Source organism: Rattus norvegicus, chromosome 7 (assembly GCF_021556685.1).
Source record: "Rattus norvegicus strain SHRSP/BbbUtx chromosome 7, alternate assembly SHRSP_T2T, whole genome shotgun sequence".
In the NCBI taxonomy this organism is placed as follows: Eukaryota; Metazoa; Chordata; class Mammalia; order Rodentia; family Muridae; genus Rattus; species Rattus norvegicus.
The window spans coordinates 119,478,772-119,602,438 of NC_141540.1; the positions used below are offsets into that span (position 1 = coordinate 119,478,772).

A 123,667-nucleotide genomic window follows, 5' to 3' on the forward strand; every position below is an offset into this window, starting at 1 on the left:
AGGGAGCCCCAAAATGTAGAAAATATTGTATAGAGAAATGTAAATCAAGGTGCAAAAATGATTGGAAGATGTTGGCCGAGGTATGGAAATGAGCAAGTCTGTTGCAGGAAGAAGTCAGAGGTTTGCTGCACACAAACAATATGGTGGATTATTGTGAATTACCCAGGTAATTCAGTATGATGAGATGATGTATCAAGAAATAATGGTGGCGGGGTTGGGGATTTAGCTCAGTGATAGAGCACTTGCCTAGCAAGCACAAGGCCCTGGGTTCAGTCCTCAGCTCTGAAAAAAAAAAAAGAAAGAAAGAAAGAAAGAAATAATGGTGGCATTTGGCAGCTGAGGTGGGCAATAAAATCTATCTTGAAAAAACATCACTTTTGTATTGGAAACACAGAAGTTTATTCTAGGTTCACAACACTTCTACAGAAACAGTGCAATGCCCAGATCTCTGTCCACATCCTGACGACTGATCCTGACCCAGACACACGATGCCTAAAATCACTCAACTTTCAAACTCTGGGTCAATTGAAAATGGTTCAGACCGGCTGGTGTCAGATGATGTCTCTGCTGTGGGTAATAGCAACAAGAGCCCCCAAAGTGACTTGTTCAGTGTTCAGTGCTCTGTATGTCACGCTCTTGCAGATGACAGTCTTTCTTGAGTCTCCTTACTGGGGAAGTGGTGTCCATGCCTAGGTGACTGAGGGGTCAGTAACACCAGCTGGCTCTCCTTGCCCATGCACACAGCAGTGGAGGTGGTCGATGGAAGGGACTTGAGAAGCTCCTTACCCTGATCACTTGGCTCTTGCCAGGACAGAGAGGAACTGTCCCAGTGAGGAAGTTTTCCAAGCTGCCTCAGTTAGTGTTCTCCCTCAACAGGGGGTCAGGATAAGGTGCTGGGTGCTCCTGGGATCAGAACAAATCGTTTCTTGTTCTTCTCAGACCACCCACTTGTGGGTCTGGCTTTGCCCTGCCTCTGTGTCAATCAGCAGGACTTGATAAATCAAGAAGACCAGAATAAGGAAGGATTTGGTAAACATTACAAAAAGTCCAGTTTGCATAACTCTGTAAATGGCCACCCCTTCTCGGTGGGTGGCCTGAGCCAGGAAGCAGCACCTGTGTGCTCCCTTCCACCCAGGGTGTCTGTTCTCAAAAAAGCTGGCTCTTTCCCAGGTTCCTACAGTCGGTTGGTTCTGCTGGTCTTCCTCTACCCTTAGGGGCTGCAATCCATCCTCCTATTCTCCCATAGGAGTCCTCAAGCTTCATCCACTGTTTGGCTGCGGGTGTCTGAATCTGTCTGAGTCAGCTGGCAGGTGGAGCCTCTCAGGGGACAAGCATAATGGAGTCAGAGATTAATAGTGTCAGAGGTTGGAACTTGTCCATGGGATGGGTCTCAAGTTGGGCCAGTTATTGGTTGGCCATTCTCTCAGTCTCTGCTCCATCCCCAATCCCAGCATTTCTTGTAGACTGGATAAATTTGGGGTTGAAATTCTTGTGGGTGGGTTGGTGTCCCTGTTTCTCTACTATGGTTTCTGCCTGGCTATGGGAGGTAGCCCCCCCAGTCTCCATATCTCCAATAGTGCGAGTCAAAGCTAAGGACATCCCCATCGATTCTTAGGTACCTCCCTTATCCCAGGTCTCTGTCTCTTTGAGATATTGCAATTAATATGGGGATAATTTTAGCAAACATGGGGTGGCATAGGAATAGGGTACAGAGGAGAGAACCTGGTTATGTCCCACAGGTTGAGAAACAGGCAAGCTTCTGAGAAAATCCAGAAGGGATGAAGAATACTTGAGCAAAAAAGAGATATGATGTTCTGGCACTTCAAAGCCGTCTGTTATCTGCAATTTAGTTTAACCAGGTGTCTCACACTGGCTTTCTGCTTACAAGACAGGAAAGCTAAGAGACGGTTGAATTGCCCATGGAAGAAGCCGAGAACATGGAGAGTTGATTTTTTTTTTTTTACTTTTTATTGATTCTTTGTGAATTTCACATCATGCGCCCCAATCCCACTCATCTCCCCATCCCCTCATACCCACCTTCTATCCATGCAACCTCCTCCTCAAAAGAAAGAAAGAAGGAAAGAAGGAAAGAAAGAAAGAAAGAAAGAGAGAGAGAAAGAAAGAAAGAGAAATTGCATTTAAAAAAAATCTGTAGTGTGTCACAGTGTGTCCCACAGTACACCCTTTTGTCCATCCTTCCTTGCTTACAAATGTTCATTGCAAAGACTCATTGGTCTGGTTTGAGGCCTCTGGCTTCTGCTACTCTATCAATATTCCACTGCACTGGGACTCCTCTTGGATGTCCTGTTGCTGCCCTGTGTCATGGAGATCTTGTAGTTTTGGATCTGCAGAACCAGCTCCTTCATGTACTCCTCCAGTTCACAATGGGGTAGATGTTGGGGTTGTCCAGGTCAAAGCCCTGGATCTCGGCCTAAGAGGTAGCTGGGCTGGTCAGCCCTCCAGTTCTCCTACACCTGCACTATTGGGGTGAGCTCTCCAGCCCCACCCATGCCACCACAGTCAATTAGACATCATGGGAACAGAGTCCTAGGAGGTGCTAGAGGAAGAGAAACTGAAAAAACAACAAGAGAGAAGGAGGAGCAGGTCAACAAGGAGGCAAGACCAGGATACAGAGGGATGTGGTGGCCTACATTGTGCCAAAGCAGTCAGCTGAAACAAACCATGAAACCCTGCCAGGGTTTAGCTTCTAAGAGAAGCTAAAAACTAGCAGGTGATCTTCCTGATGGTTCCACCATGGGCTGTAAATCTATGCCAGTTTTGCTGCTTTAGGCAAAGTTGAGACAATTACATTTTAGGAAAGATTCCTGCCATTAATATGCTTTTCCTGTGTGTGTGTGTATGTGTGTGTATTATTATATTTATATATTTATTCATGCTAATTATGTATATGTTAATTAACATGTATATTAATATATCATATCATATATTTATAGTATATTAATGTATGAATTATTAATTATTAAGATATTTTCTAATAGGGCTGATATTAAGTCCTTTCTGGTGTCAAAACTGCAACGAGAACTCTGGGCCAACTTCAGTGTCATGAGTTAATTGCTTCTGAGATAGAAAGCAGACATTTACAAGATAGAGCACATTCCAAGAGGTTGTAAAACAATTAACTAAAGGTCATAAAAAGGGGGAAATTATTTACTATAGATACAAGGATAGAAGATAAAATATTGACTGGGTTTATCTATACAAAACTTCAATGATAACTTAGTTATGGTCTTTTTTTTTCATCTTTATTAACTTGGGTATTTCTTATTTACATTTCGATTGTTATTCCCTTCCTGGTCTCTGGGCCAACATCCCCCTAGCCCCTCCCCTCCCCTTCTCTATGGGTGTTCCCCTCCCCATCCTACCCCCATTACTGCCCTCCCCGCAACAATCACGTTCACTGGGGGTTCAGTCTTGGCAGGCCAACGGCTTCCCCTTCCACTGGTGCTCTTACTAGGCTATTCATTGCTACCTATGAGGTTGGAGCCCAGGGTCAGTCCATGTATAGTCTTTGGCAGTGGCTTAGTCCCTGAAAGCTCTGGTTAGTTGGCATTGTTGTTCATATGGGGTTTCAAGCCCCTTCAAGCTCTTTCAATCCTTTCTCTGATTCCTTCAATGGGGGGTCCCATTCTCTTTAGTTATGGTCTTTAACTCTCCATAAACGTGTTGAGCTTGTGACAGATAATGAATGTTTAGCCAGATAATTACTCCTAATGGATATGCACATAAACATTCTCTACTGTAAACTTCTAATTCAGTTGTGATTTGACTTTATGTGTAAACTTGTGGTGAACTTTTTACCTTGTGATCATGTATTCTGAAAGACATAATATAAGTGCTGAGGAAAAAGAGAGGGAAGATTCCTTTTTTTAGAGAGAACCTTTTCTTGAGATCTTTTCTTAGAGAACCTTCTCCGAGAACTTTTCAGATATAGTCCTTAGAAATAAAGATTAAAATCACTTTTCAAAGTGTCCCCTTTTGTTCTGGAGACTTCAACTAGCAGGCTGGTAATTAGAGCCTCACAGTTCCTGTGGAGATAGAACAAAAGCTACTTTACTTAATCTCCTGCTGCTTTACTGTGAGGTGCTAAACTTGCAGTTTTCTGGCCTGAGAGGAACTCAGACAGGTAGGTCAGCTAATACAGCAAACTGACTTAGACTTAAGAGAGGTAAACGTTTTATTACAGGAAAGGCAACCTTAAATACCTTGCAAGACCAAGTCTTAGCCCAAGCGATGCTCTTCCCCCTTGGCCATCATCAAAAGAGAACAAGGAAGAACAGTTGGGGCTGACCCTCAGAAAAACCCATTGGTTCTAGGTGTTCCTCAAAGCTAGGGGTAGTGCAGTGAGCCGGAGAACAGGAAGTGCTATTCAAGAGAGATATAGGATGTGAGTGAGCCTGAGGTTTCTGGTGTGAGCACTGGAAACAGAACCGCCTTTCGGAGTGATAGGAAACGGGATAATTTGGAGTACACAGACAGGCATGCAGGCCAAGCACCCATATACATAAAAATACATTTCTAAATTTAAAAGGTAAAGGCTAAGCAAGAGTCTTTCTGATATTTTTAGTCTAATGCTCAATTTGATTCCTCGACATCTTGGACGCTTTCTTAGAGGGGCAGGCAGCCCGGCTTCCCAGAGCACCACTTGACTTGGACACATACCCTTGAGAGGGAAATGGCATCTGAAACACAGAAAGGATTGTTTTCAGAAACCATTAAGCCTGCATTTGTTTATTTATTTGTATATTTCTGTGGTGCTTGAGACCAAACCTAGGGCCTTGCCCATGCTGAGCAATTGCAGCCCAGTAAGTCCCCCTTTCAGACTGAAATAGTCAGAACACACTTATCTGGGGGCAAGGTAAAATAGCTCACTGATCACCATACCTACGGTCTCCATGGTTTACCTCCCAGGCACTTAACTCTGGTGAAAGTGCTTTTAAGAACCAAATAGTCCCTGTATCATTTAATAATACCCAAGTAAGGGACAAGAGGTGAGAAAGGGTTGCCCATGTGTGCAACATACTCTCCAATCTGCAAACTGGGGACAACACATAAAAGTCCTCCTTGAGGAAGAAAACCTGAACATGGCCGGTGGTAGCAGTCCATTCTGAGCTGGAGGTCAGACCGCTGGGGCTCCCAACCAGGCTTGCAGTTTGGAGCTCAGCCATAACCAGGCTTCAAAGCCAGGCTGCCCTCTGCTCTCCCTGACCACCAACTCCCGTCACCCACAGGGAAAAGATGAGCCATTCAAGCCAATAAGCATCTTTATTTAGTCCACATACGAGGACTCTGCACAATTCAGTTGATTGAAATGCTTGAGTAATCTCACTCAGACTCTATTACTAATTCATAATAACTGATGGTGGCTCGGAATTTACGTGAACATACATAAATGATTCAACAGCGCACTCCATGAAGAAGTGGGGCACTTCAGAGGCCATAAAACATGAGTGATTAACTGCAAATCAGACAGCATCCTGAACCTGGGGCCCAAGAAAGTAAATTTCATGTGCACAGAAAGCTGCATCCCACATGCTCACGGTCGTGTGTGGAAGCTCAATACGTCTCTCACAGAAGAGACGAGAATGGAGGTTAGCCGAGGAAGGGGGCAAGGCCTATAGAGGGTGGTTGTCAGGTACAAAAATGATTAAATAGGAGGGAGAGTCCCAGCATTCCATAGTACAGGAGGTGACTGTGATTCAAAACCGTGTGTCAGATGGATCAGCAGCGCTAGACGAGATGATCTCGGACACGGCTGACACAAGGAGATGCAGTGCAGCCCGCCCACACTTATCATTGGAACTTCACACCTGTGCGTCTACCGAAAGACCCTCCCCCAAAGCCAACGGTTGTGCTGCTTGCCTGTAATTCCAGAAACGCCAAAGCAGCAGGATTGAACATTTGAAACTAGCCTGGGCTACATCATAAGACCTGGACTTGACAGATAGCCCCGCAGTTAAGAGCACTGACTGTTCTCAAAGAGTAACTGAGTTCCGTTCCCAGAACCCACCATGGATTTGGCAGTGTGGACCGGGAACTCCTTTGAACTCTGTCCCTTCTTGCAGTGAAATCACTTTGGTCTTCAACTATAAAAAAGAAATCTAGACTCCATGGTGCCAGTATCATTTCCAGAGCCATAAGACCAGTGTGGAGAAAATCACCTACCACCAGTGTGGTAGAACTGGCATCTTCCTTCGCCAGGGCTCTCTAAAGCAGTGGCTCTCAACTTCCCTAACACTGTGACCCTCCAACACAGGTCCTCGTGTTGCGGTGACCCCCAGCCATAAAATTATTTTTGTTGCTACTTCATAACTGTAATGTTGCTACTGTTATGAATTGTAATGTAAATATCTGTGGTTTACTGTGGTCTAAAGTAACCCCTATGAAAGGGTCATTTGACCCCAAAGGGGTCACAACCTACAGGTTGAGGACCACAGCTCTAGAGAGATAAGCAAATAGAAAAGTAGAAGAGGGAATGGTGTCTGGAGGATTGATTTATGTGATTATGGACCCTGGAAAGCCTCAGCGGGCTCTCTTCAAGCTGAAAACCTAAGAATTTCATATCTTGGCTCAATACACATTCAAATACTTTAGGTAACGCTCAATCTACACTCAGGCTGGAACGAGGGGGTCTACTGCTATAAATCCTGCAGTCAGGACTGAAGGGGCTCTGGTAAGGTTGTGGTTTCCCGGGGCAGCAGGAAGAAAATCCCTGCTCCAGGAGAGGGAAAGACGTCTGTTCTCTCCCTTGTTGTTCTATCTGGGGCTCCAGCCAATTGGAATGTAGCTGCCTACGAGGGTGGATCACTGCAGACTCAATCCACTGACAGAACAGTCTCCCAGATACACCAGAAATGAAGCTTCCTGGATGGTCCCCAATCCAGCCACATTGTCACCATCATCACTCTGAAGGGCAAGGATGGTTTTTAATATCTCCCAAGAGATATTAAATCCACGATCAACCCACCTGTGCCCACACACCAGCTGCCTGGGCCTTCTGAAAGAGATGGCTACTTCTTCCCTCCTGCCTGTCTGAATCAGAAGCAGCCCGCTGGGAAATGAGGCAGGCCTCTGTGGGAAACCTCTGCCATCTGGAAGAGATCTCAGAAGGGAAACTCATCACTCCTAGTGGACACTCAAACCTGGATAGAGATGAGGTCTATCTTACAGTTGCTTCCCCATGGAGAACTCAACAGAACACATCCTTCCAGTGCCTGAGGTGTGGGGAGAGTTACAAGGACTTGGGCTCTTCTCCTGGTTTCTAGCTTGAACTCTGAAGCTGGGGGGATACCCACCAAAACCCAAAGATGTGGTGGAAAGAAAGATAGGAAAAGCTAAAGGCATTTTAAAATGCATCAGGGTAAAGCACCCCTCCTGCTCCTGTAGAGGACCCACATTTCGTTCCCATTTAGTTCACAAATGACCGTAACTCCAGCTGGAAGGGGTCTGACCCTCTTTTAGCCTCCACAGGCATCAACACTCACATGCACAAATATACCCCCCTACACATATATACATACATACATACATACATACATACATACATACATACATACATAAAAATACTTTAAGTATTAAGATTGCTACATCTCTCTGTATGTGTTCTGTTTTCTATAATAAAATGTGTTGTTTTTGTACTCAGATTTGTTTGTTTCAAGACAGGGTCTCCCAGCATAGTTCTGGATGTACTAGAACACTCTATGCAGACCAGGCTGGCCTTGAAATCACAGAAATCAGCCTGTCTGCCTCTCAAGAGCTAGGACTAGAGGTGTGGCACCACTATCCATGGCTTGTAATTAGATTTTTTAAAAGAAAGCTATTAAAGATGCAGTGGTAAGAGCTGGAGAGATGGCTCAATGGTTAAGAGCACTGACTGCTCTTCCAGAACTCCTGAGTTCAAATCCCAACAACCACATGGTGGCTCACAACCATCTGTAATGAGATCCGATGCCCTCTTCTGGTTTGTCTGAAAACAGCTATGTGTTTAGAATAAATAAATAAATCTTTTTTTAAAAATTTTAAAAGATGCATTGGTAGAAGAACGAATCAGGTAATTCCCTCAAGGACAGTTGCTTTGGTAAACCTCAAGCTTTCAGGGACGGGGAGTTGAGGGTAGTGGATCCCGGGCCACCCCATCCCCATAGCAGAGTGGCCAGTTTCCTCCTCACTGCAGTCCACGGAGGTTTAATCGGAGTGGTGCTGCCACCTAGAGGTCGGCACCCTGCGTTACTTCAACTCTGCATTGTCAGCCCCTCCCGGGGCAGCTCTTCTCTGAAGCCTTTGAAGTCTGGTGGTCCAGACAAGGAAAGAGCAAAGCAGAATGAGCTGTGTGGGTGCTTCTGTGCAGAGCTCAGGGCCAAATGGAAACTCGGACCTCTTGTTCAAACATTGCAAAGAATTGCAAAACCCTAACTGTAGGTAGAACATTAAACCTAGTGAGGGCAGGTCCGAAGCTGGTGAGTTATCTCAAGTGATTGCTCACAGTTAGTTAAAGATAGAACCCCATGTCTTATGCTCCCCTTTTAACTAGTTCACTGGAGTAGTCTAAGAAGAAGAGGGAGAGGAGGGGGCGGAGGAAGAGGAAGAGGAAGAGGAAGGGGGGAGTAGTGTAGGGCTGCCCCGTTTTGCACACTTGTATTTCGGTGGAGGCTAGCAATGCTTCTGTTGTGTTAATGTGCAGATGTGTACAGATACACACGTTGGTGTGCTCGCCACAGTGTTGCCCACCTGTTTGTATAAGCTACTAAGCCTCTGTTTAGCTGCCTAGGTGACATGTATATATGTCCTTGTGTGGTACATAGTGCTTGTGATGAGAGGACAAGCTTCAGTGTTCTGGGATGTAGGTCCTTTGTCTCTGACTGGGACAGCTGGGGGACAGCAAGACACAGAACTACCATTATCTGCACTCAGACAAGTGGAACTCTGGCACGGCCTCTGGCAGCATAAGAGTGTATTCCCGGCAAACCCAATTTCCACTAAATAGCCCTAACTCTCTAACCCTAACCCTAACCCTAACCCTAACCCTAACCCTAACCCTAACCCTAACCCTAACCAGTCCAAAGCAGATACATGATACTGAAGGATTAGCATCTTATTCTGGCCAACACCAGGCACTGGCCCCGGACCTCTTTTCCCTGTCTGATAAGACTTGTGGCAGACATTCCTTCCTCTGTCCCTCTCAGCTGGGCAGAAATCCACTGCCACTCAGCAGAGCCATTCCCAAGGACCTGAATGAAAGCCATTCCTTTGAAATAAAACTGACAAAAACAGAACCACAGCTTCGTGGCAGCCAGCAGATACAGATGGCCTGAACACATTTGTCCCCGGAGTCCCACTCTCTCCCTTTACATCCTCTATTCATCCATTCAAAGGCCCAGCCAATCAAAGGGAGACTCGCTTCCTCCCATTTGTCAGTAATATTAAATCAAAAGGCCAAGAGGCCATTGGTTTTTTGTTTTTGCTTTTGGCTTTTGTTTGTTTGTTTGTTTGGGGGGTCTTGTTTTTGTTTTAGTTTTTGTGGGTTTTTTGTGGGTTTTTGTGTTTGTTTGTGTTGCCTCAATGGATCAAGCTGGTAGGTAAAATGAACTCATGCTGAAGTCCCATGACACTAGGCATGATGACTTATCTTGTCTACTTGATTGCACCTAGGATCGACGTGGAAACAAACCTAGGGGCATGTCTGTGAGGGATGGTCTAGATTAGGATAATCTACGTGTGAAGACTCACCCAAAATATGAGTGGTGCCATCCATTGGCCTGAGTAAAAGGAGACAGTACACCAAGCACCCATGCTCAGCTCTCCCTGCTTCCTTACCTGGCACTCTAGACAATTGGACTGTGGCCTCCCACAAAGGTGGATCTTCCCTGTCTGACCATTTCTTGCCTGGGATGCACTGTACAGCTGCCCCCTGCTCTGTGACTATGTCTCCCTGGTCAGGATGGACTGGAACTGCAAGCCCAGGGAAACACTTCCCTTTGAGTTGTTGTCCAGGATTTTGTCACAGCACAGGACAAGTCACCAGCACACCAAGCAGTCCTCTAACCAAGGAAGTGACCAAGCAAGTCACTAACACACAAGTTATTCCTCTGACCTTCTAAGACATCAAGATTAGGGAACAGCCACACTTCCAAGGAAGCTGGTCAGCAGGCAGGGTAATGGGGTTCTCTCTGCCTTAATATTGAACACAACAAGGGTTCCCAAAGTCATCTGGGGAGCAGTGCAGGGTTTTTTAAGCTTTCCTATCTTTCTATACCTGCAAGGGAAGAAAGTCACTTTCTCTGGCCCTTTTCTGTCTACGAAGAAATTCTCTGTTGGCTCACCGGACGTATTTTATTTTATAAAATGAAATGTTGCCCAGTTCTAGAATTGGGGGTGGGGAGAAAGCCAATTAACACATTGAAATCCTGTCATGTTGCCCTCTGATAGAGATTACTGGGTAAAATCCGTTCTTCCCCCACGAGTTCACATGCAGCTGTTTTTCTTTGGTTCATGTCCCCTCACTTTCCATATCGCAGAGCACTCCACAGAGCCCCACCGCCATGGGGCAATCCACACTGACCCCGTGAGGACACTGAGCAGAGCTGTCAGCATCAGAGGTGGTGCCAGAAAGCAGCTCCCATCCAGCCCTGCTAGTGGATGGTCACAGGTCTTCAGGCTCTGACTGCTCCCTCCCCCCGCCACCCCCAGGAAACTGTGCCAGCCATAGCTGGCTATTTGCTGAAGGATACATTTTATCATCTTCCTTCCCTCTGCCTCTCCACTCCCAAGTGCAGCTCCTGGGAATGGCTCCTATGTAAACTCTTTATAGAAGCCGTCTTTCCAGAGTCAACTTGGAAGTGACCCTGTCCTCTGATGCTGGTCTCAAAAACCATCTTGTTGTCTCTGCCAGAGGCTAATCTGGAGGGGCAGGGGGGCTGTTTGTCCCCTTGTTTGCTTGATTTCTCTTTCAGGTTTGGACAAAACAGGCTGTGAGTGATGGCTGGGTAGACAGAGGCTCAGGGGAATTTAATAATGCCCGCCATTATGTGTGTGGTGTAGGGGTAGGGGTAGAGGAATTCGCAGCCACCCACGGAACAGACCTCTTCACAGTTGGAGACTTTAGAGGGGCGGGGCTTCTGAGCTTAGGAGGAGTCTCTGAGTTTAGCAGACTGGTGAAGGTATTCAGAGGCATAAGCTGTAATTTCAGCCGCCATCCCTGACATCCCACCCTGCTTCGGAGCTGCTAGCTGCTCTCAGTAGGTTTTGCTGACTCACCCCAGTCCCCAGGGCAGCCTTGGTGATTTACTACCTCCATGCTCAGCCAGCTGGCAAAGGACCAGTCAGCCAGCAGTGGACAATGTGTCCCCTGAAGGCAAAGCTGTGTCCAGAGCCACCCTGGAGTGCAATCTCTAACCCCACAGATGCTCGTCAGTTCTCCTCAGCGTCTCCTGAAAACCTTTCTTATGAGTTCAAGAGCGATAGCCTGTAGAGAACACAGCGGCTGCTGTGTACTTCTCCTTGACCTGCTCCAATCAGCCACTGCTCAGCCGCTACACCGGGGCCTCCTGTGAGGGAGGTCTTTGACTCTCCTGTGCACAGGAGCCTGAGGTCAGCTGAGCGCCAGCCCTGATTGAGCCTCACTGCCTACTCCACCAAAGTTAGAGAAAACTTCGAGAGCTCCCAGACGTCACCCTAGAAAGTCCAGAGACCTGGATTCAACTCCACGTCTGTCTCCCTCTCTCCTACCTCTCTGTGTCTGGACCTCAGCCATCCATTTCTCTCTGCATGTGTACCTCAGATTCCCCATATGTTTTTAGAGTATTTCTTAAGATTTCTATTCTATATCCTTTTTTTCCCTTAATGACTTCACCATAGTCTGTGAGGACTTGTACTCCTAGACCTAGAGATTGTTACTCTGGGTAATTTTCCTTGTGGCCTTGCCTGGTTCTGACCAAATCTCACAAATTCATCTACAATGCCCTTCCTCTCCGTCCTCTTCCTCCACTTCCGTCTCTTCTTCCTCCTCTTCCTTTTCCTCTGCCTCCCTTCCTCTTCCTCCTCTTCCTCCTCTTGTTCCTTTTCCCCTCCTCCTCTTTCTCCTCCTCTTCCTCTCCCTCCTCCTCCCCTTCCTCCTCCTCCTCCGTCACCTTGGAAAGATCTCTGGCACTTCCTTATCTGGAAGAATTTAAGAACTCACTACAAACAAGAAAATCTCCATGTGAACTTCCTCCTCTGCCCTCTGGCTAGACACACATTCTAGAAGCCCTGTCCCTGCCTGAATTCCTGAGAAAAAACACAGTTTGCACTCAATGGGGTGAGCTAGCTTGATGGGCAAGGCATGGGTTTCAGGTTAAGCCATCTGGCTTGAATCCCAGCTCCAGCATATATTGTGTGTCAAGGGATAAAATTATACCCATTCAATTTTAAAACCTTTATATTTATTTTCTTTCTCTTTTTTGTTTATTTTGTTTTGCTTTTTTTTATGACAGAGTCTGATGAGCTCAGGTTGCCTTTGAACTTCTGATCCTCCTGCCCCCAAGTGCTTGGATTATAGACCGATGCCGCCATATCCAGGTTTAAGAGGTTTATCGTCAATTCTGTAATGACAGTTCATTCCATCAAGTAGAGAAAGTATTCTGTTGGCTTCAGAAGACTCAGAACAGCTTAGTGGGAAGGGAGAAGAAACAGAGCCAACAGCAGGGTGTTCCTCCTAAGAAACCTTTCTGTAAAGGGGAATTGGGAGGGTGAGAGGCAAAGAAATATCTACTTAATATCAAGATATTCCTGATTGCCTCTGTAGTAGACTGAGGCAGAGGGTGTGGGAAAACTCTGCTAGTTAAGGTTGAAGTCTACCATAGGCCAGATAGCCTTCTGGGGCTCGGGGCATAATGGAGACTCCCTTGGTTAGCGGAGTTTCTCCTTCTCTGACCTTGTCTGGGAGTTCTAAGCCCCCACACTCATCTCTACCTCAATTAGTTTATAAGACCAATTTCCTCTCTCCTGAGAGAACCTGTTCAGCCAGCACACTGAGATTCCGGAAAGGCTTCTCCATGCTAATGAGGCGGTCCAGGTACTCTAAGCCCCCAGCCAATGACCTTAGCCCCCCATCCTGGATGTCCCAACCCTAAGTCCCCCAAAACTTCATAAGCCTTCAGTCACCCTAAGATGATCTGCCTCCTGACTGCAGGACTCCGGTGTGTACTCACAGAGCTTCCAAAACCCCTGTTCGACATCTCTGCTCCCATTGCACTCATGGACTGTATGGGCTGACATTCCACAAGAGCTGGGAAACCCACAAGAGGGAACTTCATGGATATGTCTACGTGGGAAATTTGACTCTCGCCTCTTATGGTCTCTTAGCTCCTCAGATCATCAGACAAATGGCTGCCAGCTTAGTGGTTGAAACTTTAGCACCAGTGACTCTTCTGGGACTAGTACAAGAGACTTCCCCCAAACAGTGGCTTCCTGTGATGTCTATCTAGCAGAGATCACAAGACAATCATACCATCCCCAAGAAGGTGGAAGGTGGAGAAGCTGTCCCACCAATATGGGACAAAGTGGCCTGGGTTAGTAATGATGACAACAGTGTCCTTCCTATCTCAGGACATTCTTAGGGGTTTCTTTCTGTGGTAGATGGCCATGACACAAATTATGAAGATGATTCCCTGTGCTAATCAACACCACATGACGCCTGGTCCCGGCACGTGGAACTTACCAAGCACTGAATTCTACCACAGACAGCCAACAGTGCTGTCAAAAGCAGCTCTGGGAAATCAAAGCCTTCTCTAGGTTAAAAAAAGCTGTACATGTTTTATTTAGTTTGCCGGCATGGCAGCTCGGCTCTCTAGAGAAAATGTCTAATTAAGCCAAGCTCTTCTTCACAGCAAGATGGAGTCTTTAACTGAGATAGAGTTATAGAATGTGTCACATTTGTTCGCTTAGGCCAAAGTGGAAATCATTTGCCCAGGTTACATCAGCTCATGGACACTGCTAACAGCCACCTTCCTCCCATCAGAAGGTGCTCTGCCAGCTGCTCTTTCCCAAGATTGGCTCTGAAAGGGCTGAGTTAAATGCAGCATGAAGGTGGGTCCATGGGATGCTCTCAATCCTTCCTCTTTACTCCTACAAGCACCCCAGGAGCCCTGGTCAGCCTTTGGAGGTCACATGATTGGTGTGGTCCCTCTTACACAGCTGGTCTCAACTTGTGTGGGTCTTGATCTCTTTGGGGAAATCATATCCTGCTTGTCAGATATTACATTGCAGTTCTTAACAGTAGCAAAACTAGTTACAAAGTAGCAATGAAATAATTTTAGGGTTGGAGGTCACTGCAACATGAGGAACTGCATTATAGAGTCCCAGCCCTTAAGACAGAGCCACTGCTCTTGTGGGACACATTCTGCAGATTGTCATTTGGTGTCATGGCCCATGGTGACCTGGCTCTGTGATGTGTGTAGGGGAGGTTCGTTCCTTCCCACTGCCCACTTCCCCTCTCTCCAGCTGATGGACATTTGGGCTGTGGTCTTGTGGATCAGTACTGCAGCTGAGTATTCAGGGACGGGTTCCCTTGGCATCTTGACGATACAGAAAAGGCATTTTGAGGCTGACAAGATAAAATTTCAATTCTGTTACCCATGCCCTAGTTCTTGCTCATCTGTGAAGGCTAATCCTGTCAACTGGATAGGGTTTGGAAAACCTCACCATAGAAACAGATCTCTGGGCATGTCTGTGTGAGAGTGTACCTGGATTAGGTTAACTGAACCAGGAAGACACAGCCTAACATAGGCAGCATCCTGTGGCCTAGGGTCCCAGACTGAAGCAAAGGGAGAAGTGGAGTTAAGCACCAACAGTCATAACTCCTGCTTCCTGATTGGCTGACCAGCAGGCCTCGCTTCCTCCTCCCCTGCCTCCCCCCGCATGGAACCGTGAGCCACATAAACCCTTAACTTTTGTCGGGTCTTCAGTCTCAGCAACGAGACATCGTGTTCTCTTCTATTTTGCTTTCTAATTTATGTCAGTCTGGTGAACTGGTTGTTTTAATCTGCCTCTGATGACTCAGGAGAATAATGAGCAAACCTTCCGTTTTCTTTCCTGTTGTTTACTGTTATTGAGGACCTGTAGGTTTCAGCCACATTATAAGCTCCTAGAAGGCAGCACTGGGTGTCGCAGGTATGGTGCTTTGGGAAGCTAGCCCCTCAAGTGCAAGCTGTCTTCGGTCCCTATCTCTCCTCTATGGAGCTCCTTCTGGTCCATCTCAGTGACCCAAAGTTGTTCTGAGATAGCCTCCGGTATGAAGCTTCCCACCTGACCCCATTCCTGCTGCACCCACGTCCCCCATGGCCCCACATGGGTCTCACTGTATTCACTTATAGATGCATCTCTCGGCCCGTAAGACAGGTGCCATGGCTTATCCATCCATGTGTGCACAGCTCATTAGTCAGAATCAGCTTCTCCAGCAACTCTCTGCAGACTATGATGCCCTGAGGACAAGGACTACATTGCCCGATGGTGTCCATTATGGCCCCTAACACGGCTGTGTCTGTGGTGCTTGACACATTTGATGAGGCTGCAGTAGGAGTCTCTGGTGGAGATACAGTAGCTCTGGGAAGGAGGATATAGTTCATTTGGTAGAGCGCTTGCCTCAAATGACTGGACCATATATTAAGTTGCTGATTTCTGTGTAGAGAGATCTGGTTACAGTCCAGACGCTATTATTATCCTGATTGTTGAACTACCTCAAATATCAATATTGTGCAAAGGATGCTCCCCACTTATCGCTGATAGGTTAATAAAGAACTGAAAGGACTATGACCAGGCAGAGAAGGAATGACTTGTGATCCCAGGGAGAGGATCCCAAAGCAGAAGAGGAAGAGGTGGCCATGAGAGAGCAGGTCCAGGAGGAGTCGTAATGAGCAGAGCGCCGAGGGATTTGCCCTAAGGACACACAGATTAAGCCAGGGAGAGACTCAAACTGCACTGGGGCCTGTGGCTGGAAAGTAGATAGAGGGTTGGAATAGATGAATGTCTGCACAATTGCTTGTTAATAGCTTGTTAATAGATTGATGTCTGTTTAGAGCTTGTTAATCAACTTAGTAGAGCTTTGTGTCAATCATTTGGGAGCTAGAATGGGAAGAGGAGGAGGAGGAGAGAGAGAGAGAGAGAGAGAGAGAGAGAGAGAGAGAGAGAGAGAGAGAAGGAGAGGAGGAGGAGGTGGAGAAGGAGGTGGAGGAAGAGGAAGAGGAGGAAGGGAAGGAGGAGGAAGGAAGGGGAGGAGTTGTTTACTGGGTTTTGGTCCCAGGCATTATCAGTTCAGCCTTGTGCAATTTCCTTTCTACATGTTTCCTCTCTTTCTTGAAGAGATAGCAGCTGAAGACAGGCATCAGAAGCGTCTAAGGCTGTGCGTAGAAAGCATTCAGTCCCAACTGCCTCTGTGTTGCAGAGATGCAGGGCCTGCTTTCGTGCAACCCCAAATGAGTTTCTCGGGTGCCTTGTATCAAGAGTGCACAGCAGCTCCTACACAGAGATGGGGGCGAGATTTCCCAGCACCAGACAGACCTTGCAGAAAGTAGGTAGCCAGGAAGAGGCTGAGCCAAGCCTTGCACCTTGAACACCCTCAGCTCGATAAACTTGGTGAGGTGGGCTGTTTTTCCCGAGCTGCATCCCTTCCTAGGCAGACTCTACATTTCCCTCATATGGAGGAAGGCCGGGCTGGGAAAGAGGAGGTCCACAGTACGCCCCCTTCTGCCAGTGACCGTGATGCTTCCTTTTGCTTTGGTTTATCCAAAGTGGAGTGATCGCCACAGCAGGCTTCCACTTTGGCAGTCTTCAAGATGCCCCTTGACGTGCAGTACTGTCTGCGGAATCTCCTTTCACAGTCTGGCCTTGACCACGTGCTCATGGACCAAGGCCATGGGGACAATAACCACCCAGTGTAACACTTGCTAAACCACTGCCCACTCAGTCTGCCTCCCTTGGATCTTTCCTAGGTGCCAGTCGCTATACCATGGAGAAGTCCAAATATGAAGAGACCCTATGGACAGATGACAGAGCTTCTGTGGCACCCATCCCACTTGGTTCTAGACCACCCATTTCAGCTTTGACGCTGGTCCCAGTCATATTGTCCCACCCGTGGTACCTATCCTACCTGTGGTACTCAGCACACACTGGTACTCATCCAAGCTGTGGCGATCATCTCAACTGTTCTGGCTGATGCATTCATCCAAATTACAATAGCCTTCCCAACGGTGGTACCCATTCCAGCTACAGTGCTCATCCCAGCTATGCGACACTCATCTCAACTGTGGTCCTCCTTCCCAACTGTGGAACCATTCCAGATATGGCACCTACCCCAGCTGCAATATCCATCTTCCCAACTATGGTTCCATTCTAGGTGTGGTGCACGTCAAGCTATGACAATCAACCCAGCAATGGGACTCATCCCTGCTGTGGTGGCTTCTGGTCCAGGGAGACTAAGGCTGTGCTGAACTGCCCACAGTTTCTCTGGTTCTAGAATGTCTGCCCAGGCGACCGGCGCGGCTTCCTGACTTCCCCTTCAGTATCTTAGGAACAGTGAATGCTCTGCTCTGTGCCCAGCTTGGATGTTTCTCAGGCAGCATCTACCTCTTGTCATCTACCTCACTGGCCCAACCTGAGCCCCATGGCCACTCTGAACCAATCACTTTGTGCCTAGGAGGGACCCATCAGATCTGCCCCTAGACTGGGAGAGATGGGTGAAATAGACCCTCTGGTGTCTGTGGGTTCATGTGGGAGGAATAGACATCTAGAAAACAGTTAAAACTGCTGTGGGCCCATATTCTGGGTGCAACCTAGCAGTGTCCAGTAGAGGACCTGCCACCAGAACACACTGGATTAGCTCCCCCAACTCTTCCCGAGGACATGAAGGAAGGCATGAAGAGTCAGTCTGAGTATTTTGGCTGCTCCGAGCTTCTCTCTTCCTCAGCTCTTCCTCCAGCCTCATGCATGAGTCCCAATCCCGGCATGGTGAGAAGCATCACACAGGGGCAGGGCTCAGACCGGAGCCTTTATTTCTTTATTGGCAACATTCTCGAGCGTCCCTTCCAATGTCCTTTCAACTACTTGCCCTTGGACCTGCTCCTTTCTCCATATTTCTCTTCCAGTGCTTTCTGCAAGTTCATGTTCATAGCATTTTTCCGGTGCCACCGGCCTGCAGGGAACCAGAGAGGGATCATTACAGAGGACAGCAGCTTCCCAGGATACAGATTCCAGTGGCTGTGACCTGTGCCTTTTCAGATTCACCCCGAGGACCCCCAACTCCTGCTCTGCACCTTGCAGGCACCCCTTACCCCGCCTGTGGAGGAGAGTTTCCCCCCTGACCCCAGGTTTCTACCTACCCAGGTCATCCGTCTTCCTCCCGTGCCAGTGTTCCACATCCCTCACCGACTTCTCTATCACCTCCGGCGTGTAGGAAGCCTTCATGAGGCTCTTTGTCTCTTGGGGTGGGCCTGTCAGACACCATGAAGAAATCCCCAAGTCACGAAAGGTAGGCACCTTATGCTTTATCTTGATATCAGTCTGCTCTGTGGGTAGTTGTGGATGAGAAGGGGAGTGGGAGGGTTCAGCGTGGCCTCAATGTTTAACCTCTCCTAGCTTCAGAATCTGAACATACAACCGGGGATAAGGTCTGTTTTCAACCTTGGGAAGAAGAAGCCCATCTTCAAACTTGGCTTCCCACAAAGTCTCAGGACAGGGACAGAGTAAAGACACGTTCTTTGTCAGGCTGTAGAATGAGTGGCCTTTAGCCCCCATTTCCAAGAGAACCCTTGTTCTCATCTGAGCAGACTAGAACCGTCCACACTGTGCACATTTTCATTGGTGGTGTGGACCCCTCAGCTCCCCTTTAAGTGAGCCTGTAGTTCTCTGGGATTTCTCTGGTTCGAAACCCCAAACTTCCCCCAAATTCCTCCCGAAAACTCAGTTTTAGTCACAGCAAGGTGTTCAGATCTCAGGCAGCAGCCACTGCGTCGATCCATTTCTGGTTGCTGTGACAAAACACCAGAGTCAGACAACGAAAGGGAGCAAAGAATGGTTTTGGCTCACGGTTCCAGAGCTTTAGGTTCAAGGTGTCCAAGGGTGTGGGAGGAGAGGAGCTCACTATGGCAACCTGGACACATGGAAGGTGCCACCCACATCCAGGGTAGACCCCCACCCCCATGCCCATCCCAGACACACGCTTAGTTGATGCCTCTGAGAACTTCCTCCCAGACATACCCAGAGGCCTGTTTACTAATCTTCTGGACCTCAGGGCCAATCAACGTGTCAAAGACAACTGCCACACTAGGCTCTACACTGACCCCACCACCTGCCGTGTGTGTGAAGATTTACCAGGACCTAAGAATATTTCCAGATGCTCCCCCCACCTCCCCCAAGCTTGCTCATTCAATCAGACCTCCTGGGAAGCAGATGTGACTATTGTGCCCGTTTCACTGTTGGAGCACAGGCCGAGGGAGTGTAAACCCACGGGGCTGAAGAGCTCGGTCAGGGAAGCAACATCTTTTGACTACAACAGGGTGTCCTGGGGGGACATCACACCAGGGAGGGAAGAGAGAGATTGAAGATAGCCTTCTAGTTTTCCTGAGACTGCTCAGAGGGAACCTTATGTCCTCCATTGAGGGTTTGTCTGCGATGTGCTTTAAAGTGTCAAAAATAACTAGAAAATGCAGAGTAACTGTGGAAAGGGACAAAAAAAAATCTGGGGAAAATAAGTAAAAGCTCATTTAAGTTTTTAAAAAGCAAATGGAAAACACAAAGAAAGAATGGATCGGCCCAAATACATCAGCAACAGAAATAAAAACTGACTTCACTCCCTGGTTACAGAGAACAGATTGTCGGAGTAAATAATTTCCAGACCTGTATTATTTAAAGCATACTTTAAAAAAAAAGACACAAGGAGAGGATGAACATGAAGATAGAAAAAGATACATCAGCCAAATGCCAGCTGGATGCAATTATAGCAAACAAAATAGCCTGTAAGTCAACAGCAGTAGGGAAAATAAAAATAATGGGGGCAGCCACTATGGCTCAGCAGGTAAAGTGCTTGCTGCCAAGTCTGTGCCCTAAGTTCAATACCCGGGACCTATCTGATGAAGCACAGATCCGGCTCTTGCAAATTATCTTCTGACCTTCACAGGCATGCTGTCCCCACACATACCCTCATACACACTTAAAATCAGAGAGAGGGGTTGGGGATTTAGCTCAGTGGTAGAGCGCTTGCCTAGCAAGCGCAAGGCCCTGGGTTCGGTCCCCAGCTCCGAAAAAAAGAAAAGAAAAAAATCAGAGAGAGAGAGAGAGAGAGAGAGAGAAAGAATGGTTCTAAGCTTGCTTCATTGCAAGCATCTGAATAGATACACCAAGATCAAGAGAGTAATTGATGAGCCTGCTACTGTGGGAAGGATTTAGCGGTTTATCATTCACTAATTAATAGATCAAGCAAAGAGTGTTAATGAAGACTGGCAGGGTTTGTGCAGAAGCCATTAACAGGCCTCTCCTATTAAGCAAACGCAGAGTCTTGAGCTGAAAGAGGATTTGCAAGCTCACGAGGACATCTGCCAGAGCAGCCATGAGCTGGGATGTGAAACAGGTACCACCAACATCCCAGGACCTGCAGTTCAGCAGGCTGCATTCTCTGAGGATGATGCCACCAAACTAGAAATCGCTCAGAAGGGCAAATTTGCGAGTTTGGTGTCTGTAGTTTATAGGGTTTATGGAACAGGATGAATTAGAGTTTTGGTCTGAAGCCCTCAGCCGTGATGACAGCCAAGGATCAAAGCCAGCTGCAGCACAAGGCTCTGGACAGAACTTGAAAGCGTGCCCTAGGTAAGGCTATAAAATGGTCAGAGTTGGGGCTTGGGTGGTGATAGCCAGCATCCTTTAAAAGGATTACTTTAGCTGTTTGGATTCCCCAAGGCAGAGACTTGCCCACCTCTCGCCTCTTGCCTCTCGCCTCTCAGAATAAATCTAATTAGATGGGATTGGAGTTTCCTTAAGGAGCTTTTGCACTGCCTCAGAGTCTGGTGGAAACCACAACAGGACAAAAGGCTTCCGCCTGGGCTGATGTATCACAGCACACATGGGACAAGTGTACCCCTTGTGCAGGGACCCCTACGTTTCTATAAACCAACCACAGGCAGTAGAGAGAGGTGCAACCCCAAGGCACCGGTGAGCCTTACCCCCAGGCTTTCAGAGGGTAGGGGAGACAGGAACCAACTGAAGAAGCACCAAAAACATCCCCAAACACCAACAAGGATGAGGGCATCAGGTTGACAGCAGGACATACCACAGTGCTTGGTTTCCAACCCCTGCCACACTTCAGCCCACTGCAGCAGTGACTGCAGTGCTTTAGGGCAGCACACACGCGCGCGCGCGCACACACACACCCCTCACCTCACCTTAGGAATGCTGGCCCTAGGGGCCGAAGCTCCTGCCAGTTCAAGTCAAAGTCAGACCCAGACTCAGGTACTTTCCCTTGCTCTGGATTCTCCATCTGTGGTAGCTGCACGATTTCCAGTTCAGTGTCTGTCTGTCTGTCTGTCTGTCTGTCTGTCTGTCTACGTGTGTTTGTGTGTGTGTCAGTATGCATGGGGGGCAGGTTTGTACCTGTGTCTGTTTATACTCGGAGGCCAAAGGACCACCTTGGCAAGATGTCATGAACCTTAGTGGTGGTTTGGGGGGCAGAATGGCGTATGTTCCCAAACACCTTACAATAGCTCAGTGGCCACAGTGGAATATGATATGGATGAAAGGAGTCACCTGAGCACCTCTTGTACGTGGACACCTGAGGACGGACACCTGAGGATGGATACCTGAGGATGGACACCTGCGGGCCCCTGGGGAAGATGGGGCTCTTGGACAGAGAAATATTCCACACAAAGGAATTAGAGAAGAATCCGTCTCGTTGCAGACGGAAGTAGACTTGAATTGGATTAAGGGCTTAAAGCAAGCCTGGGAAAGCAGACAGGATTACACCCATGACTCAGCATAGCCTGCACTCCACTTCGCTCCTTCTGGAAGGTTCTGGATCCACAACCAGGAACCTGTTCTGCAGGCTACTCTGGTGCACTGCTTTGAAATCAGCCCTAATCCTGCTCTCACACCTAAGTCAATTCTTCAGCTTGCCCTGTCTGGTCAACTACTCCACCTCACACAAATGCCTGGACAACTGTGCCTAAGGCCGTGGGGTCCCAGCCCTCCTGAGCTGCCTGACACATGGTACACGGTGCCATCCAGGTGTGCAGTGCACCAGCTCAACACCTTAGACCAAATGCTCTAGGGTGGGCCTGAAAGGTCTCCCAAAGGCCCCATGTCAAATGCTTAGTCCTCCCATGGTACTGTTGGAAGATGGTTGAAACCAAGTAGGGTCAACCGAGAGATTTCAGGTCACAGGGTGCAGAGGAGGAGATAATAAGACGTTGCCTTCTTTCTCTGTTTTGCTTCTGAGTCATGAGATGAATGGCCTCCCTCCATCACACACTCCCTGCTCTGACATTCTGCCTCACTAAAACCCCAGAAGGACAAGAGGCCAATTGATAGTCACCTAGGTTACCTTCAAAACCACAGGCCCCAGTAACACTTCCCTCTATTTAGGGTTTTGATTTGGTTTGTCCGAAAAAGGACTTTATTCTTATCACCAAGGCTAACCTGGAACTCACTAGGTAGCCCAGGCTGTCCTCAAGATCACAGTAATCCTCCTGCCTCTGCTGCCTGAGTGCTGGGATTGTAGACATGTACCTCCGCATCTAGTTAGCCTTCTTATAAGTTGATTAGCTTGGGCATTTCTCTGGCAATAACAGAAGGCTAACAAACACTTTCCTTAACTGCTGTCCCTGTGTCTACCCTACCCGGTCTTCCAGATCCCCCGTGTCCTTCTCCATACTGGATTGGAACAATCCTTCATGCAGATTGAAGAAATCTACTCCCCCATCTCCCACACTACCTTAGTCTCCTACTCTACCCCGGAAAAAGACTTTCTAGGATCCATGACCCAGATTGCTCTTCTTGTCTAACTTCTCTCCCCTGCCTAGACGCAGCCACACCTCCCCTACTCCCATCAGCGAGTGCCAGGGTGAATCCCAGGAGGTGGACCTTGACAGGGACACTGACAGTCACATGCTGCAGGCCAAAGCCCTCATTCTGGTGCCAGTCTCCCAGTACAGGCTACTCCTGCCTAGTTTTAAGATACCATTTACAAGCCAGTCAGTTCAGGAAAATCCAACAATGAACCCTTGTGAGCCTTGGGAGTTGGCAGAGACTGGTTCCTGCTCTCCCTTGGCACACTTCCACTGCCGAGGCTGGGTGAGGGGCTATGGCTTCCTAAGAGCAGTATTATTTTATAACCATACACAGATTTTATAGTGTTGTAGCTAAGAACTCTTCGGTGACCAATGTGGAACAGAGGAAGGTGAATCCCAGGCTGCAAAGGAGAGTTTGATCTAGCTCCCCCTGCCCCTGCCCCAAGCCAGTGACACCTCTTCTTTAGGCTCAAAGAAAGACCCAGAAAGGCTTCCACTGTGCGTCTGGTTCCTTAGGTGACAGGGACCCAAGCCAGGGAAAAGAGGTCTTGCCAGACAGACCCTGGGAGCACTGAAGACAGCTAGAGGGAGGAGGGCCAGTTAAAGTGGACTCTGGTCAGGGAGGCTGAGCTGAAGAGGGTGCAGAGAGGAGCCCCTGCACACTCGATGTGTACCTCAACCCCTGTCATGCAGAAAAGACCTGGGAATCCTGTTACCCACTAGGGACCGCCATTGTGAGCCCTGCTTCTCATCACATGACTGAGAGGTCTTAAGCTCTTGCCTGCAAGCCCAGCTGTGACACGAAGCACATGGCACCCATGAGCCAAACAGGACTGGACAAGGCCAAGTTATCCTTCTAGAAATGGGCACCCCTCTATCCCACCTTCTCCCCAGGCGATGTCACCATCAGGCTCTAGGGAAGAAAGAAACAAATGGCCTGTCACCCTCCTGTCCTGGAGCCCTGCTCGTGGACAAGTAAGAGACAGAGGTCCAGGAACGTGAGGGCTCCTGTTCATAGTCGTCCCCAGCCACTAATGAGTGACCAAGCTGACCTTTGAACCCAAGAAACCTGCTATTGTCACTGTCAGCAAAGGTGTCAGGTCTGGAGTACCTGGGCCTCCTGCTTGCAGACTAGAAAACCATAGGTGTCCAGTGTGGGAGGGCCTCACTGTCACCTGCATAGCAAAATCAGGTGCCAGGGACTAGATCCTGGTATTCTCAAAGGACACTGCAGCATGGAGAGTACCTTGGGTGCTTATATTGTGGATGTCTGTAGGGCTGTGCCTTTGGGCCTTAAGATCCAAACACCCCAAAGACCTCTGATCCCCAATGTCCTAGGGACCAAGCAGGCTTACAGCCCCAGCCTTGCCTTTTAATCTGACCTTGAAACAAGTTGGACCGCATGTTGTAGCCCAGGTCATAGTAGTCTGAGAAAATGGAGGAGACTTGCATAGGGCTCTCGGTCCTGCTAGGCCATGAGCTTGACCTCTTCTGGCCCTCAAAGATTTCACCAATGGCCTGCAGAGCCTGGAGGCAAGGAAGAGACAAGAGACCAGCAAGGTAAATGAGTGACTTCTCCTCCTACCCTGCCTTCCTCTCCGCAGGCTGCACCACCACCACCACCACCACCACCACCCCCCCGAAGGGCAAGTTCTACACCTCCCCCATCCAGTCTCTCCTCCCGGTAGGCAAAAGAGAGACAGCAATGATCCTATACACGTTGAGCTCTTACTGTGTACACATCAGAAAGAGGCTCTTTGTAAACCGAGCCTGTCCCCACCATTGTAGAAATAAGGAAACGGAACTTCAAGAGGCCAGACTTCCCCAGTTTAATATGGTTGAGGAACCCCAGAGCCCCAACTTGCTGCCCTAATACTAAGGTATCCCACAAAACAAACTTTTTAGTTTACACTGAGACCAACTTCTTTCTCATACCAAGAAGGAAACTGAGACCCACAAGGTCAAGTCTGGGCCTGTGGGGCAGGAAACCTGAGTATGAGATCAGTTCTGACCATAGAGCTGCTCTTGACTTGGGCAGGGCTTGGAAACCTCTAGGCTTCTGTTTTCCTAGTTGTAAAACATGGGTAGAAGGCAGACCCAAGAGCCTTGAAACTAACAGGTCTCAACAGACACCACTTTCTAACAGTATAAGGCCCTTTGTACGAATGGGTTTTGAGTCCTAATTAAACGTTTCTAAGACAACCTTCCTTCACGTGTAGTCTCCCGAGTCCCTAGCTTTGTCACCTGATCCTCAGAGATCAGTTGGTCCACCATCTTGCTCCCAAATTTGTGGCGGATGTTTTCAGGAATGGCGGTGTCCTTCTTGCCCAGAGGCAGTGTCCTCTGCTCTGAGGACCTGGAGTCCTGGCCTTCCGGCCCAAGACATGCCTCTCGGAAGGTCTCCCTGGCATCTCTGGAGCTGGATCTGGATGCTCCCTTCTTCAGGTCCTCAGGATGTGAGTTCATAGCCAGAGAAGTCCTGCAGATAGGAGTTGGTGGCAGAGGTGGGGTCTCCAGGTGGCTCTGGCCCAGAGGGCCGCCTAAAGGGCTCTGGGAGAGTCTTGGATGGTCCTTAAATTTGGAGCTGTCCAAGGAGCTACGGGCAGCTCTGCAGGAGTCCATGTCCTGCTGGCCCTCCATGTTGTTCGGGTGGGTCCTTGTCAAAGTGGTTGTACCTGGGCAGGGGGGTAAGATGGATGGTGAGAGGTGGGAGGTTCAAGATGGGGGTGAGGAGCAGATGAGGGGAGGTGACAGATGGACCGATGGGAGGGAAGTAGACAAAAACTAGAGAACCAGAACCAGACAACGGGTCAGTACAGAAGTCACAAGACCCCAAGGCAAGGCAAGAAAGCAGGGGGGACAAAGGGATGTCAGTGGGCAGACCTCCACAGCTCAGTTGTTGTCCCCATAAGGCTGTGACCAAAGGGGCTGTGATCCAGGCTTGTTCAGCCTTCATTAGGCCAACTGCATGGCCTTGAGCAAGTGATCCAGCCTCTCTGAGCTTTAATGTCCCCTAGCACACTTGGGTCAGCTTCCTTGCTCACTTTGAGCCGCAACAAACCCTAAGATGAATCCAGCAGGCATAGGGGTGTCAGGGGTGGCTCTTGGCTTGGCCAGATTTCAGATTGGCAAAGTGCCAGAATGGGCTCTTTGCTCCCCATTCCCGTGTCTTCTGCCTTCCCTTCCAGCCACCTTCCTGGATCTCGGGGCTTCCTTTCCCATTCCCATTTGTATCACCCCAAAACTCTGCCCTCAGCTTATGTCCCTCCACTCCTGTCATCCCTGGTTCAGATAAGGGACGGATGCCTCAGTCCCTGATCACCCTGAGGCACTTCACCTCTCAGGGTCACCCAAGCTGGTCTACTACCTGTTGAGGCTATCCCTTTCTTTTTATAAATTTTTATATTTTTTAAACTTTATTTTTATTTTTATGTATAAGGGTGGTCTCCCTGCACCTAAGTCCAGGCACCAAGTGCCCACAGAGGTCAGAAGAGAGCGTTGGATTCCCAGAGACTGGAGTCACAGACAGTTGTGAGCCACCATGAGGTTACTGGGAATTGAACCTGGTGGGTCTTCTGGAAGAACAACTATGGCTCTTGACAGGAGAGTCCTCTTTCCACCATCCACCACCCTTCTGTTTTGAAAGTCAAATCAGATTTCTTACACACGCACACGCACACCTCCTGTCACCAACCCCATCTGGCTAGGCCAGTTCTCTGCTCAACACTATACACAGTCCATTTTCACAGCCCTGGATGTCCCCTTTCTACCTCAGCCGTAAGCTCCACAATGCCTCCTTCCGCCCAGTAGATAAGGGAAGAGGATCGCACAGGTGAGGTCCATGAAGGAGGCCAGTTTCCAGCCTTCTGCCACACCCCACAATCCCCAGAACTTTTGAGTCCCTCAGTAAAGGAGAAGACAGATGGCTGCACAATATCAGACCCCAAAGAGTAACAACACCTCATGCAAGCCAAGACATCAGCCTTCTCTCTGCTGACTGTAGGCTGCACTGATGACCCTGGATTTGGCTAACCAAGAGTGTTTTCTCTAAGCAATATGGCGGTGTGTATTCCAGTACATGTGCTGTGCATGAGAGTCCCTCGTGGTCCTCACAGTCTAACCCCATTTTCAGCCCCAGGAGCCAGTTTGATCAGCTTGCCCCTAAATATTCCAGAAGACTCTTCCAGTCTACAACAGCGTGTTTTGCTTTTGGGTGTAAATGAAATCCAACTTCATGCTGCATTCTAACTTGCTTAAAATACACCCTTGCACCTCAGAGTCCAACCCACACCATTGGTATGGAGGGAATGTCCCTTCCTACTTCACAGACGCCGGCTGCTGCCCCACTGCTTGGTGGCCACCAGTCAGGTTTTAAAACAGGCTGGTGCAAGCATCGGGCTTCACAGCTGTGACTTTCTTGCCCTGTTGAAAGCCCCTGCCTCAGGGATCATGAGGGGTAGTGCCAGAACCCCCGGCTCCACTGGAAGTGGTGTGGGTGCTTCACCAGGGAGAGGGTGCAGAGAAAAGTGGGATCTCTCTCCATTTCTCCCCACTTCTGCCTGCCTCTCTAACCCCACTCTTTGTCCCCCTCTGCTTCCATCCACAAATCCAAAGGGAGAGATTGTCTCCTGGAACCAGATGGCCCTCCTCTCCTAAGTTCTGCCCAAAGCAGCAGACAGTCAGGCAGTGGGGCTTCCGGAGCCAAGTAGGGTTTCTAGAATATAAGCCAAGGTAGGAAGAACAGAATACACAGCACCTGCCTGGTCAGTGGAAGTGTCACCTCCCCCTAGGAAGACAATGTCTGTGCAGGAGCAAACTCACACTCCTTCCTGACCCAAGGTTTAGTGATGCCATGTCCCCAGCCTGCCCTCCTGGCTGCCTCATCTGTTGAGCTATTATGAAGTAACAATAGCACCCTAGTTTTCTGCCAGCCTTCAGGGTTGGTAGCACCTCGGGCCTGGGTATGTCCTGGGTTCTTGGGCTCATAGAGCAAAGATCATTACCTTTGTCCTTTGGGCACCCAGAAATGTTGAGGGTGGTGGTGTTATTCCTTGGGGTCTGATATTGTGTGGATGGGATGGGATGAGATGGATGGTTGGGTAGGTGGGTGGGTAGATAGATGGATGGAATGGGTGGATAGATGGGTGGGTGGATGGGTGGGTGGGTGGGTGCGTGGATGGATGGATGGATGGATGAGTGGGTGGATGAGTGGGTGGATGAGTGGGTGGGTGGATGGATGGATGAGCTGTTGGTTGGGTGGATAGGTGGATAGATGGATGGGATGATGGATGGATGGGTGGGTGGATGGAGGATGGATGGATGGATGGATGGATGGATGGATGGATGGATGGGTGGTTGGGTGGATAGATGAGCTGTTGGTTGGGTGGATAGGTGGATAGATGGATGGGATGATGGATAGATGGCTGGGTGGGTGGGTGGATGGGTGGGTGGATGGATGGGATGATGGATGGGAGGATGGGTGGATGGATGGATTCATCTGGCCTTCTAAAATCTCATTGTATCTCTGATCATCCATTTCCCAGCCAAGTGAGCAAATTAAGTAAGCCCCACTTTGTTTACTAATGTGAACATGGAAGGACCATGAACCTTGTTTTCTGGCTTTGGCCTTTTTTATCAAAATGCCCCTCACACTCACTAAAACAGATTCTTGAGTCAGAATTCCCAGGACAGGCTTAGAAACCGAGGGCTTAAAATAGCTCTTGGGGTGACTCCGGTCACTGGGAAGCTTGTAGCAGGATACCCTGATGCTCCCTACTGTACTTGCCATCCTCATTTGCCCTGGGGAACATTCCCAGAGCTGACCTGACTCAGTCACACCTAAGACTCCTTTCCCCTTCCAGGTCTGCCATCTCTTGTACCCAGTACCCAGAGCACAGATGCACACCCGCTCTGACACCAACCCCAACCCATAGGCCAATCCAGATGGGGCTCCATCAGCCCTAATGAACCAACCCTGCCCTATATTCCCATAGCCCTGCACTTTAGGTGCACAGAGGTCTCTCCAACAACTCAAGCTTAACCAGAGACCAGGACTGCATTAAGTTAGAGCTTCCAGATCTGGCAGACGAAAGGCTCAGCAGCTCCCTCCACTTCTGTGCTCAGAGTAACCTGGGCAGGTCAGCCCATGCCATCTAGAGACCTCGGCAAGACTGAGGGAAAGATGAGGTGAGCACCCTAACCCCCACTCCAAGAAGCCAGTCTGTTCAGGTAGTGTACACATCCTTGTCCTACCTTCTCGGCGGCTCAGCTCCATTGACTCTGGCTCTGGGACCCGTAATGTCTGAGCTTGACCCTGCAGACAAAGCAGCACATTCTGAGTGGTCTCAGGTGACAGTTTCCATAAAGCATGACATCTTAGAACTGATCAGGGAGGCCCTGGAGATCCAGCCAGCCCTGGCCAGGCTTCCTGTGCTGCAGCTGCACTGTTAACTTATCATCTAGTACACCCCAGACCCCAGCACCACTTCACCAGATGCTTCTGGCTAGCCCAGGGCACAATCTGGGCTTCCGTGACCTTTCTCACATCGCCATGTCACTGAGATTCTCGATTTTCTTCCTAATCTCCTCCCATCTCTTCCTCCTCTCTCCCAGCAGCCCCAGGAGGCCCTGGCTTTATTTCTTCAAATAGAAAGTTGTCATCAGAAGCATCAGCTGATATGTTAACATCCCAATGAGGCTCTTCACGGATGCTTGGATGGAGGGTCTGTGCTCCTAAGCTGCCTTGGTTCCTTCCACATGGTCCCTGCATAGGACAGCTAGAACATAGCAGCATGGGACCAGGAGAGCATGAAACCTAGGGCTTCATGAAAGACTGGTTGAGCCTCACCCCAAGCCCATTTTACCCATGGGTTGTTCATTGAAGAAGGAAGGAGAGCCTGGAAAGGGACCCAGGACCCAAGAGCATCTGTTCTGCATCCTCCAATGCCCCTGCAGCTTTTGTAGCTGTGTCCCTTTCTCCTAAGGAATCTTTTCCTCATTTATATTCCCTTATTTAAAGCACATGTGACATTTTCCCCCAGTTTCTACAAATGTAGTGATGTCCCTGCAATAAAGCCTGTTCTGACATATAAGCATCCTTGAAATAAGGGAGGGACAGAAAGAAGCAGCAAGTCTGAGCCAGAAGAATGTCCTAATTTCATTTTTGTTGCTGTGACAAAACACCCTGTCAAAAGCAATTAGGAGAGAGGGTTTCTTTTGGCTCACAATTCCACATTACAGTCCATCCAAGCAGGGAAGATGAAGATGGCCAGAACTTAAAAGCTACTCACACCCCCACCCACAGTTAAGAGCAGGGAAAAGTAAATGGACTTGTGCTTACTCCTTGGCTCACTTTCTCTACTGTTGTACAGTCCAGAACCTAAGCCCAGGGAATGTTGCCGCCCACAGTGGGCTGGGTCTTCCACCTCAATTAACATAATCAAGACAATCTCCCACAGACACATCCAAAGGCCAACCTGAACTAAAAAATCTGTCAGTGAGATTGTGTCAAGTTGACAAAAGTAACCATCAAAGGGGTCTCTGAGGACTGAGGCCAAGTGGTGGGGGGAGGCTGTGTCTAAGGTCACCCAGCAAGTTGAATTGCTGATAAGCTCAAATCAGGTAGGAACCAGACCAATTTTATTCCCTTGAAACATTATTAGTCCAAATGCCCTATTAATTTTGACTAATTACCTGGGGCCAAGGCTCAGTTGGAGAACACGTGCCTAGAATGCATGAGGCCCTGGGTCAATCCTCAGCGCCACTAAGTAGAAATTATCATTTGACCACTGCGCCTTTTCTGATATGACTCCCGATGGACCCACCCACAAATGTTCACAGGCTGATCAATGCTCAAGTGTGGACTGGACCCAGTGACTTGTTTCTTGATTAAAATGATGTAATGAAAGTGGTTCTATCACTTCTGGGATTAGATTCACAGCATTTGTCTGACTGGTGTTCTCCCTGGCTCTCTTCAGTGGGCTTACTCTGACCTGCTGCCATGCGTGAAGCTGTCCCACACAGATGTCATGTAGAAGGAAGCAGGGCAGCCTCTTAGCTGGCAGTTCGTGAGGAGCACAGGCCCCAGGTCACAGTGTCCTCAAAGAACCAAGTGAGCTCAGTGCCTGGAAGAACTTGAAAGTGGATCCTCCAGCTTAGGACCCATGTAACACTACATCCATGGGACCTGACTCACCATGTAGCAGGCTATGCCCACCACTCAATAAAACCACATTTTCTCCTCAACATATCTTTTGAGCACAAATTCTTCCACACGGGACCTTCTGAACTAGAGTCTCTATAAGCCACAGAAACTGAGACCCTAGCTTGGAACCTCTGAAAACACTTTTTAAAAAAAAACCAACTTGGAACCTTTGAAAACTGCTTTCTGACCATGTGTCGCATGGCAATATCACACCAGATACATTTTGGTACCAAGAATGAGCTATTGCCAGGTCAAATAAATGAGATTAGGGAGAGGTTCTGGACAAGAGGTGGGTACCCCTAGGTAGAGATTGGGATGCTTGGAAGGAAAAGGCCCCTGTTCATCTTGAGACCCAGATGAGCAGGAATCAAGAAATGGCTGCTGCTGTCAAGGGCACATTGGGCAGCGGGGCACCGTCAGAAGGATTTAAAGGCAGGCATCCCTTGGCATTCCGTGGTAAAAATGCAGAAGTGCTATTGCCTGCAGTGACGTGGAAGGAAGACGGTAAACTGCAATCTGAGCAGTGTGATTGAGAAGCCAGCCACACCTGGGCTCTGTGCGAGCTGTGTCCTTCTGGCTGCTTTTGGGGAGGATCATTACACGTAAAGGAGCCAGGTTTCAAGGCTTTGAAAATTCTCATACTTGGGCCAGCAAGATGGCTCAGCAGGTAAAGGTGCTTGCCAAAAAACTTGATGACCTGAGTTCAATCCCACGTTGCAGAAGAAGTGAACTGGCTCCCACAAGTTTTTTTTTTCTCTTCCACATGTGTATCTTAGTGCACACATATATGCACATGTGTCTATATGTATGTGCACACAACAAATAAAATACAATAAAATATCTTTTAAATAAAAATGTTCTTAACCTTTTCATATGCCAAAAGCTGCACAACTAGGAGGTGGTTCTGGGGGCTAGGGGGACAGCTCAGTTAATAACGTGCTTGCTGTGTAAGAGCACTCAGCACCCATGTAAAATGCCAGGAGTGGTGGTGCACAATTGTAATCCCAGAGTTGAGAGGTGGAGCTAGGAAGACCCTTGAGGCTCCCTGGCCAGCTAGCCTCATTGGTGTGCTACCACCCAGTGAGGAAAAAGCAGGGTGGATGGCACCTGAGGAGAGACACCTGGAGGTTGATCTCTGGCATCCACACTAGGTGCACACATATGCATACACACATGCATATACATGAAAATGCACACAGACACACATGCAAATGCACATACACACGTGCAAATGCACACACACATACATATACATGAAAATGCACACAGACACACATGCAAATGCACATACACACATGCAAATGCACACACACACACACACACACACACACACACACAAGAAAAGGCTCATAGAACTTTCAGGCAAAGGTCAACAGTAAGGCATACAACTTGTTAACATCATGGGAAAAAAAGGAGACCAGAACATTATGTTTAGCCACATGAAAGACTGACTCTTTAAGGCAGTGGTTTTCAACCTGTAGGTTGTGACCCCTTTGCTGGTTGACTGACACTTTCATGGGGGGGGGGAGTCACCTAAGACCATCCTGTATATCAGAAGTTAACATATTTTACACTCATATATCGCACACATGAATATATATAATGAATATATCTAATATAATATAACATATTATAGTAGCAAAATTAGTTATGAAGTAGCAACAAAAATAATCTTATGGCTGAGGTTCACCACAACATGAGGAGCTGTAGTAAAGGATCGCAGCATTAGGAAGGCCTGATACTTCCTGGCAGCTGGTGGCTTCAGGAAGGTCGCTGGTAGTAAGAAGCCACACCAGAGCCTCACCCATGCCTAGACCTAATTCAACGATCCCCCAGTTCTCCCTTACCATCACCCCTCATCGGGTTAGATGACAGAGACCTCCAGTGGGTGCATGTGTGATCCATGGGAGAGGGACATGTGTTTCTGGGACCAGCTGAAAGGCTCCCAGGGAATCTCTATGTCACAGAGTAATCTACTCCCCTTGAGGCAGGAAGGCCTAGTAGTTTGTTCAAATCAGCAGTTTATGGTGGGACTCAAGAATGCCATCTCCATGTTGTAAAGAACAGGCTCTGTCTTTGTTCTCATGCTCTCTCAGACTCTTCTAGCCTCCCTGGCTCTGATGGAGGCCAGTGGCCACATACAGAGGCACCTTAAAGAGGTAGCTTCTGTCCAGCAGCTTCTGAGGAGCTCATTCTTCTATTAAGAAGCCTTGTGGGGAAATCCTTGAGTCCTAACTCACACCATGAGACGCTGAAACAGGACCCACCACAACTGTGGCTATATTCCTAACCCACTGTAAGGCCATAGACACCAACATTGTCACCTGCTAAAATCTGGGGTGACTTGTTACCCAGCAAGAGCTGACTTCTACAACTCACATTAGCACTTGGTGATGATGGGTTGAATAGGAATGGCCCCCATAGGCTCATGTATTTGAATTCTTGTTCATTAGGAAGTGGTGCTACTTGACAGGGATTAGGAAGTGAGGCCGTATGGGAGGAAATGTGTCATGGAGGTGGGTTTTGCGGCCTCAGAAGCCCAAGGCAGGTTCGATCTCTTTCCTCCTGCTGCCTGCTGATCCAAATGTAGAACACTCAGCTACTCTCCCACACCCTGTCTGCTCGCACACCACCATGCTTTCTACCACGATGATAATGGCTCAACCTCCGGACTGTAAGCCAGCCCCAATTAAATGCTTTCCTTTATAAGGGTTGCTATGGTCGGGGTTGGGGATTTAGCTCAGTAGTAGAGCGCTTGACTAGCAAGCGAAGGTCCTCGGTTCGGTCCCCAGCTCCGAAAAAAAAAAAGAAAAAAAAAAGTTGCCATGGTCTTGGTGTCTCCTCACAGCAATAGAACATTGAGTAAGACACAACTCCTTTAACCAACAGATTAGTGTGTCTTCACAAGGACCTACAGAGATGTTCGAGGTCCCCATGAACTTCCCCTCTGTCGTGATGGAGAAGATGGGGGTCAAAGAAGTAGGATTAGGAGTGGGACTAAATAGAAAAGTTAATGTCTAGCATGTGGTAGCCCCAAGAAGTTTTTATTGGGGGTTGGGGATTTAGCTCAGTGGTAGAGCACTTGCCTAGCAAGCACAAGGCCCTGGGTTCGGTCCCCAGCTCCAAAAAAAAGAAAAAAAAGTTTTTATTGGAGTTACTCATGGCGTGGGGGGAGTTACTTAGAAGGAATAACTCAAAGACAGGGCGCATCAGTGCTTTCAAATTAGCTTTCTAATCCTACCTGTCCCCCATGGCCAGTCGCAAACCACTCTGCCCCTAGAGATGCCCTTTTCCCCAGAGGTACAGCCAGTTAGAGCAACCTTCGCTGACTCACACAGAAGGTGGACTCACAGACCATCACTGACCTGGAGAGCAAAATCCTGAGAGGTGTACGCAGCTTCAGCCTGGGCACCGGCCACTCACAAGCAGCTCTGAGTGGGGAGAAGTAAAATGAACCCTCAGGTGGTGATGGAGCCCCACCCTCCTCACAGGTCTCTCTGCCTCACCTCCCCAGGTGAACCACTCTGGAGGGTCAGACAGAGTAGCACTGCTACCCAAGAGGACCAGTGGGTCACTGGTGAGCCGACTTCCAACTGCTCATTGGGGTTGCCATGGTGACACTATGTACTGGCTTTTGTTACCTCAGAGGCTGATAGGCTCATCCCACCAGGGTGAGGGGGCAAGACAGGAGACACCGAAAAGGGGACAGGAGAGATTTTCATGTGCTACTCTCTGATATAACCTCTCAGAAATAACCGTTGAGCAGCCAGAGGTCAGGCTATGCATGAGGCTGGTTCACAGGGCTCAGATCAAACATAATGGACGCTCTGGAAAGTACAAGGCAATAGTAAACAACCTGAGTAACTGTCTAGGGAAATGGGGCAGAGCTCCCAGAAGGGCCACTTGAGCCAGATCCTGACGTATGCATAGGAGCTCACTGGTTTTTAAGAGCACAATTGTAGTTCAGGGTAATGAATCCTCAGTTGGAAATCAGGGAATAAAGTAAAATCATGGGTGTGACGGAGGGTCCTCTCCACCTTAAACTACAGGGCTGGCTGCAGATGAGCTCAATAAAGTTGCCATTTCTACATGGTGGTGTGGAGACGGAACCATGGGTGTGAACAGTACTAGCTTTGCTGCCCAGCGGGCACAGGTGGGCATCTCCCAGCTTCTCAGAAGAGAGAGAGGCTCGGCTAAATCTGGATCTGTGGGGCCTGATATTTGTTAGATAAACATTTTCTTTTAGTTAGGAGGCCCGGGCTGGCCTTAAAGTCATGACAGTCTTGCCTCAGCCTCCAGTGTGCTGGGACGAGCGTCGTGTGTCACCTCAACAGGTGAGCAGCTTGTACCACACTCTTCAGGGGATCTTACAGTGGGATAGAACTGGCCCCACCCACAAACTTCTCAGTGTATTCTGTATTACTGCTAACCCACAGTTGTGGGAGCAGGCATCTCAGAGCTACCCAGCATCTCAGAAGGTGACGAAGGAGGTGCCAACTACGACCAATGGGGCTTATCTTAAGACTCCCTTGGGGACAAATATGCCTGCAGGTACACACGGCTGTTAATGGGACACCTCTTTGTGTTCTACTGGATTATAAGGGCTTTAGGGTCTCACTAGCTTCTCAGCCCCTCACTGTGTGAGTCCCCACACACTTCATCAGTCTGGTTATGTGTGGTCCTGGGAGTGATTTCCCATCCTCTTTGCCCTGTTTTGTTTGCTATTAACAAGTCACACATCCCGTCCTCCTCCTAAGGGAACGGGAAGGCACATACCATAGAAGGCCACATGGGACCCTATGAGTCAAATCTCCTTGAAGATTTCTTTCACCCCCATAGGGACCATAGCCATGGGTCCCTGCCAAACCTGTGCCAGATGACGTCACCTCCATGTTCAGAGTTTCCCATCGTACCATTCCATCGTAACCAGAGTAAAAGCCAAAGTTGCCCTCTAGACCTGCAAAGCCCTTCCTAACATGCTTCCTTTCCTCTGCCAGGAGTCCTCGCATTCTGCTAAAGTGCTCACGGCTCCAGATGTGCACTGTGGCCTCAGGGCCTTTGCACTGCCTTCCCTTCTGAGCAGCCTCCTTTCCCCAGACGCCTTCAGAACCTACTTCAGGACTTCTTTCTGTTCACCTCCCAGACTCAGGACAGGTGCTTTGAGATTGCGCTGAGGGAACAATAGAGGTGGGAACAGCAGGAGAAGGCTACCTGCCCTTCAGCCCCAAGGATGCCTGGGTCCATCCAGGTTCTAAGAGGGGGAAGCAGGTGTGAGGAGGGGAAAGGCAACAGAGATGAGGCCTGGCCTGCAGCCTCAGAGCTCCTCCTCAGCAGCTCATGAACCCCTTATGCCCCAGCACTTAGTTGGGCTTCCTCCCTAACAATCTTATCCCTCCAGATCCCCCTTTCACTCTGGAAGACTGGACAAGAGAGACCCAGAATCTCTAGAAAACGGGACTGGATTTCACCCCACAGCCTCAAAACTTGTTTTCGGAAAACTCAAAACACGTCAAGCAATGACCCATCTGCTGCTTCATGGAGTCTTTACCTTTGGTGGCTTCCTGTTGCTGCTGCCTTGCTTGCAGACCCCCTCCATGGAGCTGCCCCACCTTCCACCATCCCCAGAGGGTCTATTCAGAGGCAGCAAGGGAGTCAAGGCCAAGGCACCTCCCCTTTGCCCATTTCTGAGCAGGTGTGAGGGCATATGATGCTTCTTTGGGTGGCCACTTTCGCTCTTCCTTGAGACTCACTGGGCATGGGGCAGCCAGCCAGTCGAAGGCTCAGGACTGGGCTAGTCTCCACTTCTCTCTCTGCCTTTCTCATCTTTCTTCCTATGTCCTCTCAGGTTCATCTCAGCTTCCTCTATGGCAGAGCATCCCTGACTAGTTACGTGACAGACTTTAAACATTTCCTCTAGGAGTGTCACAGGGCGGGGGGGGGGGGGGAGGTGTCTCAAGAGGTAAATAGAGATCACAAATCTGAAAGAACAAAAATTTGAAAGATTCCTGAGCCCCCTCCACAGCAGTCTAACAAGGAATCAAAAGTGCCAGAGGAGGAACCTGGGACCAGGGGAGCTACAGACTGTCTTAGCCTGTGGAGTTGTCTGGAAGCTGTACGGAGCTCTAGGGATGCAGCTCCTGTAAATTGTCACGCATGTTGGGGTGAGCTGGAGTGATGCACCTGCTTCTGAGTTATTCCTTTTAAGTGACCCCTCACCCATGCCCTGGGCCCCATCCCCCACCCCCACCCCTCCCCCACCCCGTGAGTAAGTAACTACAATAAAAACTTCTTGGTTCAACAAGTTGGATGTTGAGTTGAGACATCCCACCCCTCAAAAAACAAACAAACAAAAACTATGTCTGGAGGAAATGTTTCAATTCTGAAACATAGTTTCAATTCTGTCTGGTAACCATTGCTTTGATCTATCATAAGTTCCCCTTCTGAGGTGAGTGGAGAGTGTGTGTGTGTGTGTGTGTGTGTGTGTGTGTGTGTGTGTGTGTGTGTGTGTGTGTGTGTGTGTTTGTGTGTGTGGTCTTAGGAAAAGTCTGTCACGAAACACAGGAGAGGGCAGCCAGGTGCCTTGGCTAAGACTGAGTATGGCAATGATGTCCTCTGGGGGCCTTCGTGGCTAAAGGTAATGAGTGGGCCAGGGCAAGGAGGCAGACACACTACTGAGAAAAGGCACTTTATTCCAGTGTAGAGGGAGGGGGGAAGGCACCAAGAGGAATTCTAAAATCCTGTCAATCTCCATTGCGTAAGAGGCGAACCTTCAGCAGGTCATACAAGCCTGACTGAAGGGAACTGGCTGGATCTGGTGGGCGGAAGAGGAGGCTGCACACACTCAGGCCTTCCCACTCTTCCCCTGGGACACACGGGTCTCCGGGGGGGCCCTGCGAAACCACTCTGACCAGGAGCCATCGTAAACAGCCACATCGGGCTTGCCACAAAGGTAGGCAGCCAGGGCAATGTGGCAAGCAGTGACCCCTTTGCGGCATGTGGCGATAAGGGGCTGGGAGAGGTCCACCTTCTTGTCCTGGAATATGGCACGCAGCTCCTCTGGGCTCTTCTCGAAGCCATCTTCTGTCAGGAAGTTCATGAAGGGCACGTTGACAGAGCCACGGATGTGGCCTGAGTCCAGTCCTGGGCAGTAATAGAAAATATAGATGAGAGGAGGCATGGAGGTCAGAACCTGGGGACCTGGGGACCACCACCAATAAAAGTAATGTCTTTGCTCTCTTGGCAACTCAAACTGTAAGACTCAAGCCTGCAGGCCCTGTCCCAAGATCTGTCTTGATGGAGGGATGTTCTAAGTCACTTCTTAAGAGGACGTCTGTGTGCACCGCACCCTCCGAGTTTGTTCCTTGACCTCTGGTTATCACCTCTGTCCTCAACACCACAGGTTTTCTCACCTGTGAAGTGGGCTCAGTGGTACACACCGGTGTCCTGCCCGGGATCACTGGGGAGAGCAGATAGGATGAATTCACATAGAAGCTATTCAATTCGCTGCTGCCAAGGGCATGGTGGAGAGAAACTTTGAGGGCCTCCCTGGGCAGCCATTTGCATGAGTATTGAAGCTGGCTAGCTTTGTGAGTTCTGTAAATTCATTTTCCAAGTGAAAATGCAGAGGTGTGCTGACATGAAATGGCTCAACCGAGGACACAAAGGAGAGCCTGACCCAGGACCACACCCATTCTAGATGTTTCTAGAATGGCACATAGTTGTAAAAACAGATGGGGGATCTCATATCAGATACGTGTTCAAATCCCACCTCAGCCATTTACTACTCTGATTTTTTTAGCCACCTCTGCCCCTCAGTTTCCCCATGGGGAGTGAATGCCCCTGGGTGAGGACAAACAACATTGATAATATTGAGTCCAAATGGTGTCTGCTCCTGTGCTGTGGTCCTTCTAGTAACAGGGGTTGTGCTGCTCCCTCCACACCCTCTGAAGCTTAAGTGTGAGCACAGCAGAGGTGAGGCAGGCCAGGGTCCTTTCTCGAACATACCCAGTGAGACTGGAGAAATCAGTGTGGGTGGTAACTCACAGTTGCAGTCCCTGCGTGCTGCAGGCTGAGGCAGGAGGATCCGTAGTTTGGGGCCAACCTAGTCTATGCAGTGAGCTACGGTCACTCTGGGCTATTGAGAGAGACCTCATTTGAAAAACCTCAAACCAATAGAGGAGGAAACAACACAGATGGGCCATGGCTGCCTGGTGGCATGCAAAGGACTCATGCTTTGTCAGTCCCTGCATGCTTAGCCATTTCTCTCTTCCTTGGGCACCTGCACCCCTCCACAGACCGCACTAAGAGTGAGGCCCATGACAGAACTGCCTCTGGCTCTTCAGGTTCCCCAAATCCCCACCAACCCATTAAACTTGGGCCACAGGGAAAGACAGAAACAGCATGGTTGGCATGGTGAGAAGGGGAGGAACAGGCTTACAGGGGATACTCTTTGGGTCAATGCTGCAACATGGGAACCCCCTCATCCCAAAGAAGATTCTAGAATCATTAGCACAAGCAGAGTCCTCTGACTAAACACATGTCCCTGCTTGCAAAAGACAGTGACATCTAGACACGTCTTCCTGCTGTGGCCTGAAACCAGCTTTGTGTTACCGTGCCAGTGGGGAGCACTTGACCTGTGGAGATTAACTGTCAGGATACAGCAGCTTCCTGCAGGCACTGTGGGGAGAGATCATTTGCACCGGACCTCTGACTGCTGCTTTCTTCTTGTCGGTGACATACCAACTATACTGTTGTCTGGAGTCTATCAAAGGGGACCTTGTCTGAGTAAGGATGAAGCTAGAGATGCTGGAAGCCTTGACGCCAGCCCGAGGAGGTAGCAATGGCCACTCTGCTAGAAAGGCTCAGGGCCCATCTGTTTGTTTGTGGGTGGGTGGGTGGGTGGGTGGGTGAGGAGCACATCTGTATAGATGTGGACATGGAGGTCAGAGGACCATCTAGACTCATACTCCTCACTGGCTCATGCACCAAGAACTTGCTGTTTTAATAAGGCTGGCTGCAGTGAGACCCAGAGGTCTGTCTGTGTCTGCCTCCCCAGTGCTGGGGTCCTGGCATGAGTTAGTAAATTGGTTTGGAGAATCTAACTCAGGTCCTCATGGTCACAAGGCAAGCAGTTTTCTCACTGAGCAACCTCCCCAGCCTCTGCCTGGGGACTTTACAGGAACAGAAGCCACAGCCTTTGTGCAGAGGGAGAGCCAGGGAACCCATGGGCCCAGGCCAGAGAACTCTGGAACACTGCCAACCAGAGGAAGTACTTGCAGCTAGAAGCAAACTTCCTACCACATTCCTCCCCTCTGCAGCCAGCACCCCAAAAGTGGGTTCTCTAGATAACTATATCTCTCTCGTTCCTCACAAAACTAAGAGACTTTCCTCCCAGCTCTAATGGGGATCCCAGGCTAAGAGAGATTTAATAACTTCCCCAGGGACACATAGCAGAGGCATTGAAAATCAAGTCCGACTCCAAAGCCTGTGTTTTTTAGTCACTCTGAGCTCCCCTGGAAAATAAGGCTAAGGCAAGGTATTACTGAAATGACTTCGTGTGTTCCTCAGTGACCTGCAAGTCTAGGAGTTTGTGTTCCAGGTCTGTGAGGAGGTTCATTCAAGTCAGTAGGCATGTGGAGTGGCTATTCCTGGTTGTCAACTTGACTCTATCTGGAATGAACTACAATCCAGAACTGGAAGGCTCACCTGCGATCCTGATCTTGAGGCTGAGAGATGCAAGTTTCTGACCTGGATCTTGGTGTGGAGATCTTGAAGCAAAGTGGCTATGAACCCCCAAGACTAAGGCAAGGAGATCTCTGAGTTCATGGTCATCTGGGACAAAACAGTCCCAGATCCAGGTGTGGTGGTGCACACCTTTAATCTGGGCCACACCTTCTGCTGGAGACCTACATAAGGACATTGGAAGAAGGAAGATTCTCTCCTTTGCCTGCCTGCCTGCCTTGTGGTACTGAGTCACTGCTAGGTCCTTGGACTTTCATTCACAGCTGCTGATGATCATTGTTGGGGAGTTGACTACAGGTAAGTCATCAACCAATTCCCTTACTATATAGAGACTACCCTTACTTAGTCTAGAGAACCCTGACTAAGACAGCATGTTAAGATCCCTTAGGCCACAGAAGGGCATGGTTGTTGGAGGCCAAGAAAACCTGTTTGGACCATTCTGGCTTTCATCCCAAAGATAGGGAATCCAATCCAGAAGTCACCCTGGCTGTGGCCCAAGAGGCAGGGCCATAGGCAGAAGTATTCCTTGCTCTCACATAGCAACAATGTGGAGTGGTGACCTCTCCTCCCCTAGTCCTCATGTTTGCTCTGCCTTTCTCCACCCTCCACAGCAGCCTTAGGCAAGCCTCTCACTTCGGGGCCTGCAGCCCTGAGTACAGTAAGGCCAGTCCCTCCACAAGACCACTGAAGATTCCAGAAGCAACTACATCCAGGGGTCTACAAGTCAAAGTACTCAGCACAGACCAGCAATCTCCTCCGTTCTCATCCCCATCCACCCCTAGGTGAAATAACCTGGTCACAGGTATCCAGGTTCAACAACTGAGAATTGAGTGCCACCAGGCCCAAATACAGAATTCCCACTTTATAGATGAGAAAACTGAGGCTTGGAGAAGGCAACCAGCCTATTACTGGCAAAGCCCTTAGAGACCCCTGAACTCTAAGGTTCCTCTCTGATTCTTCCTACTTGCTCTAGGTGCCCAGACTCAGGCCTGACGTATATAGGTTACCACTGTCTTTCTAGTGTTCCTTCCGGTGGTTACACACAGCTGCACCTGAATATTCTTTTATTTGCATGCTCACTCAGGACTCTGGAAGGCACACGAAGGCCTGATGGGCAGGCAATTGCCCCCAGAAGGCAAGAAGTAGCCATGGGGTCTCTGAGGACCTGTTTTTCATTTCTGCCATATTCAGTACCTTCAGGAACACTCAGTCAAGGCCTCCCCATCCCCCATGCCGTATATCTGGACTGCTGAACCCAGAGGAACCTCCCCGAATCCATCCCACAGAACAGACCATGACCTTGGTGGTGTGCATTTGTGTCCAGCAAATCCTCTTACAGAATGGGGCACGTAGCCCATCCCCTGCCTGTCTAGATGGCCCTGGACTTTGCTCAGTGCCTTCCCCTCCAAAGAGCCCCTGGAACAAAAGCCATGTGCTGTGACAGGGCTGGGGATCTCTCTGCTTGTTTATGAACAACCAGGAAACGCAAAGTCAAGCGGTTGGGCTGAACCCACCACGAACAAGTGGCTGAGCTGGAATGAAAACCCAGGCTCTCTGACACTCCCGGGCAATCAGAAGAGGTAGGAAGAGTTGTAGAAAAGAGAAGGACTTTAGAACGCAGGCAGCCTGTGTCCCCTCTCCAAGCCTCAGTTTTCCTCATTTGTAAAGTGCTGGGAGGCTATGTCTGGGCCCCGTTGTCACTCATTTCTTGGTTTGCTTTTCAGCCTGCTGACAAAGCTCAATGGCCAGCTTTGCTCTCCCTTCCCCCCAGTTTTCGTTCCAAGAAGCAAAAGGGCTTTGAGCCAAGAGCAGGAGGGGCTGCAGGTATCCCATGTCCAGAGTCTCTGGAAAGCGCCTAATGAGTGTGCATCTTTCTCTCCTGACCTTCCCAGAGCCAAGCAGGCGGGGGAAATCAAAGGCCTGGAGAGAGTGAGACTGGAGCGGTGCCAACCTCTGCCAACTCTATGTGTGGCCTTGATCTGCTCCTGCCTCTGCCTAGGCCCCCCTCTGTCCAGTGGGATAACAATTTAGTATTAAGACTGTGAAAACAGGGTTGCGCACATCAGCTGGCAGAAAGGAAGAGACATTTTGCAACAAGTTAGGTAAAATGTTATCCTGGAGTTAAGTCGTGCAGGGAAGGAGCACTTACTGATTAAAAAGATAGAGAAAGGTGTGAGGTGAGCCACCACCAGCCCTGTACTCTGGAAAAGCAAAACGTGGGGTTGCCTCTAGTCAGGTGCCTCTAGAAGGCAGCATTTCATGTCCTGAGATTTTTTTTTTCCTCACTCCTAAGCTGTACAGACTCCTTCAGGCTTCCCCACACATACAAAAGGGGACCCAAGGGCCATCTTTCTGGGAATGCCTGGCACAGGAGGCTCCCCTGAAGCCTAGGAAGTGGTGGTGGGGCTGAATGGGTTTGTATCTGGATTGAGAACCCTGGTTTAAAACAAAATGGTACTGGGATCAAATCCAGATTCTGTCACTTAACTGACCAAGTAACAATCTTCTGGTGTTTCATCTAAGTTAGGTATTTCCCCCCATCAATATCCCTGGCACAAGCTGACAGCTGCTGTAAGGGCTCCATAGACAGGCTGCAACAACTTGTTGAGGTTAGGAACTGAGCTGCCTTTCACAGACACTAGTCAGGGTCACAAAAGAGCTCAGGGAAGAACCTTGTTGGTGTTTGAAAGGGTTTCCTGGCCCTAAAGGGTGTGAAGATATTTGTAGACCTCTATACAGCCATTCAAATGACCGCTTGTCGGTAGAACATCTTTTGGTACATCAACATCTCCCACGTACATCAACAGCACGTGGGAGAGCTGGTGACTGGAAGTGGACCGTAGACGGGCCAGCAGTCACCTAATGGGGGCAGCTTCTTAGCACCCACCTATGGCACACAGGGCCCTGGTGTGTGCTACAAAAGCCTTTAAAGTTAGCTGTCCACACCCATTTTACAGATGGAAAGGCAAGTCTACCTGGAGGGACTGAGGGTCCCAGCTGTTTTAATTCCCCATCTTTCTGTTGTACAGTTCTCCCAGGGGGAACAGAAACACCTACCTACTGCATCGGGCTCCGGTTGTGTGCCCAGGTACCGTCCCTGGGCCCGAGAATCCACCAGCTGGAACCTTTTAGACTGGAGGTTCTCCAGGACCTGCTCATAGGTCTTGAGCAGGGAGCGGTTCAGTGTGGCTTTGAAAACGGCTGGCTCTGGCCGCGAGGGTTCAGATGTCACCGGGTGGCCCTCCTTCAGCCAGTTCCGGAAGCCACCATTGAGCACTGATACTGTGCGGTGGCCAAACACACGAAACATCCACCATACTCTGGGTGCATAGAAGCTGCCCAGGTCGTCTCCATCGTATACCACGACGTGTGTGTCGTTGCTTATGCCCAGGTTGCCCACGTAGTCCCCAAAGTGGGCCTCACTGGGCAGCATCATCTCGTAAGGCGAAGTCGTGTCCCGGCACTCCTCTATATCAAAGAAGGACGCGCCAGGCACGTGTCGCTCCTGGTACTCTTTGCGTGCCTGGCGGGTCCCTGGTGAGTACCATGACGCGTCCAGCACCCGAAGGCTTGGCCCCACCTTGCCGGACCGAATGGATTCCGCCAGCCACTTGGTGGAGACCAGCGCTCGGTAGAGCACCTGATGAACCATAGTGTCAGCTCTGCGTGTCACCTGGCGCGGGTGGGAACCGGGAAAGAGAACAGGCCTGTGAGGAATGAGTGCGGTGGGTGGAGACCGGGAGGCGGGGCTGTTGTCCCCACTACAGTTTCCCAGCGTGCAATGGTAACTACATTCAGAGCCAGTCTCACAGAGGGAGAGGTTGGCACATTCCCTAGGGAAAGCCTGCCCCACCCCCTCCCACTGCCTTGGCGCCCTCCCTTTCTGGTGCCTAGGAGGGCAGGTGGGCGTGGCCAAGAGCTTAGGAGCATTCCTATAGCAGCCACTGGTGGGAGGGGCTGGCTCAGGACACTGTCTGCAAGAATGGGAAAAACAAACACAAGCCCTAGAATGAGAAGATGGCCCTTGGGCTTCGAGTCGCCTGTCCCGGGCGCACTGACCACTCTCCATCCCTTCTGCTTTCGTTTCCTGCAGCCTTAGTTCTCTGGCTTCTAGAATGCCCTATTCCGGTGAAAGAACTCCAGGCACCCTGCCCTGCTTTCGCCACCAGAACCCAGCCAGAGGACCCATCCTGGGCGGTTCGCTGCACTCAATCGCCCCAAAAGCGGCGCTGGCACTTGCCCTTGCGCTCTGGAGAAGCTGGCGGGTTCAAACCAGCAGCTGGGAGTGTTCCCAAGTGGACTGCACCATTGTACCGCCTCCCATAGGGATGAGGAGAGACACCTCTCTCAAAGACAGTCGGGACTCCGAACAGCTTCTGCGGCTTCGCACGTGAATCCTGTTTGCCCCTCCTGGTATAATATTTCTCATACCCAACAGGTGCTATTGGAGGCTCGAGGTGACACTGAGGCAGCGTACAACCCGGCTTCATGGCGCGTGCCCTCCCCCGCAGTCCGGGGAATGGAAGGTGCAAGGGCTCGGAGTGGCCCAGGCAGTGGGCTGTGCCCAAGTCTCCTCCCTTCGGCTGGCCGCAGGTTGGTGGCGGAAGGAGGGGACCTCTGAGGGCGCGGGGAGGGGGTGACATGGCGGAGCTGGGGAGTGGGGAGCGCGAAACCCTGGTACCTACTGCCCAATGCGTCCTATTTGCTTTTCTATGAGAGAGGGTGCTTCTCGGAAGTGCGTAGCGAGGCACCACGCGGGAGTGGAGGGAGTGGAGGAGGGGATGCAGTCTATGAGAGAAGAGTTTCCAGGGCGCCCCTAATTTGCCTTACGGGGGGCTGTCCACGGCTACTTGTGACCGCCTATGGGTTGGGGTGGGATAAGAGACAGGTGGATAGTAGTGGCCGGAAGAAGTTTGGAATGACCTCCTGAGAAAGTAGCAGGGCCCGAGAGAATAAACAAAGCAATTTAGAGGGGCTGTGGTGAGAAGACCCAGCGTGCCCCAAGAGGAGAAAGTAGCAGAACGCACTGGAATGAAATGAAACTAACCTTTATCAGGCTCTCCTTGCCGAGTGCCTTAAACGACCCTGCGGGATTGAGCTGAAACTTCTCCCAACAGGAGAAACAAGTAGAGCCAGGAGGTGCCAGGGCACGTAGTGGAGAAGGGACTAATTTCTCACCTGAAGCCCAAAGTGGTGGGAGCTGTTGGTCCTTGAAGCCTGATGATGATGGTGGTGGTGGTGGTGGTGGTGGTGATGGTGATGGTGATGGATAGTCTTGGGCTTCAATTTTTGCCACTTCACTGTAAATTTATATAAATGCCAATAAGCAAAATATCTGGAAATAGAGCGTGGCTCTTGCAAACCAGCGGTACACCACCTCTCTAGTCTACTCTGGTCCCCTGGAATGCTTTTCTCCTGGACACCCCTCCCCTCCCCGTTTTTTGAACATCAATTCTGCCCTGAAAAACTGTCATGATGTGTTGCAAACATTCAAACACTGCTTAGCATTTTCCCAGCGTACACTGAACTTTGAGATTGACAGTAGGGAAAAGAATGAACCAGGAGGGTCCCAGTGAGGAGATGCTCTTCGGTGCCTGCCCACCCACTGCATGAGTGGGGCATATAGGCTCACACTAGCTTAGGATGGCCTGGTCCCATCCTATGTGTCCTGATGAACCTCCAGGGAGCCACTCTCCCTGGGATCCTAGCCCTCCAAGCACAAAGAAGCCTTGTCTTTTTCGTTTCTGCCCCTTGTGGACACCCATAGCCTAGCCTCTCTGACCCTCTTTCCACTGTCTAGGGCTTTTTCTTGATAACTGTCAATCAAGCTGGGAGGTAGTGACCTCTGAAATCCCACCCCCTGGAAGTCTAAGATAGGCCAGCTGTAGATTCAAGAGCCATTTGGAGAGTAAAGGAAGAAATAACGGGTTTGCACTCAACTTCCCTAAGAGATCATTCAAAGAAGCTGTTATAGAGTAGATGGTGGCCCTTCTATATTCATATTTTTTTAAAGATTTATTTTATTTATTATATATAAGTATGCTGTAGCTGTCTTCAGACACACCAGTAGAGAGCATCAGATCCCATTACAGATGGTTGTGAGCCACCATGTGGTTGCTGGGATTTGAACTCAGGACCCCTGGAAGAGCAGTCAGAGCTCTTAACCACTGAGCCATCTCTCCAGCCCCTATATTCATATTTTTAATCTCATTAAGAGGTAGGTTTTGGAGTTAGGCATGTGGTATATACTTGTAACTTACCACCGCCTCACCCCCTGGAAGCTGAGCAGGAAAAGAAACCAGGCTAGCCTCGAACTCACAGGGCTCTAGAGCTGGGATAAAAGGTGTGTACCACCAGTGCCTGGCTTACCCTTTTTCTTATCCCTAGGTTGCAGAAGTGTGCTTCTGCTTCCCTCACAAAGTCCTTCTGCCTTCTCTCTCCTGTGCAAGCTGAGGTAGAAGCCATGGTGTTCAAACTAAACTCCAGAATTCCTCACTTGATTGTTGCTTGAGCTGCTCTGGGGGCCAACCACAGTCAAGGGTTCTCAATGTGTACCACTTCCCCAAACCCACCCCACACAGGGCCTAGGCCAGTGATCCTAGCCTACCCCCACTTAGTACCTTGGTTTCTGTTGTTTGTTTAGGTCTTTTGTTGTCCTGAGTTTTTTGTTTGTTTGATTGATTGATTGATTGATTGATTGACTGATTGATTTTATCTCCTTTTGAGACGGTTTTGCTGAGTAGTCTGGGCTGGGCTGGAACTTCCTATGTAGAGTAGGCTGGCCTTGACCTCTGTTCCTCCTACCTCAGTCTCTTGAGTACTGGTATTATAGGAGGTACAGCTCCCAACTCAGGTAATTGCAAGTGTATCAAGGGGCCTCAGTGGCTTTGAGAAAAAGGTGACGGCACCAAACCTTAAGGGTGTTCCTTCAGCAGGCTGGGGAGAGGCTGCTTTGTCAGCTGTTGTAGTACACGAGGATTAAATGGCACTGGGCGAAGGGTGAATTCTGGTTATTGTTCCCATTGGACTCCTAGACCGGCTCCATGAATGAGTGGATCTGATTGGCTATGAAGCTGGACTGCATCTTAGAGAAGGGCTGAAACTTTGGTCTTATTTGCTTTACCTAAGGGCTAATTGAGCCTGGCCCTGGCCCTACCCTACTTTGCTGGGTAAGGACTAGAGTGAGGGACTTGCACCACCCTCTCATGGCCATAATGTCAAGTGAAGCTGCTCATTGTTCAAAGCCTGGCAGGGGGGCTTCCTAGGTGATAAAGGCAGGACCTGGCTTCACCCCAGGCCCTGTTTGTATTCCTGGACTCTGCTCTACCAGTGCGCAGGCTCCACCTACGCCGGTTAGCACACATGCCCTAACCGCAATCCCTGAGACAGGCTAGTCTCTCATTCTGGTATCTTTCCTGTCTTGCAGCCCTGCAATCCGAGCGTCCCCTAGGCCATGGCTGCCCCACAGCTTTTCCGAGCTCTGGTATCTGCTCAGTGGGTGGCGGAGGCTCTGAAATCCCCTCGCGCCTCTCAGCCGCTGAAGTTACTGGATGCGTCCTGGTACCTACCCAAGCTGGGCCGCGATGCGCGACGCGAGTTTGAGGAGCGCCACATCCCGGGCGCCGCCTTCTTTGACATCGATCGTTGCAGCGACCACACATCGCCCTACGACCACATGCTGCCTAGTGCCACGCATTTCGCCGACTACGCGGGCAGCTTGGGCGTGAGTGCCGCTACACACGTCGTGATCTACGACGGCAGCGACCAGGGCCTCTATTCCGCTCCGAGGGTCTGGTGGATGTTCCGCGCCTTCGGCCACCACTCTGTGTCGTTGCTGGACGGCGGCTTCCGCTATTGGCTGAGCCAGAACCTGCCAATTAGCTCTGGCAAAAGCCCCTCGGAACCTGCGGAGTTCTGCGCGCAGCTCGATCCCTCCTTCATCAAGACCCACGAGGATATCCTGGAGAACTTGGATGCCCGGCGCTTCCAGGTAGTGGACGCCCGCGCAGCTGGCCGTTTCCAAGGCACACAGCCAGAACCCCGAGATGGTAACGCGCTGGGGAAACAGGCAGATGGGGATGTGGGGACAGGCTGGTGTGTGCTCCGGACACTGCCTAGCCTTGTGCTAGCATTTCACCCATGCAGAGCAAGGGAGAAGGGCTAGTTGCTGGCTACTTTACTCTAAGCCTCCGCTTCCTTCTTGTAATGGAGGCCGCAATACTACCTCGCCGTTTTAGAATTCTGAGCTGAGGTTGCCTAAGTATCTCCAGGGCACCCAGAGCTCGACAATCCACTAACTGTAATACCGAGCTTCTGTACAGCCACCCCAAAATAGCAGAAGGCAGCCCCCACCAAGTTTAGGAAGGACCCAAGCTTGGTCCATCTGGTCTAGCCTGCAGATCCTGAGTTGATAGGGTGCCCGACGCTTGCAACTGCCGCCTGAGTAATATTTAAGAGATTCTGAGAGGGTGTTAGGATGGGTGGCTCAACATGGTTGGTGCCCCAGGTGAGAGCCAAGCCGGCTGGTATGGCCCGGGCTTCTCCGGGCAAAGTCTTGTGTAATGCGGGAAGGAATCTCACAAAGCAGGCAGAGCTATGGCCATGGTGGGGTGAGCCGAACCTCTCAGGAGCTAGGTGCAACCAGCCTTCAGCACCCACAGATACCACATTCCAGTGTTTAAACAACCTCAGAAAAGTTTTCTTTTTTTTCTGTACTGAGGGTTTGCCCTTCCTTTCCCTGCCATTACTCCTGAATGACACAGTGTAACTACATAGCATTTACAGCTATAGTGAGCATCGAAAGAGATCTAGAGATGGGTGTGGCTGTAATCCCAGCATTTGGAGGCCGAGACAGGTAGATCACCAGTTCGAGGCCAGCCTGGGCTATATGTAGTAATTCCCAGGTAGCCTGAACTAGAGAGTGAGATCCTGTCTCAAAATGCAAAAGGGAGAGAAAGGAGTTGGGGCAGATCCAACGACATGTTCAATGTCAGGAGGGTGTGTGTAGATTACATGACGGGACACCATTTCATGTGATTTGGTATCGTGGAGGGTCCAGGCACCAATTCTCCTGAAAATATGGAGCAATGCCTGCGCTGCCATTGTGCAGGTGAGGAGAATAGTCCTGGAATGGCTGCCTTGCCAGAGACCTCAGGAAGGGACCTCTCTGCATTCAGACTCCCTGCATACTTAACCACAGTGAGCAACCATTTCTCTACAGCCTGCCAGGGTACAGGAACCAGCCATGGCCCTGGAAGCTCTGTCATGCCCTCTCTACTGGTACAGGCTTCTGCTCAGAGCCCTATCTCTGTTTTGCATTGTGTAGTGCCTGGCAGGTCAGCTCACTCCTCTGGATGGTGACCCCGGCCTGTGTGGGATGAAAGCAGGGGTAAGAGTTAACGTGCTCCAGGCTGCCAGGCTGGAAGCCATGCTAGTTTAAAGCTTCACCATTTCTCCTCCACAGTCCCTGACTTGGCCAAGTACACCTGTAAATTGCTCCTTCAGTCCAGCAGATCAGGGTTCGTGTTTTGCTTTGAGGATCCTGGATCAATAGCTCGCTCTTCTCCCTGCTTTGAGAAGGGCTGCATGGGGTGACTTTTAGGAGATCCACTTCATTGGGGATGACTAACACACTGGATCCTCTCGGAGCTCAGGAGCTCTGTCTCCTGCCATCCTCTGAGGAGAGAGACCAGCAACTCCCACAAAGACAGGGAAACCAAGGCAGAGGGCTCTCACACACTCATTTTGGGATCTAGACAGCCCAGATTTGACTGACAGCTGTGTGGTTTCATTCTGATGTGAGTCTTAGCCCTCCTGTGAAAATGGGGCTTTAGTAACCTCTGGCTGGAAGAAAGCTAGAAACAAAATGTACATTGGAGCCCTTGGGGCTTCCAAGCAATGGGTAAAGTGACAGTCCCCTTATCCACACATTTCTGGCCTTGCTAGGTCTCCCCCCTTTTTATTGGGTATTCTTATTTATATTTCCAATGTTATCCCCTTTCCTGTTTTCCCATCCATAACCTCCCACCCCATCCCCCTCCCCCTGCTTCTATGAGGGTGTTCCCCTACCCTCCCACCCACCCCTTCCAACCTCCCCGCCCTGACATTCCTCTACATATGCAGCTGGAACCATGGGTCTGTCCATGGTAGCAGAGGATGGCCTTATTGGGCATCAATGGGAGCCTACCAAGGCTCGATGTCCCAGTGTAGAGGAATGTCAGGGCGGGGAGGTTGGAAGGGGTAGTGGTTTAGTCCCTGGGAGCTCTGATTGGTTGGTATTGTTGTATTTATGGGGTTGCAAACCCCTTCACCTCCTTCAATCCTTTCTCTAACTCCTCCACTGGGGGACCTGGTTCTCAGTTCAATGGTTTGCTGCTAGCATTCGCCTCTGTATTTGTCTTGCTCTGGCAAAGCCTCTCAGGAGACAGCTATATCAGGCTCCTGTCAGCATGCACTTCTTGGCATCAGCAATACTGTCTGGGTTTGGTGGTTCTTTTGGTTTTTTGGACAGAGTCTCGTGTAGCCCCAGTTGGCTTCAAACACACTATGTCACTATGCCACTCAGGATGACTTTAAACTTCTGCTCCTCCACTTGCCTTCACCTACCAAGTGCTGGGCTGAAAGGCAGACATCACCAGGAAAAAAAAAATTTTTTTTTGAAGCACTGAGGGTGAAACCCAAGGCTTCGTGCATATTAGGCAAGCACTCTACTAGCTGAGCCATATCCTCAGATCGAGACTAAATTCTTTTAAGAATAAAGTCTAATGTCCCCTATGACCAGAAGTTCAAAACCTCCTTCCAGGTACATTGAGGTTTTTCTGCCCCTCTGCCTCACCATTTTCTGAACCTTGGTGACCATGACGCTTTGTGCATCATTCCAAGGCTCCTGGGTTCTTCCTGTCTGTGATGCTCTCAGTCACACTGTCAGGACCTCTGATTGGCTGGCTTCAGCCTGGGAGAAGACCCCCCCGCCCCTCCACAGGCACTAAGGCCTGCTCCTTGGCAGCACAGGCTCTGGGGTGGCTACATCTCTCCCCACCCACTGCTAGCTCGAGCATGCTAGTCTTTGTGCCTTATTTCCCTGGGGTGAAGGTGACAGACATTTCCTTCCCATAGATTTCGGGTGGTATTAAAGGAGAAAACACTGCTGAGAGGGTCTAGGCACTGTCCTGCACAAAGCAAGTGTTACAGCCATGTCAGCTCTTTCTATTTTCACACTGTAGCCCTAGGGTATTTTTGTCACACTGGCAATTATCTGGTTAGTGCCCGTCTGCCATCTCTAGGCCCCCAAGTGTCCTGAGTCCTAATTGAACAGAGGTCACATGTATCACTTTGCTGCCCCTCAAGGATCATAGTCAGGAAGCCCAGGGTGTTGTGTAGCTGGTAGAGTCTAGTTCTTGGGTTCAAACTCTAGCCAGCAATTAACTGGGCACAGTGACTTTGGGTGTTCCTTAGCCCTAGGCTGGCCATCTGTGTGGGTGTGGTGCCTAGCTCTGGTGGCTTTAAGATAAGACATTGGACGCACACTTGGCATTCTGCTGTGGTGGGAGACTTGATACCACAAACTCCAGCAACACTAAACACTGCTCCTGCTACCCTTCCATGTGTTCCCCCCTGTGCAGGCATCGAACCTGGACACATCCCTGGCTCAGTAAACATCCCATTCACTGAATTCCTGACCAGTGAAGGTCTGGAGAAGAGCCCAGAGGAGATCCAACGCCTGTTCCAGGAGAAGAAGGTGGACCTGTCCAAGCCCTTGGTAGCCACATGCGGCTCCGGTGTCACAGCCTGCCACGTGGTCCTGGGGGCCTTCCTCTGTGGCAAACCCGATGTGCCTGTCTACGATGGCTCCTGGGTGGAGTGGTACATGCGTGCCCAACCGGAGCACGTCATCTCTCAGGGCCGGGGGAAGACCCTGTGAAGGACACAGTGCAGCTTGGGTGACACCGAACCATCCTAGTGCCAGCCTGGTCACTCTGACCCTGCTTTGCCAAGAGTCCTTCCTCAGACAACTCAGGTGGTGTTTAAGGTGATATCCCAGAGACCAGGAGTTTCAGTGACTCCTGGGCACTCAGTGGAGGTAGCCGAGAGGTGGCAGACAGTAAGAGGGTACCCAGGGGAGGGAGGGAGGCCAGACAGTAGAACAGCTTACATGGTGCTAAGCTGGGGCCCACCTAGCTTGTTTCACTGTTGGGAAATAAAACATCAAGCACAAAACCTTTGTGGTTGTGAGAATGTCTCTGTGTGATGAAGGGCCAGGGATTCCTGCACAACAACAAATGAATGAAAGAACAGGGAGGGGTTGCTTGGGGCCAGGGAGGTCTCCCAGCCTGGGAGAAACATCGTTGCCTTCAAGTGATGCTGGGGCCTCAGAGACCCTGTCCCCAGGGACCATGGCAAACTGTCACCTGCCTATAACCCTGGAGTTTACATCTGGTTTCTGGGCTCTTCGTGTATTTGTGTGTATACGCACGCACGTGATTTATGTGTATGGATTGGCATGCATGTTGAGATCAGAGGACAACCCCTGCTGTTGTTCCTCAAACACAATCCACCTTGTTTTAGAGACAGGGCCTCTCCTTGGTCAGGAACTCACCAAGTAGGCTTGTCTGGCTTGGCCAGGGATCCCCAGGGGTTTGCGTCCATCTTCCTAAGACAGAGCACACGGCACCTCCCCCGGCATGTTTCCCATGGGTTCGTGTGGGTTCTGAGGACTGAACGCAATTCCTGCAAACCCTGTACTGATTGCGCTGTCTCCACAGCCCTGCCTCTGGATGATATCAGGCGAAGTTAGCCACAGGGGGCCTTCTATATGCAGATGGACAACACAGATGCTTTCAGAGAAAGTTGGGTCCACTGCTTAGAAGGCTGTTCCAACCTTGCCAGAGTCTTCTGAGGAAGGGCTGAATCTAGTGGCCTGGGAAGAAAATCTGGCCTCAAACTCTGGGAGCTTTCACTCAAATCTGTTCTCTGAACTCGTGCTAGAAAATTAGAGAAAAAAAAAATTTTTTTTAATGGAGTCAGTGGGATGACTCAGACGGTGAAGGTTTGCCACACAACCTGATGACTCCTGACTTTAATCCCTGGGACTCAGGAGGTGAAAAGAGAGCAAAACCTCCAGTAGTCCTCTGACCTCCACACAGATGCTGTGGCACACACAGACGCAGACACAGGCACATGCACACGCACACGTGCGCGCGCACACACACACACACACACACAGAGCAATATAGAATAATAAAAATATGATAATGAACTCACTGTCTGGGTGAGCTCAGGGCTTTCAGTCTTTCTGCTCCAGAGAATCAGCCTACCTATTGTCCTAGAATAGGGGCTCCATGCACTGCTGTCTGTATTTAACCTGCAGGGGTGAACACAGGAATCTAGAAAGTTCTTGATCTGCCAGGACCTGGGTCACCCTTCCCTGACTTTTTTTTTTTTGTCCCATTCTAGAAGTGCATGGAATTGAACCCAGGGCCTCATACTTATACCATATCACCATCTTTTCCCCAAATGCCCTCCCAGAGGCATGGGATAGCACCACGTCGGTTGTTACTGGGGCCTTGGAAGTGGCATTGCTTATTTTTATCTTCTGGGAATAAACCGGAACAAGACAGTACCTAACCATGGTGTGCTTCCAGCAAAGCAAGGATCCAGGCCCAGTGTCCTACTCTGAGCTCCCTCTCCCTCTTACAACCATGGGAGAGGGAGGAGCCAACAGCATGGCTTCTAGCCACCACCACCAAGAGCTCTGTTGAAAGCCCCTGTCTCCTGGAGGCCCTGTCTTCATGCTGTATAAAGGGGAAAGCCAGGTTGCTTCAGAAGAGAGGAGGTAAACAGGAACCTAGGTCAGAGCCATGGCAGATGCTCCCTCCTTGGTCTAGGACTTCTTAGTCTTGCACCGCCAGCTTTAAGCTGGACAACTCTGCTCTGAGGACATCCTGTATCCATGGGACACTCAGCAGTGCTTTAGGATCTGCCCACTGGATGTCAACTGACTAAAACACTCCAAGGAGGAAATGCTGCCCCACAAGCAAAAGACATTTGACATCAGCAGGCAGGAACAGCATAGCTGGAGACACCGTCAGTCCCTCAGCTGATGTGAAGTCTCCAAGTTTCACATCGAGTTCCTGACTGAGTTCCCTTCTTTCCGGGCTCAGGAAAGCCTTGTTTTGTCTCCCTGGAGGTGTCTGTTCTGGGAGAGACATGACCCTTATGCTTGTCCTCCTGACAGGGGCTGCCTGGCCAACTACTGGCCTGAAGCAGAGACTCCCCAGGCTTTGGTTTCTGCTTTTAAGTTGGCCTCATTCCTTAAGCACTAGGAGAGGAAAACTGACATAATCTACAGAGACACTTCAGATTGATGCTAGACACGGTGAACATCAACTACTAGTGTCTGGGTTGTTGTTTTCACTTTTTATTTACTTGCTTTGTATTTTTTTTACATTTTTACACAATCCCCGTGTGTGTGTTTGTGTGTGTGTGTGTGTGTGTGTGTGTGTGTGTGTGTCCTCAGAAATGCTCATGTAATATTAGAAGGCAACTTTTGGGACTCAGTGCTCGCTTTCCCAGTCCTGGGGATTGAACTCATGTCACCCAACTTGGCCGCAAGCTCTTTTTTTCCACAGAGCCATCTTGCCAGCCCCAACAGTGTTAATTTTAGGATATTTTTAGTAGTTAGGCATGTTAAGTTTTCTCTGGCATTGGGAGAGAGAAAATAATGAATACAAGAATTATGTCCTGGCTTCAAGAGTTTCCAAACCAAGGGAAGAACCCAAAACTTTCTGTTGCTTTCCAGACAGTAAAGAGCGCCGTGAAACGATCTGCTGTGTTTATGAGAGGAAGAAACCAAAACAAGCTCAGAGAGGCGGAGAGATTTGCCTAAGTGCGTACAGTTAACCTGAAGGGAGCCTAATTGGAGACTAAACCTGCAGTGCAGGGGTCTCTCGGGGCCTGAGTCTCTTCAGAGCACCATGCCTGCAGTGTTTCTGTTTTTGTTTTTCATGTCTAGAGATCAAGAGAACAGAAACGTGTGCACTACATGCACGGAATATGGCAGAGAGCTTCTGCGGCTCCCAGGAAGGCTTGAGTGGTGGGTTTTCAACCAGAAACTCTGGACCCCGGCCCAAACTCCAGCAAGGAAACCGTGGCTGGCCCAGCTGAGGTTTTCTGTCCTAGGAACGTCTGTGGCAATTGAAGCAGATACTGAGAAAAACCTGAACTTAGCTGGTGTTTTCCAGGGCCACCTCTGAGCTCTGCCCTGCCTATGACGGAGGGCCACCCTCAGCTCTGCCATGCTTGAGACTGAACCCCTAGAATAATTGACTGCCTACCTCAGGGCCCTCCTCAGGCTACATGCTCCCTTCCCGCCCCCACTCTGTGGGAGCCAGGGAGGAACTTGCAACACCAGCACTGACCAGAGTTTTGTCTACTTGACAAATATTTGCCGAGCACCCCCACCACACTGAATCCTTTCCCAGCCCGCTCTAACCAGCTGCATCAGAATGTTCCAATTCTCTGGACCATTGCCACTAAGGGTCATGGTCCAAAGCACCCGCTGACCAGAGAGCTGACCCATGGATCACTGCCTTGGGCCAGGCACTGTTGGCCTTGCCCAGAAGCTGCCTTCCTGGACCTCAGCCTTTCTTCTGAGAAATGGAAGCAAGAAGGCACAGAGGAGCCTTGGCACCTCTGGAAGCAGCTTAGCCAGTAAGTACAGGGGAGGGTGGAGTCACCAAGGGAAAGGATCAAGCTGTCCAGGTAACTAGAAGCTTTGTTCTTTTAAGCATCAAAATTTTCAGCCAGCAGTGGTTTAATCCTAGAACTCAGGAGGCAGAGGCATTTTAGACCAGTCTGGTCTATAGAGTAAGATCCAGAACAATCAGGGCCACACAGAAACCCTGTCGATAGATAGGTAGATAGGTAGATAGGTAGGTAGATAGATAGATAGATAGATAGATAGATAGATAGATAGATAGATAGATAGATAGACGGACGGATAGATGGATGGATGATGGATAGATGATAGACAGACAGACAATAAAATAAGCAGTTTCTAAAATATTAATTACTGGTCAAGCTTGGTGATACATGCCTGTCATTTCCAATGGCTGAAGCAGGAGAATGGTGATTTTCAGGCCAGCCAAGGACAAACAAATTAAAATCTGAAAGACAGAAGAAAAGCTATTCCTTTCTTTTCTTTTCAGGTAATAGCACTTGGAGTTCTACAGTATACTAAGAATGAGAGTTACCTGAACAATAAATCAGTCCTCTATAAAATTGACCTATGCAAATCAATATTCTATAGACACTCAAATGATAGAGAACAGCAGGGAGAGAAAACCTGAGTTTTAATGATGATTAACTTATTAACTGGTACTAGGGTATGGTGGTGTGCTGGGTGTGCTGGGTGTGGTGGGTGTGGTGGGTGTGGAGGACTTGGTAAACTGCAGTCCCAGTACTTAGGAAGCTGAGGCAGGAAGACAGAGTTTGAAGCCAGCGTGGGCTACATAGCAAGACCTTGTTTTACTTATATTTTTATGATTGAAAATTTAATTTTTGTGTACGTATGCCACATATATGCAGGAGCTCCTCTGAGGACAGAAGGGGTTGTTGGATCCCATGAGCTGGGGCTAGAAAGTGAACTGGGGTCCTCTGGAAGAGTAGTGAGTACTCCTAAGTTCTAAGCTGTCTCTAGCCCCAGACAGACAGACAGTCGGAAAGATGCCAGTTAGATCGCTCATCAAGTTAAAAAATACTTTCTGTATAAGCCTGACCCCCCTACAATATTAATTAATAATAATAATAATAATAATAATAATAATAATAATAAATATAAATAATAATAAACATGTTTAAAAGGAAAGGAAGATCAGAACAGGAAGTAAACAAAGCCTATCAAAACTTCAACATGAAGTCTAAGACAAAGCGTTAAGTGAAAAACAGAAAGTGGTAAAGACCTTGCACACTGCAGTCGCCTACTGTACAAGAAAACCAGTACAGAAAGGACTTACTCATTCCTGTAAAATGTCACGCCAAAGAATAACTCAGAAAGGAACAAGGTTGACCACCAGTGGGGATACGAGGAGACATCAGGACTGACGGCGTGCAGGGGGAGGCACTTCCCTATTTTGCTGCTTGTAATTTTTTTTTTACATGCAAACCAAAGCAAACCAAAAATAATCAATCAATCAATAAACCATGATAAAGAGAACAGAACACAGCACTATCAACAGCAAGCTAATACAGCTGTAATTCAGATAGAGACCACCAATGGGACCCAAGGAGAAGGAGCCTTCTGTTCTCTTAGCACTTCAGCCCATCTAGGCAATATTTGATGTGCTATGTGGCTGTTAGGACTGTATGTCTTCTGACGAAAGGCAAAACAAGCCAGGAACCAATATTTTCTTTGCTAGAGAGAGGAAACAAGGTGTGGGGAGGGAAGGGAGAATGAGCTCACCATGTTGGGTCAGAGTTAGAAGTGTCAAGGTTCTGAGGGGAAGGAGAGAGAAATGTATACAAGCACATATGTGTGCATGCATGCATCCAAGTGTGGGTGTGTGCGTGGGTCTATGTGCAACCACATGTGAGACCAGCTACATGTTATCTCCCTAACTCTCGCACTGTTCACTAAGAGCCCACGGCGGGCAATGACCTCAGTGTGGTGAACCTGCCCAGGCATGCGCTTAAACTGTGTTATCCGTGCAAAGACCCTGGTTGCTGCCTGGTTCCTGCTGAGCAGGAAGAAAGGATAGTGAACACTTATGCACTTACCATTTTGGTGGTGCTGGTGCTGGTGCGTCTACTTGGTGTGCTGAGGATGGAACTTTGAGCCCAGAGGAGGAGAGGGCTGTTATGTGAGGATACCAAGCTCTAGTTTTAGAAAGGGAAAAAGTTCTGGGATGGGCAGTGCTAATAGTGTTAAAGATAAGAAGGATGGGGATAGTGGGGATGGTGGGGATGGGGAGGACTGTGGTAATGGTGGAGATGGTAGTGGTGATGATGAAAGTAGGGTTTGTGAGGATGGTAGGGATATGGGGATGGAGGGGGTCTGGGGATGTGGAGATGGTGGTGATGTGGGAATGGTGGGAATGTGGGGATGTGGGGATGGTGGGGGTGTGAAGATAGTGAGGATGTGGGGGTGGTGGGGGTGTGAAGATAGTGAGGATGTGGGGGTGGTGGGGGTGTGAGGATGGTGAGGGTGTGGGGATGGTGGGGGTGTGGGGGTGGTGAGGGTGTGGGGATGGTGGGGGTGTGGGGGTGGTGGGGGTGTGGGGAATGTGGGGGTGTGGGGGTGGTGGGGGTGTGGGGGTGGTGGGGGTGTGAAGATAGTGAGGATGTGGGGGTGGTGGGGGTGTGAGGATGGTGAGGGTGTGAGGATGGTGGGGGTGTGGGGATGGTGGGGGTGTGGGGGTGGTGGGGGTGTGAGGATGGTGGGGGTGTAGGGATGTGGGGGTGTGGGGGTGGTGGGGGTGTGGGGATGGTGGGGGTGTGAGGATGGTGGGGGTGTGGGGATGGTGGGGGTGTGGGGGTGGTGGGGGTGTGAGGATGGTGGGGGTGTAGGGATGTGGGGGTGTGGGGGTGGTGGGGGTGTGGGGGTGGTGGGGGTGTGGGGGTGGTGGGGGTGTAGGGATGTGGGGGTGTGGGGAATGTGGGGGTGTGGGGAATGTGGGGGTGTGGGGATGGTGGGGGTGTGGGGGTGGTGGGGGTGTGAAGATAGTGAGGATGTGGGGGTGGTGGGGGTGTGAGGATGGTGAGGGTGTGAGGATGGTGGGGGTGTGGGGATGGTGGGGGTGTGGGGGTGGTGGGGGTGTGAGGGTGGTGGGGGTGTAGGGATGTGGGGGTGTGGGGAATGTGGGGGTGTGGGGATGGTGGGGGTGTGGGGAATGTGGGGGTGTGGGGGTGGTGGGGGTGTGGGGAATGTGGGGGTGTGGGGGTGGTGGGGGTGTGAGGATGGTGGGGGTGTAGGGATGTGGGGGTGTGGGGAATGTGGGGGTGTGGGGATGGTGGGGGTGTGGGGGTGGTGAGGGTGTGGGGATGGTGGGGGTGTGGGGGTGGTGGGGGTGTAGGGATGTGGGGGTGTGGGGGTCGTGGGGATGGTGGGGGTGTAGGGTGGAGATGATTGTGATGGGGATCTTGGCAGAGATAGCAATGGTGGTGATGGTAGAATAATGACGTCATTAGGTAGGGATGACGTCAGAGATATGACTTGAGGCCACTGAACATTGGTCTAAAAAAATCTCTTCTCATTTAGTTTCATGTTTTGTGTATTTTATAATCTTAAAAAGATTAAGTGTTAATTCATTTAATTTCCTCTTTTCCTTTCTTTCTTTTGGTGTGTTTGTTTGTTCTTTAGAGAGGGTTTCACCCAGCTGGGCTGTCCTCGAACTCTCAATTTAGCTGATACATGACTTTTAGTTTCTGGTTCTACTGCCTCAACCTTCCAAGTGCTGCCTGATGCTGGCTAGAGACGGACTCTGGGGCTTCGTGTGCGATAGGCAAGCACTCTACCAACTGATTCACATGTCCATGTCCAGACTTATTAAAGACAAAAAGACACAGAAACCGTGAAGATGTCTCCATTAATCAAATCTTAGTTTGAGCATAAACGTAACAATAGTGACGTATTACAACCCAAAGAGTAAAGACCCTAATAGTCTGTATCGATACTACTTAATGTCTGTATTAATTAATAACCTGTATTCTATTAGTATTAATAGTCTATGCTGATATTAATTAGTTTTAATTCAGAAAGCCAAGGGCAGCAATCCAATAGACGACAGACACCCAGTGAATACAGAAGCAGTGATGGAGTTACAAAATCAGAGCTTGGCCGTTGACACAGTTGATTATTTCACATGGGATTAATCAATGAATACTGAGATTCATGATGAGATAAATTAGCTGGAGGAGATGAGAACCAACATGTCCTCTCCTGTCTCCTCAACAGACGATTCATTCTGAAAGGAGCAGAGAGTGCATTGCTCAGAAACCTACGTTCACCACCTCGACAAGGATGGGGTGCCCAGAAGAACCGAGCCAACAACCCACGGCAAACCTCACTGTGAGGGAGAAGATCAGGCAGAGCCGCTGGGAAGGGGATGCTATACAGATCACCTTCAGGCTTCAAAACCACAAGACAGAGGAGCCACGGCAGAGAGGCTGAACGTGGTGGAAGACCTGTGCTTCGAGCATGCACAAGGCCGAGGCAAGAGGATCTTGAGTTCCAGGCTGGGCTGGGCTACATAGTAGAGGTGAAGACAGGCACAGAGCAGGGCGCTGACAGACCAAGTACAAGGTGTCTTGGCTGCAAAATCTTTTGGTTTGTTTTTTTTTTTTTTTATTTGTTTCAGTTTTACATGTTTTTTCTTTAGTCAGGACATTAGATGGAAGTTTGAGGAAATCTTTAGAGAGACTATAGTAGTATATCAGGCTCAGCCCCACCCCCTCCCAGGATCCTACACTGATCCCATACTGTGGTTACGGGGGCAAAACCCTGGTATTAGAGACCTTTGCTGGGTTTAGGAGGGAGAAGCCATTAACTACAGCTTGTAAAACAAAACAAAACAAAAAACAAACAAACAAAAAAAAAACTGTTTAGAGGGGCTGGAGAGACGGCTCAGTGGTTAGAGCACTGACTGCTCTTCCAGAGGTCCTGAGTTCAGTTCCCAGCAACCACATGGTGGCTCACAACCATCTGTAAAGAGATCCGATGCCCTCTTCTGAAGACAGCTACAGTGTATTTATATATAATAGATGAATAAATATTTAAAAAAACTGTTTAGAAAGCAAGAAAAAGCAGAAATGAGGGTAGGGAGATAAACAGAGGTAATGACGCATCAGCATTTAGTGATGGGGGGGTATAATTTTTGTGACGTTTCTTTCAGCCTGAAGATAAAATGCTTTGATTTTTTTTTTATTTTGGTTTTTGTTGTTGTTTTGTTCTTGTTGTTGTTGTTGTTCACACAGCTCTTTTGATTCCATCTCCACTGAGGCTGCTAACTGGATCCACATCCCGAAAACAAGGTACAGAGACCATCTAAAGCTGTTCTCACAATACAAGTGGTTAAGGATTCAGCTTGGGAGCCCAGCCCAGAAACAGACAGACAGAGGCCCAGAACATCTGGAGGACAGACAGTCTTTACAGGCTGTGGCTGTGGTCTGGGTGCACTTGAGTATGTTTCCCTCTCTCATCAAAGGGGCTTCCTGCAGACCTGGGCTGAGTATTGTGTCCTGGATACGACAGGCTCACAGGATGGGGGTTGGAGGAAGGTTGGAAAAGCCGGTAAGCCAAACAGGTCAGAAGAGATGCTTGGGGAGGGGGAAGGCGGGTGCAGACTGTCCACAGGCATTCCCGGAGCTAGCTAAGGAGGTGGTTGGAGGGATGGGTTCTCCGGAAGAGCTTTGTAAAACGAGGGCTCCGCTTTGGGTGATGCTCAATGGTTCTCAGCCTCCCAAATGCTGTGACCCTTTAATACAGTTCTTCATGTTGTGGTGACCCCCAACCATAAAATTATCTTTGTGGCTACTCCATGACTGTAATTTTGTTACTATAGGAATCGTAATGTAAATATCTGTGTTTTCCAATGGGCTTGGGCGACCCATGAGAAAGGGTTGCTAGACACCCCCTTGAGGGGTCACGACCCACAGGTTAAGAACCGCTGCTCTCCAGTGTTGTTCCTTGAGCAGTATCCAAGGACCAATCAGCTGGTGCCAGCTGCACTGTAAACCACTCCCAGTAGTGAGGGCTCTAAAGGACACCCCTCCACCACTACCCACACCTACTCACCAGAAAGCAAAACTAGCCGGCTTGAGTCACATGTTCTGGTCACAAGAAAGTCCTACCAGAAGAGGCTCTGGGCAAAGGAGGCCTTCTCTGCCCTTCCTTTCTTCTGCTTGAATCCTTAGCGGACAGCAGAAACTGACTCAGTAGAGGGAGGTCACAAGTGAGTCCAGGCCCAGGACAGAGCATGGCCTTCCCTCTGCACCCTTCCTTGACAACCACCAGCTGCTGCTACCTGCTGGACTGGGATGAAAGTGATCACCCACCATGTGTCTGGAGGGGGCGGCCAGAGCTGGGATTCAGAGGGATACACGCTGTGACATTGAGACAAACAAGCTGCTGGTCATAGATTAGGTCCATGAGTCCTGCTTCTGAAAAACCCCAACAACCTAGAACACAGAGGAACTGGAACAGGTGGAGTGTGCCTTCCTTATCCTCAGGACGGAGGAGGCTGATGAGCGCCCCCTGCTGGCTGAAGGGAGCAGCTCCCAGGCCTGGGCTGTCCCATTGGAGCCCAGCTGCTTCAGCTTTACCAGGTAGGTCTCTGAGAAGTGTGAGCAGACTTGTTTGCCTTCTTCCCTTCCTCCCTCCTTTCCATTCTTCCCTTTCTCTCCCTCCTCTTCCTCTCTCCCTTCTTCTTTCCTCCCTTCTTCCTTACCTCCTCCCCTGCCTCCTTTCTTTCTGTTTTGAAACAGGGTCTCTTTTCCTGGCTGTCCTGGAACTAGCTATATATAAACCAGGCTGGCCTTGAACTCATAGAGATCCTCTCACCTTTGCCTCCCGAGTGAGTGCTGGGATTAAAAGCATATGGCACCATACCTGACCTTAGACTGCCCTCTCACAACATAAGTGGAGTTATACAGGCTTGTCTTAGATTCAGGGACAGTAATGGACCCTTCATGTGAGCTCAGGGGAGGGTGGAGGACTCACCTAATTAATCAATCACCTATCTATCTATCTATCTATCTATCTATCTATCTATCTATCTATCTATCTACCAAACTACTTAACAACCCAACCCAGTCTGACCTCAAACTTCTTATGCAGTCAGATTAACCATTAACTCCTGATCTTCCTGCCCTCACCTCCCAAGTTGTAGGATTACAGGTTTGTACCCCGACCCTGGTGTAGGCTTAGAGTTTTCAAAGCCTACTTTTCCTAAGGGTTCTCAAACATTTCAACCCTCCTTCTAGCTCACAGTCCAAAGGTGGGGGAGAAAAGATAGCAAATAGGGCAAGGGCATGTGGACCTGTTTAGAAGTAGTCCTTTGGGGCAATTCCGATCTCTGTCAGGGTATCAGCATAATATATCAGTATCAGTTCAGTAGTAACAGGGTAGCAAATACAAATCAGAAGCCATGGCGCAATCCAGCAGAAACTGCCAGGCTTCTGCCAAATCGGCACAAGTCAGCTGGAGCAACCAGAACCAGCCAGGACACCAGGAGAAGTTCTCTGCCATGCCTCCCTCGACAAAGAGCAGGGAAGACTCAAGACCAACAAAGAGCTGCACAGCTATCTATGCAAGTTCCCCATCGCTGTCCTGCTCACACTCTCTCCAGACATCATGTGTCCTCCCTACAGGTCTAGCTTCAGCAAAGCCCATGAGTCTGCATCACATGACACAACCAGAAACTTCCACTTTACTCTGGACTTCCTCTGAAACCAAATCCCTGTTCCTGAGACAGGCTTGGTGAACATCTGCTAAAATTCTAGAACATTCTAGATTTAAAACAAAACAAAACATGGTGACAGAGTTGTTAGGAACATTCAGACCTCTGAGTCTGTTCTCCCCACCCTCCCAGGATGTTGCTTTTACCCAGCCAGGCTCAGTACACTGTAGGGGTTCAGTGATGGGAGTCAACGTTCTCTACCTGTAAGGACACTGGGAAGTTGGAAACTGTAATAACACCATGGCTTATTGCCAAAAGTGTCAAGTGAGGTCTGACGAGTCTACAGACCTAGCGAACCAGGTATTATGGGTAGAGAATCATCGGGCAGGTTTGGACCCTGGACTTCTGAAGCTTGTTGCTCAGTAAGAACAGTTCTTGCGGCCAGGCGGCCACGCATGCGCTCTCTGACCCTCTCTATCCCATTCTCTCCTCAGGTAACATGAGGATAAGCAGCAGAGCCCGCCCCCAAGCGGGGGTGGAACTGAATGTGACATGAGGAGCCAAACAAGGACTTGAAGCTAACTGGGATGTTCTGACATTCTGAACTCGGAGGTGGGGAGAACGGAATGATTGACAGCTTCGTCACAGAGCTGCGAGCAGAGATGAAGCAGGACACTCAGAGGCTGGGTGCTGCTGAACGGAGAAGGCTCAAAACGGGACAGCCCACGAACAATGTGCTCAGATGAGAACCCAGGGTATTCTGAGTCCCTCTGATACAGTGACTTGAGGGTCACTGTAAGCAGTGTCAGCCACTCTGTCCTGGGGTGTTTAGAGGTGGCCTCTCTCCCTGCCTTCCCTTCTAACCCCAGCAGGGAGTGTGAGTCGGAAGATGGTTCACCTATGGTAGTGAAGCAAGCCTTAGGCTCAAGCACAATCTTGATAGAATAGCCGGCTGGCTTCATGAAAGCCGGTAGTCCCTGGCCTCTGTGTAGGTGGCACAGTGAGCACCCATCTCCAGTCCTTGCATTTTGACTCACTGCTTCCTCATAGCCACTGTCAGTCTCATCTTATAGATGGGGGAATAAGGTTCAGAGAGGGTAAACAACTTTTCCAAGGCCAGCCAGCGGGAAAGCTACAACACTGGACTGCTGGTTGGCATCCTTGTCTGGGAGACTCCACGCCCGCACTTCGCTCTGACCGCTCACTTTCAACTGAATCAAGACCTACGCCAAAGTATCCGACGGGCCTGCAGGAGGCAGTGGAGCCAGCTAGCATTTGAGAGTTGACAGTTTTTAGGCTTAGCCACGATCCTGGAAAATGTTGAAGAACATTGGGTGTTTCCCAATCATCTTCTGAAAAAGTACCCAAAATCCCAAGCAAATAAACAAACCACAAAGACATGCCAATGGGTGGTTACAGTTAGGCTGCCTGGATTCTGGGTTTTATCTAACCCTCTCAAAATCTACCTTCCCTAAGGCAAGCAAGCCCTCCTGGAAGACAAGGGCCACCTCTGACATCTTCCTCTCCAGGTTTGAGTCTTGGCATATAGTAAGTGAACCCAGTAACACATGAAAGTGTTTTGGAGAGGACTAAGTTGGGCAAATCTCCTAATAGGTCCTACTTTCCCAAAAGGGGCCAGACCCAAGCCCAGACGGACATGGAAGGAATATTGTGGCAGCTGTCGGCTGTTTGGGGGCCTTGGATCTTGGTACTGGCTCTGGCTGTGACTGTCATTGGTGAGGAGGGTTCAAATGGCTTGTGGTTTGGATGTGACATGTTCCCTCCCCGGCTCATATGAAATAACTTGGTCCTCAGCTGTTGGCATTAATAGGGATGATTAGCATATAGGGCCACTAATTTTATCAATGGGTTAGCTCTCTAGTGAGTTCCAACCTGAGTGGGCTACTCAGAGGAAGGGCCTAGATGGAGGAAGTGGGTCACTGTGGGGTATGCCTCCAAACTGTAGAACTTGTTCCTGGTTTCTGTGTCGTCTCTGTTTCTGTCTCTGTCTCTGTGTCTCTGTCTCTGTCTCCTGTCTGTGTCTGTCTCCTCTCTCTCTGTGTCTCTCTCTGTCTCCTCTCTCTGTCTCTGTCTCTCTCTGTGTCTCCTTTCTCTCTGTCTCCTCTCTCTGTCTCTGTCTCACTCTGTCTCTCTCTGTCTCCTCTCTCTATCTTCTCTCTCTGTCTCTGCCATGCTTTGTCTCCTCTCTCTGTCTTCTTTCTCGGTCTCTGTCTTCTCTCTCTGTCTTTCTCTATCTCTGTCTTCTCTCTGTCTGTCTCCTCTCTCTCTTTCCCTCTCTCTCTGTCTTTGTCTTTCTCTGTCTCCTGTTTCTGTCTCTCTTCTCCCCTCTCTCCTCTCTTCCTCCTTTACTGCCAAGGCAAGCAGACCCTAGGTTTAATCCTCAATACTGCACTCCACTATATCCCTAAAAAGGGAAACTAAAAATCAACAGTCAATAAACCATGGGAACTGAGCCACACATGATAACTCGTTCTTATGCTTATGTAGTACTTGTGCTCAGGTTATTTATCTCAGTAATGAAACAGTAACACAGAGGGAGAACTTTTAGGTGTCTGCCCAGGAGCTTTTCTGTCTGAGGTAGGGGTTCTGAAAAAGGAGAAAAATTTGAGGCAAGCCTTCCTCCTTATTCAACCACAAGGTCCTGGGCCAGCCTCCATCCGACACAGCCAGGACTGGAGCCAAACAATGCCCAGACCTGTGCTGAGCTCCGATTGGCCTGTTCTGCTTGGATCAGCTGGATTGTGTGGACTGTGGTCTCCTCACCTGTGGTGGGGCCTTAAGAAACCCCAGGATTGCCTTAGGAGTTGGGGACACCTTCCGAGTCAGTGAGACAAAGCTTTGAAGCTGGCTCCACTCTCTACTGTAGCCTTCCTCGTCCAGCTGCAGCACAGTCCCTGAGCCTCATTTTATTTACTGTGAGAAAGGCATGGAGATGTCCGATCCATATCCTAGAGTCCCAGAATGATGGCAGCCCATGTGAACCAGGAAAAGCTCTCAGAGAACTGTACCTGCTGCTCTGGTGACTGCCACCATCACCCTTGTCATGACGGAATACCAAGAGCGTGGTCTTGAGAACACGGTGGTTAATGAACTTGTCTCTCTGATGGATGCTTTTGGTGTCTATGGCCAGGTACTTATAATAGGGCCCTGGCTGGAGGACACCATAGAAAATAAGTGTGGCCCAAAGGAAGAAGACCTGATCTCCATCCTTGCAAAGGATTTGATCCACTCACCTCTCCAGTGGTGGGTCAGCTTGACACAGTTTAGAATCGCCTGTGAAGAGAGCTAATGAAGAATTGTCTGAATTGGGTTGGCCTGTGGGCATGTCTGTAGGAGATTGTCTTGATTACATTAATTGATGTGGGAAGACCCAGCCCACTGTGGGAGGCACCATCCCCTAGGCTTGGGTCCAGGACTGTGTAAGAGTGGAGACAGTGAGCTGACTGCAAATGTACATTCATTCTCTCTCTGCTCTTGATTGTGGATGTGGCTAGCTGCCTCAAGGTCCTGCAACCTAGACTTTCCTGTAACAAAGGGCTATGGAAATATGAGCCAAATAAACCGTTTTCTTCCTACATTAGCTTTTGGCAGGATGTTAACATTACATCAACAGAAAGTGAAACTAGGCCATCCCTAAGGCAGGTCTTTTTGTACCTGCTGTGTTGTCCTAAAAGGAACAACTGTCCTCAGGAGTTCACTGAACAGTGAGGCGAGAACAGCAGTGACCATGTTCCCTCCAACAGGCTCCCCCCATTTTCCTTTCCCACTCATTCTCCCATCCCAGTAATCACCTTAAATGCCAACGCTAGAGTGACCATCTCCAAACCCCACCCCAAGCCCCCATTTCTCCTTTGCTGAGAGCCTTGGTGCCTCCCCAGTCCTACCACAAACCCCACACTCCCCACTCCCCACAAGGAGAGGCAACTGGGGGGTTCTCAAAAACCTGGGGGAGGGGGCTATTCTAAAACTCCCCTTCTCCCATCTTGCAGAGCAGACCCGTGCCAGCCAGTTGTCTCACCCCCAAACTTCAGTTCTAGCATATATGGGAGCCAAGTGGCACCAGGGCAACCAGTACCTAAACTTAACCTTCTGGATGTTCACGCCTTAAGCGGACTCCTCATCACCAAGACTGGTGTCCACAGCACTCTGGCTTCTGCCCCTCTGGACTTTGTTCTTGTCTTGATCTACCCCTCCCCTCTGTCCGTCCTTGCAGACCAGGGACCATCGGGACCTGCCCAACAAGCCCTATAAGCCAGGGTTGTCTTTACAATCCCTCATCCCCCTAAGCCTTGCCGTCCAGACTGACTCCAGCATTGGGAAGGAGTTGATATGTCTGCGTCTGCTTGCTCTTGGGTGTGGGCAACTGGAAGGTGCAGGGGGCTGGGTGGAGGAGGACTGAGCTTACTGTGGGAGCTCTGGCCTGATCCTTAACAACCCTGGGAAACGCACAGGAAACGGACTGGACTCTAGTATGGAATCCACCACACAGTCCCTTTACTTCTGTGACCACATCTGTGCCATTGTGTTTGTGATAACAATCCAGCAGGGCTTCGGGAAGCTTAAAGGGGTAATATGTATGTTCACACAGCTTCAGCCACACAGCCAGCAACCAACTACATGTCCTCAGAGAATTTAGGAGGAGGTAAAGACTTCATCCCTGTGATCTTTACCACACACAGGACAAAAAGAAACACTGCTGCTTTGGCTCAGTAGTTTAGCATACCAGAGGCCCAGGTTTCCAACTCCAGTAAAACACACGCACATGCGCATGCATGGGTATGCACACACGCACATGCTCATTCACACACAGGCACGTGTGCCTATTTTTAAAAGTAGGTTCAGGTAAATATAGGAATCTCTGGAGGAAGAAAGTTCTTCTCAGGACAGGTATTCCTCAGCTGCCCCACCACCACCACCACGGAGAACAATTGGGGGGAATAGCCAATTGAGGGAATCACTGTTTTTCCAGGGCCCCAGACTTCTGCAAACCAAGCAGTTTGGCCACAAGGAGATACCAAGTGATAGATCGCCAAGAAAGGTAATGTGGGGCGGGACATGCTGTCGGAGCAGCACCAGGACAAGCGCAGAGCATCCCAGCCCTGGCTCCAGACTACAGCTCCCGGCATGCCCCACACCTGGTACCCGCCCGCGGCGTGTGGAGGGAAGGATGCAGACACCGCGGCCGGCGATGAGGATGGAGGCCGGGGAGGCAGCGCCACCGGTGGGGGCGGGCGGCCGCTCTGGGGGCGGCTGGGGCAAGTGGGTGCGGCTGAATGTGGGGGGCACGGTGTTCCTGACCACCCGCCAGACGCTGTGCCGGGAGCAGAAGTCCTTCCTCAGCCGCCTGTGCCAAGGCGAAGAGCTGCAATCGGACAGGGTGAGCCTTGAGCCCGCTGACGGGAGGTGACCTGGCCCCGCTCTCCCTTCTGTCCCGCTTGCGCGTCCCTCGGCCTCTGGCTTTCCTAGGATTCTGAGGCGGGGAGCCGAGGCAGGAGGAGGGGGAGGAAACGGAGCCTAGAGGAATAGCTATGCCCATTGCCGTGGCAACGGGACAGCACAGGCCGCAGCCATTTGGAGCTGTGGAGCGCTGCCCTGGATCCCGGACGCTTCCTTACTAAGGAGCGCTGGGGAGGGACCGACAAAGCGGGCCTGCCTTACTGCCCTGGCTGACTCTTAAAGAAGTTGATGCGGCTGCTTCTCCCCGCCCTTGGGGTGTGGGCAGCTGAAGAGTGCAAGGAACTGGGTGGAGAAGGCCTAGGTGTCTTGGAGCTGAGCTTAATGTGGGGAAGAGCACTGGCTTTGAGATTCCACTCGTGGGCTCACCCTGCTGGGAGGAGGAGTGACCTGGGAAGAGAAGGGAACTTCCCTGCTCTGACTTTGGCCTCCTCATGTGCAAGGCCTCTGGAGTTAGCTTGTCAAAGTTCCCTGTCCCCCATTCTGTGGCCCTCTTACACTGTGTCCTTGGGTGAGTCCCCTGCTTCTTGATGTCTCAGTCTTCTGTGCTAGGTTGTACAGATGCCAGTCCCTGCAGGCTGCAAGTGTCCAATCAGAGTGTAGCTTTTTTGGACACTTGCAAACATCTAGTGGATAGTAGGATTGCCTGGGGGGAACAGCCTCCAAGAGGGAAACTTTCCTAAGAGGGAAATTCACTGGGTCCTGTGCTGAGTGAGGTGGGGGTCACTCAGAAATCTGGTCACCCTCTATGCTCACATCTAATCCTCTGATAACAGGGTGGGGGGTGGGATAAGGGAGGGTAGATGCTCCAGAGACCAGATGATTGGCTCAAGGTCACACAGCCCGGAAAAGGCAGAGGTAGAGTTTGCACCCAGATCCTTACTGCTCTATCTCTCTCCGCTTCCTCTCTTCTATAGTCATTTTCCAATCTGTAGTGACTTGAGCTTATATGGGGGAGGGGGCGCTGATTTGGGGAAGCTTGCACACCTCTCAGTGCCTGTGGTCCTCTCCTCCACAGGATGAGACCGGGGCCTACCTCATTGACCGTGACCCCACCTACTTCGGGCCCATATTGAACTTCCTCAGGCATGGCAAATTGGTGCTGGACAAGGACATGGCTGAGGAGGGTGAGTTGGTCCATTGCACTGGTCTGGGTCTCTCTACAGCCTACCAGAGCCTTCAGGGGAGGCCTAAAACTCCACTTGTAGCCAGGACAGCATCTATGTTTCTCCATTATTTTCTGCCTGTCCTAGAGTGGAGTCCCATTCTCCAGGTCTCTGCCACACTGACAGATCCCAGTGGTCACTGGGAAAATGATGTGGAAACAGGAAGTGGTCAAAAGGAACCAGCAAGGTCCCAAAACATCTGATGCCTTTGGGAATGAATGACCCCTCTCCTTGGCCTTCTGGCAAGCCAGGTGTGGCCTGTGACGCCACAGGAAGAGTTATGTCTCCTTTCTCTGCCTTATTCTGTGTCTCCCAAGCAGGGGCTTGCCATCAGCCAGTAGGTGAAATTTGTGATTCTAGAAGCTGGCAGCCTCTACGGCCCAGTGGCTTGTTGGGGAGGTGGGGTGCTATTCCTAGTAAAAGTTTGGCTTTTCCCAGACCTCTGAAGACTCATAGCCGGGCCCAGCTGTTGTGGAAGCAGAGTGGCGAATGGGTCAGAGCAGGGACTGCATTCATCCCCAAACCACCAGCTCTCCTCAGACTTGACTGAGCTCTGGATCAAGTCAGGCTGGCTCAGATATGTCAGTTTTCTTTGAGTCTCTTGGTGTCTACAAAAAAACAAAACAAAACAAAAAAAAACACATCATGACCCACATTCAGAAGAGATGGGTCCTGTGTACCTGTAGGTGTTTACACAGCCCTTGCTCTAGGCAATGGTCTTCTCTGGCTGACCCCAGTGGAGTACGGTGATCCGAAGGCTCCCCAAAGGACATCATGCTCAGAGCTTACTGTAGCCTACTGATAGCTGCCTTGCAGTCCAAGGGGAGCAGATCACGTGGGCGGGGCCTGTCAGGAGCAGGTCCCTCTGGGAGGTTCATACTCCAACTGCAGCATAGCCAATACCTGCCTACCGGTTCCAGCTCCTCAGAGCTCTGGTACTCTCATAGCCTCAGATGGGGTGGGGGAGTATCTGGAGAGACGGAGCTCAGGAAGAAGTGGTGTGGCAGTGTGTCTTAGTTCCGGTTTACTGCTGTGAACAGACACCATAACCAAGGCAATCTTACAAGGACATTTAATTGGAGCTGGCTTACAGGTTCAGAGGTTCAGTTCATTATCATCAAGGAGGGAGCATGGCAGAGTCCAGGCAGGCCTGGGGCAGGAGGAGCTGAGAGTTCTAGCTCTTTATCTGAAAGCTGCTAACAGAATACTGGCTTCCCAGGCAGCTAGGACAAGGGTATTAAAGCCCATGCCCACAAGGCCACACCTTTTCCAACAAGGCCACCCTTCCCAACAGTGCCACTCTGGGCCAAGCATATACAAACTATCACACAGTGGAAATGTTAGTTAACCTCTCTGGCTCTGTGAGGTGTAGAAAAAGTTGTGCCCAACTCAGTACACAGTGGGGAGGTAGAAGGAAGTTTCTCACAGCACAGAGCTGCCCAGCCTGGGGTGCACAACTTGCTGTTCTTCTCTGCCAGAGAGATTTCTACCACTCAGGCAGGGGTCCTTGCTGACTGTCCCTTGAGACAGGTATTAGTAGAGCTCTGATAGAGATCAGAATGCACCACCCCTCCTCCCCCAACCCTGTTTCAGCTGCTGCAAGGAAGTACCAGAGTCCAGGGGACTCTAACAATGGCCACCAATCCTGCCCCACTCTGTGGGCTGTGATTCAAGGTCAGTGTGCTAGCATGGGGGCTTCTGGCCTGACCCTTCCCACAGCTGCCAACTGTCCACTTATGTGCTCCACACAGGCCGGGAGTCATTGGTTGTCACTCTCTTCCGTCAGACCTCTCATTCTCTGGGCTTCCGTCCTCATGACCCTTCACTTCCCACAGGGCTGAGCCCCTCCATCATGCGGTAGTTAGGTTTCCAAGGCCAAGTTTTGAAAGGACATACATAGTCTGCGATGGTCCCTGACCCCAGAGAGCCCAGTATCCCCCTGCTCTGCAGAGATTTCCTGCAGTCTGGACTCCTCGGAGCTCTTCCCAGGTCATCATGGGAGGAGGGGTGGCTGGCTTGATCTCTCAGATCAGTCTATGACACACAGACAGTGACACCCACTTCCCTGTGTCCCAGGACCTCTGATGGAGCTTTACCCAGGACTCCCGACTGGTAGCTGGAGACGCACAAAAGCTTATTTACTTCTACTGAGGTCCCAGGCTCTGAAGGTGGATGTAGGTCTGGGGACAAGAATAGGGCCTGGAGACAGTAAAAATGTCAGGACTGCTCTGTGCCCCAGGGGTCCGGGAGGAAGCTGAGTTCCACCACAGGGAGAGGTCCTCTGATTCTCATCATCAAAGCTTTATTTCTGTGGCTTACAGACCATGTGACCTTGGACAGGCTGTTTCCTCTCTCATAGCCTCAGTTTCCCCAGTTGTTCAGTGGACATGAGGTAGTCACTTCTAGTTCTAACAAGTGTCATAAAGGACATGAGGCTCCTGGCACAGACCTGGCACTTAGCATGTGTTCAGTAAATGAGGGCACACAGTGGGTAGCCCCGGCCCTCCCTGTAGTATCCTAGGGCACAGACCCAGTGAGCTTTCTCTCTTGATGCCCCAAACGGCTCCAGGTTGTGAACTAGTGGGTATAACAAGTAGTCTGGGTCACATGCTCATCACAGCCAGGAAAACAGGCTTGGCTGAGGAGTCACATCTCAGTCTCTTACATGGGGACCAAAGGCAAAAAATGTACCTTTTGTTTGTTTGGGTCTCATGTAGCCCAGGCCGGCCTCAAACTCCTTGTGTAGCCAAGGGTGTCCTTCAACTTCTGATCCTCCTGCTTCTACCTCCCAAGTGCTAGGATTACAAGTGTTCAGCACACTCATGGATTGTGCAGGGCTGGGGATCAAACCCTGGGCTTTGTGAATGCTAGTCAGCCCCTCTGTCCACTGAGCAAGTCCCGGGACCTCTTTCTTCACCCTTGGACTCATGGACCCTATGTGCTCATGTGACCAGAGCAGGAAGTAGGTCTGGGAACAAGGAGAACAGGGCCTGGAGACAGTAAAGCTGACAGGACTGATCTGTGCCTCAGGGGTCCTGGAGGAAGCTGAGTTCTACAACATCGGTCCTCTGATTCGAATCATCAAAGACAGGATGGAGGAAAAAGACTACACAGTGACCCAGGTTTGGAGGGAGGAAGGCGGGCAGGTGGAGGGAGATGGGGGATGAAGGGAAGGGGAGGGGGAGGGACTAGAGGGAGGGGGAGAGGGATGAGGGGAGGAGCTAAAGGGAGAGGGAGAGGCTGATCAGCCTGACAAGAGGGGCCTTCCAGACTGCTCAGCACAGCCCCGGCTTGGATATACACTGCTAGGGTTCTACCGCTGCCTGGCTTCTGCTGTGTGTGACCCAGGGTTATTATGCCCTTGTTTTTCTCTATAGAAAGCAGAGATGATCAGAGTTGCCTAGCTACCTACCTTGCTGCTCACAGAGGGTATCAGCAGCACAGCTCCTTCCCCTATCCCCAGCCGCTCAGGATGAATAAATGTCGGCTTCATGGAGTTAGGCATCCCCCCCCCCCAGTAGATATGCACAAATGGCTAGCATTTCAAAGCTCAGACCCCAGGCCTTTGGGGGACAGGGTGAGACATCACCTCCTAGCCACAGGGGCTAAAGAGTTGAGAGCCTGACTGTGCTGGTAACCCAGAACATCTCCTGTCTTCCATCTCAAATCACCCATATTCCACACATGGCTTTGCCGCCCTTGAACTGGTGACCCTAGGCAAGTCACTGAACCTCTGAGAGTCTCAGTATAAAATTGCATAGTTCGTGTGAAGGGTCTCTGAAGGAGCGAGTCCTGCACAGAAGCATCTGACACATAGTAGGTGTTCAGAGCATGGTTCCCTCCTTCCTATCTAATACTCCTTCCTGCCCTCCGTCTATGGTTATGTTGGGGAAGGAGCAGCTGAATGCCTGGTGCCCTTAGAAGTGCCCTCCATGTAAGCGTTTTACCCACAGGTGCCACCCAAGCACGTGTACCGAGTGCTGCAGTGCCAGGAGGAGGAACTCACACAGATGGTCTCCACTATGTCCGATGGCTGGCGCTTCGAGCAGGTGGGCTGAGTACAAGGGACACCCTAAGCCTGTCCTTCCTATAGCCTCCCCAAGCCCCATCATCTTCTGGAATGGGACCAAGCAAGACTATGAAAGTGCCTCCTGGGCATGGGTGATGGGTGGGCTGGGAAGGAGTGAGGCAGGGGACCCTTGCCACTGGGGATCTGCATAGCAGCCAGTCTTCAGGGACAGCTCAGGTGTTGGAGACCAGAACCACAGAGCTGAGGAGAACCCCTGTCATGCCCCAGGCCTGACTCCAGGGTGTCATGACACAGATGCACAGAGATAAGCATCTTTCTCTTCTGGAAGCCCCAGGTGGTGGCTGGTCCCATGTGTGACCAGCCGTGCCTCCAGGCCATATGTAGGTCACTGCGGGAGAGTCCTGTTATGAGCCACACAGCCACTTTGCCTCTTGGGATTCTAGGAGTGCAGAACCCCAAAATGAACCCAAGTTCTAAACTGCCTTGAGAGTGAAGTTGAGCTAGCCCCTCATGTAGCTAGCCTACCGACTTCTTCCTGCATGGAAACAGGAGAAGGCTGGCCTTCCAGGAGAGCTATGAGGAGGGCCAACCAGCCAGCTGGGACCAGAGGACTCCCTCTCTTCCAGCCCTGCCCTCTGGTCAGTCCTGATACTTGAGCAATCCAGCTCCTCTCTCAGCCTCTGTAGCCTGGGATGTGAGCTCACAGTGCCACCTTTACAAGGGCCTTTGTGACTGTGAGAAGAGCCATCGGGAGAGTTTCTAGTTTGGGGCAAGACTCCATCAGTACCAGTGTCACACACAATATTGGAAGAGTCACGTCCACAGTCCAGACACGGAGTCAGGAAGGCGAGGTCACCCTCAGCTGCATAATGTGTTTGAGGCCCTGTCTCAAAAAACCTAGAAACGATGTACATGAATCTGTGGACTCCAGGGAGGAAGTGGAGGCTCCCAGGAGCCTGACCATGCCTCTTGCCAGCTCGGGTCCTCTGATGTTTTTTCTTTGCCTGCTGAGTTGTTCCCAAGAGCTCAGGACCCTTCACCTATTTTTGTCCGAAGGGCCATACAGGTATGGCTCTCAGGACTCCAGAACAAAGGAGGCCTTTGATCTGAGAACAGAGGGGTTGGGGGCGGCCCTGAGCAGTTGCTCTCTGAGGCTAGGCCAGCAGGTCAGGGGTCACCAGTCAGGGTCCTATAGCCTCAGGAGTTGGCTGCCACTTCTGGGGATGAAACTAATATTCCATAGGTTCTACTCTGCCAACCCGAGCCTGCAAACCTAGTCTTAAAGCTGCTGCAGCAACGTCAGAGCAAGGTGGACCTCACATGCTTCCAGAAGTGGCACCAGGTTGTAGAGTATAATAGGGGTGATGCTACTCTCTGTTTCCAGGTCAGGTCCAGCCATGCCTAGAGGGGCACTGGTGGGGACCAACGACCCTGCCTTCCTATGCTCTGTGCCTCTGGGAGACCAGGAACTTCCTGCACAGGCAGTGCCTGTGTCTCTCCTGCCCCCGACTCCACCCCTTATCTCTGTCCTCTGGGTGTGTCTCACTCTAGCTGGTGAACATCGGTTCCTCCTACAACTATGGGAGTGAGGACCAGGCCGAGTTCCTGTGTGTGGTGTCTAAGGAACTCCACAGCTCCCCCCACGGCCTGAGTTCGGAGTCCACTCGCAAGACCAAGGTGAGTCCCTGCCCCAAGTGAAGAAGGCACCCCTCCCCCATTCTGCTGCTTCCTCCTCCCTCCTGCCGCACCCACATAACACTCATGGTCATGGTCACAGCCAACGCCATCCATCCCATGCCACGACAGTCCAGTCAGCTCACACACACCCTTGGCCCAGGCTGGGGAGCAGTCAGGTAGGACCGTTGCAAGGCCCCAGACAGAGTGGGCTCAATGCCTCTTATTCATGAAGGAGGTATCATGAAGGGGCCACATGACTGTTGAGGCACGAGGTCGAGCACACTGAAGTAGGGGCCCAGGTGTGGCGTGCTGCTGTCTATGACTTCCAGCCAGTCTCTCTTTTCACATCTTTGCCGGATTCTCTGTGACGGGAGCAGTGGTCATGAGCTCTGGTGATTCCAGGCTGGAACGCCTGGGTTCCCATCTGCTGCTTTTATTTCCCAGGCACCGATGACCATCTGGTCATCTATCAGCCTAGGTCAGGATAGCTTACCCTTCCAGGCCTTTTGAGTAGCCTTCCTGAAGGGTGTCCGGAGAGCCCTGTGGGCTCTGGCCTAGACAGCAAATTTCCAAGAGCACAGTTGACAGGCAGCCTATGGGGAGGAATTGAGTAGGGTCCTGTCCTCTTGGGCCCTCTCAGTAGGCGTGATCCAGGTTGGGAAGGCAGAAGCTGTGCCCATGTGCTGAAGTCCTAAGACCTCTGGCTTCCTGTGTATTCATTACCCTTGCCACAACCCCCATGCCAGTGGCTGGCTTTACCCTGCAAGAGTGCAGGGTGCCCTGCTGCACTGACCCCCTGTGTCACCAACCTGGCCCAGGCTGCCAGACACTGTTGCTGGCATCTAGATCTGGCTGGTGACGGCCCTGGGACAACCTTGGCTTCCTGCTCTGGATCCATCCTTCCAAAGTAAGGCCTTCCCAGGAGCCCACGGGCTCCTCTTCTAGCCCTCCCCATAGCCGGGCTTTATAACGGCAGCCTGGCTGGGCTCTGAGCATCCCCTCTGGGCTAGGGAAGACCCACCAGCTGCTTTGGCTGTAGCCCTCTCTCTCCCAGAGGTCCCTTTCATCCTGCCTACCCCTCAGTCCTGAGGTCGGGGTCCCTGCGGACAGCCGCCCGCAGCCCCGCCCCCTCGTCAGTGTCTCCACTCTCTCTTCCCTGGTCGGCGGCGGGTGCACAGAGCACGGACGAGCAGCTGGAGGAGCAGCGGCGGCAGGAGGTGGAGGAGGTGGAGGTGGCCCAGGTGCAGGTGGAGGCGGATGCCCAGGAGAAAGGTGCAGCCCGCCCCCAAGAGGACGATTGCTAATGACAGCCCGGGCCTCCCGCCCTCTCCCTGCTGGAGCAGCTGCCGCCGGGAACTGCGGGGGCGGGCCACCAGGGTTAGCTCAGCGCCTGGCGCCTCGCCCATAACCATCCCTCTCTCACTTTCTCTTGCAGCCCTGTCATCTCAGGATCCCGCTAACCTTTTCTCCCTCCCACCACCGCCTCCTCCTCCTCCGCTTCCTGCTGGAGGTCCTGCTTCATCTTCATCCACCTCCTCTTCCTCCTGGATCTCATCTGCACCCTGCCTCTTCCCTCTCTGCCCCTGCCCAGGTTTCCTCTCCGCCTGCTCCCGTCTCCACCCTGGGGCTACCCTAGTCCCAGTCTCCCGTGCCCTCTCCCCAGGCCCCCTAGCCCTGCATCCCCAAGCATCCTGCCTGCCGCCTCCTTCTCCCCTTCCGGCCCCTCCTGCCTCCTGGCCTGGGGAGGAGGGGCGTGGCCGCATCTGCTCTATGTCCTCCAACCCAGCAGAGCACCTCTGAGGCTGGCCTTGGCCACAGGCCCTATTCTTCCCACTTGCCTCCTCACGTTTCCTCCTTGCAGGTCCCTGTCCGCACCCTCCCAGACCCAAGCCTGAGCTTGCTGTGAGAGCTCCTCGGCCCCGCGCCCGCCCCCAGAGCTGCCGCCCCTGGTTTGTAGCCTGGCAGAGCTGGAGGGAGGGGCGGAAGCAAGGAGGGTGCTCATATTTTGTCTTTGGACTTGAGCCGATCTTTTGGCTGATTCTCTCCACCCACTAAAGTCTCTCAACTTATCTGGTCCTTGGGGTGAGGCCCTGAGAACTGAAAGAGTCCAGAAGTGGAGACTCTCACACTCAGTCAGCACTGGAGCCAGGCTGGGGAGGGGAGGACTAGCCATGCGCCTCTGCCCCACCCCGCATGTCTAGAAGCTCGTGCAGCACTGCATGTGGGTACTGTGTCCCCCTAGTTCTGTGGAGTGGGTGGACAGGCCCTATGTGGTGTCCCTTGGCTGAGGAGTTGGCAAGAGCCTGCCAAGGAGTATAGTGTAGCAGAAAAAAAATCTGCTCTCTGGCTGATGGTAGCCTTCAGTCAGCCTTTCTCCTTGTGTGACCTTGGGCAAGTCACGGCCTCTCTCAGGGTCATAGTTGGATTCTAAGATGGGAGCAGACAGCTGCTTCCAGTGGCCTCTTTATGCCTGGGACAGCGGCGATCTGCCTCTCCCATCCCTGCCATCAGGCTGCCACCAGCAGCCTAAGACCTCAGCTTCTCCCCTCCTCGGTTCTGACTCCACCTCCTTTGGGCCTCAGCCCCACCCCTCCTCCAGAGCCAGCCTGGGACTCACTTGCCTTTTTCTCTCCCTCTCTCCCTCCCTCCCCCACTCTCCTCAACTTTACTGTCCTGGCATTACCCCATCCTCACCCCCCTCCCCCAACCCTGGATTTCTGACCCCTTTTCCTCTTCCTCTGTCCCTCCCCCTCTTATTTTCTAGCTATTACAAGCCAGAGGCACCCGGATGTGAGCCCCCAGATCACCTCCAGGGACTTGGGGTTCCGATCTGAAATCCTTTATTTTTGTACCACGGGGTGGGCCCCTGGCCCGAGGAGGAAGACTTGTCCTCCGCCTTGTCAATGCTGCCTGCATCTGCCGGGCTGAGACTCACTCCTGCCTCGGGGCCCGGGCCTGGGGCCCTCTGGGACCTTGGAAGGCCTGAGGTGGGCCCTGGGGTCTCCAGGCAGAGTCACCATGGCCAAACTGTGGCACTGCCCACCCATATCTCCCAGGCCCTTCTGTCCCCTCACCTGGGCCCCCTTGCTGCATGGCGGATACACTCCCTCCCAGCTCAGTCATAGCACCTCCTAGAGCCTCAGTCTCCATGGCACCACAGGGTCACCTCCTCCTCCCACCTACCTCACAGGGTTGTTGTGAGAATCAGAGAGGACCATGGGGTTCCTGGAAGCCCTAAGTGTGCTGGGGCTGCAATCATTACCTGCTGAGGGGAGGTACTCTCTAGCCCAGCCCCTGTATGGGACACTATGGCCTCAGATACTGGTGGGGGACAATGTGAGGACTTAGCCAGGCAGGAAGGAAAGTACAGACTTGACAGCACCTTGGCCACCCCTCCCCTCTGCCACTGTGTGTTTGCCAGCAGAGTATGGTGTCCAGGAACTTGGGATGGGGAAGGGGACAGGTGTAAAGGGCTGAGCTGCCCCACCCGGGATGGGGACATGTCTATCAGTTGTGTCCTGCCCACCATGAAATAAACCTGAATGAACAGGCTTGACCTGGCTGCCTCCCTTTTTCTCTTGACCACCTCTGGGAACAGGGCTTAAACTCTGGCAAGGTAGACCCACTCAAAGGAATGGGGTTCTCTCCTGAAGACCTCCCCTTTCCATTGTCTATTTCTTCCAGAGGAGGTCAGGATATGATTAGGTCCTGGGTCCAGGAATAAGAGTCGAGGGTACTTGCTCTGCCAATAGCCCTGCTGTGTCCTACACCCAGGGACACCCCTCCACTTCTTGCTCGAACACCTGGCCACCACACCCTCTTGCCCCATGCCTCCCCTTCTCTGTGAAGGTGGACTGTCAGCTTCTGACTGTTCCTACACTCAGCAGTGATACAGTAAGGTCAGGAGCCACTAGGGCACCCTCCTGCCAGCCCAAAGTGTGCAAACATCACCACGACCCTGAGGACATGACCACACAGCCCCTAAAGGCGAGCTCACTCTTCCAGACAGTTTTTCAGGAACCACCTGGAGGCTCTTTAAGAGATGTGGTCCTCCCTCCTCACCTGTTTTAAGACTAATAAAGTCTAGGTAGTACCCTCAATTTTAGCAGAGCCCCCCGTGGCTAGGAATTCAGGGAGAGACTGCCATATGACCTTTTCATGACTTACCCACAGGTCCAGAATTTCCACTGCCTTCCGGATCCCTCTCCTTCCTAGCAGGATTCAGTGCCTACCACTACTTCCTGTCCAGCCTTTTCCCCAACCCCTAGTCCTTTCTGGTTCTAGAGCTCAGCGCACTTAACAGCGCTGCCTCCAAGGGGTGCCCACGTGTCCCAAATCTTCCAGCTCATCCCATTCCTTGCTCCAGCTGTGTCTCTGCCCCTCCTTGGACTTCAGATACCCCAACATGGTGCAGGTGCTGGTTGTAAAATGTGAGGCCCCTCTGCTCCCATAACCCCAATCAAATCCTCTGCTCATCCTTGGGTCTCACCTCTCTGCAGCCCCCCTGGGTTGCTCTTCCTTTTCCTGTGTTCTGGCTTTACTCAGCTCCCTGGTTCCTAGTGTGCCCTGATCTCTGGGGCTATATGCCCTCTGCCCTTTCCTCTCCTCCAGAAAGCCCTTATCTGCCCTTGAGTCCCAGCTCCTACTGCTCTCCACAATGGCCTCTGCGTGCATCACAAGGGGCTGAGCCAGCAACAGGTCTGTTCAGTGACAGGTATAAGATGTGTAGAGCCACTCAGATGCTTGGCCAACTGCTTTATTTCCGGAACAGACAGTGGGCCTCCAGTGAATGGCAGGGAGGGCCCTGTAGCAGGCAGAGCACAGCAGGCACCCGCAGCTGAGGCTGCCCCATGATTTGGCTTACGGTATGGCCCTACTTGGCAGTCTCAAGGGCTCTGACAGAGCCTTGATAGAGGCACCTTCTTTCTCGGATCCAGTTCCCCCTAGAGGCTTTTGCAAGGGGAAGGAATCTTACTTTCCCACAGACCTTGGAACCAGCATCATTGCCACCAGACCCCACCCCAAAACAGCAGTAGGAGGGGAGAGGGGAAAGGACTAGAATAAGAAAGGGTTGGAAGTGAAGCCGAGCTGAGGCTAGCCCCTGGAGGCATCCTAACCACCAGCTGACATCCTTCTCTGTACTGTCCCTGGGGTAGGCATGAGGGGACAGGCCTTAGCAGGGTCGCTCGCCCCAGAATACTTGTGCCCTGGCTGGGTGGTCACCCTGAACTTGGGCTGGAGGCAGGTCTAGCTCTATAGAACAGCGCCTCAGGTCAGCACCTGCTGGATCCAGTTGACCACACGTGTGACACGAGTGTAGACACCAAAGAAATTGGGTCGGCCACAACCCAGGCCCCAGCTAACCAACCCTGCCAGGAACCAGCGACCACTGGGCTCCTTGCAAACCAGTGGGCCTCCAGAGTCGCCCTAAAACAGGAGAGAGATGATCGCCTCAGGGTGAGGGTCTCCTTGTGTGACCCCAGCCCCAAGGTCTCAGCATAGGAGCAGAGACAAAGACCTTCCACCCCAAGGGTCTGCTCTGTGCCTCTGTAATCTCTGAAGGCCTCAGGCTCCTCATCTGTAAAATGGGGGCAGTCATCCTCCCTCCAACCCACACCCCATAGGTAGTTACCTGGCAGGCATCTTTCTTGCCCTTGCGATAACCAGCACAGAGCATGCGTGGGGTCACCTGGTAACGGTAGGCCTCATTGCACAGGTCCTGAGGGATCAGTTGCACATCCACCTTCTGAAGGGTGCTGCTACCAGGACCTGCAGAAGCAAAACTGAGGGGATAGGAATCTGCCCACCACGTGGCTGTCCTGACCTCTCAGAAGACCTTCCCACTCTGCCCTGTCACTGCTGGCTGCTCTGTAGGGCTCATGGTGACACACCCACTGCCAACCCCCCAAAAAACCTGTTAGAGCATTCCCCTCCCTCATTCTCTCAAGGGTTTCCAGACTCAGCCATTCTCCCTCTGTTCTGTTGTGGCCCCTTGGGGATGCTCTCAAACACATGTGCAAGCTTCCCCCACCTCTTACCTCTCTAGTGGCCCCTCCGTCCAGCCCAGACCTTGTCCTGGGTCTTGTGGGATAGTATCTACCAGTCTAGCGCAGGGCCAGACATTGGGGTTTTGAAGCTTGAAGCCCCTTTGGTTCTGAGGTGCAGGTGGGGAAGACTCGTCACCCATGATTCCTGTGGTGGCCCTCAAGCCCCACCTGTCCTCAAGGCCTTCCCTAGCCACACCTGCCCAGGCTCCCCTTCTGCCTTTCCCCCTTTGTCACCATTCCAGCCTCGCTGTAGACCCCTCCTCCTGACGCCTTCCTGGCTATGCTGGGTAGGTGCCTTCCCTAGGCTGTTTCCTGTTCCATGTCTGTGGTAGCTCACACCATGGTCTGTCTTTCCCAAGTGTTCTCCCCGTCCTCCTCCTTGTCTGCTTCAATGCTTGACACACAGTAGGTGCTTGTATGTGTGTTGCTGACTGAGCGACCAAGCGAGCATCTCTTTGCTTTGCCAACCCTCATCTTGGCCAGGTCACCTTTCTGAGCCCCAGAGTCTCCATCTTTAGGCTATCTCTTTTGAGGTCAGGGTGTGGCTAGGTAGTGGAACATTCATCTTGGCCCACAGGAGGTCCTCGTCCAAGCTCCAGCACCACAACACACCTGCCCTCCACTTCCAAGTGGTCAATCACCACATGCCAAAATTACCATCAAAACTGCAGATGCGCCTGCCTCTGCAGAACTGAGGGGTGGCCCCCAGAAAGGGCAGTGCCTGTCAGCTAAGGCCAGGAGTGGAGACTACCCTTTTCTAGCAGAAGCAGGAAACCCTGGACCCTATAGGGAGGCCAGTTCTAGATCTGAGTCCCTGTCCAGCTCTCTTGACTGGGCGGCTTCCAGTAACTAAGGGACTCACCCTCAGTTTTCTCATCAACAAAATGGGGCCACAGTACCCACCCCTAAGCTGAGTGGCTTATGTGATATATCTTCCCTTCAGTGCAGTCTGCTGTAATGGAGAGCCCTGTCAAACCCACCCTCAGGGTTCATGTCACCAAGCTGTGGCATCCCTGCCTGTTCTTGAGTCATATTTATGCTTCCTGCTTAAGTTCTTCAGAGCTGTCTAAGGCAAAGGAGTGCGGGACCTACAGTCCCTGTCACAGACTTCTCTCTCTTAAAGTCCACTTCCGTTGATCCTGAAGGTGGGGCCCCTGGTGGTGGGACCCTGACAGCCCTCTTCCAGGCCTGCACCCGAGATCCCAGATCCCACCACCTGCCCCAGCTCACCACCCTCTCGCTGGGCTCCCCAGCCTGTGATCCAGCAGTGCTGGCCTGGCTCAAAGAAGTGAGAGCGTGCGGGCAGGCAGACGGGGCGCACGGTGGCCGAGTACACCACAGGGTGGTCCAGCTGCAGCAGGGCCACGTCGTAGTCATGGCTGTCCTCCTCATGATACGGGTGCAGGAACAGGCGGCTCACCTTGAAGGACACCTCGCCCGGCCAGCGTGAATTCTGCCGCATCTTTCCCAGAAACACGGTCCACAGCCTCGGGGAGGCCATGCTGGGTGGGAGGCAGGGGAAGGGCATCATGGCTCAGCTGCTTAGTCTCCCATCCAGGGGCCCAGTTCCCATCTCCCTCTGCACTATCTCTCCCTTCTTCTCCCACACCCCCACCCCCTGGCTGACATACAGTGATGACTGAGCACCTGTCTGTGTTTTCGTGCCTGAGCTCTAGCCCCAGCCTCATCTCTCCCTAGCTAAGCCTGACCTTCTCTTCTAACTAGGGGACGCATCCTCAGTTTTCTCATCAACAAGATGGGACCATAGTACCCACTCTGAGCTGAGTGGCTTATATGACATCATTCCCTTAGGGCAGTCTGAAGTAATGAAGAGCATCATCTGACCCCTCCTCCCCCTCAAGATTCATCTATGAGATGGGATCATTCTTTACGTCCATGTTCTGAGAAGACACCAGTGAGACACAAGAAGATCCCAGTGCCAGGCCTGAGACAGTGTTTCCCTGTAGCCCATTTTGCAAACTCAGAAGGTGGGGCTTGGGAGGGGCTTAGTGAAGAAATTATCAGAGAGCTAAGAAGAGTAGGTGGACAGAGTGTTCCTGGCCATGACAATAGGTCCCAGAAGCCAGTAGAGGGTGCAGAAGGTTGCAGGCTTCTGTGGGAGGGACCTGAGGGATTTGGGGCTCAGATCCGGATAGGACTGGAAAGGGATTCATATCACCAGGGAAAGAGGTTTGAGGGCCAGTGAGATGGCCCCTGAGAGCTTCCCTCTCCCCTCCCCATTATGGTTCAAATTATAGTAGGGGTAATGGCTTGTGACCAGCTTGGGCATTTGTCTCCTCCATTACCTCCCCGATGTCCAGCACAGCCCTTGGCATGTAGGAGGAGCACAGTCATCGGGTTAGTGGAGCAAATCAACAATAGTGCTCCCAAAGTAAAGCAAGGGGAGAACACAGAAGGCAGAACAGCCAGCGTAGCAACATACAGCATGTTCACGGCAGAACCAGACCAGATCCCATCTGTCTTGGCAGCCACTTGGGGACTCTCTCTACCCTTTCCTCTGTCTGAGTAGTTTGCACACGCTGTACCTCCCATGGCCTTCCCTATGCCCACCCCCAGGCCCTGTGGTGTCCCCTCTCACCTGTCCTCCTGGAAGCAGTGAGCGGCTGTTATGACCCAGCGGTCAGCGATGAGAGCCCCCCCACAGATGTGTCGACCCCGAATCTGGAGACTGGCCTGCCAGGGCCACTCACCCTCCGAGGACATGGCCCCGCCCACAATGCGGCTGGAGGGGCCCTGGAGGCCACAGTCTGGGGGTGGGAGGGGGTGGGGCAGGGCAGAGAAGGAGAGGGGAGGAAGAAAGGCTCGTAAGAAATGGAGAAGGAAAACACAGGAAAGTAGTGGAGAGGCAGGGTGGGGGAGATAGGCCCAGGAAAAGGTGACGGGACAGCTAAGCACAGAACAGACACATGGTGACATCCCACTCCTGCCTCCCTTGAGGGTTCCTGCCCCGCCCCCCAGGCCTGGCCTTCATGCAAGGCCCTGCCTACTAGGCTCACCACAGTGCTCCTCATCCGAGCCATCCCTGCAGTCTGCCTGCCCGTCACACTCGGGGTTGGGCTTCTTCACACAGCTCCGGTCCTCACACTGGAAAGTGAATGTCCCACAGGGCACTCCTGGGATGGAGGGGACCGGGCAGGCCACTGAAGGTGGGTCTCTGAGCAACCAGGGAGCCTTCCAAAGTGAGACCCAGAAAAAATGGCACCAGGAGAGGCCAGGAGACTAGGGAGGGCATCTGAGTCACACCAAAGGGTTTCCCAAGTCTCCCCTAGGGTCTCCTGACACCCCACATTCAGCCTGGCCTACTGATAGCAAGGTTGTGCTCCTTCTCTCAGACTAGAGCTGCTGCCTGGTCTAATGGAAGCACAGTTTTGGTTGCCAGGTCAGTGGATCAGTGTATGAGCAACTGATTGTGTGAAATAGAGGATGGGAAGGGTATGTCAGGAGCAAAGATGGAAGGGTGGATGATTAGTGAGTGGGTGGACGGACAGACGGATGTTAGGTAGCTGGGAAATAAATGGTTGGGTGGACGGACGGACGGATGTTAGATAACTAGGGAAATAAATGGTTGGGTGGATAGATAGATGAGTAGATGGTTGGTTGGCTGGATAGGTGGATGGATGGGTGGGTGGGTGGGTGGGTGGATGGGTGGGTGGATGGATGGATGGATGGATGGATGGATGGATGGATGGATGGATGGACAGCCCTCCGAGCAGATAGCTGAGCATGCTGATGTATGCACAGTAGGCTGGTAGTATTTGGATAAGAAGACAGGGATCTTTGTAGCAGTAGGTGTTGCTGTGACCCCCTTTGATCTCCTTGGAGACCTCGGCAGGGTCTCTCTACCTTCTTGGCACTGCTCTTCGTCGCTACCATTGAGACAGTCGGGCTGCCGGTCACAGACTCTCGGCAGTGAGATGCACGTGCTGTCCTCTTGGCACTGGAACATGGCTCTGCAGACTGTGGGAGTAGAGGACAATGGTTGGAGGAGGGAACCAGGCTGGGCTTTACAGTGGCAGCAGTGCCCCCTGCATTACACGTGTCCACCATCACCCATCACAGTTCTATACACCGGTCTCACAGCAATCCTTGAAAGGCCCATTTCATTGATGGGTACAGCAGTGACTGATGGGCCTGAGGTCCCCAGAGATTCAGGGTCAAATATGAAATCTCTTCCCCTGATTCTCTCCTCAGACTGAGAATGGACAAGGCAGGTGGGGGGCATCACTGCCCAGATACCTTGATTCTCTGATCCTAGGTAATGACTCTAGGGGTCAGAAACCAGCATTTCCTGAGAGCCCTAGTCTGGGGACCAGTTTCTGCCTCAGGCTGGAGGGATGAGGCCCTCACCCAATTCAAGGAGAGTGATACAGGATTCCTACCCTGGACCCCAGTCCCCAAAAGCCTTAGCCCAGCAGTCATCCCTGCCTGGTCTGCGCTTGCGCTTGCGCTCTCTCTCTCTCTCTCTCTCTCTCTCTCTCTCTCTCTCTCTCTCTCGTTCTCTCCCCCTCCCACCCTCCCCCCCTCCTTCCCCCCCCTTCTCGGTTATTTCCCAGAAGATAAATCAAGACAGACAGCTGGCACATTTGCTTATGAAGAAGGGTGAAATCTGGGCTGGGGGGGGGGTCACAGTGTGTCCCAGACACTTCCTCAGCGTGTGTGGCATGGGGGTTGGTTGGCTCTGGGGAGGCAACTTTTTCCCATTGCCATCCTGAGACAGTGCAGGAACCCTGGGTTCCTGGGTGCTCTCACAGGGAGGAACCACACGTGGGGTAGAGTTAGTTCTGTGCAGAGAGAGAGGAGGGAAGGCATCAGGCTGCTTACCACAGTTCCTCTCATCCAGGCCGTTGGGGCAGTCCTTGATTCCGTCACAAGCAGGGACACACAATCCATTCACAGAGCAGAGGAACTCTCCAGGGCAGGCTGGGAGCCACAGGAGGCGGTGGACGAGGAAGGGTACAGTTAGGACACGTAGTATGAAATACTTGAGTTGTATCCTTACATGCACATGATTAGGTGCCCGTACAACAGCCCCTGGTGTCCATGACCCATGCACAGCTACATCCAGACAACACGCACACAAAGGGTACATGTAACTGCCTTCCCAGCACATAGAACTATATGCCATGTGCACACACGTGTACGAACACACACCCTCACTGTGGCCTAGCCTCATAAATATTTGTGCACATCTGGGGACTGCCAAGGGGCAGGGCACCCGCCCTCCACTGTACTCACGGTCTGATTGGTTGTACAAGCTGTAGTACACTTGCACACCCGGGCCTGTGAGGGAGATCTGGGAGGTGAAGTTGATGGTGATACCATCCGAGGCCACCACGGGGATCCTCTCAGCATATGGCTGCAGGGTACGGAAGCCACATAGCCTAGGAGTGACCAGGGATGGCTTAGACACATGGACTGGTTTCCCAGTCAAAAGAAGAAACAGCCTAGGTCCCTATGCACAGACAGGGTAAGGACCAGGCAGCCAGAAGCACCCACACTCTTATCTTTGCTTCTCTTTTGGGTGGCTGCTTAGCCCCAGAGTCATCTTCTGGAAAGGAGCTTGTTTATGTCACTTCCCTGTTCAAAAGCCTGCAGTGGCTCCCCATTGCCTGTGGGATAAAATTCAGTCCAGATTCTAACCCCAGTCAACCATAGGCTTTGAGAATCTGGCTAATTAAGAGCTTCCTCTGAGGAGGTCTCACTCTCCCTCCTTGTTCCATGAGGAAAAAGATCACTTCTGCCAACCTTCAATCTACAAAAAGCATCCATGTGTCTGCAGAGACGAGGACCTCAGCTGGCCAAATGTCTGGTAGACTCACCCTACACGAAACACAGTGGCCACCAAACAATATGGCAGGCACACTCAGCCCATGGGCGGAGATGACTGGGAAACTGCAAAGTGGAGCAAAAGTCTGGCCCCTCCAACCCAGTTCAGGGCAGGAGGAGCTCTGGAGATGTAGGCTTGCATCTGTAACCTACACCCATGAGTAGTTCTTAAAGCACAGTCCAGAGACCCCTGAGAGACTAAAAGTCGGCTCTGTGGTGACACTCTAATCCCGTTTGACCCTCCCTCCCCCCTCTCTCACAACTTTCCAGCTAGGTAACTGGTTGGTGCCCCATAACTGAGGGCAGATGGGTGTGTGAAGGTACCAGGCCTGCTCTATTAAGCCAGTTATTAAAGAATCTGCAAACGATTTGAAGGGTCCATATTTGTGTCACTAGACGTTGGGATGTCCCATTGTTTCAAGGCAAATTAAGGGGTCCTGAAAAGGAATTGTTTTTCTGAGCCCCAGAATCCCAACAGCCAAGCTGCTCGTCAAAGAAAGGATCGCCACCAGGGGGCGCACGGAGCAAACCTAGGTCTTTGTCCTCTTCATCTTTGTCCCCCACCCCCACCCCGCGCCCTTTTTCAAGCCAAGGAAACGTGGGCTCCCAGTGAATAAAAAGATAGAATCCTGTATTGTTATCCTCAGAGAACAGCCGCAGGAAGTGGGCAGGACATTTGGGAAATGTGATTTTTTTTAAATGTTATTTACATTAAAGCATGCATTTTAAAGAAATCACAGTAGTTTCCTCTTATGCGTGGGAGACATTCCCAGATCCCCGTGGACACCAGAAATCCCAGGCCGCGGCAAACACTATCTATACTACGCTCTGCTCATACACATCTGTTGACGTTAAGTCTCTCTTTTGTAAATTGGCTTCTAAAAGAAAGCGGTAGCTAATGAAACCGATTCACTTCTGGAATTTTCCACTTAACTATTTTCCGATCACAGATTACCATGAGAAACTGAGAGGGAACTGATGAAGTACACATTTCTGAACTAATCAGGTTTAACTCCTGACACAGGAATTTAACCCGCAAGTGCTGGTCTGTGTAAAAAGAAAAAAAAAGCCTTGGAGAGGAGAATGGAGGGGAGGGAGAGTCAGAGCCTAACCGCCCTTGACAGATGAGATTGCCACTAGGGGGCGCCCTGGAGCAAGCCCAGCCCCTTTCAAGCTAAGAGGAAGGCTATTGATCCATGAGGGTGTTATTATAAATATATAAACTCGGGTTATGGTTACGATAAACTTATGGTTATCATGCATTGCCTTCCTAGGGAAGGGCCCCAAGAAGCATCCCAGAACAAAAGTAAGATTCGGGCATACAGCATATGTTCCCAGGTGTGGCCCTCCAAGTTTCTGACCCCTCCATTCCTCCTGTCCTCACCTCAGCAGCTAAGTGCTGGAGTCAGAAGGTGCTGGGGCACCATGTGGCCTGCCTTGCTCCCCCACTCCACCCTGAAAGTTTGGGGTGGGGGGGCGGAGTGGTCTCGGGCCTCATCCAGATGCACAGTGAGTACCTGTCAATCTGGCACATCAGGAGCTTCCCACAGAGGAGTTGGAGAGATGCTGGGTGGATGGGTGGATGGGCGGAAGCATGGGCGGGAGAAAAGGAGCAGGGAGGGGCCAGGCCTCAATTCAGACGTGGCTTTTTCTAAAGACAAGCTGAGGACAGAGGGCCTGCTCTGTAGTGGCTAGAATATTTGACGAGCACTGCAGAGCTGGGCTCCACTTAACTTTGCCACCAGACAAGTTCTGTGACTTCAGCAAACTTCAGGCCTCAGTAAGTGGTGGCCGCACTGTAGTCAGGAGAGAGCCATCCTCTGCCCCTACCTCCTTGCAGATATTTCAGAGGATCTGGAAAAATGGTTTGGGGCACAGCACCTGACACTGGGTGACTGCAGGTGGCACTAGTCTTCAGGGCCTTGGAGAAACAAAGACCATTTAGAGCCAGGCCAAGCTACAGGGGCGGCCATGGGCCTCTGGAGCCTGTAGCTCTGCCTTATCTCATGACTGGGAGTTAGCAGAAAGGGTCAGGCAGGTCACAGGAGAGTGACATCACGGGAGAGGAAATGTGGGCAGGTTCCTGGAAGGGGGGAAGCCAGCACTGCGGTAGCGCCCAGCAATGAGGTTCTGCGAAACCCAGCAGCAAGCAGCTAGATCTTAAAAGGACAAGAGCCCCCACCACCTGCAGGCCACTGGAGGGCAAGAGGACACCGCCAGGACAGCAAGACAGCAGGCAGATCTGGGAGAAAAGAAAATGGACAGACAGGGTGGGGACCAAGGGTGCCCAGCCAGGGGAAGAGCCTCTTGTCACTAGACTGGCACTGGGAGCAGGGTTTAAGCCATCTCTCCCCTGTCCCCATCAATTGCTGGACCAAAGGACCTGGTCTCCCTCTCCCCTCCTTCATCTCTCAGGCCCCTGCTACCCACACAGCAGATTTTCCAGGACACACTCTTCAGAGAATTTCCCAACAATGACGTTATCTCTATCAGCCCACAGTAACCGGAGGAGACCAGGCCCCAGGCCTCTGTCGTATACTTCCCATCAAGCCCTACCTTCCACCAGGCACTGTATGGGGCAAGGAATTGGTTCTCTACTAGGGGACCTCTCACTGCCAGGCAGGTGCCCAGGCTGGTAATAGCTCTACTGAGAAATGACAGCCTTCACAGGCTGCCTGGAGTCTTCATGAGGAAACACCACACAGCTGAGCACTCTCCCCCCCACCCTCTCTCTCCCTCTCCCTTTCCCTCTCAACACACACATACACACACACACACACACAGAAACAGAGAGAGAGAGAGAGAGAACACACACAGAGAGAGAACACACAGAGAGAGAGAGAACACAGAGAGAGAGACAGAGAGAGAAAGAGAGAGAACGTGCTGGCCGGTCATGCTTGGGGTGGGGGTGGAGGGGCTGCCTGAGCTCAGTGATGATGTCACAAGCCACAGGGGCTTTTAGCAAATGACTCAGCCTCTGAGCCTCAGGCTTCCCACAAGCTGTGAGGTTTGTCCAACAAGTCCCTGAAATCCATACTTGAAACCAAAATCCATGCTTGGATCTCCAAATGCTAATGGTATTTAGAGGAAGGACATTTGAGGAAGTGATCGGGTCAGGGGCTGCACCTGCTGAATGCATTAATTAGTCTAGCAGACAAAGGAATAGAAGCCATGACGGGTGGCCTCAAGCCCGTTTGTCCCTGCCTCATCTCAAGACACCCTCTGCCACGTTATGACTCAGCAGAAAGCCAGATTCTTAGATCTTGCTCTTAGATTTCCAGCCTTCACAACAAGGAGCTAAGCAAACCTCTATTCTTTATAAACCACTCTGCCTTGGCGATTTTGTTACAGCCACAGAAGCAGGTAGGGACAGGGTCTAGTATACCTCCCTTGCTAGACGGTGGGGAGCACATAGTCCATTTTCCTTGCCTGTGTGGCACAGAGTATGAGTCAGTTAGCAATTGTTGGTACCTTCTTCACCCACCATCTTATTTAGTCCTCTGCAGAAGTGGTCTGTTTTGTGCCCTTTGCTTTGTTTGTTTCTATGTGATAGAAAAGCACTCTTATTTGGGACAACAGCTCTGTGGAGGTCAAGGAATGACTTCCTGGAGTCAGTTCCTCCCTTCCACCCTGTTGGTCCCAGGGACTGAACTCAGATCCTCAAACTTGGCAGCAAGCCTCTTTACCCATTCAGCCATCTTGCATGCCCATTGCTTTTTTTTTTTTTTTTTTTTTTTAATGACTGCTACTGGGGGCTACGGGGTGGAGGCCAGGAATTGTAAAATGTTAGGTGAGCACTTCATCCTCAGAGCCCATCCGAGCCTCAGCATAAGCAGAAAAGTTCCTGAGGCTGGGTGAGGTAAGTTTTGCCTAAGAAGGAAACAGGGGAGTCAGGATTTGAACCCCAGTCTTCCTGCCTGTAGCTGACCACCGTTGGGAGGGGCTCTACTGTGACCCGTCTGAGTTACCCCAGTGAACTTGGTGCTCGTGTTGAGCACTGAGCTCTGCGACCCACAGCGTTTGGCACAGAGCCAGCCTAGACTAATGGGATAGCCTTGGGCACAGGCTGTTCTCTCTCCCTCTGGCCTCTCAGAGATAGTGATGACACCCAGAGAGGGGTCATGCCTGAAAACGCAGCACCTTCATTCATGTCTGGTCATTGGCCAATGCCAGCATTCCCTGGGCTCTGATGTGGAAATGAGAGGCCAGCACTCCTGGCGTGGTGACCTGTGAAGAAGGTCACCCATGACAACACCTGTCCCCATGAGGACCTTCTGATCCCTAGGTGTCTCAGGTTTATGTCACAGAGTGGCCACTCACTACAACAGCACTGACCCACATCACACCATGGATATTTTACCTCCTTTTTGTCACTGTCCCCAACAAATAGGAAAAAGAAGCTTTGTCACTCCCTGCCACCCTCTATCTAGGATAAGATCAACCAACAAGCAAATGGGGCTAAGCAGTATCGTCAGTTGCTGGCCATAGGGGACTGTCCATCTTCATCCTCCTGGCTGGTCTCTCCCCCCGTCCCCCGACACACACACACACACACACACACACACACACACACACACACCTCACTTCACAGCTCCCTCTGTCCCCTGCATGTTCTTAGCCACGAGACCAAGCAAACAGGTGGATGCTGCAGGGAGCAGAAATGCACAGGGTGACCCAAGGGCTGCTGTCCCTGTGGAAGCCAGTGGCAGCAAAGACAATGGTGTCCTCTGGCTGTAGGGGAGTGGGAGAAAGGTCAACAGTGCCTCCATGTGCTCTCAAGTGTCCTGCGGACTGTTCCCACAGTTGGTGGAGCCGTGTTAGGGTGCCCTGTGCCCCATCCCCACAGTTAGTGGAGCCATATGGTTCCAGACGCCAAGGCAGCTCCACCATTTACCCTAACTGGGATGGACAGGATGAGAGGAGGCCCGCTGAGGCCTGCTGGACATCGGGAGAAGCAGGGGCTGGATTAGGGGTGGGCAGAACAGGAGGCACAGTCAGGAGAGGCTTTGCCGGCTTCAGCCTCCACTCACTCTCCTTGGCTACCTCCCAGGGCCAGCTTGGGTTGGGGCTTGGTCCTCATGATGGGGAAGGGGAAGGCTACCTCCTGTTCTGGATCATCCACTGGCCCTGAGTACATAGTAGGTTGTACTTCTGCCTCCTCAGTGCATAGGCGTCAAACCAGAGTGCCAAGCCATAGTCCAGAGAGGGAACCTGGGAAAGAGTGGGCAAGCCTGTGTCACACAGCAGGTATGGGTGAGCTGGGGCACCTGCCTGCTCAGATATGCAAGCCCCCACCTCCCACTTTGCACTTAGCCTATGAGGACTTGGGGTGTTGCCCCTCCTGCCCCAGGTGCTGAAGCCCTACGGATTGCTCTGGGCAGAGGGCAGGCTGCAGGTGGAATGAACCTCACCGTGAGATGCCAGGAGCAGTGGGTACTGGGCGAGTAGTAACTGGGGTAGTAGGGTGTACGGAGGAAGCCCTGTGGATCCAGCCGGCCTTCCAGGGTCAGGTTCACCTGGCAGTCTGAATCCAAGAACAGGTATCAGGCTGGGTCCCTTGGCCCTCCCCATAGTGCCTCACTGCACCTACCAACAGCAAGCTCGGAGCCCAACATGACTATGTAAGTGTGCCTCAGTTTCCACATCCACAAAATGGGGAAAAGAGTACAGATGCAGTGAACACAGCATGTTCCATCCACTGAGTGACAAGCATACTGGAGGGAGGACTGCTGCCTTAGCAAAGAGGGAGGGTCGGAGGGCATAACTCCATGCTAGAGCATTGCTTAACACATGTGAAGGCCCTGAGGTCCATCCCAGCAACACACACATATACAGGCACACACACACATGCACACAGACACACATGCACACACAGATACATATGCATACAAACATGTACACACAACCACCACCCACCCACACCACACTATACAGATACTACATACACATAAAACACAACACATACACACATGTACACGTGCACACACACACACACACACACACACACACACACACACACACACACTGATGAGAGTTACAGGAGAGGAGGGAGGCTTGGCCAAGTCACTCAGGAAGAGGCTCAGGAGTAGTGACCTTGAATTCTCAGGTCATCTCCCTAGGGTCCAGAACCCCTAACCCTTCCTTGGTTCTTCCTGGAGACCGTAATGCCTGAGAACCCAAGAGAACACTGGTTGTCACACCGTGCAGGGCCAGCTGCAGTTCTGTGGAGAGCCCAGGGCTGACCCAGGAGAGTAAGAGGAAAGCATCAGACACCTTCAGGGGAAATGCAGCCATAAAGAGAAGCAGCTCTAAGGAGGCCCCAAACCCTACCCCAGGCAGGGTCCTCAAGTTAATTCTGCTAACCCGGAGGACAGCGAGGGGGCAGGGAGGGCTGCGATGGGAAGTGAGAGGCAGGAAGAATGACTGAGTCTGGGGATGAGCCAAGACCTCCTGAGGGTCTGCCAGGACACCTTTGCTGGGGGGGGCTGCCAGGACACCTTTGCTGGGGGGCTGCCAGGACCCTGAGGGGAGGGAGGGTATGGAGAACGGGGAAGAGGGGTAGGAAAGGAAGGGACTGCTGCACATTGAAGACTTTCAGAGTCATTCTATCACTGCCAATAGGGCAGAGAAGGCATAGGGCATGCCACCAGAGCCCAGGGCTCCTGTCTGTGTCCCCCTCTATCCTTGGGGACCCTCACCCTGGAAGGCCACAGACTTCACTGAGAGCAGAAAAGGGTCATAGAAGCTATGCAAGCCCTTCTTCCACACCACGGCCATGACAGAGCCCGACGCCAGCACCTCCATCACGGGTTCCTGGCGGCTGCACCCATAGACCCTGGTGGAACAGAAAAGAGTAGAAGACACCATGATCCAAGAGACACAGAAATGACACCACCTTGTCCCCCAGGCATCAAAGGCCTAACTCAGCACTGCTTGTCCCATTCCTGCAGAGCCTTCCAGGTTCAGCACTCCTATGTCCATCTAGGAGGAGATGGTCAGCATCCTAGATGGCTGTCTATCTTCAATATTGTCTATATCACAAAACGGTGAGCAAGAGTATATACCCATTTTACAGATGTGAAAAACTGAGGTTCAGAAGGGCAAACACTTCATTTTAAGGCACACAGCTAGGATGCAGCAGAGTGCTGGTTGAAATACCAGACTGCTGCCAGATTCTAGAATGTTCTAACAAGCCATGTGCCCTCCCTGAGTTGACCTTAGAGGCCACCCACAGCTGGTTAGTTACATTCAGATGGGGAAACTGAGGCTCTGAAAGGGAATGGAGACCACTGCTTGGCACACAACCTTGTAGCCTCCCCTTCCACTGCCCTCCACAGTAGCCTTATGGGGCTGAGGGCTGAGGCTGCTACTCCTGGTCTCAACTTGTAAAGTGAGGCCTTTGACCCTGGGTCTCCCTCAGCCCTTCAGGGAGGACTCACGAGGTGATAAGTCTCTTCTCCAGGGGCCCAGCTGCGTCGTACATCGCCACCCTGTCTCTGCAATCAACCCGAGTCCACTCTAGCTGCACTTTGAGCATGAGGTCCTTGGGCCCCTGCAGGTGCCACAGGCAGCTAGTGGTCTGCTGGTCGGGCCCCCTCAACCGGAGGACCTGGCCCGGGTTCACGTAGCTGTAGCGGTAACAGCCTGCAGGTGGAAAGGGACAGAGCCCTTAGCTAGGAAGAGAGACTGGGAATGGCCACAAAGCCTTCTCCAGCCATGGTAGAGGCAGGGAGGAGAGGGGCTGGTCCAGATTGGGCACCCACCTTCCTTCCCCCTGTAGCTTCCCTGCCCAGCTTCTGACTCATGCACTCATTCAACCACTTAACAAACTCACAGAGCCCAGGGGGCCAGGATGAGTGTCCCACAGATAGTGCAGAAGATGAAGGTCTTGGACCCAGCCCAAGGAGTATGGGTGGCAAGGAGGATCACATCTTGAGCAGAGAGGCTGGGGGGCGGGGGGGAGCTTTGCAGAATCTTATCACAGAGCAGGCATTACAGGAGGACAAGGTAGGGATAAGAAGGCAGGTCCAGATCACATTGGGACCAGCACTGCCCTGTGGCAGTAGGGAGCCGAAGAAGGTTAGGCCGAGTGAGGCTATATAGTCTGGCACAGGTCCCCCTGAGTGACACTGAGCAGATGGAAAAACCAGCCAGTTGGCTGCCTCATCCACCCAGAAGAATTAAAGGGCCGGTGCCAAACACGCAGGGCTTCCCTGCCTTAGCATCTCTCTGGACACTTTCTACACTGGAAGACTGGCTTTCCCATCTGTATACTAAGGACAGTGGCCCACACTCACGGGGCTGCCACAGGCTGGGAACAGTACATGCTGGGACACAGCATAGAGCCAGAAATGCCATAAGCATTGAATAAAAGCAATGTGTCAGGGTTGGAGAGATGGCTCAGTGGTTGAGGGCACTGACTGCTCTTCCAGGGGTTCTGAGTTCAAATCCCGGCAACCACATGGTGGCTTACAACCATCTGTAATGGGATCTGATGCCCTCTTCTGGTGTGTCTGGGGACAGCTACAGTGTACTCATAAATAAAATGAATAAATCTTTTTTTTTCTTTTTTTCGGAGCTGGGGACTGAACCCAGGGCCTTGTGCTTGCTAGGCAAGCGCTTTACCACTGAGTTAAATCCCCAACCCTGAATAAATCTTAAAAAAAAAAAAAGCAATGTGTCTTCCCATGACTCTAAGGAAAGAGGAATAGTTGAGGGGAAAGCTTGGTGGCTTGTCACCCCACGGCTGTCCCTTGTGGCTGGCAACAGCTACCCTCATTTCATTTCACAACTCCTTTTGCGTCTCACCAGACCCCACACCCCAGGACACCCTTCCATTAAACTCAACTTAATTTAATACATTTAGTTTCCTTATTAAGCATAATACATTGAGTGCGCTTATAAAATTTAATTTACTTAAAGCTCGTTTAATCTGTGAGCTTGGATGTCATGCCAGAGCCAGCATAGCTCCAGAATACCCATTAAGCCTGGCCTTCAGCTTCCTGAAGCAGGAAGGCCAGGCACTCTGCCAGCAGGCTCGGGGAATCTAGGACTGAACCACAGATCAGCAGAGTGTGGGGACAGAGGCTGTTAGTACCATCCTGGCACCAACCTGCATCAGCTGTGTGACCCTGGCCAGTAGCTTATCCACCCTGAGTTCTGGCAAGCATAAACATAACCCTCGCCCTATCCTCTGCTTGGTGCTGAGGGCCAGGAGAGGTCTGCTCCCTCTCCTGCCCTGCCAGCCAGACTCCAGTGGGACACGTACGTCCTGGGCACGGAGGCTGCCCAGGCATCTGTCTGGGAAAGAGAGAGACCTGTCTTTCCTATCTGGCATCTGGGAGATGTCTCTGTCCCTTGAACCTTGCTTTAAGCCCATACCTTACGCTAGCTGTTTTAATAAGTTTTGTTTTGTTTTTTTTTTTGAAAAGCAACAAAGTGGAGATATGTGCCCCTTGTCTAGTACTGAGGGCAAACAGGACTGCTAGTCCTGCCCCGGCACTGGGTGGAGGGTAAGCATGCCTGCCCGAACTAGGCTTTGCTCACGGTATGTGGAGCCATTGTCTCATCTGGCCAAGGTACCCTTCCTCTCTGGACTCACGGAACTCCCAGCTCCCCAGGCTTGGGCCTGACACCTGGCCTGGGCTTGAGGCCCTGACTGGGCCTGGCATCCTGGCCTCCAGGAAGGCTTTGGGTGCTGAATCAAGAGCTGTTCCTCCCTGGATTCCCTCACCTGGCTGCTTGCTCTACCTTGCAGCTATGTCTGCCTCCATCCCCTGTGCAGAACCGGTCTTTCCCTCACAGCCTATCTGCTCTGACTCTGGTACCTGGCCTATGATACTCTGTGTGTCTGTCTCCCAGTAGGGATCAGAACACACAGCGTGTGTGGCATGCATGATCCCTGGGTTCAATCCCAGCACTGCAAAAAGAGAGAGTTTGCCTTGTCCTCCACCCTTTGACCTCCATGGGTGCCCACATAAGCAAACAGCACAGCTCCACCACAAGAAACACAAGGCTTTGCATCAGAGCAGATATGGCATAGACCACAGCCTGCATACAGACAGTACACGGATAATTGGCACAGGACTGACACTGAGGCTGGCCGTGACTAGCAGTTGCTGACGAGGCCCAGCATTGTCTATCCTGAGGCACCGAGGGTGACCAAGCTGACACTGACACCTTGCTGACCATGACCTTTCAAGGGAGCCCCATAAAGCAGAAGGGAGGAGGACGGTGGCTTATTTGAGGTGTTATTTTCGTTTGTGACAGGGTCTTGCTATGCAGCTCAGACTAATCTCAAAGCCCTATGGTTCCGCCTCGGCCTCTCAAGTTCTGGGAACGACACATGTGCCACCACACACGGGTGTGTGATGCTACAAGAGCCATCTCCTGAGATGAAACGTGAAACCACCACAGAAGGAATAAAACAACAAGAGGGTGATAGCAAGAGCCTTCCCCACCGCACAGAGTCCTCAGTGTGGCGCCCCTGGGTCCCGAGGGGTCAAGATCAGACTCTTCATATTAACACTAAGACCCTGTTTCTTTTGTCTCCTGGAGAACACAGCAGAGTGTTCTAGGGCTCTGTGGCCTGTGATGTCAAAGCAGACCAAATATAGACAGACACCCACAAGGTGGCCATCACTGACACCAGTAGACAGACATCACAATACCTTTCTTCAAGGCATATTGGTTTTAGGGAAAGCGACTTATAAAAATATTTTATTGATAAGAGTGAACTTGTTATTCTAAGAATAAAGTTCAGTGTGGGTGGTGGCCCACACCTGCAGTCCCAGCACTCAAAGACTAGAACAGGAGGATTGAGAGCGTGGGGCCAGCCTGAGCTACATAGGGAATCATTTTCGTAAAAATAAAATTTAAGGTTGGGCACTTGTGGTGCATGCCTTTAATCCCAGCACTCAGGAGGCAAAGGCAGGTCGATCTCTGTAAATTCAAGCCCAGTCTGGTCTACAATGAGAATTCTAGGATAGCTGGGGGCTACACAGAGAAACCCTGTCTCAAAAAAAAAAAAAAAAAAAAAGTCAGAGGCTTTTTAACTAAGAGGCAAAATTGGAGCCGCTATGGGGAAGCTTCTAGAAGAAAGAAAACACATTTGCACAAAGCATTTCCCCATCAAAGAAAGATAGATAGACAGACAGACAGACAGACAGACAGACAGACAGACAGACGGATAGATGATGTATAGATGATGTAGATAGGCAGATAGATGATAGGTAGGTAGATAGATGGATGGATAGATGGATGGATAGATAGATGATGGATGGATGATGTAGATAGGCAGATAGATGATAGATAGATAGATAGATAGATAGATAGATAGATAGATAGATAGATAAATGATGGATGGATGATAGATAGGCAGGCAGACGGACAGATGGACAGACGCACAAACAGATGATGGAAACAGGTCTGTGTTGTTGACTTCCACATCACCCCTCATCAAGGCAGGTGTACCTGGCCCAGCTCAGAATAACTCTGAGAATCTTGGCTTTAACTTTGAGGTCAGTGCTTATATCCACCCAGGGCAGGAGGAAAGGGAATCAGAACAGGCACACCTAGGAAACCATCTTCCTCCCTGAGAGGGGTTGAGGTGCTCACCCCTATGTCTGCTCTAAGTGGAAACCCTAGCCGGTATAGCAGGAATCTGAACACTAGGGCTTCTTGCAGTCATAGGGTACAGTAGCCTAGACAGCACATTGTGTGTACCAGTCACCAGTCCATAGACTACAACGCGCATGGTACCCCTAACCTTGTACAACAGAGTGGGGTGCCTGGCACCTGGCTACTCAGGCCTCAGCAGCAAACCAGTAGGGTCTTTGGGAGAAAAGCAAAGTGATTCTAACAGCGTGGTATCCAGCAGAGAGAGGAGGGTGGGTTAGCTCAGCTGAGGAGGGAAGGGTAAAGAGAGAGTTCTTGAATATGCCGGAACCTGTGTAAATGCTGCAAGGGACCAGGCATGGATTGGCAAGATTGTTTCTACCTTCAGTAGGAAAGAGGGTACGCGGGCCGGTTGATTTGAGTGACAGGCAGCAGGAGTAGATTTCCACATGAATAACCTCCAGCTCCCTACAGGAGCCCACTCAAACTCACATCTAAGACACAGGTATGCAAGCACACGTCTACCTGAGTGCCCCCACCCAGGCTCAGAGCCCTCACCCAGGTCCCCCCTGGAAGGTCCCCCCATGTTTCTAGGTTGGGGCTCCCTGTCCCCACAGTGGAAGCCTCGGGACCCCCACCCCCCACGATGGACCAGACAAGAAGACCTCGGATTCTAAAGGAAAGAGGCCAAGGTAAGGACACAGCTGCGTACCCAGCGTGGAATTCAGTACGACTATGTCGTTCACGCTGGCTTCTGTCAAAAGGAAACGAACAAACAAATAAACAAGGGCAAGGCCAAATAAATAGATCACCGAAAATAAGAACAAGGAAGAGCAGCCGAGCCAGGCTTGGCTAAGGGAAGCCCTCCATGCTGTCCTCCCCCGCCCTCTGTCCTGGCTCCAGAGTCACCTGAGCATCCCCACCACACCCCACCGGAAGGGGGCAACCTCTGCCTGGCCTTGCTGCTCGAACCCCCGCCAGGATTCCCCGCAGTACTGACCTAGTATCACCAGGCCTTCCGGGTCCACCTCATATTCGGTCCTATAGGAAGCCAAGGCTGAGCTGTTGGACAGTAGCTCACCCACCAGGAGCTCGCGCACCACCTCAGGGCTCAGGGTCAGTCGCTGGTACTCGGGGATGTCAAGGATGAACCAGAAGAAGCAGATAAGGGGTCCCTCCCTATGCAGACAGAAGCGAAAGGGGCCTGAAGGCCTATCCTCGCCCAGCCCCTCCCCCAAGGAACCAACTGAGACTCAGACCCGCCAGGCACCCGCTATACTTTCTCCCCATTCCCACCCATAGGAGGAGAGATAGAGTCACAGGAGGTCATAGGCCACTTGGCAACTGGCAGAACCAGATACAACCAGGCAAGCCAAGTCCTGGACTGCGTCCTGGGCCACGTGCCTTCAAGCACACTCTGAACCTTGACCCACTCACACCAGGCATCTCCAGTCACAACCTGTCACAACAACACCGCCATCTGTAGATGACAAGACCAAACTCAATAAAGGGGAATCACATGTCGGAGGCTAAGTTCCTGCTCCATGCCTCAGTTTCTCCCGTGTTCTTTGTGTTCTTTATAATGGAGTTTTGAGATAAGAGTACAGTTAGGGCATTACGTCAGTTGCCTATAGGGCCAAGCCCTCGTGCCTTTAGATCTGTGGCTTTCACAGGGGCCCTTTGGACTGGGACAACTCACCCAAAGGCGTAGATGGAACTGGAGTTGTAGTAAGTACCCAAGCGGGTGCTGGCAACCAGCTCTTGGAACTGTGAGAAGAAACAAAATCCTGGTTACCCTCCGTGGCGGCAGAGGTGCAGGCTTCCCAAGTCCCTTCTGGTCATCAAACCTGTGTGTGCCACCCTCACAAGCATGAGGTTAAGCCAGGCACAGCCCTCATACCTTGTCCCCTACCCCCTCCCACCCCACCCCACAACCTCTGGTATAGCTTCAGCTTGCCTGATGTCAACGAGCAAGGTACAGCTGAGGGCAATGGAGGTTCTGTTGACAGAGCACACTTGGACACAGTATGAAGAGCCCTGTGGGTGTCCACTCTGAGGATATCTTAGTTCTGGGGTGCATACTATTCCGATCTCTGGGCTCTCATGGCTGGGGATGCCTCTGGCATTTCTACTTGTGCCCTGAAATAATAGCCCTGTGCCTGGCTGAGACTGGAAGGGGCTAGCAGCCCCCTGTCCCTAGTGCAATGGTCATCGCTCTATACGAGGGGAGGCAGGGCCCTGACAATGTCACCTGCAAGTTTCCTCCTGCAAGAGGAAAAAAATCAAGGTCTCTTTCTAGTCAGTTAGAGCCTGTGCAGCACAGTCCTTTCCCATGATACCCCAGGACAGGTTCTCCCCCAGGGAGCATTTCCAGCAAAGTGAGGACAAACCTGCCAGATACCCAAACATGATTTTGCCCTCTTGCATTTCCCCCTCCTGCCCTCCCATCCCTCCCTACCATCTTCTGGGCTTTGGCAGTTTCAGTGCGGAAAGCAATAGACTCCCGTCGGGCCAAGTCCTGTGAAAAATGGCGGTTGAGCACCCGGAGGCTGCCAGAGTACACCTGGCTTATGGTCACTTCCGCCTTGTACCCTGGTGAGAAAGAAAGGGTTATGAAGGGAGCATGTCCAAAAGTCCCTCACCTCTCTCAAGTCCTGTTACTCCAACCCTCCAAGCGTCTCGTGCCTCCAAGGCAGCACTGGTCTCCCTACTTCTCCTCATCCCCACCTAAGTTAAACAGGAATCCCCAAAGTGGCATTCTGACCATCCGCTGTGTTGGGTAGATTGGAAAGCAGGGCAGTAGGTAGAGAAGCAGCTGCATAGCCAAAATGGATGCCTGCAGCCATACAGGCTTGGGGAACGGGAGATTGTAGGGACTGGTGAGATCTGTGTTCTGCACTCATTGGGTTTGCGGGGGTCCTTGGACATTCAGGGGTGAGGCAGCCACAGCAGTGGAGGGGCAGCCCATGGACAGACCTGAGCTGGACAGACAAAATTGGGAGTGGCCATAGATAAAGGACACTGACCACTAAGGATGCCAAAGAAAAGTGGGTAGAGACAAAATGGAAGAATCTTCCTTGGCAGAGGATGCTGAAGAAATGAGAGTTGAGGTTCATCGTGGCAAGGAAGACTGTGTGCTCCTGGCACACAGTACAACGAGGGACACCTGGCTCCAGGATTCAACAGTGGCCATCACAGGGCCTAAAAGAGCTGGGGCTGGGAGTGCAGCAGAGCCTGGTCCCACAGGGTGTGAGAGAGTAGATGTTCACAAGGGGTCTCAGCATGTCACAACACTCTCTAGGGTGCTGCAGTGAGAGAAGAGGCAAAGGGGGGCCCTCAAGGGTCCACAGAGGGTGGAAAGGGTTCCACTGTGAGAGGAAGGTGGGTGGCTTTAGATGGCTCTTCAGAGGGTGGGATAGGAGGCAGAGTCTTTGTAGTGGGAGGGCTGGTGTCTGGTGTCCCAAGGTCCATTTTCTGAGAGGCTTTTGCTCGAGGAGTGGGAGGGGATAGGACCAATCTGGAACTGGGGGGTGACTAGGAGAGTGAAGGGCTCAGCTATTGAATCCCACAGAGCAGCAATGAAGCCAGACACACCTTCCAGACAGAGTCATCTTTGCCTAGCTATCATCCCCACTTTGGGCTGCCCATTATCCTTCTAAAATGGATGTGTGGTTTGTCCTGGAGTTATCTGTATTTTGATGCTAATTCCACTGCCCCAAGGACTGCTGCCTAGTCACGTGCTCAGGACTCAGGTGATTTCACCATAACCTTCTCCCCATTGAATTTGTAAAATACAGGTGAGGGGCAGGATAGAAGGAGGCCTGTGATTGGATGAGAAGGAAGGATGGGCAGGACAAAAGTTTGAATGAAGAGGAGGAGACTGGAACGGAAAGGAGGAAGAGACAGGAGGGAGAGGGAGAGAAGCAGTGGCAGGACAATATGGCAGGTGACATTAAGATTCCACACTGTACCTTTACAGGTTGTTATAAATGTTTTTAAGGGATGGATGTGTACTGGGCTTTGTATGGTTAGGTGGGCAATTATATCTTATCAATTGGGCCAAAGTTTATTGTGTTGTGTGTTCTTTCATGTAGCAATTTAAGTGTAATGGAGTGTGGGGCAGCTGGTCTGGGCCACCACAGAGTTGGGATGTGTGTTTCTGGCATGGAAACCTGCCTTGGGAACTAGATAGGTAGAGCGATTGCTGCTAGGCTCAGAGAGTAGCCATTGGCAGTGTGATAGGCAGAGCGGGTGAAACGCTTTGCTGACTGAGAATTAAGATATCCAGCAGATATCTTGGGGCAGTGCGGTGCCGGACCTAGTGGGGGAATAAAAGACAACCTTACTGTTTTTATTTTTTACATTTTTATAACAACATGGGTGGTCCATGCTTCCCAGCTATTGCTCATCTATCTATCATCTATATATCTATATATCCATTTATCTATCTATCTATCTATCTATCTATCTATCTATCTATCTACCTTTCTATTTGTCCGTCTGCCTTCCTTCCTATCTATCTATCTATCTATCTATCTATCTATCTATCTATCTACCTATCTATCTATCTATCTACGTATATCTACCTTTCTTTCTATTCATCTATCTATCCATTCTTCCACCCATCTGTCTGTCTGTCTTCTGTCTATCTATCTATCTATCTACCTACCTACCTACCTATATCTACCTTTCTTTCTATTCATCTATCTATCCATTCTTCCACCCATCTGTCTGTCTGTCTTCTGTCTGTCTGTCTATCTATCTATCTATCTACCTATCTATCTATCTATCTATCTATCTATCTATCTACCTATCTATCTATCTACGTATATCTACCTTTCTTTCTATTCATCTATCTATCCATTCTTCCACCCATCTGTCTGTCTGTCTTCTGTCTATCTATCTATCTATCTATCTATCTATCTATCTACCTACCTACCTACCTATATCTACCTTTCTTTCTATTCATCTATCTATCCATTCTTCCACCCATCTGTCTGTCTGTCTGTCTTCTGTCTGTCTGTCTATCTATCTATCTGTCTGTCTGTCTATCTATCTATCTATCTATCTATCTATCTATCTATCTATCTATCTTACCTGTATCTTATCTGTCACAGGACTGTCCCTCATGGTGGCCTGAGTAGGAAGAGTCATCCTAACAGCATCCACTCGTGTCCTCTTCCACCCTAAGTCCTTTTAGGGGTTGACATTTTCTAGTAGCACTCACTCCAGGCCCCAGGTCTTCAGCCCCAGGTAGAACCCCATTGAGGAACAGGACAAAGGGTTATAAAGATGATTGCCAGCTAAGTGGCTCTTCAACCCTGAAGACTAATTACCCAGCAGCTTTAATGAGACTGCCCTCCAGCCTGCAGTATTTTGGGTAGTAGCTTCCTGCTTGGTGGTGAAGGGCTGCTCTCAGCCTACATCACTCAGCTCTGAGAAGGGCTATGAGTCACCATAAGCTGCTGTTGTTGTATGAGGCCTGTGATGGTTGCTTTTACGTCAACTTGACACAAGCTAGAGTCATTGAGGAGAGGAAGCCTCAGTGGAGAAAATGTTTTTTCTCACCAGATTGGCCTGTGGGTAAGTTGATGAGACATTTTCTTGATTGAAAGTTGATGTGGGAGGGCCCAGCTTACTGTGGGCAGGGCCACCCCTGTGCTGCTGGTCCAGGGTGCTATAAGAAAGCAGGCTGACCGAGCCATAGGAAGCAAGCCAGTAAGCAGCATTCCTCTCTGACCTCTGCCTCAGCTCCTGCTTCCCTTTCCTATCCTGACATTCCCAGTAGCAGTCTGTTTCCTCCCAAGCTGCTTTTAGTCATGGCGTTTTATCACAGCAACAGAAACCCTAAGATAGAGATCTTTAACGTGTCACCTTTCTCGAATCTGAGCTGGATTAGGTGAATCTGTCTGCCTAGTGCTGCTCCAAGTGTGTATAGCCTCCCACGTCCTGCCAATGGACCTGAAATTGTTCTGGTGGATATGTTCAGAAAGAACTCTATGCAAATGTTCTATGGAAAGCCTCTGATCATGTATGTGAGCTGAGATTCCCCTTCTGTGGTTTCCAAAGCCCCTTAGCCTCCCTGGTCATGACAGGCATGTTATTATTGTATTTGATATCACACTGGAATTGTGAGGACTAGAGCCATCACCAAAGCCTAGCACAACTCCCTGTGCCTGGCACTGGATGGATGGATGAGTGGATTTATGGATGGATGACTGACAGATGAATAACATGAATAGTTGAATGGTTGGATGGTTGAGTTGTTGATAGATAGATGGATTCATAGATGATGGATAAATGAATTGGTAGATGGATGGTTGATGAATGGATGACAGAGAGATAGATGGTTGGAAGGTGAATGGACAAGGGATGAGTAATGGATGGATGATGGGTGGATAAATGAATGAGTGGATGGTCAATGGAGAGAGATGGATATATGATAATAATGAAATGGCTGGCAGAGGGATAAATGATTAAATGGATGTTGAATGGATGGATGAATGGATGGATGGATGATAGATGTTGGATGAATGAACAGACAGATAAATAAGTCTTCTATTCATTATAGGAAACATTTTCACAGGCACAGACTAATCTTGTTGATCCACATTCTTCCATGATGAGGGGTTAGAGGTGAGCTATCCCCATTCAACACTTGGGAACATCAAGCTTTGAATGTGTGAGTGGAAGGGTGCCTCTGGGCTCAGAGCATGGCCAACTGCTCCTGGGGCTCCATGGGACTGCTGGAGGGACATGATTTCAGAGTCAAAGGGCCAAAGTCAGATATGAGGAAGAGGTTCACAAGCCTGGGTGCTCTCTAGTGGTCCTTTTGACTCTCCATGCCAAGCCCTGGGGATTCAGAGGTGACAAAGCTATGGTCCTCTCTCTAGAGGAGCACATGGGGCTAAATGAGCAGAGACACTAATTGGCATCAGGTCCCATCGGTACCTATGGGTCTTCCACAGCAGAGCAGGTTGGCTTTGAGCCCAAGGGAAAGCCCAGGAGGGCTGTAGGCAAAGAATGGTGTGCTCCCACACCCTGGCTTGTTCAGACCCAAGAACTGGGTGCTAAAGAGTCTTCCATCCCCGGCTGAAAGAAGCAGGGAGCACCTAAGCCATGGGACTCAACAGAGGTCCAACAGCATACTCACATTGAGGGATATGGGGATGGTTACTCAGGTAGAATACAAGGAGTGAAAAAACAGCACAGAACATGGACTCCTGGGCCATCCTATGTGTCCCTCACAGCCAAGACAATCCTCCTTATATCCACCCTGAACCCTGGATCCTCAACTGGATCCTCATATTCCATTACCTAGGAAATACCAGAGCATGACTCCTGCCGAAGCCAACGCAGCCAAGACCAGCAACAGTGGTGTGAAGCGGACGTAGTCCCTGTCTTTTCTCTTGGCGTTTCTGGGGGCCTTGAACACCCCCTCTGGCTCTGCAGCTTCCTCTCCATCACCTCCATCACCCTGACCACCAGCTGCTTGGGGAACCTCAGCGGTGGGCATCCTGGTAGAACAGGGGAGCTGGAAACATCTTGGCATCTGCAAGGGAGCTTTTGCTGAGACCCAGTGACGCTCAGAAGCAAGGCAGCACCTCTGCCCATTGCATGGAAGGGCAGGGACCTTCGTGGTGACTGAGGGTGACTGCTTAGCAGCTCACAGGGAGTAGAAGTGGCCTCAAGAGGATATCCCAGAAGGCAGGCAGCCGGGCTGGAAGGTTTGGCTCTTGGTGGGTCCTGAGGTAGTGTCCACAAGCAGTTGGGAACTCCCTCTGTGAGGGTGCTTCATGTAAGCCCCTCAGAACTTTGCACCCATTGGACAGATGAAGAAGGTGAGACCCAGAGTGTCCTGGGAACAGTTCAGTCCAGGATTTGCCTCATTATCCTGGCATTTGGATGCCATTTACACAGATGAAAAATTGAGGCCCAGAGAGGCTAAGCACCCTAGTTAAGATCACACAGCAGCAGCTGAATGTCTCTTTGACTTTTCCTCTACTCTGTCTATCTCCTACAATTAACTAGTCATGGTCAAATGACAAAGGGATGTCACCTCTTCTTATTCCTTCTGTCACTTTACCTTAGTACTCCCAAGCAAAACTCTGGATACAGAAGGACACCAACCCACCCACCCACACACACCACAGCAAGAATTCCAGTTCACTGGGATCTCTCTCTCTCTCTCTCTCTCTCTCTCTCTCTCTCTCTCTCTCTCTCTCTCTCTCGCCCTCGCTCTCTCTCCCCTCTGACACCTATAGATGTCACTGTGACTCCAAAGCATACCCCCCAGAAAGTGTTGGTGGGAGAATTCACCTGGACTCTTGGAGCAGCTTCCTAGATGGCCTTTCTGCCTCCTGTCCCCTCCTCTGTCCTATCCTTCATATTGTCACGGGAAAGATCTCCTGTCCCCTGCCCTCATCCATCATATTGTCACGGGAAAGATCTCCTGTCCCCTGCCCTCATCCATCCTTCCATGGCTCCCAACTACCATGCCATGGCATCCAAACCTGCTTACCCTCTCTTGTCACACACAACACCCTTTATTCAAGCCCGTGCGACCTTAGCCTTGTGCCACCACACTGGGGCTGGGTAGAATGTGGGAATCTTTCCTATGGGTTCAGGGTCCTTGGTTAGTTAAGTCACTCGTCTTCTTAAACCCTGGGCCACCCTTGGTTAAAACTGACATGCCTGACTTTGGGCGTTGTTTCTCTCCACCTCCCTTGATAAAAAGAAGAGCTGGTGCCGGGGAGTTGACTTGCAGAGTGAAATATCTTTCTGGGCAGCTATGAGGACCTGAGTTCAAATCCCCAGAAATCCCTCACATACAAACTGGATGTACTATTGGGCATCTAATGTCAGTGCTCCTACAGCAAGATGGGACATGGAGACAGGAGAACCCTCAGAAGCTCGGGAGCCAGAACACAGACGAGATCCTGTTGCAAACTAGGTAGGAGGTGAGGACCTTTCCTTTAGCTGTCACATGTGTGTTGTGTCATATGTGTACTTTATTCATATACAAAGAACACACGCACACACACACTCACGCACGCACGCACTAAAATACAAACAAACAAACCCAGAGCCAAGCAAAACCAGGCAGTCTTTGGCCTTGTGCACCTCCCAGCCCTCTTTGGGAGCCCAGCTCAGGGTGTTTCCCTCAAATGAAGTGGTTGCTAGTGGGAAGCAATGGGACAACCATGTCTCCAGGCACAGTGCCTCTTCCTTGTCTCCTTGCCTGACCCAGAAAGGATACTGAGTCTGCCTCCAACCCCTCAACATTTCGTTAGAGCTCTCGTTTAGCATCAAAATCTACGCTGGATATGGGGGTGGGGGTCACAGTGAATACAGAGCTCCTGGCTCCATCTTCTGTACCCATAAAGATGACCACACCATGACTTTTACTATTAGACAATGGCTTGCATTGTTTGATATCCAATCCATCATAAAAATGTGTAGCTCTACCTTCCAGCTGCCCTGAGAACCCACAGTCTTCCTGTACAGCCCAGACCAGCCTTGAACTTAAAAGTGCCCCCCTCCTGCCTTATCTCCTAAGTGCTGGATTGCAGGAGTGTGGCCTCCGTCCAGCTGTTCCCATCCTTCCTGACATCTCATTGGCTCATCCAAGTCACTCTCCCCACCCTACTGTCTAGGCCACTTCATCTGCCTCTCCCAGACCCACTGTCACTACAGTGGCCCATCATGACACGACCACTCCCATCAGTGAATTCCCACACAACTGCCAGGGTGATGTCATCACCATGTGCCCAGTTTGCAAGCCACACATAGCGCCAGTCACCTAGAGCACAGTCCCAATGGGCCCCAGTGTCTTCCTCTCTTTTCCCTCCTTTGACCACAAATACACTTACTCTTTTCTGAATTACTAACCCCCAACCTAGGGCCTTTGCACTTGCCACCTCTTCTGCCAGGAACATTTCCCCTTCAGTTTGCCTCATGGCCCAAATATCCTTCAGGTCTTTCCTGCTCCCTTCCCTACTGACATTCTTTATGGTGTTCCTGGAGACCTACTCCCATCCTATCCTATGAGTCTCCCATCTTCCTTACTGCTGCACAGACACAAGGCTCTCTCCATTACCACTGTCTGACCCGCTCCCATGCAGAACCTGTTACAGTGGTTGAATAAAAAGATCCCATGCCCTTCCCTCCTACCAAAGATGCCACCCTCACAAGTGGCTGACCCATCTCCCCCCACCGTCTTTCTTGCTTCTTAACATTATTTTTGTTTGTTTGTTTTGGGTTTTTTTGTTGTTGTTTTGTTTTTCTTGACTATAACCTTGAACAACAGGGATAGTTATAAATGTTGTGGACCAAATGCCAGTCACTAGCCCTGGACATGGTGTTGGTTGTACTGTAAGACCTGTGAGTCCTCATTCACTCATAAGCAACTGTCCTCTTCCCCAGTGTTCCTCTTCTGCTGAGCTCCCTCCTGACCCACAAGCCCTGATGTGACTTCTACATTCAGTGGAGTCAGCAACCTCCTCCTCCTCCGAGCTCTCCCAGAGTGCCCCTGGAAGGGTAGTGTTCCCATCAGTGCAGCAGACCAGGTAGGTGTGCTCTCTGATCCATGATATGGAGCCCCTTGAAGGGTGCAGTCTTCTCCCCTGGTGCAGCATCTGGCAGACTGGGCACCTGCCCACCTTCTCCCACCCTCTTGACAGTGGAGAACCCTTGTCCACCCTCTGCAGGCTGAGTGCACAGGGACAGGGCCACTAGGTAGCATAGTGTAGATCTGGATTTGGCCACAGTGTGAGAGTTCCACTCCGGCCGTGGACTGGATGGCGACACACAAGCCCCATTCCACCTCCAGGAGCCTCGGCTGTTTGCTTTACTGTCTCCTTTTAGTGGTTGGTGAATCAAAAGAACTGGGAGATGAACTCCCTAAGACTGAGCAGTCGGGACTCTGACCCAGGGACATAGGAGGTACATGTTGGCACTTAGCGGAAGCCCTGCTGTGAACCCCTGAAGCTAGGGACCTGAATGTGAGCCATGGAAAAGGGACTGTTGGGAACTCCTGCCACACACATAAACCCATGTACACCCATCCCCAGATTGTGGAGACGGACAGACACACACACACACACACACACACACACACACAAGCACTCACGCATGCACGCACGAATGCACACACACAAACATACACACCAGCTCCAGCCTACAAGCCAAGAGTCCTGGTGTAGATCACACATAGTTGCAGATTAGGGCTTTGGCTCTGTCTTGCTCTCCAGAAAGCCCAGGATGTGAAGCTATATGCCGAATGAAAAATTAGGCAACCAGGCCCATAAACTGGGCCTCTCCTGTCCCTGTGCGCCTGAATCATGGACCACTTGGTCCCTGGAAGCCCTCCGGCACCCTGTACCCTAGGCCAAGTTAGGTTCGCTCCACCCACCCTTCCCCAATGGCAGCTCCGTGCACCCTGTGGCCTCTGTGCCTGGTCACTCTGGCCGAGGAGGCCCTGCAAGCCACCTCTAAGCTCCAGTAAGCCAGGTCTGACTCTTGGAGGAGATGCTGTCACCAGGCCATCCATGGAGCCTGGTCCCCTGTCCCAGAGGCCCCTGCTTACCTTCAAGAGTGGAAGGTAGGTGCTGGGCCTGAACACAGGCCTGGAGGCCTCTGTTTATCCAGGCCAAGGTCTCTCCACCCACAACTGGCCAGCTTAGGTTGGATCAATAGCCTGGAACCATGACTGGGGTGTCTGGCCCTTGTCCCTCGTGGCCTGTGGCCCCAAGTTCCATGGGCCTCCTGTCAGGTCCAGAACGGACAATGTAACTGAACACAGGTAAACAGGCAGGAGGCAAGTAATGCCCGCCTCTCTAACCCCGCCCTACCCCATGGGTGCCCAGGGGGCTGGACTTGCAGGAGCGAGAGACCTGAGCTCTCCCCTGGGGCCTGTTGCTTGGTGATATTCCTGCCTGGTTACAGACCCTGGTCCCCTAAGAACGTGAGCGGGAAACTGCAGAGCGGATTCAGGTGAGAACAGGGGTTCACACTGCTAACACTGGCCAGAAAGAGCTGGGCCCCGTGCCTTCTGGAGACAGGAGAGAAGTGGGTTGGGGGAGGGGGGCACTTGATCCACTCTTCCATTAATCTAGGAATTATTGGTGTTTATAAAGCCCTGTGGTCCACTGGCCACATGTGTCCCTTGGACATGAAATAGAGTCAGAATGAACTGAGCTGGGCTCATAGGTAAGACACATTCCAGATCCTGAGCAAGCCTCAGGATAAAAAGTCATTTATCTCATTGCTCATTTGGATACTGGTTGCAGATTGGAGCATTAAGTGGCTGCTCTCTTGGGTTAGATGGACTGTGCAAAGATGACTCCCACCTGCTTTTCTGTGTCTTGATGGTCCATCCAGGAAACTGAGGCTGCAAGCCAGGCTCATATTAGAATTCTATGGGACAGTGCTACTGCAGAGGGGCTGGGTCTCAGCCAGACATGTGATTGCCCTGTGATTGCCTGAGACAGGGAAGAGTGTAAGCAGAGTATGCCAAGCTGGCACAGACTGTCTAGGAAAGAATGGACCCTCATAGGTCAAGGGTCAGGCCTCCATGTTTGGGCAAGGACCCAGACAGAGCTGTCAGGGGACAACAATAAGAAGAGATACCAGTCAGGTTATGATGTGAGGCAGGGGCTCCTGTAGGGAATTGTGTGTGTATCTGGGGCTCAGTGTGCTATGAACATGTGATTCTCAGTGTGTATATATGTGGTGTGCGTGCATGAGTGTGTGTGTATGTGTGTATGTGTGTGTGTGTATGTGTGTGTGTGTATGTGTGTGTGGTGTGCATGTGTGTATGTGTATGTGTGCATGTGCATACCAAGCATGTAGGGAATATGCATGCAGTGTAGAATGTATGCATGGACAGATGACATATGTATAGTTAGGAATGTATGTGAGGGGGAGTGTGTAAAACAAATGGATGACAGACGTGCCTGTAGGGTGGAGTGGGTATGTGCAGGCCATGGAGCATGGAGATCTGTGTGTAAATGGGTATGTGCCTGTTCACAGTGAGGATGGACACGGGTGGTGAGGCAGGAGGTGTGTATGGAGCTGTAAGGCACAGGCGGAGTAAGGGATGGACACGGGTGGTGTGGGAAGCTATGGAGCGTGAACTGAGTGTGGACAGAGTGTGAACACACACCTGCTCTGAGATGCTGGCTGCATGTTCAGTGGACATGGGCCATTTTGTGCTAGAGGAACTAGGACAGGTCCCTGGCCTTGAGTCGTGTTCCCTGGGTGATTTCATAGCAGCTATTAACCCCTTCTGGGACAACAAAAAAACACTGTGTGAGAGCCCCGTGTTGTGAGGATGGCAAGGTGTAGTTGGGTACGTCCCCTGACAGCTCCGTCTGGGTCCTTGCCCAAACGTGGGGCCTGGCCCCTGACCTATCAGGATCCATTCTTTCCTTTACAATCTCCTTACTCTCTCCAAGTCTCCGTCTTCCACACTGCAAACCTTCCTGAGGACAGAACCTCAGGGTGGGAACAAGGTCCATATACCACTAGGACACAGACACCCTGAGCCCCTCTTCTGTGCTCTGTCCTGGTCTCTGGACTGCCAAGTGGCCTGGGACCTGGCCCAGGCAGGATGTTAGCTGAGTAATCTCAGAAAGATCTTGCACAATTGGTGGCCTCTGCACCTGGTGACCACAGCCATTGATCTACTCAGCTTGGGGGAGGGGCTGACCCCAGGAGGGCAAGGATCTAAGATCCCCAAGATCTCAGAGCCTGGAGCCATGGCTGGGGTGTCTGGCCCTCCCTTGTCTTCTGCTTCTCTCTGCTTGTCCCTACAGCAGAGACAATAGGGACATACTTCCACATAAAAGCCTCAAAGGTCTCAGTGCTCCTGGGATTCTGTATGGTACAGCACTACTGGTCATCACGCTGCTGGGCCTCTAGACTCACAGGCCTGGCTGCTATAGGTAGGGGTGTGAAGAATGGCTGATACAGGCCCTGAGGCTCAACATAATCAGGTGACAAAAGTGAGTACGGAGATTGGTGAGTCAGGATGGTTCAAAGCCAAGTCTTCCTGCCTGCTGTCAAGATGTGTCACCCCTTCAGACTGCCATCTCAGGCCTGACAAGAGCTGGAGTTGTTGAGGGCAGAAAGTTGTGAGAAGTACTCTAATACTCTAATGTTATATGACTGGAGTCCTTATAAAAAGGAGGACTTGGAGATAGACACACACACACACACACACACACACACACACACACACACACACACTGCGAGTGAAGGCAAAGACAAGATCAACTATACGTAGAGGTAAGGACAGCACACAAGTCAACAACCACTGGATTCAGGGGCGAGGCCTTGAATAGGTTCTCCTCCTCCTCCAGGAGGCAGTGACTCATGGACCCCTTGATTTTGAACTTGCAGCCTGGGTCATTCGCCAGGCACTCTTTTCCCAGGCTGAGAACCTGTGCTTTGTCTCAACAGCCTCAGTAAACTCACTCAGGCCTAACAAACCAGGGCTGGGCATACGCTGTGCACTGGACCCAATGGGTTCAGCCTCTCCCCGGTGCACACCGGCAGCAGGCTGCCCCTCCCAGGCCTGTGTGCAGCACAGTGTCTCCAGGGGCCACACATGTCAGGCCACATGGCAGCAGGGTGCAGTCACTGCCCATGAACGAAGCTGAAGGGCTGAGATAGCCTTTTTCTTCTTCTTCTTCTTCTTCTTCTTCTTCTTCTTCTTCTTCTTCTTCTTCTTCTTCTTCTTCTTCTTCTTCTTCTTCCTCTTCCTCTTCCTCTTCCTCTTCCTCTTCCTCTTCCTCTTCTCCCTCTCCCTCTCCCTCTCTCCCTCTCCCCCTCCCCCTCCCCCTCCCCTTCCCCCTCCCCCTCCCCCTCTCCCTCTCCTTCTTCTTCTTCTTCTTCTTCTTCTTATTATTATTATTATTATTATTATTATTATTATTATTAGGGACCTTTCTGCAATGGGATGATGTACACTGGGACTGTGCAGGAAGCAGGAGAGTTGGTCTTGTTGTGATGCATCAGTGGGGTCCACTTTTCCTTGGGGCATGATGGAGGAGGGAGAAGACGGTATTACTGTTAAGTCACTGTTGATAAGATTCTATGGTAAGTACTCTTTTTTAATGCTTTTATTTTTTTTTAACTTGAGTATTTCTTATTTATATTTCGAACGTTATTCCCTTTCCCGGTTCCCGGGCCAACATCCCCCTAACCCCTCCAGAACACATGAAACTCAAGACGGATGATCAAAATGTGAATGCTTCACTCCTTCTTTAAAAAGGGAACAAGAATACCCTTGGCAGGGAATAGAGAGGCAAAGATTAAAACAGACACAGAAGGAACACCCATTCAGAGCCTGCCCCACATGTGGCCCATACATATACAGCCATCCAATTAGACAAGATGGATGAAGCAAAGAAGTGCAGGCCGACAGGAGCCGGATGTAGATCTCTCCTGAGAGACACAGCCAGAATACAGCAAATACATAGGCGAATGCCAGCAGCAAACCACTGAACTGAGAACAGGACCCCCGTTGAAGGAATCAGAGAAAGGACTGGAAGAGCTTGAAGGGGCATGAGACCCCATATGAACAACAATACCAACCAACCAGAGCTTCCAGGGACTAAGCCACTATCCAAAGACTATACATGGACTGACCCTGGACTCTGACCTCATAGGTAGCAATGAATATCCTAGTAAGAGCACCAGTGGAAGGGGAAGCCCTTGGTCCTGCCAAGACTGAACCCCCAGTGAACGTGATTGTTGGGGGGAGGACGGTAATGGGGGGAGGATGGAGAGGGGAACACCCAATGCTTTTATGTTTAAAAGCAAGCTTAGATTTGGGACCAGGGTAATTTAATTCCCACAGCGACTGATGTTGAATGCTTCTATGATGTCACAACCCTCTTGAGCAAAGGATGACCACTTAAACAGTTAGATGGACAGTCCTCGTGCCAGCAATTTAAACACTCCCTGGACACCTTGAGGAAGCTACCTGGAAATGACAGCAGCTTGCTAACAGAGTAACGCCAGCTCCAGAAGGCACTGGAAGCCTTGTTTCAGCTTCGCCTGTTTCAGTTTGTGCTGGACTTGGCGAACTCTAGATAACCCTGCAGACATCTCCACCCAGGCCAGAGGACTGTCACCTCCCCAAGTGGCACAGCAGAAGGCCTGTGATCAGTCCGCCGTTTGCATAAAAGTCTGCCACAATTGGCGCACACCCACTTCTCGTCTATGTAAGTAGGTTACTCAGCTCACTTTCCCAGCCACCCTGGAGACTCTTTCCTGGGTGGCCCCCGGGTTTGTAACATTGAGTCCAATAAGATTTCTCTTTTTCCTATTTCTGATCCTTATCATTACTAGAATGGGCTGGTGACACCAAGATCATGGGACGGCAGCAGCTTTTAGTCAGCTGCCGGGAACTGCAGCAGCAAGGAACAACCGTGACAAGAGCAGCCAGGGGACAACTGAGGAGTTTCAGAGAGTGGCTGGAGGAGCAGTGACAGGCAATTAGGGTGACAGAGTCCATGAAGGATGTAAAGACCTGGAGGAGAAACTGCAAGGCCGGATCATTGGTCATGTTCAAGGGAGCTGCCCAGGACAGGGACCAAGTGTCTTATTCACCGTAGTTCAGTTGTCATGTCTGAGGAGCCGCACGCTCTGGACGCTTACAGGGTGAGGCTCCGAGCATCTGAGGCTTGTAGAAGAGCAGTAACAGAAGGCAGTGCCACCTGGTGCTTTTTCTTGCTATGTTTCTTGCTTTTTCTTGTTGCTGAAAGCAAAAGGTCATTACAATAGCTGACAAGTGTCAGGGTGGTTCAAACCCAGAGCAATAAACCTCAAGTCCAAGTATCTAGTTTCCAAAGGTTAAAGCCACGGTTCCTCACACTCACAGCTCGGAACTGTAAGCCTCTAGGTTCACGAGTCTGGTGAACACTCCAGGGCCCAGAATGGCCAGCACCAAAAGAACTTTTCCTCATTCCCCCGCCCTCCCCCCATGATTCCTATCTGGGTAGAAAAGGAAGCACAGCCAGCTGACAGGTAACATGTCCGCTTACACATACTTACATTTCCTAATAGGGTCTTATCCATGTGTTCTACATAGCACACTCTTAGCAGATATCTCCGTACTCCAGGCTGGTGGATGCCCCTATACCCTGAAGTGGGCAGGGAGAAGATTCCCTAGTGATGTGAGCCTCTCTTGAACCCTCTGTGGTAAAGGTAGGAGAGGGATCTAGGGCCCCTGTCAGACACTATCTAGATATGTGTCTGGGAAGATAGAACTGAGACAGAGGGCAGCAGAAGAATGGTTTTAGAAGAATAGTAGTATGTTTCATCTCGGTCCTAAAGTCCAGAAGTCTCCAGTGGTGCCATAGCAGGCCCAGGATGAGGGTGTGCACCCCTCCTGCTTCCCCTTGCCTCTGGTGGCTGCTGGCAGAGCTCGGCACATGGCCTCGGGCAGATGGTTCCAAATGTCCAAGAGATCAGGTTCAATGGCCAGCATTTTCTCCTTGTCCATCTTCACAATCTGCAGCCAGAGCTCCACTAGAGATGTTCAGCTCCAGGCTGGGCTCCTTCGCTAGGTGTCATCCACACTCCCAGTCTCCAAGGAGGCTTCACCTTCTATTAGCCACATGCCCTCATTTCGGTTCCCGCAACTGTTTCTCATGTGGAATAGGCTCAATAATCGGAAGTCTAGCGGTGGTGGGAGGACCTGGGAACGGAGCCAGAACCTTTTGCATGGCCACTGCTCATCACTGCCATCCGTCTGAGCCCCAGTGATGCTGGTTCCTCTCCCCAGTCTCCATTGGCATCCAGGTGTGGAATCCCAGCTGCACAAGCGAGCGAGCGTCATTATCACAGTGAGAGAATTTGCTCACCTGCCAGCTTGCTCTGCCCCTGCAGGCTCACTCCGCCCCATGCTGGAGGAAGTGTCAGGATCCATCGAGCAGGGACACCTACCCAATGGCCAGAGTTGACCGACACCAGGAGCATCTCAAGGCATCCCAGCTCCTCCGAATCTCAGCATCCAGGATGAAGGTCAAGTGCTTACAGCAGGAGTTCACTGATAAATAATTGCAAGACAGGCTGACTGCAGGTGGGCTCCCAAACACAGCATCGTCTCTAGGCCCCCTGGACATTGGATGTTAGAACGGAGGAGGTACGGGGGTAGAAAAGGGAAGAATGTTCTGATGATGGGGGACCTCCACCTCTTACTGAGGCTGTAGACCAGGCTTCTGGTCCACCGGAAAAATAGAAGTCAGAATTTTTCTTTTGCTTCCCTCATTCTTCCACATCATAGACGAGAAAGGTTCCAAGGGGCTCAATGGGAGAGACCTGGCAGGGACACAATGACCCCAAGTAAGGCTGGTGGCAGCTAAAATGGCAGACATGAGGAGGAGGAGGGGGAGGGAGAGGAGAAGGAGGAGGAGGGGGAGGGGGAGGGTAAGAGGAGGGGAAATAGGAAAGGAGGAGGAGTGGGGAGGGGGAAGGGGAGGAGGGGGAGGGGGAAGAGGAGGAGGGGGAGGGGGAAGAGGAGGAGTGGGGAGGGGGAAGGGGAGGAGTGGGGAGGGGGAAGGGGAGGAGTGGGGAGGGGGAAGAGGAGGAGTGGGGAGGGGGAAGAGGAGGAGTGGGGAGGGGGAAGGGGAGGAGTGGGGAGGGGGAAGGGGAGGAGTGGGGAGGGGGAAGGGGAGGAGGGGGAGGGGGAAGAGGAGGAGTGGGGAGGGGGAAGAGGAGGAGTGGGGAGGGGGAAGAGGAGGAGTGGGGAGGGGGAAGGGGAGGAGTGGGGAGGGGGAAGGGGAGGAGTGGGGAGGGGGAAGGGGAGGAGGGGGAGGGGGAAGAGGAGGAGGAGGCCCCTAGCTTATTTTGGGTATATGTCATACCTCCTTGAAAGAACCCTTGTGATTCTTCTTCAGGATGCTTGAGGCAGATGTACATAGAAGGAGAGCCTAGGAAGGGTGACGAGGGGCAACAGAGGCTGTGTGCCCGCCCCCAAGGGCTGCAAGGCAGACAAGAGCACCAACAGCAAACAGCAAGCTTGGGGTACCCGCCACCATCCCTGGGCCACCTGGTCCCAGTTCTGTCCCCACCTGCCGCAGCTCCAACCACCAGCACGTCTTCATCACATGCCCTTAATTATTCTATCCTCATGACAGCCCTGGTGTCGTCAGAATAAGGAAACTGAGGCACAGAGACGCTTCGGCATCCAGTAAGGTCACAGCACACAAGCTGCCCGGCTCCACAGGCTGGGGCCGCTGTCCCGCTCTGTCCCGGCCATCGAGGGCTGCAAGGGTAGATGACATCTGCTTCCCTTCCCTTGCTCACCCTCCGTCTGCCTGCACATCACCCTCCTCCTTCACAAACGAGCGTCGAATGAACAAATGGATGGATTTGTTATCGCTCTCTGTCAAGTACTTCCGTGCCTCATTGAATCTGAGCCGAGCACCCTTGAAGGCCCTTCCAGCATCTTCTCTCCCAGCAGAGCAGTCTGCTTGTGCCTTCTAAGGAGGTCTCGTGCCAGGTATGGACAGGCTGGTGAATGATGGAGGTCTACTTGTCTGTATACTCCACAAAGACTTTTTTTTTTTTACAATGAGGCTGAGGTCTCTGTGGATAATTCCAGCCCCAGGGCCAGCACCTATGGCGTACCTACAGCTGTGTGCCTGTCTACCTGCCCACTCGAGGCCAGGTGCACGGAGGGGCGGAGAAGCTGGCCTCTCCACCAGCTGCTCCCGCCCCTCAGTGCTCTGGTTTCCTGGAATCGAGGGTACCTCCTGGCATCCTGCACCTCAGGTCTCAAGCGGCTTCCTGCTTTGTTTCTAAAGGTCCCCAGTGGGTGTGTCACATCCCTGGTATCACAAAATGTCAGCAGAGGGGCTGTCCCAGGGCTGACACAGGGGTCAGGGTCAGAGCTTCTAGTGAGCTTGGGTTTCAACACTACTCCATCTCTCTACAATAAACTCCCCGTGGCAGGGGATGTGGCAGCAATCGTCTCAGAAGCTGCCACTCTTGTCTCAGTAGGTTCTTGGCACATGGTCTGAGATACTTGTCAGCACAGGCTTTAAAGAGCTGTTTTAAGTAAAACCATGTTATGAAAGCGCTCTCTCTCTCTCTCTCTCTCTCTCTCTCTCTCTCTCTCTCACACACACACACACACACACACACACACACACACACACCTCAATTATGTGGCTCTTAAGTGTGGATTTTGTAGATGGTATCATGAGAAGACGAAGCCCCTGCTGCTGCCACTGCTGGTGCCTGACCTGTGGGATGCTGGGTGTAGGAGGCTGTGGACAGAGGGAAGCTCCAGTCATGGAGTCCAAGGCTGCCTCACCTTATGACAGCCATGCCCTGGCCAGTGAAGAACTGAGAAGGGGTTCTCTTCTTCCTGCAGTGCTGTGAGCATTCCACCTTTTTCTTTCTTCGAGGCTGGCTACCCGGAGGCTGAGACAGAACTTTCTGGTTTTTGCCTTTGGTAGAAGTGTCTCCAAGGGGCAGCCCCGTGCAGCCCAGATAGAAAGTGAATGAATAAATTGATGGAAGAAAAGGAGGAGGAGGAGAAGTAGTAGAGGAAGAGAGGGAAGGGGTGGGGGAAGAAGAAGAGGGGGAGGAGGAGGAAGAAGAAGGAGAAGAAGAAAAAAAGAGGAGGAACAGGAAGAGCTTTCTCTAGACAAGTTTGCTCTCAGAAAGGTCCAGGGACTGAGGAGCTTGAAGCATACAGTCTATCCACTAGCAGCTACACTTCTCAACTGCCCTCAGCCTCAGTTTCTTCATCTGAAAAGTGGGGCGAAAGCTCCTGCCTCTCACGGACATGGCAGCTTTCTTGGTGGAGGCAGAGAGAGGTGGCTTTCTTTGCAGGTTTTTTTTTTTGGCAGGGTGAGGTAGGATGAGCTTTTTGTTTGTTTGTTTTTGGGACATGAGCTTGTCAAGTAGTCTAGACTGGCCTGGAGCTCACTATGTGGACCAGGTCACCTTCAAACCTGAGACACCTCCCACCCCCACCCCACTCCCCCCACCCCAGCCCACTCCCCCATCTTAGCTCTCTGCTGTGGGGAGGGGGGTTAGGAATGAGCCACCATCTCTGCCTCCAATGTGCTTTGTTGTTTGGTTTACTTCTGCTTCCCTGGGGTTTCCTCCGTTGGCCGTGGCATCACAATGAATAAGGCCTGGCTGGACTTTTGTCTCAGACAAAATTCAGAACAAACCAAATTTGCCTGAAAACTCTAGCAGTTGCTGGGAGTGAGGAGAGCAGACCTGGGGAAGTGGGGCACAGGTCAGCCTTAGCAGAAAGGACATGAGAGGCCTGAAACCTTCTTCCCTGCTCCCCCATCCATTTCTTGCACCCCTAGATGTCCCTGACTTGCTTCCTGCTCCCTATTTGCTACCTGAGAATCTCCAGAGCCCAGGCTGTACCTGCTCTCCAGCTGCTGCCTTTTCTCTGAAATCTGATCCTGAGGGTTCTGGCACCCCTTTCCTACACTACCCTGCAAGCTGCTCTCTCCTGGCTCTGCTCCCACAATCTCTGTTGGACATGCTGTGTCTCTGGCATATGGTGGCCCCTTTCCCCAGGCATCGCCAGCTCAGGTCTCTCAGCAGACACAGGGAACAGCTGGGTCCCTGGGTTTGGGGGAACCTTGCTCATCGCTCTCTCAGCTCTCAGGTGGCTCCCTCTCAGCCTCTGGCCTCGCTGTCTAGAGAAGAGTGAGGAGCTCCTTTTGTAGAAGGAAACTGAGAGGCGGCGTGACTCAGACATGTCGATAGGTACCCGTTCCCATCAGTTGGGGCTTCCCTAGACACAGTATCACAGAATCTAATGCTGCATCCAGCCTCTGGTGGAAGGAAGGCTGTGATTAAGTATCGATGTCTGCCAGGCATGGGTGCAACTGATTAGCAGTGTCTACCATGCATAGGTGCAATTGATTAGCAGTGTCTACCATGCATAGGTGCAATTGATTAGCAGTGTCTACCATGCATAATATAATCAATTAGCAATGTCTGCCAAATGTGCAACTTCATGAATGCTAGAGATTGTTGACTACTGTTTCTCAATACTCTGCAAATATTCTGCTAATTGTTAAGTGACCGTTAGATGACGAGAGAGACAGACGGACAGACAGACAGACAGACAGAGACAGACAGAGACAGAGACAGAGAGAGAAACAGAGAGGCAGATAGATGAGTGCTAGATCGACCTGTGATCGGCTGGAATGCTTGCCCAAGCTTGGATGTGGATCTGAGAGAGGTTAGAGCATACCTGTGTGCAGAAACCTGATTCCTGTACATGACCAAGATGTTCTCAACAGCCTGGCTTTCCTCACAGAGGAAGCTTCCCTCAGTTTCTAGCAGCACTGTCCTTCTAGCCTGAGATGACAGAGCTCCAACAGCAATGACATAGACACAATACTGCTGAATTCTCTTTCTCGTAGAGCCGAGTTGGAATGAGCTAGGCAGCTACTAGGCTCCACCCCCAGATGAGAGTCTCACGTTACATAGTGTTATTGTACCCACTGCTTACAATCACCTTCTATTTATAGGAAGATTGGGTTTTCAAGCCACAGAAGTGATGTGAAGAAGAATCCTTAAATAAGTATATTTAAACAAACAAACAAAAAAAGGTGAATGTATTTTAAAACTTTCCTGGAAATAATTGCAAAACTACCATGCATAGATCATTAAAAGAGAGAGCACCAAATCCTTCCCAGACCTTGTCAGCAGTGGAAATAAGTTATATTTCTGTATGGGAGCTGAAGCAAGAGAATCCCACAGGTTTGCCCATTTGCCCAGGATACACAGTCAAGAACGTGGATGCAGGGCTCAGGTCTGACCCATTTCTAAGATAGAGGAGGCTGGTGACAGACAAGATCCTGTGGCAGGAAGGGACAGGCAGGAAAACTCTTACATAGGTTCTGAATCCTCTCTGCACTGGCTCATTTCTTCTTGCAAACAGGGGCCTTGCCCAAGCACCTGTTCCCAGGACATCTGGTTGAGAGAGATACCCACTTGGCTAGATCTGGCCTAGCCTCTGGGACAGACCTTCTGCACCAAGGCACCTCATAAGCTACTAGTCAGCTTGTGGTCCTGTGGTCTGATCAGCCAGCCAGTGAGCTGTGAGCAGGAACCACGAAGGCAGGCACTGTGGGTAGGGCATCCATTAGTTAGGTCTGGGTCTCTGCTTCCCTGAGGAGATAGGATCTGATCACCCTGGAACAGTGACAACACTGAGGCTCTGCTAGAGGAGCAGTCTGTAGAGAGCAGTTCTCTTCTCTGAGGGTGAGGTGGTACACTTAACATGTCATGGCTGCCAGGGCTGCTGGGCCTCGGGTCTCACATTCCAGTGGGCTCCTTCATGAGTTGGTGAGGTAGGCATGAAAAGATCCAACAGCCACTGCCAGGTAGGTATTTGTGTCCAAACTGAGCCTATCGTTGGGAGGCCCAGAG

The 123,667-nt window shown here is 51.2% G+C and overlaps 6 protein-coding genes and 3 long non-coding RNA genes across 48 annotated transcripts; 5 read left to right on the forward strand and 4 right to left on the reverse strand.

Annotated features, from left to right (window-relative positions):
* Window positions 1-18,021: 18,021 nt before the first annotated feature.
* Window positions 18,022-34,868, reverse strand: Cimip4 (ciliary microtubule inner protein 4). 3 transcript variants are annotated; one of them, XM_087559106.1, is made up of 7 exons: window positions 34,749-34,868; window positions 34,608-34,673; window positions 29,292-29,352; window positions 25,284-25,714; window positions 24,422-24,566; window positions 18,366-18,476; window positions 18,022-18,178 (listed from the first exon to the last, which is right to left on the reverse strand). In XM_087559106.1, the coding sequence occupies exons 3-7, from the start codon at window positions 29,311-29,313 to the stop codon at window positions 18,087-18,089; spliced, it is 801 nt and encodes a 266-aa protein (XP_087415232.1). In that variant the 5' UTR covers window positions 29,314-29,352; window positions 34,608-34,673; window positions 34,749-34,868; the 3' UTR covers window positions 18,022-18,086. The 3 variants fall into 3 exon arrangements, with proteins under 3 accessions (XP_087415232.1, NP_001037754.1, XP_087415233.1); NM_001044289.1 differs by having other exon boundaries at window positions 34,608-34,753; XM_087559107.1 differs by lacking the exons at window positions 29,292-29,352; window positions 34,608-34,673; window positions 34,749-34,868 and adding an exon at window positions 27,800-27,886.
* Window positions 34,869-34,902: 34 nt separating this feature from the next.
* Window positions 34,903-37,540, forward strand: LOC120093821 (uncharacterized). 3 transcript variants are annotated; one of them, XR_015624884.1, is made up of 6 exons: window positions 34,903-35,014; window positions 35,292-35,395; window positions 35,489-35,576; window positions 35,651-35,793; window positions 36,240-36,396; window positions 36,641-37,540. It is a non-coding gene; the product is annotated as an uncharacterized LOC120093821 (long non-coding RNA). The 3 variants fall into 3 exon arrangements; XR_015624882.1 differs by lacking the exon at window positions 35,651-35,793 and having other exon boundaries at window positions 34,903-35,076; XR_015624883.1 differs by lacking the exon at window positions 35,651-35,793 and having other exon boundaries at window positions 34,911-35,014.
* A 371-nt stretch (window positions 37,541-37,911) lies between these two features.
* On the reverse strand, window positions 37,912-45,246 carry Tst (thiosulfate sulfurtransferase). 2 transcript variants are annotated; one of them, XM_087555791.1, is made up of 3 exons: window positions 45,043-45,246; window positions 44,041-44,656; window positions 37,912-38,382 (listed from the first exon to the last, which is right to left on the reverse strand). In XM_087555791.1, exons 2-3 carry the CDS (start codon window positions 44,633-44,635, stop codon window positions 38,084-38,086), a joined length of 894 nt encoding a protein of 297 aa, XP_087411917.1. In that variant the 5' UTR covers window positions 44,636-44,656; window positions 45,043-45,246; the 3' UTR covers window positions 37,912-38,083.
* Window positions 45,247-45,549: 303 nt separating this feature from the next.
* On the forward strand, window positions 45,550-53,203 carry Mpst (mercaptopyruvate sulfurtransferase). Of its 8 annotated transcripts, none has more exon segments than NM_138843.2 (3): window positions 45,550-45,576; window positions 48,410-49,031; window positions 52,605-53,203. In NM_138843.2, coding segments are annotated over 2 exon segments (894 nt in total). In that variant the 5' UTR covers window positions 45,550-45,576; window positions 48,410-48,436; the 3' UTR covers window positions 52,904-53,203.
* Window positions 53,204-55,632: 2,429 nt separating this feature from the next.
* On the forward strand, window positions 55,633-66,974 carry LOC120093822 (uncharacterized). Of its 6 annotated transcripts, none has more exons than XR_015624879.1 (6): window positions 55,633-56,691; window positions 60,932-61,189; window positions 61,951-62,007; window positions 62,181-62,279; window positions 63,114-63,300; window positions 64,868-66,974. XR_015624879.1 is itself a non-coding variant. In XM_087559549.1 (6 exons), exons 2-6 carry the CDS (start codon window positions 61,083-61,085, stop codon window positions 64,927-64,929), a joined length of 408 nt encoding a protein of 135 aa, XP_087415675.1. In that variant the 5' UTR covers window positions 55,633-56,691; window positions 60,932-61,082; the 3' UTR covers window positions 64,930-66,974. The 6 variants fall into 6 exon arrangements, 1 of the variants encoding a protein (XP_087415675.1); XR_015624878.1 differs by having other exon boundaries at window positions 62,181-62,266; window positions 62,890-63,300; XR_015624877.1 differs by having other exon boundaries at window positions 62,181-62,266.
* A 2,425-nt stretch (window positions 66,975-69,399) lies between these two features.
* Kctd17 (potassium channel tetramerization domain containing 17) lies at window positions 69,400-99,502 on the forward strand. 14 transcript variants are annotated; one of them, NM_001395732.1, is given in 9 exon segments: window positions 69,514-69,771; window positions 70,867-70,975; window positions 74,045-74,136; window positions 74,968-75,063; window positions 76,596-76,721; window positions 77,900-77,993; window positions 78,157-78,231; window positions 78,583-78,670; window positions 79,486-80,287. In NM_001395732.1, coding segments are annotated over 9 exon segments (960 nt in total). In that variant the 5' UTR covers window positions 69,514-69,561; the 3' UTR covers window positions 79,556-80,287.
* Tmprss6 (transmembrane serine protease 6) lies at window positions 81,462-112,020 on the reverse strand. Of its 3 annotated transcripts, NM_001130556.1 has the most exon segments (19): window positions 81,463-81,945; window positions 82,112-82,148; window positions 82,354-82,490; window positions 83,999-84,270; window positions 85,368-85,536; window positions 85,786-85,902; window positions 86,633-86,746; window positions 87,611-87,709; window positions 88,025-88,170; window positions 93,717-93,826; window positions 94,027-94,139; window positions 95,314-95,450; window positions 96,055-96,259; window positions 100,944-100,985; window positions 101,232-101,410; window positions 101,931-101,998; window positions 102,690-102,823; window positions 107,549-107,783; window positions 111,819-112,020. In NM_001130556.1, coding segments are annotated over 18 exon segments (2,319 nt in total). In that variant the 5' UTR covers window positions 111,819-112,020; the 3' UTR covers window positions 81,463-81,940.
* A 61-nt stretch (window positions 112,021-112,081) lies between these two features.
* LOC120093823 (uncharacterized) lies at window positions 112,082-120,333 on the forward strand. Of its 8 annotated transcripts, none has more exons than XR_015624890.1 (4): window positions 112,082-112,225; window positions 115,449-116,463; window positions 118,133-118,388; window positions 119,143-120,333. It is a non-coding gene; the product is annotated as an uncharacterized LOC120093823 (long non-coding RNA). The 8 variants fall into 8 exon arrangements; XR_015624887.1 differs by lacking the exon at window positions 115,449-116,463 and adding an exon at window positions 115,176-115,333 and having other exon boundaries at window positions 112,093-112,225; XR_015624889.1 differs by lacking the exon at window positions 115,449-116,463 and adding an exon at window positions 115,176-115,333 and having other exon boundaries at window positions 112,093-112,225; window positions 118,133-118,325.
* Window positions 116,451-119,253, reverse strand: LOC148004873 (uncharacterized). Its single transcript, XR_015624893.1, has 4 exons — window positions 119,110-119,253; window positions 118,190-118,564; window positions 117,296-118,059; window positions 116,451-116,999 (listed from the first exon to the last, which is right to left on the reverse strand). It is a non-coding gene; the product is annotated as an uncharacterized LOC148004873 (long non-coding RNA).
* Window positions 120,334-123,667: the final 3,334 nt, after the last annotated feature.

What these genes read in the sequence shown, in the direction of transcription:
- Kctd17 (XM_087556867.1), top strand. Translation starts at nt 69,436, where the DNA reads ATGTGGGGCGGGACATGCTGTCGGAGCAGCACCAGGACAAGCGCAGAG. An exon ending in AAGAGCTGCAATCGGACAGG is followed by an intron (nt 69,772 to 70,866) that starts GTGAGCCTTGAG and finishes TCTCCTCCACAG; the next exon opens with GATGAGACCGGGGCCTACCT. An exon ending in CAAGGACATGGCTGAGGAGG is followed by an intron (nt 70,976 to 74,044) that starts GTGAGTTGGTCC and finishes TCTGTGCCTCAG; the next exon opens with GGGTCCTGGAGGAAGCTGAG.
- Cimip4 (XM_087559106.1), bottom strand. Translation starts at nt 29,313, where the DNA reads ATGGAGCTGAGCCGCCGAGAAG. An exon ending in GCGGTCCAACTTGTTTCAAG is followed by an intron (nt 18,477 to 24,421) that starts GTCAGATTAAAA and finishes GGTGTCTGACAG; the next exon opens with GCCCACCCCAAGAGACAAAG. An exon ending in GAGGAAGACGGATGACCTGG is followed by an intron (nt 18,179 to 18,365) that starts GTAGGTAGAAAC and finishes GGTTCCCTGCAG; the next exon opens with GCCGGTGGCACCGGAAAAAT.
- LOC120093822 (XM_087559549.1), top strand. Translation starts at nt 61,083, where the DNA reads ATGCTATACAGATCACCTTCAGGCTTCAAAACCACAAGACAGAGGAGC. An exon ending in ATCCACATCCCGAAAACAAG is followed by an intron (nt 62,008 to 62,180) that starts GTACAGAGACCA and finishes CTCTCATCAAAG; the next exon opens with GGGCTTCCTGCAGACCTGGG. An exon ending in AGCTGCTTCAGCTTTACCAG is followed by an intron (nt 63,301 to 64,867) that starts GTAGGTCTCTGA and finishes TTCTCTCCTCAG; the next exon opens with GTAACATGAGGATAAGCAGC.
- Mpst (XM_087555658.1), top strand. Translation starts at nt 48,437, where the DNA reads ATGGCTGCCCCACAGCTTTTCCGAGCTCTGGTATCTGCTCAGTGGGTG. An exon ending in ACAGCCAGAACCCCGAGATG is followed by an intron (nt 49,032 to 52,604) that starts GTAACGCGCTGG and finishes CCCCCTGTGCAG; the next exon opens with GCATCGAACCTGGACACATC.
- Tst (XM_087555791.1), bottom strand. Translation starts at nt 44,635, where the DNA reads ATGGTTCATCAGGTGCTCTACCGAGCGCTGGTCTCCACCAAGTGGCTG. An exon ending in ACCGGAGCCCGATGCAGTAG is followed by an intron (nt 38,383 to 44,040) that starts GTAGGTGTTTCT and finishes ATTACTGCCCAG; the next exon opens with GACTGGACTCAGGCCACATC.